A 123899-nucleotide genomic window follows, 5' to 3' on the forward strand; every position below is an offset into this window, starting at 1 on the left:
TTATCAAACGCAGATGAAAGTTTAATAAAAGGCTTTTATAATTCAATGATTGTACATCAGCATAACAATTATTATATTGAAAAATACAAAGGGGTTTTAAATAAACAACTACAAAGTCTTTGAGTTATGATGATCTTGGTTTACACTATAAAATGTTACTAGTTTTAACAATTAAAAAAAAAAGTAAATCTTTTATTAGTTAACTATAAATATATATATAAAAAAATTGCATGTATAAATCATTTTACATTAGTTAATTCAATATGAAATAAAAAACTTCACCCTGTCTATTTTCTTAATGCATATTAATGATTTTATAGTGAATCGGTTAATTAATGTAAGCATGTTTTTACGTTTTTAACTTGTAATTTTTAATCAAAATATCATAACTCGATTTTCCGCTGAAATGACAGACTTCTCTCTGAAGACATGTTGGGGACTTTTACAATAATTTAGGTTTATTTTATGACAGTGGCGTTTAGTGGGCCTGAAAACTCAAACTTTTGAAAGCTGGTTTCTAAGTGCAAGTTTTTGAAACCGGTACCGTTATTGTGTCCGTGTAAACTGCAAAAACGCTAACTTGCGAATGAGTATTATGTGTTTAGTCTATAGGTGCATACAGCTTCATTAGAAAGTGACATTGCCAACTACTGGCCTGGAATGCATAATACAGTGTTTTTGTGGATCTGTGTGAATGGGATAGTTTTGACAACGTTGTCAACTGTAGGCTATACGTGTATACAAAATACTACCTCCCTTTTTTAAGTGCAATGTAGGCCTAAGTGAATTTTTTCTTTTACGGTAATCCATTACACTTGAATGTATGTCATATGGAAGAAAAGATCTGTTGCTACTTCAATTTCATTGTGACTTTATAATAGGCTATACAGTATATTTAAAAAGACAACATAGGACAATAATAAAATGTACCGTGAAAGTAAATTATTGTTAAAATTCTGTTTTATGTTCTTGAAAAGTATAAAGCAGAATGGGGTGTTTGACAAAAAAGATGCTTGCACGCTTTTCAGCGTCACTGTTGTTAATATTAGAGTTTAAAAGTTTGTACCATAATTGACACTTTTCTTTGATGATAAAAGCACTGATGTTAACACACCGAGAAACTAATGTTGGCCAGTTTCATCAGAATGAAAAGCTGAAATGCTGCATAAAACAGAGCATTTTGACTTTGCAGACATGGATTTCTGACCTGTTTTTGTTATTATCAGTGGTGGTTAATTGTAAAGACCGATTTACTTAAGTAAAAGTACAGAAGTACTTGTTTTTAAAAGTAAAAAGTAAATGTCAATGTCAATGCATTGTTTTATTATTGTTGCATTGTTATGTAACACTTACAGCTTATGCCTCTGAATCTATGCCTGCCCCTACCCTCATATCAATGTTATGACGTCGGGTTCTGACATCGACCCAACTTTATTTTCCAACCAAAATCCAATGTCTGTCCGAGGTTGGATAGTGACGTCAATCCGACGTCAGGTTCTGACGTCAATCTGACATTGGGTTCTGACGTCAACCCGACTTTCATTTCCAACCAAAATGCAACCCCTGCAACCAAAATCATCCCCTGACGTTACTGTCTACTCAAGGACCTTGACCGAATTGTAGTAGAGTAAAAAGTACGATATTTGTCTTTCAAATGTAGTGAGGTTAAAGTAAAAAGTTTCCAGAAAAAATAATACTCAAGTAAAGTACAGATACTCAAAAAATGTACTTAAGTACAGTACTCAAGTAAATGTACTTTGTTACTGTCCGGAGTAAGCCCTTTTCTCCAGACTTCTTTTTTTATGGTTAAATAAAATGTCATTTTTAATTATGCACTATTTTCCCCTCTGTTTTGACAAAAAAAAAAAAAATAGTTCAGCTTAGGTTTAGCTGAGCTGGTTTCAGTTGCAGCGCACTCCTACAAACTACCCCCCTGGCAACCAATGTCTTAAGAACTCCAGAGCTCTTACAGCAGTAATCATCTGTCGTAATTAACTTCATTGTTTGAGTTCTGAATTCTAATCTGGGTAATAGTAATGAGTTTTAAAACCTTTGGCAACAGAGAGAAGGATGGAGAGAGATAGGGGGGAAAGGATGGAGAGAGTAAAGTGATTAACACCCGGTCTACAAGAGGGATTCCACAAAGTCAAACCACACAGGCCATTTTTGTAGCGAGAGATTCATGTCATCTCTACTTTAGTTTCCAGTTTTCACAACATGATCAAGAGGCCATAAACAGAAATAGAAAATAAAAATAAAAATATAAAAACCACACAAGAGAGATAAATGTTGAATTAATATGTGACAAAAACAGAACTCTTAAGATTACTTTGCAGTATTTTGGAAAATCGCAAGACTTGCATCGCTCACCAAGACAGTGTTCCTTGCTGGAGATTGAATGGTGGCATAATGGTTGTATTGGGCTTGTATTTGGATAATGTATGTATGTATGCATAATGTATTTGGACTTGTATACATGCAAACATAAAAATACACTTTTCTTCTCAAAATGCACAACTATTTTTATGCACTATTTACTGCCGGTCAAAAGTTTTGAATAATATTTTTTCATGTTTTTGAAAGATCTCTCTTATATGCACAAAGGCTGCATTTATTTGACCAAACACACAGTAAAAACAGTAATATCATGAAGTATTAGGTCTATTACAATTATTAAAAATAAAAATCTAATAATAAATCTATTCTATAAACACACAGTAAAAACAGTAATATCATAAGGTATTAGGTCTATTACAATTATATAAAAAAAAATCCAATAATAAATCTATTCTATAAACACATAAAAACAGTAATATCAGGAGGTATTAGGTCTATTACAATTATTAAAAATAAAAATCTAATAATACATCTATTAAAAAACTATTTTAATATATTTTAAAATGTAATAATCTATATGTTTAATGGTATCACGGTTTCCACAATAATATTATAGCAAAAACTGTTTTCAACATTGATAATAAATGTTTCTTGAGCACCAAATCAGCACATCAGAATGATTTCTGAAGGATCATGTGACACTGAAGACTGGTGTAATTATGCTGAAAATTCAGATATGCCATCACAGGAATACATTTAAATTGCAAAAATATTTCACAATATTAGTTTTCCTATATTTTTGATCATGCTAATGCAGCATTGGTGAGCATAAGAGACTTCTTTCAAAAACATTAGAAAATAATAATTATTCCAAACTTTTGATTGATAGTACATAGTAGCCTAGATGTACATGCCTGATGAAAGATTGCGCATGTTTGAAATACTGTAGTTTTTATAGCCTTTTCGCAAGAGGGTTTGTGTATGTCTTTGTATTTGTACAGTTTGCATGTGTTAGTGCACGTTTGCATGTGTGTATAGGTCAGCAAAAAGTTCCCCAAGGGTTATTAATAGGAAGCCCTGCATGTACACCATTTCATTTTATGTCGGATCACTCATTCAGGTGATGACCTGTGTTACCGGCACCTTTATGTGACCATTGAAAATTTATTGAGGTGAAAAGTACCAGGAATGTGTGCAGTGATATAATATTTTATAAAGGTTGGTTTAATGCTTCACCAGTCTTCAGCATATGCCAGCTGTGTACATATTCCATTCTGAGAGTGTACATATTCCTTTCTGAGAGAGAGAGAGAGAGAGAGAGAGAGAGAGAGAGAGAGAGAGAGAGAGAGAGAGAGAGAGAGAGAGAGCACTAGCACTAGCCGATTGCAGCATTCTGAAGCCTGTCTGCACAGAGATATTTCATAAACTTCTGTCAGGCTGGCAATTTAAAATAACACATAATTATCAACAAAAGCACAAAAGCTTGAGAAGACATTGGTTTAATTAGGAGGAATGTATTGCCAAATTTCAAACACGCAGCTTAAGAGAGAGAAAGAGAGCTGTTAGAAGTTAATCAACATTAGCCTTAATGATAAGGCCTCTGAGAAAATGTACAGACACATAGCGCCGCACAAAACCACATTGTTTGTCTTGGGTTTCCAAGAAATTATCCTTATTTCGCCTTAGAAATAGAAAGAAAAAAAAGACGAAAAACACATCATCGTCTGTCTGTTCCTACGTTCTCTCCCACTGCTTGTCAGAAGAAAGGACAGAAAGGAGGGGAGCGCGAGGCGGCGAATCGGTCAGCAGACACGCGCTTCCCGCGCTTCCAGCAGCTCGCGCTGTGCAGATAACGCGGGAATGTCAACGGTTTGACAGGTTTCCGACGCTTTACTCCCTTTCATCTCCGCCGTTGACAGCGCGGTTTAAAGCTCTTTTTGTACTTGTATCTAAATTTGTGTTTTTGGAATGAGAAACCACTGAGCGAAACGCATGTTTTCATGGGCTCGTGGGGGAGGGAGCGGATGAAAAGCTGTTTTGCTGCACAAGCCGCCCTGTGATCTGAGGTGAAAACTACTTCGGCAACAAGGCTAATTTGAGGGTCTAAACAATTAGTCATCAAACAATAGTAACATATTTCTTCTTCAGTGATATGTTCTCCAATTTGTTAGTCTCCAACACAATTAATAGCTAATTCCATAGCAGTTTATTGGATTAGGCTAACCACAAGTACGTTAGGCCTACATTCTTATCTCCTCATGAACTTACCTGTTAGTGTCTAATAAACATTGCTGTTTGTCATAAAAATATATTTATAACAGGTAATAATACAACTCTTTAAAAGATTGACTATTAATAAATTAATATGAATCATTCATCAAAATACTACAATTATTGTTACTATGAAATTAAGTGTTGAAAGTGTTCTGTTTTTCCAAATATTGATGTAATGTCTATTAATGTTATTGCAAATAATCTGCGATCTTAATGTCATCTGTTTTCTTCACCTTGTTCTTTTATTTTCAGACCACTGTAAACTGATTCAGACTTCTTTTTTTCAACAAAAGCAGTAGGATTGTATATCTGAGGAAATTGCACCCTTGTGTGTTTGTGGATTGTCTCTTTATGGAAGGTCGTTAGCCATCAGTGACTTTACACAGGTAATCATTACACTAATCTTTACACTAAAAAGTTTAAACTACGCTAACAGCAATACTTATTGACAATGTCAATATCAATATGGAAACTCGCAAGCAATGCCTAATTTGACTACTGTGAAAATGTTTAAATTGTGTGTTTTGCTTATTGACCACTTGAGCCACTTAAACATACATCACTGGCTGGAAAAGCTAGAGCGTAGCTTTTACTATACCACTCAATTAGCCTAATGAATAATTTCCTACAATATTTTAGCAGTATCAAATTTTTTTTTTTTTACATAATGACCAGAGAGGACATCAAAACATGTCCAAGCAATTATTACATGTCTGGGTTACGTGAAAAAGAAATGAAATGCAAGCTACACCACAGCGCTTCACACAAGAGCAGCCTTAAGCATTTGTTGAAGGAGCTCCTCAGTGTTTTGTTCTCCTCCTTCACTTTTTTTCAAAGGCTACCTTTTACTGACCTCAATTTTAATCAGTACTTACTGACCCTGTCACCTGGTCATAATCTCCAGCGTATTGGATTTAGCAAGGGTCTATATTAAGATTCAGGGCTTTGGCGAAGGTAGAAGTATTTTAATTTTCCTGTGACATTAAGACACCGCGGCTGCAGGGCATACTCCGGTGCACATGAAACCCTGCAAGAGGAACAGGAAAAGCTTAGGGTGTCTCTGAGTAGAGACCAGAATTGTTCGCAGGGGGCTGCAAAGCACCAGGCTGGTGAGATTCCCTGAAATATTAAGAGAACATGACACTTACTCCATTTGTGCGCATGCACACAAAACACACACACTCACATTTATGAATTTCATCTAATATTATTTCTGGAAACACTCAAGCTTTTGTTCTCAATCGCCCTCCAATCGCATGAGATCATGTCAGCGAGGAGAAATGCAAAAGTGGAATGCTAGAACACAAAGTTCATATCTACTAATCATTTAATTATGATCGGAAAATCTAATGAAGCGGAAAGATTAATTAAGTGGCATTTCCTTGATGCTCTGATTGATTTAGAATTACAGTGTATTTTCTCAAGAAGCTCAATAATAATTAATAAATTATTTAAATAAACTTGAACATTGCCGGTCTGATGCATGAGACACTTTCCTATCAAAACAAGCCTGCCACTGAAATAGAAATAATGAAATCATCTTCAAAAGTGCTCTTAAGTTGTGATTATTAATTTGTAAAAGTAAAAAACACTTATCTAACAATTAGAGTATTTTTGTAGCAGTTTCTTTCTTACCAACATGACAAAACACAGTGTAAATCTGTTTTCATAACTCTATAGATCTAGATCTAAATAGATCAATAAAGAGAAATATGCCAATACAGAAATAAACGTCCAATAAAGTGACCACAATGGTTAGTACTTCTTTGTTGGTGGTAGTCAGTGAAAATTAAAATATAATTAAAACCAACAGTCTTTGTAACTGACTTAGAAAATATCTCTCCCACAGCCTAAGCATCTTTATCTCTCCAGACAGACTTGGACTCCAAGGTGCTTTTTCCTTGCAAATGAATTTTGCATGATGCCTTGAAAACAGCAGTAGCATCAGACTTCGTATCAGCATGATCAGAAGAGAATAAATGGTGCTGTCAGTGTCCACACAGAGGAAAACGCAAGTTGTTTTTCTTGCCAATGCTGTTTAAACAACATTTATGCTGTCATCACACCCAATGGATGAAGAGAGAAGGACAAGTATTGTCATTTACATTTACATTTATTCATTTTGCAGATGATTTTATACAAAGCAACTTACAAGTGAGGAACACCGCAAGCAATTTATCATAAGAGTCAGCATGGACCCAGCCAACATTATGCAAGACATGAGGTAAGACGATAGGAAATACTCCAACCATTTATTACAACTGGTTCTCATTTTGCAGATGGTTCAGGGTCCTATGATTTTTTCGTGAGATGAAATCATTATAAGCAACCAAGCCTGATAGAGGGACTAAACAAAAAAGGTTTAGACACCAGCCCTCAATTGCAGTTCCATGTTAACAGCATTCATCACCATTTTTTCAGGATGTGTAGAGGGAGGATGTAGATGTGATTAGCATCCTGGTTGAGAAGCCGTGGTAGTGCTTTAGAATGGCTGTCATGAAAAGGAGTGGTGGGGTGACAGTGATGTATGGGTCCTGGAGCTGAGCAGTCTTCGCCTGTTGATTACCTTGGCAACTTGAATGCAGAAACTCTGCTGAATCTGTTAGTTTGAATGCTCTAGAGTAAAAAATACATATATGTTTTATACATACGTAACTGAATAATGTTTACAGGTGTCATCAAAAACATGTCCAGGGTGATTTTCATCCCAAAATCAAAAGAAAAGACATAATAAATTATATTATGCTTAAAGCTCCAGTCCGTAACTTTTTTGGGTTAAAAATGATCCAAAATACATTTTTGAGCAAGTACATAACCAGCCAGTGTTCAAAACTATCTGCTTGCCTTAGCTCGATTCAAAGCGGTAAGCTTGTAATAATGTTTTTAATTCCAGTGGTACTGGTGGATTTACGCGGGAGATTCGAGCATGTCTTTGCGTCATTACGTCACATCTGTACACATAAAGAAGGCGTCTCGGTTAGTATAAGCTATATTGCGTGTGAGGATGCTGGAGGTGGAGATTTATAGCCTTTTCTGATAGCAATTTGATGACGGATCCAGAAAGGTTCAAACGACGATCACCAGTGACAACTGGAGATTGACCCATTGTAAAATGCAAAAGACTTTGGACTTCGGAGTGGCTACAGAAAAAAAGAGACTGCAACCGGGCCCATGCGAAAACAAGGATAAATATCGGAAGGACATTACATGTAGTCAGGGCCGTAGCTAGAGGATTCGGGGCCCCCTGAAAAAATATTGATGTGGGCCCCCACCACCCTCCACCAATATCATATACTGTACAATAGATGAACATGGAGGCCCACATATAACAGGAGATGGTGATGTTGTTGTAAAACCTTTATTTTAAAAGTTAAATGTTTATATAAAAATTACAACTAATAAAAACTAACAAAAAGCAAGAAATTGTTAAATAATAATAAAAACCAATTATTAAAAAGTAATATTTTTTCCCCCATCAGTCTGTTATAATTCATAAATCAAAAAGTAAACATTTAGAAATTGACAAGAATGCAGTCTAATTAAAAAAATAAAACCATTTATTGCCTTATTTTTTAATAAAGATAATATGGAACTGGTAATATTATTAAATAAAGCGAATACATTTATTAATCCAAGTGCAGTGTGTTGTATTGGTGTTTTCTCGATGTTTTAAATATCATCAGCCGGCAGGTCAGATGCATAATGCAATGCGTCGTGACTCGTGTAATTTTTTTAAAACTCTATTTACAATAGTGTAAAAAGACAGGAATTTAGACCACGTAATCATTCGGTCGATTGCGGCGCGCACCGATAATAAAAAATTACTGTACACGGCAGACTGTAGACGGAAGTTTTCTAATTCCCAGCGAAATAACAATATATAACCGGTCTTTAAGAAGGTCTTGATCGACTGGGATACAACCGCTCTCCTTGCCTCCCTCTCCGTCTTTTCCTGGCATTTCTGGTACCTGATTTATGTTTTTTTTTTTTCTTCGACATTTTTCAGTCAGTCAGTCTCCTGCTCTTCCACCAAGTTCATCGTTAACTTCAGGCTGCCGCCTCAACTCTGATTGGTTCTGTTCACGAGCTGGGGTGGGACTTACAATTTTATTGGGTCCATCTGATGTTTGTCACTGACTCTGACTGAATAATTAATAAATACTTTAGGTCGGACTAAACCATTTTTATGGAGGGTAAGAGAAGCAGATATTTGGAAAAATATTTACCCAAATTGCACGTTTTTGTGGTTTTCATTTAAATCTCAGGCATACAACTAATATAAATATTAGAATTATTCATATAACAGGGGCCTAAATAGTATAACTGCTGGATTTTGTGGGGCCCCCTGGGCAGCGGGGGCCCCTATAATTGTCACCACCTTTCACCCCATTAGCGACGGCCCTGCATGTAGTCACGCAATGCTGATGTTGTTAACATTAACAATTTGAGAACAAAGTACAATTTGCACGGTTTGACGTGATATAAGCTATCGTTAGATTTATTCAGCGCGATTTACTGCAATGCTTTTGTCCCCTTAGTTGGTCAGAACAAAAGTGGATGTTACTTACTTGTTCAGATGACATTTTCCGCTAAAAATTCTCATGTTGGTCATACAAACAAAAAGTAGAATCTGGGATTCCGAATGCCAGTATCGACACCGGCGCGGCGACTGACAGCCGCACATTCTCCTCAATACATCGGATTCATCAGCGCTGTGCCGTGCCGAGGCACAACTCACGTAAAGTTGATAATTCCGCTAATAACTGCAATTGCAGATTTCGAACAAGATGGCGACAAAGAGGAAAAACTACGGACTGCAGCTTTAAAAAAAGACAAATAAGACCATGGTCAATAAGACAATGGTAAAAAAAAAACACAAAAAAACCCCACACATATATATATATATATATATATATATACAGTATATATACACTACAGTTTAAAAGTATATTTATATATGAAATTGAATATGCTAATGTTTATGCTATTTATCATAGTATATATATTTTTTTTTATTTGAATTGGGGGAGAAACGTGACCTGGACATGTTTTCATGAGAATCACCCTTGCAATTCAAACTGGTACTATGTGTAACCGATGTACAGTAGCCCAGTGCGTATAAACCTCACACTCCTGGCACCAAGAGTTGCTAGCGTCCTTGTTAGCACACCTGCCTCCCATGCCGGAGACCCCAGTTCTAATCCCGCTCGGAGCGGGTCAAGTAGGACTGGTTACATCTGGTGCTGTCTCCCGGGAGTGAGGTTTAGTGGGGTGAGTGTAACTGTCGTAGGCCAGTAAGAGCTGTGCATGTAAACCTCACTCCCCTGGCCTCAAGAGGCACGCTAGTGGCTGCGGTATTCAGCGTCCTTGTTTGCGTGCCTGCCTCCCACGCCAGAGACCCCGGTTCTAATCCTGCTCGGAGCAGGTCGAGTAGGACCGGTTACAAATGCAATCATCAAAAATTAAACATGAAGACAGTGGGACACCTTGGTCTTTTATAAAGCTTTTCGAATCATAAACTCTGCAATGCCAAAAAAAAGATTCAGTATGACACGTGAAATGAGGTTGACAGTTAAACTCAACCATTTCAACTCTTTAGCTCGGCCTGCTTTGGCTGGAATAAGGATGAGCTGAGTCTTCTGTCTCGGCACATTTGCTGTGTAGTATTAAAAGAGAACATCTTTACCACCAAACATCGCCCTGAGCAAGACTATTGACTCTTATCTCCAGGAAGAAATGGATCAAATGAAATATTAGATGGCCAACAGTTCCCTGCAGCCAGCCATGGTTGAGGTCCCACATTACTGAGCGAATTGCAACGCCATGCTGAATTGTGTCTGGGTTGGGGAGGATGATGAGGTGCTTTGCCAGGACGAGCCTCAGGTGCCAAATGTGGTGTTGAGAGAAAAAGTAGAGTAATTCTCCCCGCTGGAGAGAGCTCTCACAGTTTAAACACCCCGGGCACTCGGCCATCTCCGTCTCACATAACAGCATCTACACGGCCGTTTCTACTTGCATGCACTTCTTCAGCAGTTTAGCAAGCAGGAGAAAGATGGCATGAGTGAGAGGAAAAATATCGAGTAAGAGACGAAGTGAGAGAAAGACAGATAGAAAGAAAGAAAACGAGAAAGAGGGAGAGAGAGAGATAAGACTGCAAAACTGGGTCAAGGACTCAGTTCAGCCATAATTACAGAACTCCCAACACCACAAGCTGGAAGATCAATCCGGCATGGGATTTAGAAACCTATTGTCTCTCTCTCTTCTCTCTCTCCATTTCTCTCTCTCTCCTTGTGAACGAATCTGTTTTTGCAGGATTTTCAGCCCTGCCTTTTGCCATCAAGCCCTTTAATTAAGATTAGGCTACAGCTCTCCCAGCACCAGAAATGAAGCATTTTAAGGTGAATCACACGACAACCTGTCCAAGCCATATTTCACCCCAAAATTAAAGGATAAAGTAAATTAAGCAAATTAAATAAAAAAATAAAAAATGCATTGGGACATTATTTTCAATGATAATTACAGACTGTAATGTGTCTGGACATTTTTTTACACCATTTATTCTCAATGTTGATTCTTATTAGATTCTTATTACTGTAATACACAATTTAAAATGAGCTGATATATATATATAGGGCCTAAAATACATTTTTTGCCACACCTGCCAATTTGACTTGAGAAAATTTACAGGCCAAACATTTTTTCCAGCCATGGAAAAACAGACAGTTATGACACCAACATTTTAGATAGTAGTGAAAATTCACAATCCTCGATTCCAATTTCGATACAGCTAAAACTATTAGCTTAACTAATATAAATTTAATAGCCCACATTTTTAAAGGGGACATATCATGAAAATCGGACTTTCAAGTGCTATAATCGGGTCCCCAATGCATTTACCAACCCAGAAAACGTGAAAAGTGACAACCCAGTAACTTTGTTTTGGTAAACCTTTCTCTGCAATTATGTCAAAAAAATAAGCCGTTCAGATTTCGCTCCCCTTCTGACGTAGGAAGGGGATCTTATTGTAATATTTCCACCCCTTAAATCTGCACGTTTCCACCCACGGCACTGCCATTTGGTTTTGCAAGCGACAACAGTGCAAGCAGTTCAAATGCAATGGCAAAAGTTCAAGCAAAGCATGCAAACTGATCTGTCGCACAGGACACTATTTGACCAAAAAACTTCACAGCTGTCTTATAAAGACCTCAGAGAACTGTCAACTTGTGTAAAAGTTAAACATGACGGTACATGCAAGTCGATGAGATGAATCAATGTAACTCCACAACAACTATACATACATGTATCCACTAACCATTCAGAAACGTCCATGTGCAGTCTAAAAGTTGCAATCTCTTCCTGAGTCTCTCCGTAAGGCTGCACTGCTACTGGTTATTTCTGAGATTTTGGATGAGATTATTCGTGTGTTTTGTTATTGCCAGAGTATCCGAAGCTCATGTAAAGGATCGGCCGTCTTCTGAACAGGGGCGGGAAGCTGCAGCTCATTTGCATTTAAAGGGACACACACAAAAATGGTGCGTTTTTGCTCACATCCAAAAAGGGGCAAATTTGACAAGCTATAATAAATGATCTGGGGGAAATTTTGAGCTGAAATTTCACAGATACATTCTGGGGACACCATAGATTTATATTACATCATGTGAAAAGGTGCGTACTATGCCACCTTTAAATACAAGTAAACAGTCAGTAATGAAATAATAACAAAAATCAAATTATAAGCAATAGCACAAACAAATACAATACAACAAAGATTCAAATAAAATAAACAGTGCTCTTCAGGGAGATCTAATATTTTTCAGGTACCAAAATGTAATAAAGTAGGATAATCAAACAAATAACACTGCATAGTCTTCTTCATATCCTTTTTAAAGTTCAAGTGCAGTGAGTGATTTTTTTCCCTTGTCCTTTGTTGTTTGAATAACATTAAAAACGCAGACAGTAGCAGGATTATTTGGATGTTGCCATTTTAAGACCAAATGCACGCACAGATCATGCGTTTTCTTTCTCAACATACGTTCACTTAAGACATAACCAACTATGTTTACTAGGATACTCGCCAAGATGGGCATTTTTTGTGTACATAATTACATAATTTGTTTACATTTTTTGTTTACATAATTCATAATTGAGTGAATTTGTCCATTAAAGCGCTGGAGGCCTCCTTTGGTAAATATTTTTGCCAATCACCATTGAGCATTTCACTTTCATCGATTAGGAGTGTTGAGAAAAGTAAGATGACAGAGGAGGCTAGCTTTCCTTGGTATATCAACCAATCATCGACAAGACGTAAATTAAGTGATATTAGTCCGAACTGCACGATGTTGCCGGCTCACACACATGGTCAGACTCATGATGTGGAACAGGCTCCGGGGCGATGACTCCTTCCGACCTCTTCCTCGGTTCGGGCTCGTCCATCGCGGCGGGTTTGTTCCAGCTGTGTCTCCAGAATACCTGTCCAGCTTCCCTCTCCCACGTCCTTAATCAGCCAGTTCCTCAGCCCTGCCTCCGCTGAAGTCCTTCAGCCCCTCTACAGTTCCCATTGGCATTGAGAACCTGCCAAGTGTCTTCAGGCCATCAGCTCCCCGGGGCCAACACTACACCTCGGCCTGCCGACGCGCCGTCGACTTGCCTCCCCCTCCCTTTCTCAGAGTCGCGTTTCGCAGATTCGGCAGATTCGGGGTAGAAGCGCGGGGTGGTTACACTTACAGAGGTGAAATTAAAATCAAGAAATACACATTCTGAGACATAAAATTTTGGGTAGGCTGTGCCTCCCCTGACGAGCCACCACTGCAAATCACGGGCTCTTTATGATGAATTCAAATTCAAAATTGCCCCCTCAAGAAGCATTACGACGTGTTGGCAGTAATATCAAACGCTCATTGGCTCTTGCCTGCTTCGTCACAGATTGCTACATGCCGTGTTTCCGGATTCATTAAGTGATTAATAACTTAAATAATTGGATTAATAACTTAACTTTAATAACTTAAATTCTGCTCTGTACCTCAAACAAAACTTTTATATACCACCAGAGAGGACTGCGACTGCAACTCAATCTCATTTGACAGGCTTTTGGTACCTCTTTTCACATTTTCGCATTATGTGATTACACTTGTCTGTCTGTTTTGTTTTTCTTCATAACTGTACAAAGTTTTAACAAATGGTTATCGGTAGGTTTAGGGGTAGGAGTAGGATTTGTGAATATCTTTTTAATGCTATATTGTTACAAATTATTTATTTTCCTACATCTCTGTCCATTACGTTTTACTCTTTTTATATTCTGTAAAAGGGGTATGTTTTGGTTTGGGAGTAGGGTTAAGGGATTATGATATGAAAGATTTGTAAATATTTAACGTTAATAGCTGTAAAAATGTAATAATGCTATGTTTAAATGTTGCTGATACGTCCATATTGCACGTTTCAGCATCTATCCAAACGTACAAAAAGTATGTTTTGTGTCATTGAAAGTTACGTATTAATACCTATGTATTTAGATTGAGACCAGGCTGGATTGACAATTTTGGAGGTACTAAAACAGGTTTCATTTTGTTTATGTAAAATAATGTTTTTAATTATGTTTTGTAATTTTGGGGTGACATGTAACCTGAACACGTTCTTAAAAAGGTTTCGTTAGAATAACACACCTCTATTGTGTCCTCTTGACAAAATTACCAAAACCTTTATTTCACAGCAGATTGTGTTTTTTCACAATAGCTACACATGTCTGAGGAGCTTTATCAGAGGCTGATGTCAAAACGGCCTCTGGCAGTCTCTTGTGTTTTATGATCCAGGGTTAACACTCCATTCTGAATATCTCTTTGGAGACCCAAAAGAAATGACAGTAGGCTACAGTGACTGAACGCGATGCCACAGGTCAGACTGCTGCTGCCGTGTCTAATGGATTCTCATGCGTCGCCCTGACATTCACATTGGCAGGTATTATTGACAAAGAGGCAATTCAGCGATAAATTTTATACGTGAAACACTTCACGTGGCATTGAGGCTGCATCTGAGTTCTCTCTGTTGCCTAGGGGCTGTGATACCGCAGAATGTCCATTTACAAGGATCAGTAGACAGCTTCATCATGTCTGAAGTTAAACCAAAACCGATCAGAGAAATATGAAAAAACGTATTTAGGAAAGTAGATACTTTGTATGAATAAATCATTTGTTTTGTTGAAAATGTTGCAAATAGTTTAGGATATCTTTAAATATTTGTTTTGTCCAGATTTAACAGACAAAAATGGATTCATAAAATATAAGTGATGTTGCCCAACTGTCACGATGTGGTTGAAACAAGGAAGTAGCAGGATCCACTTGCAGCACACTTTATTAAACAAACTTCAAACTTAACAAGGACTCAGACAAGGAACAGGACACAGGAACAGAACAACCAGCATCAACATTACAACACAAGAACTCACAAGGACTGGACTGAAACACAGGGCTTAAATACAAGGACAAACAAGCTAAACAAGATGACAAGGGGGCGTGGTTAATCAGGGACACCTGGGAAGACTAATAGAGATAACGGGGAGCGGGAAAACAGGGAACAGGACTGAACCAAGTGCACAAAGACAGGGGGAACACAGACAGACATCACAACATAGCCCCCCCTCTATGGGCGGCTCCCGACGCCCAACAAAACAGGACACAAGACAATTCGGAGGGCGGTGGAGCGGAGGCGGTCCCGGGGGAGGGACGGAGGGCCAGGTCCGCGCAGGGAACGGGACCAGGGCCTTGCAATGACGGGCATGGGCCATGGAACGTGGGCGGACCTGGGCCATGGAACGTGGGCGGACCTGGGCGTGCAGGCGGCCAGGGCGGATCAGGGCGAACAGGCTGCCAGGGCGGAGCAGGCTGTGGGCGTGTCCATGACAGAGCAGGCTGAGGTCGTGGCCAGGGCGGAGCAGGCTGTGGACCCTCGGGCGTCCAGGGCGGAGCTGTCGGACCCTCGGGCGGCCACGGTGGTGAAGACCCTTCGGGCGGCCACGGCGGTGAAGACCCTCGGGCGGCCACGGCGGTGAAGACCCCTCGGGCGGCCACGGCGGTGAAGACCCTCGGGCGGCCACGGTGGTGAAGACCCCTCGGGCGGCCACGGCGGTGAAGACCCCTCGGGCGGCCACGGCGGTGAAGACCCCTCGGGCGGCCACGGCGGTGAAGACCCCTCGGGCGGCCACGGCGGTGAAGACCCCTCGGGCGGCCACGGCGGTGAAGACCCCTCGGGCGGCCACGGCGGTGAAGACCCCTCGGGCGGCCACGGCGGTGAAGACCCCTCGGGCGGCCACGGCGGTGAAGACCCCTCCGGCGGCCACGGCGGAGAAGACCCTTCGGGCGGCCATGGCGGTGCGGCCTTCACAGTCCCATCCAGGGTCCTACTGCCCCCCCCCAAAATTTTCTTAGGGGCAGCCATGGGGTCATCAGCAGGAACAGACACCGGCGCAGGATCAGCGGGCTCTGGCGCAGGATCAGCGGGCTCTGGCGCAGGATCAGCGGGCTCTGGCGCAGGATCGGCAGACACCGGCTCAAGTGTGTGCGTAGCCCACACACACCACATGGCTGTGGCCATAATGGCCAGTGTTGCGGTCACTGAGGGCTCAGGCGGCGCATGCGTGGCGTGATCAGTCTCTGGCTGGGCAGACGTGACGTGAACGGTCTCTGGCTGGGCAGACGTGACGTGAACGGTCTCTGGCTGGGCAGACGTGACGTGAACGGTCTCTGGCTGGGCAGACGTGACGTGAACGGTCTCTGGCTGGGCAGACGTGACGTGAACGGTCTCTGGCTGGACGGTCTCTGGCTGGACGGTCTCTGGCTGGAAGGTCTCCTTGGCCCTCCGCACTGACATCAGCGGCGGCTGTGCCATGGTGGACATCAGTCCTGGACGCCCATAGACCGACGTGTTGGCAAGCTTAAAGGCTGACGTAACGAGAAGGACAGGCTGAGGGAATACTGCAGGCTCACGGAGCTCCTTCTCCTCCACGCCCACAGTAAACGATGATCGGCTCATCCACAGGGCCTGGTCAATATACTGTTCCAATGACCCGAGAGGGTCATGACCGGGCATTAATGATCGGATAGGTTCAGATAACCCTCCGCGGAAGAAGATCTTTAAACACAGATCGTCCATAGCAGACAGATGAGCCAGCTCAATAAAATCTGTGACATAGTCTTCAATGGATCGATCTTCCTGACGAAGACGCATGATCTGGACATCTGGGCACAGGGTTGGCATGGCTGCTGGATTCATGTTGCGGTGAGTTCTTCTGTCACGATGTGGTTGAAACAAGGAAGTAGCAGGATCCACTTGCAGCACACTTTATTAAACAAACTTCAAACTTAACAAGGACTCAGACAAGGAACAGGACACAGGAACAGAACAACCAGCATCAACATTACAACACAAGAACTCACAAGGACTGGACTGAAACACAGGGCTTAAATACAAGGGCAAACAAGCTAAACAAGATGACAAGGGGGCGTGGTTAATCAGGGACACCTGGGAAGACTAATAGAGATAACGGGGAGCGGGAAAACAGGGAACAGGACTGAACCAAGTGCACAAAGACAGGGGGAACACAGACAGACATCACAACACCAACAGACTATTTTGTTCCAATTAGTGAAAAATAATTAATTTAATTTCATTAATAAAAAATATAGTACCATGAAACGGTGTTGTTATTGTTAACTAAAAGTAAAACAAAAACGGTAGCACTTTATTTTACAGTCCTGTTCCTCATGTACATACAATGTACTTGCAATAACTGGGTAATGACTAGGTACTAACCCTGAACCCCTAAATCTAACCTTAACCTATGTAGTTACCTTACCAGTAATTTCTTAGATAAGTACACTGTAAGTACACGTAACGTATTGTAAAATAAAGTGCAACCATACATACAATATACAATCAGAAAACAAAATATAAATATTAGATGGAAAACTTAACTTATTTAATTTCATCTATGTGCCAATGCAACAGTTCTCATTTTAATTTAGTTTGTTAAAGTACTGAAATAACTTAAATTAAATAGAACTTAAGAACTAGATAGACATATTTAAAAACTAAAAACTACAACTATGAAACTGTTACGTAACGGTGGTATAAAAGTAAATCGCACGACGAGGAATAATTCTATAACAGACTTTAATCAAAAACACTCAGGAACCAGGAGAAAACCCACACAAACATTAAAGAGAACGGACGAAGACTGAGGGAGAACACAGGGACTAAATACTTGTAGCAAACAAGGGAGCTTAATCAAGTAATTAACAGGACACAGGTAAATGATTTGACTTATCAAACAGATTGGGGAAAACTAGGACACAAAAAAACACGACACAGTTACCTTTTCAAAAAACCTTTTTATGGTTTCTGTTGCATGTATGCTATGAAACAGAAACCATAAAAAGGACAAAAAACAAACAACAAAATTACTAAAACTTTCAAATTAAAATGACAACAAAAAAGTATAAAATTTTAAAATATTATCAAAAAGATAGTATATCAATAATTCTAAAATAATTGATTAAAAGTACTAAAACTGAAATAAATAACTAAGATCCCATAACTGTCTATGTAATGTCTCCTTCAGGGAACGGGGGTTACAACACTAACCGAGACGTTTTTATTTTAATATTATTAGACTGTTCCCTATCAGTCAGTCACGTTCTACGTTACGTCGACAGCCTGACCTTGTGGGGTCCTTATGGAAAGCCTCACAACTGCTGACCCTTCCCAGCGCCCCGTGTAAATTGAACAGACCTCTACCTGGTGGGCCGGAAGGACAGAACTTTCCAAGGGGAAGGTTGATAGCTGCTGTTCCTACCTGATTCACCCAATTCAGCCACAACTGGTTTGATAACACTGGGGAAGTTTGCCGGGTCCAGATGAAAAGGGACGCTACAGAGACCACATCCTGCCTATACTGAGGCAACGTGGAGAATACACATAGGGACTGACCCGTGGGGCAGTGTTTCATAAGATTTCTGCGGTAGGTCCTTCCTAGACAGGGATGGAACCTTTACCGATAAAGAGACAGGGCAGAGTGGGTTTACTGACAGGCAAACGTACCTCGTGGAATAATTATATTATATTATATGAAAAAAATAAATGGGATTACCAAGAGGGAACACAGTAGGGGCTGACCGACCGGGCATGCATCTCGAGTACTGGGCCTGGTATCAGACGCATCCGCCGCATCTGCCGAAAGCTGCAAACTCTTGCACTGTAGAGAGAAGAAGAGGGGGATAAGAGTGATTAAGAAACATGGGGGAACAGAATCCGACAGCAAACAATCCAGCTGTCGGAATCTGTTTCCCCACCCCAATGATGAGAGATGTTGATGTAGTGACTTAAAAAATGCTGATTGTACTCTGTGTGTTGAGGAATCTTAACCAGCATCAGTTTAAAGATGTTTTTTTTTTTTTTGCTTTTTATAATGTTAGAACAAAATGTATTCATGAAGTGGGAGAGATAGAGGGGGATGAAATCAGGAAAAGGAAAAAGGACTCAATTCAGGAAAAGGGACTCGATCTCTGGTTAGGCTATCTGTGCCAACTAGCCAATGTCAGTTTTGTACAAATTATAACCTAATCTTGTAAGAAAAATGGGGGGAACAAAATCCGACGGCAAAAATCCAGCTGTCGGAATCCGTTCCCCCACCCTCATGATGAGAGATGTTGCTGTAGTGGCTGAAAATATGCTGATTCTATTGTGTGTGGATGAAGCTTAATCAACATTAGTTTAAATATTTTGTTTGGTGTTTTTGACTTTTATAATGATAGGACCAAATATATAGAGGAAGTGAGAGAGATAGAGAGGGGTGGAATCAGGAAAAGTCAACAAGCTGGGACTCGAACTCTGGTCGCTCAAGCGTATGGCACTATATGTCAGTGCACTGCCCACGAGGCTAGCTGTGCCGACTAGCCAAAGTCAGTTTTAAATATTAGAACCTTATTTTGTAAGACAAATGGGGGAACAGAATCCGATGGCAAAAATCCAGCTGTCGGAATCCGTTCCCCCACCCTCATGATGAGAGATGTTGATGTAGAGACTTAAAATATGCTGATTCTGATTCTAAAATATGTGGATAAAGCTTAACCAACATCAGTTTAAAGATTTGTTTGGGGTATGTTTGGGTGTTGGGTGTTTTTTTGGGTTCTATTGCCATGTGTTGGAAATGCGAATAGCGGTCAAATTAAATAGATTGTAGCTGCATTTCTTCCCCTTCTTAATACTTTTTTAATACATTTAACGTGGATATAGCAAGTTATTAATAACATTATTGTTATTATACTTAATTTATTAAGCCCTGCTTGAAGGTAATTGGGCTCCTAAGTGAGATACCATAGTATATAAAGTACCTTGGTTAAGGATGTGTATAACAATTTCAATATAAGTAGGCTACTGATAAAGAAGGGTGATGTTATTGCAAGTCAACAAATACCCTATCTCCAGTTAAATCTAATTAGCACAGGCAGGTAGAGCTTCCACAAAACAAAAAAAATTGCTACTGCAACCATCACTTTTGCATATGTCTGATATCAAGAGATTGAACACTTCTGCCTATGGCTTACACACAACAGCTGCACTGCAACCTGTCGGCATTTGTGTAAAGCACCCGAGTGAACCTCATCTCTCAAGAGCGAAAGCCAGGGACAATGTCCCTGAGAAAGACCGACTGCACATAACTCTGGCCTGATCGGACAGGCCATTCTCTGTGTGTGATTGATAATGCCTGTTCGGTGTGAGGTGAAACACAATGGCGTTTGGCAGCCACCTGATTCAAATGGATTGCAGAAAATTAAATCGATGTGCTCTGCAGAGACGGGTTGCTTGAACTGCCTCTATCGGGGCTGTCATCAATACAATTATTGATCCCAAGGGGAAAATGTTGGCCTGTGCACCAGACTAACTGATTAAAATTACCGCAGTGAACAAATGTGAGGTTTGATTGGAGGAGAAAACACAGCAGTTTTAAAACAATCTGTCATCAAGAAAAGAGGTTTCTTATTCATGCTTCATGAGTCACACTGCCACAGAAAAAAAAAAAGAATGATGTACTACTTTCAACGGTGGAAAAAAAGCTGGCTTTGTGTTTAAATAAGCCAACCAATGGCTTGGACAACGGTCCAAGCAGTCAGACTTCAGTCAAATGATCGTTTACTTACCAAAAAAAAAACATGGGAGTAGAATGGTGTAATATTTATTCTATAAAGTGTCACAAAAGTATATTCCAAGTCATACGACAATTTTCCCTTCCAGTAGGTGTTAACTGCTGTTGCAGATTCAAGTCAGTGAGTCCAATTTGTGAATGAATCATTCAGACCGGTTGATCAATTGATTATTTGAAAAGATTTCACACAAAAGAATGATTCATGAGAGAATAACAATGGAAGTTGAACTCAAGGAATGGGTTTTAATTGATTTTAATTTGTAAAATAATTCATCATTCAGACTAGCTTTGAGCTGATAAATCCATTTCATTGAAAAGATCAAAAGAATTATTTGTTCACTGATCCGTTTCTCGAGTAAACTCAAGGAACCGTATCAGACTGATTCATGAATGAATATTCATGAAATTCTGATATTGTGACATGGATCAGCTGATTCAGCAGAAAGATCTGAATCAAAATAAAAAAAGAAATCTTGATCCTTCCCTGGTGAAAAAAAAGCTAAGTATACTTGCAGCCAGACTAATTATCAGAATACTTCAAGTGTGTTAATGATTAGTTAACTTGAAGTGTGCTATTTTGAAACAACTCATTTTGTACTTTAGTTGTAATTAAATGGTAGTAAAGCATAACTTTAAGTGTATTTAGTGTACTAAATTGGACCAACTTCAAGTATACTTAGTTATATGCCTGTGTAGGGACTACATGCTTGATTAGTGATATTAAAGTGTACTTTATTTGTGTTAAGTACATTACAAATTCATTATGAGTGTCTTCGAAACATATAAGCTATATACCATAAGTGTATTTATATATATTTTTTGCCTTTTATTAGGAAAGGACAGTACCTAGACAGGAAGTGAGGTGGGAGAGGGAGAGAGGAGGGACGGGATCAGCAAAGGTCCACGAGCCAGGACTTGAACTCAGGTATCCCGACGCACATGTCGGCGCACTTGCCCACGAGGCTATCGTGGTATAATATTTTTTTGGGTAAAAAGTATAGGCTCATAAATACCTTTGGCTTATTCCAAATACTACAAATTGCATACTTTGTCTTCAATAACAAATGTACATTATTAGACAAATAAAACTTAGCTATACTTTGTACAAAATACTAGTGTATACTATAATGTATTTTGAAAGTATACTTTCAATGCAATGATCATTTCCAGCACACAGTTAAAATAAAAAATATTTTTAATAAAGTGCAAATAAATACAGTTTTAAAAAATAAAATAAACTTTCACTTCAAGAATATTTTTCTAAAATATATTTTTCTAAAATATACTAAAGTAGAATTATTTTAAAGTGTGTTAAAAGTTGTATTGTGAAAATAGGTAAAAGCATGATGCTAAAATACTTTTAATATATCTAGAGATAGTAAGATTTTTATCAGTATATTTGCAATGTACTATATTTCTATATAATACTATATAATAATATATTTCAAATACCATAAAGTATACTTTTTTTTCACTAGGGTTTTCTCGAGTCAACTCATGACAGTGATGATGTCATAAGTATTACTTTGCGACCGCTAAAAAGTATGTTCTATATAGTATGAATGTGTGTAGTATGAATGTAATCTGTATGAACTACATTCATCATGTTGCCAATATCATGTGACATACCTTTCTGTTGTGAATAATTGACTAGGGTTTGAGACTTCTTCGCCACCATAACTCTAGAGAAAAGTTTGCACATTGCTTGTGTGATATCCACTGGCTCCCCTTCATGGTTTAAAATGGAAATATTTCCAATATTTATCAATAATTGCTCGCAAAATGATGGACAGCGATTTAGAATTTGCACGCATCACTTCCAAAGTAATCACTTTACAAAGTAAATTGTTAAATAAATTAGTAAATAAACCAATGCACCCCACCAATGCACCCCCCACCCCCATCCCCACCGAGGGGGGCCTTGCGGTTCGCAGGGGGGCCCCAGGGATTTTCCCTATGCCACTGGATAGTAGTGTCTATTGTATGCGCACTTCAGAATCTCGCTGAAGTGGGAGGTCATCCGGGTACTTTTTTGCCTACTCTTTTGTGATTGCTGTGAACACACTACTCTTGTCACATATTCCCCCCCCCCCCCCCCCCCCCATGTAGGGAAGTATGTGATTTCTGATGCAACCATGGATCAACCGATTGAGAAAAAGTTCTAAATCAAAGGAACGATTCTGACTTTAAAGAGGACTGATCCCGTTCCCAAGTTAGTAATGTAGAGCGGTTTTGTGGATTAATTGAAATGGTCTAACTCAAAAGAACAAATCATTTGCGAATGGGGCATTGCTATTTCTCTCATGAGCCCTACTTCTCGGAGATCTATACAGCAGATATCAAGATTATTCTATGACTTCAAAAAAACTTACAGTAGTTCACGAACCATATGGACCACTTTTACGACACTATTAGGGTGTTTTCTTGTCATTTAGAGTCCTCATTCAATTTCATTATATACAAAACAGTTGCCATAATACCCATCCATGGAAGAAAGCCAGTAATGCAACAAAATAAGGTTAAGTAAATAATGACAGAATTTTAATTTGAGTGAACTACTCCTTTAATAAGTCATGTGGAGCTTGATGCTTGACAAGCTACTGTTTTAAAGTAGCTTCCTCAACACTAGTTGTCATTTTATTGCAGATTTCCTTACCCTTGGGGACTCAATATTTTAAACAGTGTCGCAAGTCGCACACTTAATTTCCCATGTACAATTACACTTTCTCTTTAGAGTCTTCAGCCGGGGGCAGAGGAGCTGGAAAAAGCTTTTAATGGAAGAGGGAACGGAGTAATGAAGAGATGGGAGTTATCTCCTCCAACACTCTTCTTTTTCTTCACTGCCACTTTCTTTTATCTTTCTCATTACCGGCCTTAGTGTTTGTGTTTTATAATCGTTTACTAATATTACTAATATTTGGAAGGTGAGCTGCCGTCTAGAAAGTGCCTGGCAAAGCGTGTTGTTGCTGAGGCAGACTTTTTTGTGTTTTATTATGGAAAGCATGAGGAGACTTTGTAATCCTGTCAACGTTTTGGATGTAAAACACTTTTCCCCACTGTAGCTTCTTCAAAACATTGTTTGTGTGTGCGTTCTGTCCAGTCCAACACAGCAACACAGAGTTAGCCAATAGCGTGAGTTTGGGGGCGGGACTATCTGTTTAATTGGCAAATGATTAGCTTAAAGCTGCAGTCAGTAAGGTTTGCCTCTTTGTCGCCATCTCTGTTTGAAACCTGCAATTGCAGTTATTTGCAGAATTATCAACTTTATGTGGGTTGTGCATTGGCACGGCTCCTTAGCATGGATGAATCTAATGTTGTCACTGATGATTGTCTTTTGGACATTTTTGAATTACAGTCAGTTGCTGTGAGAAAAGGCAAAATTATCCGCCACTTGCATCATCCTCACATGCGATATAGCCTACTCTCCTTCTTTATCTATACAGTCGTGACGTAATGACGTAACGACGGCAAGCTCGTACTATTTCCCCCGGAAACCTCCAACATTATTACATGCTTACTGTTGTGAATCGGGCTAAGGTAAGGAGATAGTTTTCAAACACTGGCTGGTTACTTGCTCAAAAATAGATTTTGGATCCTTTTTAACCAAAAAAAGTTACGGACTGCAGCTTTAATTAGAAAAGTTCTAAAAAAAATGTTTTTTAAATTGCAACGTTTTAAAAGCCCAAGCACATTAAGCCAGTTTTTTAAAGGAATAATCACCCACAAATGAAAATTCAGGTATTTACTCACACTCAAGCCAGTGTGGCTTTTCTTTCTTCTGTGGAATTCAAAAAGAGATATTTTGACTAGTATTCACACTTTTTTTTTTTGAAGACATTTAATACATTTTTGTATTGTAATTTTAAAGTTGTACTTAATAATTATTTTAAGAATTACAATAGCAATATTTCTTGATTTAATATTTATTATTATTATTTATATAACATTTTTGGCCAAACTGTGCAGCCGCAAACAGCAAACCTTTTTTTTTTAAAGTTACATTTTAAATCAGAATGGTAGTTTTTATCAGAAAAATCACAATTCTATTTATTCCACCAAATCATGCAGCCTTATCATGCAATATATTACAAGTTTTTATAATCTAGTTTACATTCATGTTTATGTATATTCGAATAAGGTGTGTTTAAGAAAGAAGGTGAGTAAATTATGACAGATTCTTTTTTAGGGGGGGAGGGACTGTACCTTTAAGTGCGAACTCTTGGCAATCTCAGGTGCTTTCACTAAACTGGGATCTTGATGATTAAGAACGTGGTTGATTTGGGCAGCGTCCGTGTTGTCGTGGAGTGGAGCTGATCTCGGGGTGCAGTGATGTATGTGTTTGTTGTTCTATAGGCACGTGAGGAGAATCCCACTGGGCTGAAACCCTATTAGAACCTCAGCACTCAACCTTATCTCATCTGATAAGGCACACAGAGACACGAGCGAGAACGAGAGCTCTCTAATGCACTTCTTCACTGATAGAGGAGCGAAAAGCAGGGGAGGGGAGAAGAAGGTACGAGAGTGGAGGAATGAGGAGATGAGAGGTCTTCTGTTTGACCGAAAACTAAATTAAATGAGTAAACCCTGTCTAAAACAACCACATATCTACAAAAAAGGCTGATCCAGTGTGGCAAAAACAGACATGTAAAATTAATGTCGTCCTTCATCAGTAACCAGATTGCGAGAGACAAAATACATTTTGATGCAAAAAGACTGCTGCTGTGGGCCGCCCATTTGCCTATAATGGGTAATTTGATCATCTTTGGCTGAATTTAGCTAGACAGAAAATAATTCAAGGTCCAAATAACCTACAATATTTTCCTTTGAGAGTAGTAAAAAGTCGTTTACCTCCACTCGTAAATCAATGAATCCAATTTCGAAATCTGGGCTGTTGGAAAACCTTATCAGTGACCTGATGCAAAGCGAGGAGTGAAGAAAACTCACTCAAATGCCTTGCACTCGATCAAAAACTCTCTTAATAAATCACTTTTGCTGATTACATTTTTTGTCATGCATTTATGCCAACATTCGAGTATTTAACCACATGCAGAAGCTAAAAAGATTTCAAGTCTTCAACAGTGAACAGTTCGCTTAAAAATGAAAACATACTTGTGGTTTATTTAAACTTTAAACAGCCATTTAGATTTGTTGTCACTGACGTCAAATGTGTCACGGCATGTCTGATATGTGTGAATATGAACAAGAACGAGCGAGATTGAGAAATCACTGCATGGAAGCAACTCAAATATTATGCTAAACTTCAACTCATTCTTTTGTTCCATGAAAATCACATAGGTTTGAAACAATATCATACCTTTATTGGTATAACTCTGTAAAATTTTATAAATTGTTTATAAGCTGATTTGAAAACTGCAAGCTGTAATAAATTACTTTTTAATTTTTTTTGAATGTTTAAATTAAGCAGTAATTTTTATCTTTTAAAAAAAAAAATCTTCATATCTTAAAAAAGAGAGAAAGAAATCTTGAACCAAAAGATTTCAAAATGGGATCTAACAGTGGTTCTCAACCAGAGGTCCTCAGCAAACCTGAACACATACACACAGAATGAAATAAACTTATTTAAATTAATATATTATTGTTATTAATATTATATTAAAAAAATCTAACTTAATTAAAATGGTTAAAAAAATGTTTTTTCTTGTCAATACATGTTTTTAATTGAAGAACATACAGTTCTTCAAACTTCTGGAATTATAATTATATATGGCTACTAATGCTTAAAACTCAGATGCTCTCTTAGGATGTCCTTGATACTGTATTGTATGCTTAGCTTATAGAGCGTCAAATCAGCATACAAGAACCAAAAACCTCAGGTAATTGGGATTTCTATCATAGCACTGCCATCTACTGGTCCTTGTGAATACATGCAGCTGTATAGCACCTGCATTTTCCTCATTTGACCTCATCTGTTGTAACTAATTCACATTCTAATTACAATTCATGAGAGGAATATGACAATCTGGGCTTGAATTTGGCTCAGTGTTTTGATACTGATCAGAAATGACAGCAGCACTGTTCCAGAACCGCAAAGACAGAGAGGAATCTGAAAGAGCGCAACCAGATAGTTAAACGCAGCGGAAATATGAAAGTCCTTTCAGTGCTTATTTAAATATACCACTCCTCTCTGAGATTCAGATTTATTTATAAACCACTCAAAGACACAGATAGAAAATATTCACATTACAGTATACACATTACAAAAGAACGTCACAACCTCATCAGGGGGTAACAAAGCATTTTAAATCCTGTGAAATCAAAACATTGTTGTCGATTTAAACCTAAATCGTTCAAACAGGGAGGCAATTTTTAAAGGCTATATAGGTTTTAAAACATAAATAAATGAATAAATATGGCACTTAAGATGGCACTAATGTAGTGCATCAGAAAACATCCCTTTGAAGGGGGATCTTTAAAGGGATAGTTCACCCAAAAATGAAAATTCTGTCATCACTTTCTCAGTCTCATGTAGTTTCAAACTCATATGACTGACTTTCTTCTGCGGAACGTAAGGAATTTTAATGAAATGTTTTTAAGAATCCTCTGGTTGCTCGTTTTCATGCACTGAATGGGAACAAAGCTTTCAAGCATTTCAAATAGTTGACACAAAAGATTCATAAAAGTAGTTCATACGACTGATTGTATTAAAAAAAAAAAAGAGTGGCCAAGATATTCTTTAGAAATTCTCTTTTTGTGTTTCACAGAAGATAGATATTAATACGGGTTTGGAATGACATGAGTGCGTGAAAAAAAAATCCTTTATGAGTGAACAGTTCCTTTAACATGTACAGAACAATCTCCTCATAATGGCCATTAAACAAACTCTCTGATTAACACATACACACATTCACGCACAGATCTTCACACAGACAAACATACACGCACTCACGCAATGGTTACTGTAGACATGATGTCACATCCTGTTTCGGCTTGTATGACATTTTCCAAGTTCTCCCGACAGCCTCCCGTTTAGTTTTTGTGCTGTTTAAACATCAGTTCTCCAGTCAACACCATCCCTGGTCTGGCTCTTTGTCATGCTCAGCTTGTAAAAGTTCATGCTGTGGCCTGAATGATGCCAGACGTCTGTTTTGAGCACTGCATACGCATGGTGGACTCACATATCCAAGTCCCCATCATATGCCAGAGCCAGTGCTTTCTGCGGACTGCTGCTGGGAATGTCCTCTGGGTTCTTACTGAAACGCAAAACATGTTTAAATATGTATAAACTCACTAAACTACCTAAGAATCAATTTGCATCATGATTTATTGCAGTTTAAACTATCACCACCAGAGTGCAGAACAAACACGTTTCATCTATGACATTTACCAATGAGGGAGGCATGAATGATTTGTGTTAAAATCATATGCCAGTGGTTTATTTATGGGATAATGCTCATTCAGGCAGTCATTATCTGAAACTAAACTGACGGGAGGGTGATTAGGACCCCGACTGTTTTATTATGTGAGAAGAAAGAGACCATAGAGTGACATGAAGCATATTAAACTAGCACAGCCATGTGAAAATCAGCCTCACCACAGTAGGAAGGACATCATGATGAGGAGGAGGATCACAACAAACCCAGCTGCCATCAGCCCATATACCCACAACTTGACGCGCCCATCTATCAGTCAAAATAAACATGAACATTTACAAAGCATGGCTCAACCAAAGCATTCTGGTTGAGAAAACTGGCTCTCGACCCCCAGCTGTCAATCAAACAATTCATCCAATAGAGTGCTGCAGGGATGACGTATTTTTCTAGGCCAAAACCTGGAAACCAGTTAGTATTTTAGCACTTCCGGTTAAATTATTATTATTTTTTTAACGAGTTATTGGTTAAATGCCTGAAATAGGGTCTGTGGTTAACACAAGTTCAAGATATTTTTATTCTCTGACATAAAATACATAAGTAATTTTTTTTTTTTTTTAAGCGTTTACTTGTGCTAACAACTGTCTAAATGGAACTACAGTCTCACAGAGCTTTTTTTTGGTTGGTCACAGAGCTTATTTTCTGCAATAATTCAAAAGCCAATGGAAAACTCCTATTGGGTTTTGTGTCGAGGTTACCAGGGTGATGCTAACTTCTGCCTACAAGAATACATCATCACTGAATCAGGCGTATGGTGGTTGTTAGTACCTGGTCCAAGAGGCTGTAGTGCCCAGTCCTTAATGAGGTTCTTGTTCCGAGTGTGCTCTGGTCTAAGACGTCCTGCGGTGGTTTTCACATCTGCCTTCTTATGGTCCAACCCTGGGGTTCTGGTACAGTAGTCAAGGAACCCATGAGAGGTCATGACCTCTGTGAAGCCCTTCTCACAACCACAAACTCCATTCTGACAGAAAGACAAGAGAGATTCTCGTAAAACATCAGAGTGAGTGGGCTGCTGGATATTAAAATGTGCTACGATCTTATGGAGACATACAGCTGTTAATTGCAAGGCATTAGAGGGTGAGATGAAGTTGTGATATATGATAATAAAGGGTTTTACGTCTCATCATAACAGAGTGAAACACTGTCGTAAGTCAAATGATACCACACTTAGTAAACTCAGCATCTGTCAAAGCTCATTTCCTTATAAAAACAATATCATTCACTTTCACATAATTATTATTATATACATATTAAAACCACCCCCAAATTTCCATTACTGTGATGAAAAAATATTTAACTGTATTGCATTTTTGAAATGCAACAATGCATCTAAGCAAATAAGACAATATTTTGAATTTTAATTTTAGTTTAAGTTGTAATAATTTTGTTGTGCGTTTGTCATTTTTATTAATTTTTAAAATATCTTTATATAGCTTTAATTAATTTTGATTTCAATCTTTTTTGTAAATTTCAGTTAATTGCTGACAATTTTTTTTTCAAGTTTAAGGTTTTGATCTAATATTTATATTTTATTTTTAGCTTTAATTAACCAAAAACATTTGTAATAGTTTTACTTTTAGTTAACAATAACAATGAGGAGGCAAGAGAGCAAAATGTGCATCATTTTTAAAATAAAATAAAAAATACGGTTACTATTTTGGTGCTTTTGGTTTTGGGATGAAATAGGACCTGGGCATGTTCAGCATCCGGGATAATGAATCAGATCATGCGTGTTCACAGTGTTCTGTGTTACCTGTGTGCAGAAGGAGAAGGGTTTGTTGCAGGGAGGGTGACACTGTCGTACCGCAGACGGCTGGTTCTGAGAGATGCAGCCTCCTAATGTAGAGGAACACTGATTACTTTAAGCCCAAATGAAAATTAATGGTTGTGTTTTTTCCAAGTCCTTTCCAATACCAAAAAGGGTATGAAATAAGACATGAATTTGCTTTCTTATAATAGTATTTTGAGGATGAATGCATTGATAGTGCGCACCCGTGACGTTGACTCCGTCAGAGCGCTGGCACCACACCAGCCTACGGTTATGCCTCCACTCACCGGTCATCCATTCATAACTAAGACACGTTCCTCCTGGAAGAACAGATGAAAACACACTAGAGTGCTTTTCTGGTTTAGTGGCTGAACAACACTTCCTGTTCATCACTTCTCAGTCTCAGAGCTATTTTCTCAAACAGTTAGAGAGGAAATAACATCTATGAAAAACAACAGCTTGGAAATGGTCCAAAGGAAGTTTGTTCAAACCAAAAAGAGTCCAAGTATTGTGTTCTTTTGAATGTGGTATTGGTATTGTGTTCATGACAAAAAAGCATTAAACTGCTTATGTTTTTTTTTTTTTTTTCACTATGGCTTCCCACAAACCTCGGCATGGCCGTGTCTCGTACATCTGGCTGGGACAGGAGTCCTGGTTCTCCGGGACTTGTGTGACTACGGCTCTAGAACGAGCCTGTCGACCCCACGTCTCAAAACTACGCCCATCCAAACACAGCAGCTGACATGGACTCCATGGTGACCACTTGGTTAGGTGACATTCTCCTGACGTGCGAGACAGAAAATGCAGTCGTTTCAAAGAGCTTCTAAATTACATTTGAAAATATATTCAAATAGAAAACCGTTATTTTAAATTGTAGAAATATTTCACAATATGACTGTTTTTACTGTATTTTTAATCAAAGCCTTGGTGAGCATAAGAGACTTAGTCTCTTATTGTTAGAGATGCAAACCTGGACAAGGGATTGTGCAGGGCTGCAATAACTCCATCTCACTGACTTTGCTCTGTGAATTTCCTACACACATCTTATCATCCACCGGAACAGGCTGAGGAGGACCTGAGAGAGAACCCCAGTGCACCACACAGGATATTTCCCTCCGACTTACTCCCTCGCCACAGTCGGCCCCCTGCAAAGAGAGAGAAAGATTACAGACAATGCCGATCTGAGCTGACAGCATCTGTCATGTTCATGATGTTATATTGGGCAGTTTAGATGTATTATGTCTTTTCTGCGTGAAGCTGAAATACTTCAGGTCGTTTATTTTTTCTAGAATTCTGTTATTTAGAAAGTGTGGGTAGAAAGAAACCACTCTAGATTTAGCCATAATATAATTGGCTCATAACATCATGATGTGGCCTCCGCACGGGCTCATGTCCAACATGATTCATAGCCAGAGAGTGTTTCTGATCTGTGGTGTTCTGATTGGCTAAAAAAGCGTGTTGACTTTTTTTTTGCTGCTTACAGAACCTGTCAAAGAGACACATCTGATTGCTCAGGACACCTATTTCAGTGGTTTTGTAGAGACGTTGTGTAAAAATGCACCTTTAATTGGTAGCCTTTATTCTAGAGAAACCTGGGACAAGGGATTTACAATTTTGTATCGTTTTTTATTTATTTATAGGCCTACCTAAAAATGTATTAGATTTTTTATTTTGTAATTATGTATTTTACACCCCCCAAAAATAATTTTACTTTATTTTTTCAATTCTTTACAGCCCAAAAAAATGGCATTAAAATTTTTTATAGGCAAAAAAACTACTTTTTACACCTAAAATTATATACGTTTTTTAGACCTAAAATTACTTTTGACATACACTATCGATCAAGAGTTTGGGTTTGGTAAATATTTTTAATATTTTTTTTTTTTTAAAGAAGCCTCACCAAGGCTGCGTTTATTTGATCAAAATTACAGTAAAAGCAATTACATTGTTAAAAACATGAATTTTGAGCATAATTACTTACATTCTTCAGTCGCATCATCCTTCAGAAATCATTCTAATATGCTGATTTAATGCTCAAGAAACAAATGAGACAGAACTCTGTCAGAGCTGTTTATAGCGGTGTAGCGAGGATAATTTGATCTCATGTGAGCTCAGGGGAAACCCTGTTATGATGGGCTCACTTTGACAGTTTAATGGAAAGTAGTAGCCTTTGGCTACGTGATCATCTTTGGTCTGTTCATTTGTGCTTGCAAAGGACAATGTCTCAGTGGCATCAGCAGTTGTTTGTTTGAGTTTAACTCAATCAGGGGCACTGCATCAATACTACCTCAACCCTGCATGGTCTCCAGTCCCCCCGTCTCCAGCTGTAGCAGGGCCTAATGGGACAGGGGCGAGTCTGGGAGAGTTGAGATGGACAGGGACGACCTCCCTCACTGGCAGGCTGCAGAACGACCCTGGAACGTGTCATTTGACCTGGAAAATTCACACACAGCAAGACACAAACACATGGGATCAGGACCTGAAGTCCAGTGTGAGCACTGTTTTCATGCTGAAATTGAATAAGCGCTCTGGGAAGAGTTTACTCATGGGACTGGCAGAGCCTAGGATGAAGATAAATGAGACTGATAATAGATTTTAATTAAGCCCCTAACAACAGCCGAGTTCAAGGAAGCATGACTGAACTCTCAAGGGTGTAAACATACAGGTGTGTTCTATCTTTCCAAAGATTCTAGATTCATATTAACTGGCCAAGGCTAAAAAGTGAAAGCAGAAAAGCACCACTAATGTTTTAATCAAAATTAAAAAATCCAATTATTATTGTAAAAAGGAATCACTTGCGCCTCAGCCTAGCCAGTGCTCTCGGAACAGGACACAACGATCTGAGAAAAAGGACCCAAGGTCTATGGGACCAAGGAGACGCATGTGCGTCGAAACGTTGGTCATTTTGCACTAATAAATTTATTAAAACGTTCTGTGCTCTGGTCCTGCTCCTTGGTCCCATAGACCTTGGGTCCTTTTTCTCCAATTATTATTATTATTGTTGTTCTTGATTTTATTGGCTAGTTTTGAAAAGGAAAGCACTTTATGTGTTTACATAAAAAACAACTATTATTATAAAACAATGCTAAATATTTATTTAGTAATATTAAATAATGAATTACTATTATTATTATTAATAATAATAATAATTATTTTATTGGCCAGTATTGAGAAGGAAAGCACTACTTGTTTTCTTCAAAACTATTTTTTTATATTATTATACAAAACTAAATTGAAAAAAATCCAATAAATAAAGTAAAAAGAAATAAAAAGCGAAATATTTATAATTATTATTATTATTATAATATTAACAATACTATTATTATATAAATTGGAGATCGTACTTTGGCTTCCACAGGTGTGTGAACATTCTGACCAGGTGGACCACTCTGTAATCAGGCAATTAACAGGGCAGCCCACCTCACAGGGGGCAGAGAGCTTTCCACGTGAAGGACCCAACTAGAAAAGATAAGAAACCAATAAAAACATTGGATTCCTATTGAGCATTTATTGTGAAAGAATTCCAGTGAGAAAAGAACAGTCACCTCTTTGCACATGCTCAGTTCCACCAGCTTCCCATCGCTGCGGACACAGTTCAGGAGTCGAGTCTTAATCCCCCGGCCACACACTGCGTTTTCACTGAGCTGACAGCTACTCCAGTCTTCAACACACACACACACACACACACACACACACACACACACACACACACACACACACACACACACACACACACACACACACACACACACACACACACACACACACACACACACACACACACACACACACACACACACACACACACACTTTACTCCCTGCACTACGCAGAACAATTTTTTGACAATCTGTAAATTGTGATAGTGTGAACCAGTGGCGAGGCTACATTAGGGCCAGGATGGCACTGGTCCTCTCAGATTGATGGCTGGTTTAATTAACCCAATTAAATGAGACACCAAATCGTTGTTGTTTTTTTGTGGGAAAGAAGAAAAATCCTGCAAAAATGACAATAATAACTTAAATACATGAACATAGGAACTAATTGCATGTGTAAACATGTAAAGAATAAAGCAAAAATTAATAAGATCCTGGTGGATGAGCGCTGATCTTCCAGTTGTGTGCTTCTATATAGAGTCATTTTATTCATCTATGATATACTTCACAGTTAAGTTATATTACTTTTAATACGATTTTTTATCATATCAAAATTTTATGCCACTCAAATTTCATAATTCTTGTGACCAATTTCAATATCACAAAAAATAATAGTAGCTTAAGAAAAGAATCTCAAGCTTACTGATGACAAGAGTCACAAATAACAATAGAACAAAGGCACATAAGAAATCGACCTACTTGAAAAACTTAAAGCACTGAATAATATTATATTGTATAAAGTAATCAAATAAATAATACATAGTTTTCACTATAAATTCAACATTCATTCTTATTAATTTTACAAAAGTGATTCAGTCAAGGGCAGTAAATAACTTTATTTCTAATGTTTGATTAACATTATTGCACAAATGGCGACAGCAGCTTTATTAGCAGCTACTGTCACTTTAAGACCTCAGGGTCGGAACTCAAGTGCGCTGTGCAAAACCATGTGCAAAACCGTCTCAAGTTCACCATGGTCTCAAAACCAAAATGAATTCTCTCCCGCTGCTTACTGTGCCTGAGCAGTTTAAAATAATTTGTATCCAAACCACAATGTTTAAAAACGCGTTTAAATTATAAACTTGTATCATGATGGCGCAGGAAAATGTACATATTTCTACCGGATATATTATCGCCAGCCCTTTAGGCGAAAATAGAGTTTGATCAAACACAAAAGCATCATACATCCATCAAGTTAATAATCAAACTTACCGAACATTTTTGGGGTCGATGATGACGCATGTGTTTTAAGAATAGAATGAAGTGAAGAGTGGATGCGATTGATTGGTTGATGCGTATATTCTAATAAGGCGCAGGCAGCCATCTATAGGCCTACGTGCAGCAGCAGGTAGATCGTTCACAAGTTAAATATATAATAAATGTATTTGTTATATCAAATTAAAACGTGACGTTTCAATTCACCATTCCTTGCTGCCCACGGGGGTTTGATTGACAGGCGAACTGGCAGGGTCGGCGCCACGAGGGGGCCCCAGGGGGCCTGGCCCGGCCACCTCGGTCACTGTGCCCCCTCACCTCTGGTCAGTACATCACCCTGCCTCGGAAAGCGATTTCAGCCGCTGAGACTCAGCAACAGGCACACTACCACTGTGCCCTCTTATGACATATAATTAACTTAACTACACATTTATATATAGAGGCCTATATAGAAAAAACTATTTTGTAAATTAATTTAGTTTTACCTTGATTAAATCAGCTTTGCAACTTTGCATTTGCGACAGGCGATTAACTAAATTACGTCACTAGCAGCTGAAGAAAATACGCAACGAATGAAAAGACCTCGTTCTGAGAAAGTTTAACACTTCCACTCGTCGACTGCAGCTTTTCTAAAGGGATGTGTTTTTGCTTTTTTGTCTTTGTTACTAATATGATTGATTATATAGCCAGTCAGGGGTGGCGCCAGAGAATTTTTAACGCAGTTGCTGAGGGGGTGCTAGATCATTGACAAGGGGAGCTGCGCAATTATATATTATATATTTATACTATTAATAAATGAGCAAAACTTGGCCACTCAATATTTAATATTCAATTATTTTAATTTTCACAATTAAAGTTTTCATTTTACTAAATTGAACAAGCACAACATTCAGCATTCAATCAAATATGCTTAAAGATTTATTATTAATAATGTTATTTCAACATAATATCTCCTTATTTCGACATAATATGTGTGCGTGCATAAAGCAAGATGCTTGCAAATCCGGTGACAGGTGATTTTTATTAATAAAATATTTTTTTTCTGTGTCAGCTGCAAGATCCGTGAACGCGCCTATTCACATATTGGATTACATAACCAGGGAGTAACCTAGGCTATTTCTTTTCGTTTTGAATTGTTTCGTTTAAAGACACTTCAAGCTTTATATATTTCTCATCTGTGAGGCATATGCTGAGTTTTGGTTAATTTATGATGAGATGCGCTCCAGTTCACGTGCAATGCAAGTGATCGCGCAGGCGCCTCCATGTCATGATTATATTGTCTGCTATATTTGCTATCCAGGAAATTGGTTGATGAAAAATGTATTAAAATTAAGATACAATTTATACAAAACGAAATTCACTTTAAAGAAAGGCTCTCTACAAAACAAAACGTACATTGCCTCTTATATTGAGTGGGTCAAAATCATTTCTGACCCACTCAATGTCTCCCGATATATACATCCTATCTTACTCATGCTGTTAACTTTTCATAATCAACAAAAATGGGAAAATATTCCATACAATAAAATATAATAAAATATATATAACTAATATTGTAACAAATATAAAACTAAATGCGCTTATTTAATGGCTACAACACGTATAGTAGGCCTATTTGTACGAATTCCTGCACATTAATTTAATTCTGAATTTTGCACTCGTAAGTTGAAAGGCATTTTTGTGTGTATAGTAACACATATCTGCAACATTTATCAAGTTCACGGATATTGTGCATGCATTTATTAATCATTATGATAGGCTACTAAAATCATAATAAAGTGCTGTACTATGTGCAAAAAAATCAGATCATAAGCCAAGAATATTGACGCAACGCGTTTAATTACATAAAGCATTTTCCTCCCAGGAAAACCATTATAAGAACGCTTGGTTTAATGCAGATTAGAATGTCCCAGCAGTTGTTATGTCGAAATAACGAGATACGATGTCGAAATAACAGATAGGCCTATTATGCCGAAATAATATTATGTTGAGTGGCTCTGTATCGTCGCGTCGGGTATGGTGGCATGATGGGGTTGTTGTTTTTTAATTAAAAGTGTGTGTATTGTTATTATTATTATTTTTGAGGGTGGGAGAGGCCCCCCCAGTGACACATCGAAGCCCCCTCGTTCCGTATGTCCTGGCGCCGACCCTGCGAACTGGCCAATCATAACGCCGAATAGGTACGCAATTTTGTCCGACAACAAAGCTGTCAGTAGATTAACGTCGGTGGACTTGAACTTGAAAACGGTAATGTTTAAATGACAATATTTGAAAGTTGAGACTTTGTTTCATATCAACAGTAAGCTGCTCTGATCTCTCTCTCTCGTAGTCACTCGGTGTAACGTTAGTCTTTGCCACGCGATGTATTTTTCACTGCGTGAGTGAGAACATGATATGCGTGACTCGTGAGAGCCGCCTGGCGTGTCACACAGTAACTAAAAAAGGCGGGTCTTTGCGAACGGTCACTATCCACCTTATTCCTGACAAGCTTACTGCGTTTTGAATTATGGGCGGCACTTCCGGTTTGGGGAACTTCCATTCAAAAAGACTGAAACGAATCATTTCAAATCATAAGGTTGCCCTACAAATAAACCTGATCCGTCAGTTTGACTTAATGAGCAATCAGTTTTCTTTCATGTTTTATCTAAGAATAACATGAGAATAACGTAACACTTGGTATTTTAACGTGACATGTTATAACAAGAATATCCATAGTAAGAGCTCTGCATTCTTTTCCTCATGATTATTTTCTTTTTTTCCTTTTGAATTCCGCTGTAATAGTATGACAAAGGTCAACACATACTGCACATTTGTGGTCTGTTCTCCCGATTTAATTTACTATGTATACCATTAATAATGCACTGGGATCCTCTCCAAATCCTCACGTCTCTTTCCAGGTTTGGTTTCACGGGTAAATACAATTTATTATCTGTCAAAATGACTGAAATCACTTTAAAATAGTATCACGTAATGCTGAAGTAAAACACTTTTTTATTAAGGCAACGTTACATAATACAGATCACCACAGTGATATTTAACCGACCGATTTAGCTGTGGAAAGTTGCTTTTGAGATTATTCATGGTCTGTTGAAAGTTAGCTTGTTGATGCTTTTACACTTTTAAATGTCCTTTTAATGTTCAATGGTTGAAGGGTGAGTAGAATAATGTAATGTCATCGTAAAAGGTTTAAAAATCTATTATTGCGTCCATAGAGCTTAGTCTTTCACTGATTGTTTACATCTTACCGGAAGTTACACCCATAATTCGCGCAAAGCGTCATGGGGCGCAGGAATACTGTGGATAATATTAATGATAATGATTCCATGATAATGCATGGAATATACGGCAAAGCACCACTAAATAACAGGGCTAATTTGTGGGGGGCGTTGCGTGGTAAGGCTTTGGCAATCAGATGGCTAGTATCTACTCCACAGCCAATCACGGGCCCCCTCCTTGCTCGGGCCCCGGGGCTTTAGCCCCGCCTAGCCCTATTGTTAATGCGGCCGTGGATATCGGTCTCTATACCTAAACAATTATGCTTGATGTATTCTGTTAGTTGAGACCTTTTCAACGATATATGAGACTAACTGTTATGCATGATGCTCAACAGATCACATGTTTACATTTTTATTTTCAATTTAGGCATATTTTATTCAGCTATTTTTTTAGGTGTCAAAATTTGCATCTATATTTTTTATCTCATGTATTGTAAAATGCTGTACTTCAGTTTGAGGGCACTGAGGTCCACCCTGTTTCACCAAGGTCCACTCACTTTAAAATGTCTGGCCTCGCCACTGGTGTGAATGTTTGTTACAGTACCTGAGTAAACGTAGGAGTATTTGAGACAGGTCATATTGATACAGGATTGAGTCTGGTTTAGATCAGGGCAGGTATGATCTCCTTCTGGCCACCGCAAAACAGTTCTACTCCTCCACCTCAAATCACCAGAGTTACAATCCTTGGGGAATGCAGACATCAATCACACCAGTATAACATCATACATATACAACGCATTCTCATCCCAAGGCGTCATATACTGACGCTTTTGCCAAAGCGTCTATATCCAACGCACTGTTACGCACATGGCACCCTTTAGCGTCAATGTGAGACGCTGATATGTGGCGCCTCCTAGTGGTCTAATCCTAACACTACCCCACACCTAAACCTACCCATAACCGAAGCGTGTTATATTGACGCTAAAGGGTGCCATGTGCGTCGGATGTAGACTTTGGCAAAAGCGTCAGTATATGACTAATAGGGACTTTTCATTCATTGTGTTTACAGAAATGCATTTACAACGGAAGTCTTTAAACTCACCCCAAAAACTTCTGGAACTCCAAAATGTAAGTAGTTTAATCTTAATTATAATTATTGTAGTTACTTATTTTAATCTTTTAATATTGTTGTGGTCATTGGCGTTGGAGTAAAAAAGGTTGTAACTGTTGTAAGTGGATTTTTCTCTATGTAAACCGTTGAGTATCAAGATAAAAATGACAGGCTTTAGGATATATTTAATATAACAGGTTAGTAAGCAATTCTGCCCCATTTGTGTCATGTCAAGAAGCATAATTTAAAAGTCATGTGGCTACACCTTCAAAACAATGTGCATTTTATTGTTTATTCAGGTGCGGTAACTTGCACCCTAGACGTCCATTAAAGTGCATTACTGTAATAAGTACTGTAAAGCTTGTTTTTGCTAATGTACTAGGGACTATATTTTTCAGTGGTAATCAACAAGTGCTAAACATGCACATTCCAATCAATTCACCATTTGACATTTTTAGAAATTAATTATTATTTACTTATTAATGCACCTATTTTTATTGTGGGAACTTTCAACCGTCCATCATCCAACAGGAATATATTGTATTATTGTATAAGTAATAAATGTTCATTTTAGTCATCCCATCATGACAAGCTTCCCTCCATCCTGACATTTTATTATCCATTCATCAACCCCTCCATCTATTCCTCCATCAGTCAAACTGACCACTGTACATTTGCTCCACTGGCTCCACTCTGATGTCACACAGTGGGCGGGGCACGGCAGTAGACAGGTCTCAGCTGCGATTGGCTGTTCCTCCTGGGCACACAGTGAGTCATCCACAACCTCATCCTGGTTTTCTCCTCCCCTTTTCAAGCAGCTTTCAGTCAGGGACAAACAAAAGTTTTTTATATAATTTAAATGAAACTATAAAGAGCCTAAAAGTCAGACGTGGTCTAGGGTTTTTGTGGCGCCTCTCAGTCAGGGTTAGAGCACAAATAGAACCAGAAAACATTGTTGTTCAGTTATAACATTACCCATAGTATCCCATCATCCCCTCCTGACCTCACTTTAGACTGAAGGGCAGAGTTATGACCTCACTTATCTTTAAGAAGAAGAGTTATGACCCCATGAATCTGTTTGGCACTGATGTGACCTCTCCTCGGTTCTGAACGCTGACTTATGAGACAATTTTGCTGTGTGACGCACACAGGATCTGTTTTATCATTGTACCACAGAGGTAAAACACAATATATTGTGCTGCTGTATTGTGGCAGAATGGGGACATTTTAAAAAGACATTCTCAGTACGAGACACAACTTCTTTTTAATTAAACTTTTAAAGAGATAATTTGCTCATTTAAAGACTAAGCGTGATAAGCTCACTGGATTTTGCAGGTCCGGAAACCCTCTCCGCAGGAAGGCTGTGTCGATCCAGTGTTCGTGAGATTGTTTGGTGGCGTTATGATGCACATGGACCAGGACTCCACTTCCCACACATACTGACTGCAGTCAGAGTAACAGGGAAGTACCTCAGACACCTGATCACAGACAACATAGCTATGATTTTAGTTATGGCAGCATGCACACAAGTGTGTGTTGTGCATCTCACAAAGTGTGTATAGAAAAAAGATAACATGCTAATATTTATACAGGCAGACACACACACACACACACACACACACACACACACACACACACACACACACACACACACACACTTTTAAGGACAAAATATTACACACACACACACACACACACACACACACACACACACACACACACACACACGCACACACACACACAAATCTCTAGAGTACTCACCTGAGCCTTTGTAGATATTCATATCAGCAGAATATGACCAGCAGCAAAACCACAAGAAAGAAAGAGGAATGAATGGGGAAAAGGAAGGGGAAAAGAAAGGAAGAGGATATAAAAGGGGAAATGAAATATGAATAGGAAAGTGGAATGGGAAGAGGCAAAAAGTAGAGCAAAGCAGAGGAAAATAAGAAGTAAAGAAAGGAAATAAAAATAAAGGAAAACAAAGGCAATAAAAAATAAAGGGAAGGGGAAGGAAAAGGAATTGGAAAATGAAAAGAAACAAATGTATAAAGAAAAGGATATGAAAGAAAGGAAGAGGAAATTAATGGAGAAAGGAAGAAGAAAGGAAAAAAGGAAAGTACCAAAATAGGAAAGTAAAGCAAAGCAAAGGAAATGAAAAAGGAAAGAAATGAAAATAAAAAGAAAGAAAATTTAAAAAATGGGGAAAGGAAAAGGGAAATGAAATGAATAAAATGAATGGGGAAGGAAACAGAAAAGGAAAGTAAATGAAAAGAAATGGGAAAGAAAATGGAACAAATGCATAGAGAAAAAGAATATGAAGAAAGAGGAAAGGAAAAGAAAGGGAAATTGTAAAATAAATTAAATTAAATTAAATAGGAATAGGAAAGGGAAATTGAAAAAAGTGGAAAGTAAACGTAAAGCAAAGGAAAGAAAGAAAAAAGTGGGGAAAGGAAAAGGAAATGAAAGGAATGGGAAAAGGAAAATAAAAGGAAAAAGTATTAATGCAGAAAGAAAAGGAAATGAAAGCAAGAGGAAGTGGAAAGTAATAGGGAAAGGAAGGAGGAATAGGAAAACAGGAAATTGAAAAAGGGAAAGAAAAGGAAATAATTTCTATTAGTTTCTACTGGAAGATGTTTGCCCCCACCGTAGATTCGTTATTTAGTGGTTCATTTATATGAGGGAAACTGAGCTGAAGGAAATGCTTGCTGACTCCAGTTCAGATCCATGAAACTTTAATGCTGCTTGACCTGCCCTGATGGAAAATAAAATAAAGAGAGTGAAATAAAAGGAAAAAGAGCAAAAAGATGGGGGGATAAGAGGTTCAGTCCCCGGAGGTCTTGATCCTCTCCAGTCTTGTCTTATGTAGTTGAGCTGAAAGTGGGCAGGCAGGGGAAGACCCCCAAAGCCAGGCCAGATAAATAAAACATTACACACACACACACACACACACACACTGCCTTGTCCTCGGTGACTCCCGCTCACATATGAACAAACACTATTCATGAATATATGAACACATACAATTTAAGCATACACGTGTGTTCATGTGTACAGCAGCATGTGATTTTTTTAGGCTATTTTAAATAGACTGAACTGTCAATCTCAATTGTAAATCTAATGCAAAATGTCTCTGGATATTTAAAGTTATCAGAACAACTCTATCTAAGTGTAAAATTATTCTCACCTGATTTTTGTAATTGAGTTTTGGGCAGGGTCGACCTCCATTGAAAGGCTTCTCTCGTAGCCACTGAGAGCGAACTTTCACACCCCCACCACAGGAGGCGCTGCAGGCGGACCAATTCGACCACTCACTCAGCTTACAGTCCGTAAAACAGGGCACACGACACACTTCTTCTTCATAACCTGTAACAGCATGCATGGCACTTACTACTTAGCGATACATTTAATATATAGTATAACTAATAATAGTATAAAACAATAAGATATATATATTTTGAAGAGCACATCACCAGGGCTGCTACAGAGGTCCGGATCCACCAGTTTCCCCAGGTGATCGAGACAGGCAAGAGCTCTGTAGCGCTTCCCGTGCCCACACTCGCTGTCCTTCCTCTGAGCTCGCCAGTCCTGGACTGTCTTTTGGCCTTGGTGGGAAACTCCTTGGATGAAAGGATGGCCAGCAATATTCTTTACTGGTGAAAGCAAACAAGGAGACCAGGGACCCTGAGGCTTGGTGTGAAATTCGGAACAAGGACAAGCTTCTTTCTCCATGAGAGGAAACAACTCCTCCTGTTGGCATCGCCAGCGCTTCTTACTGCGACCTGAGAGTTTGGACGGAAGGGGAGCTTGGATGGTGTGTGTGCTTTCAGAAAAACATTGTGATAATCAGAATGCAGTCTGGTTACCTATCAGAGATCGGGTGCGGGTGCGCCAGCTTCCACAGCCTTGACATTGGGTGAATCTGCTCCAGGAGGTGAAGCTACATTCATCTCTACATGGCACACGACACTCCCTCACCGGGATGGGCATCACTCCTGCCCACCTCACGCAGTCTGTCATATCTGCTGGAGAATCATCTGCACCAACACACGACACCTCTGCAAACATGACAAAGAGGAAAAAGAGAAAGGCAAAGACATTTTTTTATTTTCTTCAAAAGTAGTATAAAATATGTTGGACAATGTCAAACCAGCATTATTTTAGTATCATTCAGATATTATTTAAGTTTTTATTAAAGTCCCCCTGTAGTGAAAATCACGTTTTTAATGTTGTTTATATGTCTATGTGGTGTTTTTAATATGCTTTAAAGGGATAGTTCACTTTGAAATAAATTTGTGGTATGTTTTAGCTTACCTCAAGGGCATCCAAGATGTAGGTGTCTTTGTGTCCACAGTATTTTCAATTTTGATATTTTTAGGTCAAACCGTTCTTGTCTGTCAGTCATATAATGCAGGTCTATGGTCACCACCTCAAAGAGCATGCACAGAGAAGTCCAAATTAAACATGATTTATATCAACAAACGTTGTCTGTTGATATATCGAAATCGTCTTCCATTGCGATTTCCTGTATATCTAAATATGTTTAGATCTTCACAGTGAAAGGTAACACTTCTGAAATGTCTGTGTAAACAATGAGTGACGTACACGCGCGAGAGATCACTTCCGGCGCTTGCGCAGACCGAAGCGCCCGCGCCCTCAGATCACTTGAACGTGGCTGTGGTTACAAGAGGTAAAAACTATATAAATACTGTTCGTTTTCTCACACAAACCGCTCGTTTCGTGTCTTAGGCCATCAATGTGTACTTACATTTACGAGTCATTAAATCATGTTTAATTTGGACTTCTCTGTGCATGCTCTTTGAGGTGGTGACCATAGACCTGCATTATTATATGACTGACAGACAAGAACGGTTTGACCTAAAAATATCAAAATTGAAACTACTGCGGAAACAAAGACACCTACATCTTGGATGCCCTTGAGGTAAGATAAAACATACCAAAAATTAATTTCAAAGTGAACTATCCCTTTAAGACAAGCCATGTGCAAACTTATCAGTTAAACACCATTGCTGAGTATTTTCTCCTTAAAAGTGCCGTGATAAAAAAACAAAACGGTTTGAAATCGCCGTTGTTCTCTAACATGTAAACAATCCCGTCAACGTCCGGGCGGGCTTTATATCATTAACTATGACCGCTCTGAAGCAGGGGAGTCTCAAGAGAAGCCAGGTTATTTCAGTGTATTTTTCTGTTGATATGAAAAATCAGGAACATTTAGCAATATAGCGGGTGAATTATTTAAATGACGTTTATTACAATGTTATGATGAACTATATGCCTTTCTCCACTGACGTTCTAAATTGTTCAAAGCGTTTATACGAATGCTGATTTGTAGAAGGCAGCTGTCTGACTCTGAGATGGTGAACGGGAACATAGTTTGTGTAACATTAGCAACACATTATTAGCTGTGTGATAACGTCAAGCAAAATTCGAATCATATCAATAACCGTGATGTGCCCGACGTAGAGAGCAATACATAAAACGGATTACCATTCTAATGCATCGACTTATATCTTCACTCTTCTAGTTCTTCTTCTGAATCAGTTTCTGGTTCAAACATTTATGGCTGAAATAAACCGGTATTTCCACTTGCCATCGTGTCGTTTACTACAGTAAAGTTGACAGAGTGGATCTCTGAGCTGGAGTGAGTGAGTGGAGGCGGGGACTAATATGCATATCCATGTATACTAAATGGAGCAAGGGTGTTGTAGAGTTACATTGAAGCTATTTTAAGGCATGAAAAAATTATTTTCACAGGAAAAAAAATTTAAATATGTAATTCAATTACAGATCAAAGATCACAGTTTTAAGGGATAAAAATATAGACTACAGGGGGACTTTAATGTTTTGAATTGAGTTTTTTATTTTTATATTTTCCATTTTAATATTAGTTAAAGTTTCAGCAATTATGTAGTGTACTTTTGTCATTTTTAAAAAATATATGTCTATGTAGTTTTTATACATTTTTATTTCAGTTTTAGTTATTTTAGTACATCTAAAGTTCAAGTTCAACTAAATGAAAAAGTTTTTTATATTTATTTTTAACATTTATCAAATGTTATCTGTGTCAAATATAATGAAACATCCATTTAATGTGATAAAATGAAAATTGTATCATCCTTTGTTCACTCTCTTTCTTCCTTCTATGAAACACAAGAGAAGATATTTAGAAAAATGTCTGTTGACTGTTTTTCGTCCTTGCAATGAAAGTCAATGGGGTCCAGTGTTGTTTTGTACGGACAGTGTACAGTCAAAAATATTCTTCAAACTCTCATTTTTGTGCTCCATAGAAGAAAAAAGAGGGTTTGAATGACATGTGAGTAAAAAAAAATTGGCTAAACTTTCAATCCTTTTAAAGTGTACAAATAGGTTTTGGCGCCCGCAACACAGTCTTATGTAAATTGTTCCACAGCATCGAATGCAACAAATTAATAAAGAACGATTTTTACAAATAACTTACATGGATAATCGTTCTGCTTGTGTTTCCTGAAGCCCAGTATGTGCATCTTGAGGAAATAATACATTTTCTTAGAAATACCCTGTCTCACTTTCTAAAACTGTCTTGAGTCTTGATAGGCCAGCACTTGCCATTAAATTTACATGAAGCACCAGCAGGGCATTTTAAAACGGCCCGGAGACACAGATGTCCGATTTCACACCACGCAGTGTGTCCCCTCTGACATTTTGACAACTTTCTATAAGATGGGGATGTGAGGAAAATTGCCAGGAAGAAACCTTCAGGCAGCGCAGAAGTCCCTCTGAGTAGCTAAGATAAGTTATCGTCCTACAGTAACCCCGGTTTAGCAGAACTTCCTTAATAAAACTTTAAATTATACAGAGATCCTAATCCGTCACTTACCTCTTGTCTCGAGGCCAACACCGCATGCCTCTGCGGGCCCACCCACAGCCTGCCTCACCGAATCAGGTACCAGAACGCACTGATGCCAGCGGTGGGTCTGCCATCTGCCAGGAAACATCCACCACAGAAAACATGTTGCAGTGTCTGGCTAATATCCAATTACATTTTATAAACATTTTGTATTTTGTTGGCACATTTAGTAGGGATACACATTACCACCTTTTAACTGAGTAACACCACATGTTGCACATGGTTTTATTATATTTGGGTAGTTGTCTTAAAAAATGCTTTCAACTAGTTTTAAAAGGTCGATGGGAAACTTTACATTTATTAATTTTATGTTAATTGTTTTTCCTAGGTTTATGAATGCTAAAATGTTTAAATCAGGAAAATTACAGTTATAACAAAAAAAAAAAAGTGTCATGGTATGTTTCAATGGTATTTATGTATATACTGTAAGTTGATATCAAGTTAATTATGACGGACGTGAGAAGCGAGAGATTTGTACTTCATGATCTATACGCAGCTTTATAGTACAGTACAGATCGAGTCTGTAAGATTTTTTTCTTTTATTCCGAAAGGACACATTATATTGATCAAAAGTGACAGATTTTGTTTACATTATAATGTCTTTACTATTTAAAATAAACTGTTATTTTGAACTTTCTGGATAAACTGCATCACATTTTCCACAAAAACATTAAGCAGCACAACTTTTTTCAACATTGATAATAAGAAGAAATGTTTCTTGAGCATCAAATCAGCATATTGAAATGATTTCTGAAGGATCATGTGACACGTGACAAGACTGGAGTAATGATGCTGAAATTTCAGCTTTGCATCATACATTACATTCTAAAATATATTCAAATAGAAAACAGTTATTTAAAATTGTATTAATATTTCACAGTATTGCAGATTGTATTATGTTTGATCAAATAAATGCTGCCTTGGTGAGCATAAGAGACTTCTTTCAAAAACACCACGTCAATAGTCAATGACTTTTGAAACATCATCACTAAACCGGTCAGCATTTGAGTAATTCAATTCATTTAATTTCATTTTGTTTCTATACATTTCAAATTAACTGGCTGCTAGCTAACTTGTTGGTTTAGTACGTCCAACTTTTCCAACTTTGAAATGATGAAACCATTTCTCTCTTTACCTGTAAGTTGGGCACAGAGGAGGTGGATCACATTCTCTCTCCTCAAAAAGAGTGTCCGGGCACTCTTGACCTCCGTTAGCAGGTCTCTGGATAATAATCCTATGACGAGACTGGTTTGGGGCAGTAGCATTCACTAAAGAAGCAAAGATGATCACAGTTTAGAAAAAAATACATAAAGGTCAAACATTGGGTCAGTGGAATATGTGCTTACCTGATAAACAGGAAGAGGGACAGGCACTCCATTCACTAAAAGGTGTGATGATGCATTCAGTTTTGCAAGGTAACGGGCAAGACCGTATCGTGTCAGGACGAGAGGATTCAGGACACCTGAAGTAGAGTCAAGACACGAGATAGAGGTGATCGTCAAAGAAGTCTACACAGGTTTTAGGAGGAAAGATTTCGTTTTTTAATACCGTTTTGGCAGTACGTGTCCGTTCCCAGCTCTCCTGCACGTGACTTGGCGCATCTGTACCCCTGTCCCACAGGTGGCATCATTCTCCATCTGGGCTGTGCTGTTCCCGTCACTCTTGTCTGTGATGGTGTTTGGCACACAGGGATGCCAAGGTGAAGTATCCCAGTAGTGCACTGTGCATGGGTGCGTGCTGCAGGCTCTCCACTGCTCCAGCTCAGGAGCCGGAGGACATGGCTTTCCATCTACAACCAAACTAAATAGCTCAGGATTCTTTTTTATATCCTAAACATATTTATTTATAACTGCAAATGTAATATGGCATTATTATGGCATACAGTAATATCAACTAACTCATATTAGTTTTCAGTTAAATGAAAATTCATATTTGGAATATTCATATATATTATTCTGCATATGAATACATCTGCACATTTTGCATCTCATATCAAGGACATCAATATATATATATATATATATATATATATATATACATACACACACACTGGGGTATAAGTTTGGGATCGGTACGATATTTTATGTTTTTAGAAAAAAAAAGGATCTTCTACTTAACAAGCCTGCATTTATTTAATTAAACCTACAGCAAAAACAGTTATATTGTAAAATATAATTATTACAGTTTACAGTTTACTTTTTTATTTTCATTTATTTTCATCAGCTATTAATCCAATCTTCAGTGTCATCCTTCAGATATCTTTATAATATGTTGATTTGGTGCTCAAAAAAAGTGTTGAAAACGGTTGTGCTCCCTGATATTTTTGTGGAAATCGTGATATGATTTTTTAACTTTTTTTGGATTCTATGATGAATAGAAAGATAAAAAGAACAGCATTTAAAACAAAAATAGGAATTTGGTGTCAATGTAAAAGCCATTACTGTCACTTTAGATCAATTTCATGATCCCGTGACCAACACACACACACACACACACACACACACACACACACACACACACACGCACGTGCACACACACACACACACACACACACACACACACACACACACACACACACACACACACACACACACACACAGACACAGACACAGACACACACACACACACACACACACACACACACACACACACACACACACACACACACACACACACACACACACACACACACACACACACACACACACACACACACACACACACATTTTAAGGACAAAGGACCATGTGTTTTAGGGGTCAAATGCAGGGTATGTCCTTGATGAGTGTGTCATAAAAGAATGTATAATTAATGAAAAAGAGCTGATTTATGGGGACTAGCATAAAAGAAACATGCCTGCGAATGACAGGACAAAGACAAAACAACGTTTTGAAATGGGGATTAGAGATTTGTACTCAGAGTAAATCAGAGTCTAGAGTTTAAAAAAAGAGGCATTGTGAATAATTAAACTGAAAGAATCTCAAAAAGGACTTTAATAAAGCCCATGTGTACGAGAGCTGCTATACTAAGCTTTTCTGCAACGTTTTCAACAAATGTTATGTTTCCAACATGTCTTCATATACCATTTGCATCATGTATTTATCTTTTGCATCACGTATTTATACTCTTAGAGTGCTCACAATTTTATTTTACGAGACACATAACATAATTTTTGATCATAATGAAAACATGTATATCAGGTATATCAGGCCTCAAATAGCAATAGTCACTATAACACTAAGTGAAAATAGCAGTATTTTCTTTGCATCTAATTCTAATTTGCTCTAATTTGCTCTGTGTGTAAATAGACACTCCAAATGTTTAATCTGACTGAACTCACGCTTCCCAGGAAGAGCCAGAACAAGACGGGAACGACTTTGTTTCCCCTCTTGGTGTTTACTGGAGCAGGATTGGGAACAGGATGTCCAGGAACCCCAGTGTCCCAGCACACAGTCCCCAGGACAGGGCATCTCACATAGCTGTCCGACTGGAGGAGGATCTCCTGGGCATTGGTTACTATCTACTGGCTCCCCTATAATGCAAAGATGAAGGCGGAACGTCTGATCAAATGCATCTGATCAGAAAAAAAAATGCCCCTGTTCTCTCTCTTTCTTTTTTTCTTTATTTATATTAACTATAATGTTTATCTTTTCTCACTTTCCTTTAACACATACAACTTAAATTCTCACTTTCTCAACAAACAAACATATTCAATTAACATCTTATTCCAATACAACACAAGAAAATATGTAATTAAATTCATTGCTAAGAAACAAAATTAGAACATTGAAATAATTATCATGGTTTGTTCTAAGCACAGGAATTTCTCAGTTTCCCCTTATCTCGCACCCAACAACCACTTTACTTTAATTAAAGTAGAATAATATGCAAATAAGATGTTTAATAGCATCATGATTGCTCTATTCTTTCCTCAAAGACCATGATTGGGCAACATTAAGGCACTTTTTTAATTAACAGAAAGCTTGAAAATCATTATCTGCTAATGAATGCTGAAGTAAAATATCAATGCTAAACTTCACTCAGCTCAGTGTGGAAAATACTCTGAAGTGTGTCCTAAATGTTTCAGAAAAAAAAAATCATTAAAACAAGACTCATTGGCACTTTTTTTAATCATTAACCTCACTAAATGTTGTTAGTTTTCTGCTTATTAATATAAACTTAATCCAGAAGTTTTCTTGTTTTAATCATAATTATGACCATATTTAGTATAGTCTATGTTTAAAACGGGAGGGGGGATATATGTTTCTGTATATTCTCACATATGATACAATCTTGTGGAAGATCTTTTTATTTGTGAAATTGGAATGAACAATAGACACATATACACAAGCACAGACTCAACTAGTAGAAGATGTTCTTCAGGTTGTTTGTGAGATAAAAGTACAAAGATTAAAGGCAAGCAATAAACCTACAGACGCTGCTCTGAGAATCAGATATTGAGGCACAATAGTTCATTTCTTCATTACATCTCAAATGCAGGAGGGGCAACATTTCTTCAATTGATGTTAGGCCCTAAAAATCAATCTCTCTGAATCATAAGATATAAATGCACAAACGGAGCATTTTCAAAAAGAGACTGTCTTGTCTGAAGATGCCCTTAAAATGTATTTTTATGACCCCTGTAATCATCATTTTTTTGTGTTGTGTTATAAGGGTTTATTTAATTTTCTTTTCACGGTGGCAGACACGAGATTTTTTCCCCCCTATTTGTACTGTTGGAAGAAGCAATTTCCCAGAGTGATTATCTACCTAGAGCATTAAAAAGTGCATTATAGTATAGCATTAGAACTGCAGGACTGTCGATACAGCAGAATTCACGCTACTTCATAAACATCAAATTTGCAGTCAGATCACTAAAACTGGAGTGATAACTTTTGCAAATGAATCATTGAACCATGTCTGTCCAGAGCAAAAACTCGGCCAAATAGTGCATTATCATCATCATCATACATTAACAAATTCACAGAGAGAAGCACTGGGTATTTAACAACAGGCTCTTTGCTAGGGCCAATAAGCAATTATCTAGACACCATTTAAAATAGCATAGTAAACATATAGCAATGTAATAAAAACCCAGCCTGTTCTCACGTAAATGCGTCTCTATAGCACGCATTGTGTATTATCGTGCAATTTATACGCGAAAATGAGTTTTTACGTGCATATGATACGCAGTTTTCGCGTGCATTTGATACGCAGTTCATTTGCGTGCAATACACACGCACCCCACACCACTAATTCTATCCAAACGTATAATACACACGCACCCCACACCACTACTAAACTAACCAACCCATGCGTATCCTATGCACGTAAAAACTAATTTTCGCGTATAAATTACACGATAAACACACTGCGTGCTATAGAGACGCATTTAGTGTGATCGGGTTGAAAAACCATAGCAACACCCTGGTGACCATCCACCCATAGTGTAATCAAAATATATATAAATATTGTCCAATGTATATTTATCTTGTAAACAGCGCTGCTTAAGGAAATATATTCTTGAGATTAAAAATATATTTCGGATTATTTTGCATTTTGGATGAATATATATATATATATATATATATGTATACATATATACATACAGTATATATAAAGGTCCAAATATGAGGATATCGGTAGCTAAAATATATTTAAAATACAGTATATGTAAATATCTATATTAACAATATATTTTTGGGCCATTTTTTGTGTATTTGACATGTTTTTTTTATCATCTCAAAATAATTTTTTTTTTCATATGGGATTGTATTTTATCATCATGACGGAATATGTAAAAATCTAGATTACGTTTTAGTCTTTGTAGTGTTGTTATGACAAAGTTAGATAAGGTGACTTTAACCAAGTGTAATGTGATTACAACTCAAATCTCCAGCAAGAATACATTATCACTTTAAGTCAACTGCACTTCAACTTTAATGGCTTTGGCATTTCAGCTTCACTTTGCATTTTGTAGAACATTCTAAGTGCATGCTGGGAAGATAACGCTGTCAGGTTTAATGCATATGTGTGTCGGGTATAAAATTGCAAATCCACCATTTCCAGTAATGCCTGACATTTGGCGAGCCACAAAAGGACATGTTTCACACACAGAAGTAAAGCCCTTAAGACCGCTCATATACTTGCTGATGGACAACACATGCACTGGCAATTGACATGGATGAGTGACATTACAATGAAAGACCTTAGAGGACTCCTAAGGCTTTTTGAAACTTGTGTCTCTGTGCATTTGTGTGTCAAAACTGCAGTGCAACACTGTGACATGGATCTGTCTGTCTGTTCTGATCTTAAACTCATCTCAATGAGAAGCACAGACGACAGATAAGAAATATGCCACATAGCCGCTGGGAGGAGAGGAGAGATGAGAGGAGATTAAAAGACAGCTGATCATTTGCTTATGTGAGTAAAAATAACTAATCGCTGAAGAGTTTGAGGATGGGGATAACAGAAGGTTGAAAGTAATTAGAGGGATGAAGGTGAAGAAGGATGAGATTGAGAAAGATAATTAAAGGGATAGTTCTGTAAAGCCGTCATTTAATCACCATCATGCATTTACTCAAGATGATTTTACACCATGGAAGGAGATCATTTGCAGAATCTCTTGGCTGCTGTTTTCCATACAATGAAAATGAATAGATTACTGTTCAAGAGTTTGTGGTCAGTAAGATTTTTCAATGTTTTTGGAAAAGTCTCTTATGCTCACCAAGGATGCATTCATTGTGATATTGTGAAATACTATCACAATTCAAAATAAGCGTTTTCTATTTTAATATATTTTAAGATGTAATTGGTTGTAATATGTGATGCAAAGCTGTATTTTCTGCATTATTACTCCAGTCTTCAGTGATCACTTCACATGATCCTTTAGAAATCATTCTAATATGATGATTTGCTGCTAAAGAATATTTTTTTATTATTATCAGTGTTAAAAAATAGTTTTGTGTAAAAAAAGTTCAACAGAACAGCATTTATTTGAAACATAAACCTTCCATATTAAAAATTGATTTACTGTCATTTATTTATTTGATCAATTAAATGCACCCGTGTAACAATATATATATATATATTTTAAATCCTACTTACCTCAGACATTTGAACAGTAGTGCACAGTAGGTATGGGAGATATCAGGCTCCCAAAAAAAAAAAAAAAGTAAAAAAAAAATGGTCTTGTACACTATGTTTCCAGTTTTCTGAAGCCATAAATAGCTTTGACGACCAGACAAAAATGTATTTTGCTCCTTCCTGAAAATCCTCTCATTTGCATTTGCATACATTCAAATCTTAAGACACATTGCACCAGAATAGACTCATCACTGATAGACGCCATTAGTGATGTCATTTTTTATTTATTTGCCTAAAAAAATACAGAAAAAAAAATGCTGCAGAACAAAACATTACAATAGATTACAAAAAAAAATAATAAAAAAATGGCAACATATAATTAAATATTTGAATGAATTGACTTATAGGGTATGACTTGTATGGACTGCTTACTTTTATGTTTGTTTGTTTTTTCAGCTTCATTAATGGAAAAGAGAAGATTCTACGGAAGAAAGTGAGTCATACAGGTTTGGAACAACAGTTTTAGATGAGCTTCATACCTGTGGCGGACACACACTCCAGAGTCTGTTCTTGGGATCCTGGGCCACACGATCCATTTCGTGGAACACAGGGCCCCTGTGATGTCACTCGCCACTGGAAGCAGAAGGGGTCATCGCAGATCATCGCTTCGTTGACGTGAGGGCAACTGTCCAACTCCACCCAAGACTCGGTGATTACAGAACGAGTTCTCATTCTGAAACCTGAAAAAATGAGGAACAAGAAAAAAAAAACCACATCAGCGATGACTCAAACAGAAACATGCTCATTGCCAACGTTTTAGCAGATACTGTTCCCCCACATTCTGGCAAACTAAGGAGTGTAACAGCCAAAGATCTTGTCCAAATATATATGCGCTGTTATTTAAATATATATATTTATATTTTAACTGTGAACCATATTGAACTGAAATATATGAGTTGCCTTTTACGGCAGCTATGATGCGCATTAAAGAAGAGGAGAGAATAAATAAAAAAAGGAACACAAAGAAAAATGCTTTAAAGCGAGTGAACAAAATAGAGGAATACAGCTGTCCTGTCACTGTCGCCTCAATGAGTGGGCGGCACCAAAGCTTAGGGTCAGAAATACGCCCACTTATGAGATTCATACACTTTTTACATTACTGAGAGGAGAAACCAAGGACAGTGTGTCTAATGGAATCTAATGTGTGCGATCTGGTTTTATGGGATGTTTTTGTCTCTCACCTCTTTTTCCCTGGGGTTCGAAACAGTTGTCATGGAGACAGGGTCCCCAGGGTGACCAAGGCGTGAGGGGACAATGTTTCTGACAGGGAATGAAGCAAGACTCAGCCAATGGTGGTAAAGGCCCAGTGCACAAGTTCCTGCCAACAGGCCGATTGACTAATAATGAAAAAACAGTGAGAGTTTCAGATTTACCATAAATGTCCATTGATGTAGGGTACAACAAGGCACACCGGGGTAAAAGGCGTCTTTGATTTTATTTTCCTAGACCACTAGATGACCAAACATCGGCTTTTCAAGCAGCACGTGGAAATTTAGCAAAAGGCACAATAATTAATATGATAATACATAGCTGGCTGACTTTTGCATTTGTTGACATGAGATGGTTAGATTCAGATGGTAAATATCATGTGACCCTGGACCACCAAACCAGTCTTAAGTTGCACGGGTATATTTGTGGCAATAGCCAACAAAACACTGTATGGGTCAACATTATCGATTTTTCTTTTATGCCATATAGTTGTATCTCGGCCAAATATTGTCCTATCCTAACAAACCAAACATCAATGGAAAGCTTATTTATTCAGCTTTCATGTGATGTATAAATCTCAATTTAAAAAAAATGGACACATAAGAGTGCTTTTGTGGTCCAAGGTCACATATATATAGTTGGTTGTCTACCTTAAAGATAATCCCCATATTTATAATGACACCATCATATTTAAAAATATAATATTAATCATATAATATAATATAATATAATTTTTTGTTACTACTGTATTACTACTAATTTAATCTATATTAAATTATTACGGGATCTCCCTCAATGCTTGCCAATAATTAGAATCTTTACTTTTTAAAATAATTTTGTTTCTGTATTTTTTAAAATATAATTTATATTAACATATGTTACATGTGTGTCCTGTGTTTCCCCCGTTCTTTGTGTATTTGGTTCAGTCCTGTTTCCAGTTTCCCGCTCCTCGTTAGTGTTTAGTTTATTCACCTGTGTCTAGTTCATTTGCCCCAGCTGTGTCTTGTTCCCCTATCTGTTCTCTGTGTATGTAAACCCTGTGTTCTCCTTCACTCCTTATCGGTTCTCGTTTGTATATGGTGCGTTTATATTGTAGTGTGTGTTTATTCTCCTGAGATTTTGTTCATTAAATCCTGTTTTCCTGGTCTCCTCGTCTCCTTGTGCTTCCAGCCATCCACCACCCGTAACAGAAGAACCGACCTAAAAACAACGATGGATGCTGCAGTGCAGCTGATCTTGCTGGAACAGGGCCAGCTATCTCTCGAGGCCCACACCGCGGCTTATCTCGACCTGGCGTGCCTAACCTCCTTCCCCGATCTCTCATTGAGTGGTTTATTTCATACTGGCCTCAATGTAGAGACAAAGGCACGCCTGCCCGGTGTGGGACCTCGAGAGAACTTCGAGGCATTCGTCGAGTGGGTGCTGTCTCATAATGGGTCTCCGTTCACCGTTGGGCTCTGCGACAGCCCCGAAGAGGAGACCACCCTTGCAGAATCTCTTCAAGCCACGCCAGCCATCAGGCCAATCACCGGATCGGTCTCGGGGCGCCCAAGACTAATGTCCAGTGTGATGGACCCACCGCTCATGTCGACGCGGATGGCCAAGAAGACCCTCATGCCTGGGTCTTGTCCCACAAAGCCTTTACCGCTGGTTCCGTCCAGCCCAGCCGAGCCTTCGCCGCTGGTTCCTTCCAGTACCAAGCCCTCTTCACCGCTGGTCCTGTCCAGCTCAAAGTCCTCTTCGCCGCTGGTCCTGTCCAGCTCAAAGTCCTCTTCGCCGCTGGTCCTGTCCAGCTCAAAGTCCTCTTCGCCACTGGTCCTGTCCAGCTCAGAGCCCTCTTCGCCGCTGGTCCTGTCCAGCTCAAAGTCCTCTTCGCCGCTGGTCCTGTCCAGCTCAGAGCCCTCTTCGCCACTGGTCCTGTCCAGTCCAGAGCCGTCTTCGCCGCTGGTCCTGTCCAGTCCAGAGCCGTCTTCACCGCTGGTCCTGTCCAGTCCAGAGCCGTCTTCGCCGCTGGTCCTGTCCAGCTCAGAGCCGTCTTCGCCGCTGGTCCTGTCCAGCTCAGAGCCCTCTTCGCCGCTGGTCCTGTCCAGCTCAGAGCCCTCTTCGCCGCTGGTCCTGTCCGGCTCAGAGCCGTCTTCGCCGCTGGTCCTGTCCAGCTCAGAGCCCTCTTCGCCGCTGGTCCTGTCCAGCTCAGAGCCCTCTTCGCCGCTGGTCCTGTCCAGCTCAGAGCCCTCTTCGCCGCTGGTCCTGTCCAGCTCAGAGCCCTCTTCGCCGCTGGTCCTGTCCAGCTCAGAGCCCTCTTCGCCGCTGGTCCTGTCCAGCTCAGAGCCCTCTTCGCCGCTGGTCCTGTCCAGCTCAGAGCCGTCTTCGCCGCTGGTCCTGTCCAGCTCAGAGCCCTCTTCGCCACTGGTCCTGTCCAGCTCAGAGCCCTCTTCGCCGCTGGTCCTGTCCAGCTCAAAGCCCTCTTCGCCGCTGGTCCTGTCCAGCCCAGAGCCGTCTGCGCCGCTGATCCTGTCCAGCCCAGAGCCCTCTTCGCCGCTGGTCCTGTCCAGCTCAAAGCCCTCTTCGCCGCTGGTCCTGTCCAGCTCTAAGCCCTTTTCGTCGCTGGTCCTGCCCAGCTCAGAGCTCTCTACACCGCTGGTTCCGCCCAGCTCAAAGCCCACTTCACCGCTGGTTCCGCCCAGCTCAAAGCCCTCTTCAACGCTGGTCCTGCCCAGCTCAAAACCTTGGCCACTGGTCCCGTCCAGCAAAGAGCCCTCACCGCTTGCCCAGCCAGAGACTGTTAACGTCCCGTCTGCCCAGCCAGAGACTGTTAACGTCCCGTTTGCCCAGCCTGAGGTGGTTTACGGCACGTCTGCCCAGCCTGTCACAGAGCCTGTCCCTCATCCAGTCACTCTCCCCAAGAATTTGTTGGGGGGGGGCCATAGGTCTCCGCCATGGCCGCCTGAAGGGTCTCCACCGCCATGGCCGCCCGAAGGGTCTCTACCACCATGGCCGCCCGAAGGGTCCTCACCGCCATGGCCGCCCGAAGGGTCCTCACCACCATGGCCACCCGAAGGGTCCTCTCCACCATGGCCACCCGAAGGGTCACCACCGCCCTGGACGCCCGAGGGTCCGACAGCTCCGCCCTGGACGCCCGAGGGTCCAACAGCTCCGCCCTGGCCGCCTGCATTTCCTGATCCACCCTGGCCGCCTGCACTTCCTGCTCCGCCCTGGAGGCATTGGACTCCTACAGGCCACGCCCTCGTCAGCCTCCAGGGCGCCCACCCCCCCACCCTTATTGATGTTACACGGCGCGAGGACGCGCCTTGCAGGAGGGGGGGCTAATGTTACATGTATGTCCTGTGTTTCCCCCGTTCTTTGTGTATTTGGTTCAGTCCTGTTTCCAGTTTCCCGTTCCTCGTTAGTGTTTAGTTTATTCACCTGTGTCTAGTTCATTTGCCCCAGCTGTGTCTTGTTCCCCTATCTGTTCTCTGTGTATGTAAACCCTGTGTTCTCTTTCACTCCTTATCGGTTCTCGTTTGTATATGGTGCGTTTATATTGTAGTGTGTGTTTATGCTCCTGAGATTTTGTTCATTAAATCCTGTTTTCCTGGTCTCCTCGTGCTTCCAGCCATCCACCACCCGTAACAACATATTTTAATGACTGTATTTATTGAACAAAAATGAATTATTTTTTCAATCAAAATAAACAGAAAATTGTACAAACTTAGCTAAAGTGATTGTTTTGAACAAGTAGACATTATTAAAAAAACATATTAAAGCTAAAGTATTACTAATGTGTGCCTTTTGCCCCATGCTGGTGAGCCTTTTACCCCGTGTGTGGGGTAAAAGGCCCCCCTCGCCACCTCATAAATGTACAAGATTTACAACTTTTATGATCTATTTTCACACAAAATCTGTTGCTCCATCAATGTTCAATACAAACATATATATATATTTTCTGCAACCATGCACTATGGGAGTTGTGAAAAGTGTTTTCAAAACATTTTTTGCAGATCTTACAGAAGCTTGCACAAAAATAAATTCAAATCCGTCCTTCTCACTGTGTGGCAACAGATTACCATTTAAATCAAAAAATAGAAACACAGAGGAAACTAAATCTCCCCCTTAGTGTTCTGCCCTGAGTCTCGACAGCATAAAAAGGATTAAATAAAATGAAAGCAATGTTTATGCTTTTAATGTTAAAAAAAGGCTCTCACTCGACAGTCTCAGTCACATTTGTTTATTGTACTGTCAGTTGGCCTTTGTTTTATTAGCAATCTGATCCCAAATCAAAAGGTCTTTTAGGGCAACATCCTTACTGAAATGGAATCTCATAAATGACTCGGATAGCTCTTCTTAGGCAGACATTTTCTGTTCTTCCAGTGCTTTTTAATTGAAATAATACTGTGATGTTGTCTTAAACAATAATTCATAAATCATAATTCTATGCTATTAATCCAGGGTTTACTTTTTCTAAAACAGTGTTCTTACTATGGGATGGTACTGTGCTGTCATGGATCCTGACACAATAAGCCTCTCGGGTCCGGATCCCGCCTCCGCACAGGACACTGGCATTGCTATGGCGATGGTCCTGCTGACTCAAAAGAGGGGTCACCTGGCATGGATTCCAATTGGTCACCCTCCACTCATACCTGTATTTCCAGCCAATTAAAATACATACAAGACAATTCAAGTCAAATTAAAGAGTCAAATCTGTTTAGTCTTCTGCAATGAAACGGAAGTAGCAAAATATCTGCACATCTGAATGCGAGCTTGAAGTCAGTTGTAAGAAGGGTGTGGATTTGAACAATTTGTGTGGATGAAACAGATGAGAAATAGATAGGGGGAATTATAATTTCTTGCAGACTTTAAGAACTCAAGTGTTTAGAGAAAATCAAAACATTTGAAAAGATTTGGATGCACAATTCTGGCAATGCCGTCTCTTCACCTTGGGCACAGTGGCAGTGTGTCTTCCAGAATGTTACAGTTTGCTTTTTCTTCCAGGGCGGGGCATGGCTCTCCTCCACCAATGGCTGCTCTCTTCAGGGTGCGGCTCATGCTTCTGAAGCCAGGTGATTGGTCAGATGTCCGACACGTCTTTGAACATGGACTCCACCGTGACCAATCAGACACTTTACAGTCTCTGGGCATCACACATGAACGAAAGTTTACCGGGCTGTTGTCATGGTCGCAGAGGCTGGAGGTGAGAAAGAAATTTCATAGTGTCATATTTTATATATATATACAGGGCTTGACATTGACTTTTTTGATCACCAGCCACTGTGGCTAGTGGTTTTCCAAAGTTATTTGCCACTCAGCATTTTAACTGCCTACAATTTTGACATTGATACCATGGGGGAAAACTCCCATATAGATATTTTTAATATTATCTCATAATTTGGCATCAGGTATATTAGGCTGCTGTCACTTTAAGACCTGCACACGGATCCAATACTGTTACACATGTGTTTTCTTTCTCAAGCAATACGCAAACCCATGCCAACATGTAATCCCTGTAACTTATATTCATCCGGAGCAAATTAAACGAGTGAGTGGAGGCGGGTTTGTGTGTCAAGTCGCTGTCGGAGAGATGAGAGAACGAGAAAAAACACAGCGATATATTCTGTGTAAAATGAGTTTTGGAAGCTTTTCAGATATATCAGTATCAATATTTATCGAAAAATTTATATTTGACAACACTACACCGCACTCAGTTTATTATTACAGATGCCTTTTAAAAGACTAAGTTAAAAAATAAGTTGAAAAATGTATATATTATAAGTAAAATTTAACAGGTGTTGGCAGGTGTTAATGTCAAGCCCTGTATATATATATATGATAGTAAAATAAAATAAAAATTTAATTGTAAAAATATTACAATTACAAAAATCACACTGTTCGTAGTTTCAAGGGATTTCGTGTTTGTTAATTGCCTAAAAATAAATATTTTATCTGCCTGTTCTGAAGCTGTTGGCATGCATAGCCTCTGGTATTGCAAAAAAAAAGGTAGCAACATAAACAGAACATTTTTCAAGCTGTCTCTCGAACTCTCCAAGGCTTTAACGTTGCTGATGATTCTTGCTGAATATATTGGCATACAAAACAAGCTAAAGCAAACTGAAATCCTGCGAGAGAGAGAAAGATAGGGTGGTCCGTGGGTGTTCAATTTATTCAGAAGTTTAGTCTGGCTTAATACCAATGCAAAAAAGTTTGCAAACCGCAAGGGAAATCTTGTAATCTGCAGACATAAAATGATGTTAATTTATTATGCATTGCCTAAGCAAGTGGTTCAAATAAAGACTGGCATTAGCATCTTATTGTTGGTAACAATATTGATGCTTGCTGCATAGCATAGGCAACAAAACATTGCTTGCAAAGTGTTGATTGCAAAGCGTGCTTGTTCGAACGTAGAATTGGCATTGAATAAATATTATAAGCCCTGTCTTTGAAACCAATTTGGGGTATGTTTTATTTGTATAATGAGTTTGAACACTGTTAAAATTTGACTTGGTAATGAGAATTAAAACACATAAATCATCAAACTCAGGTGGGATATTTAGATTATGCTCATCTTAAGTGTTGGATGTGTTAAAGCAAAACTTTTCCCACATTAAATATTTCGCATTGGTTCAGTCAGATCACCTTTTCTTTTTTTTCCCTTGAGCTGCAGATATTTTGGCAATGGGTCAAGATTCAGAAATAATATAAAATATGATATTATAGAAATATGATACATAGAACTTGAAAATGTTTGCAGCAAATAAAAAAGCATTACCAAAAAACAAAAAACAAAAAACAAAAAAAACAGCAGGTTTGGGATCTTCCCTAATTTGAAAAAAGAAAAGGTGAAAAGGCTTCTCACTTTTCTGTATCGCCCACAACAGAAGGTAATGTTGAGATTATGTTATTTGACAGTGTAACCAGAAATTTATTTATAAATGAAAGCCTGTTCTCTGATGTAAACAGTTTCATATGGTACAATGGTAATCCATCTGCACTAGGAGGATAGCCGAGCTTAATACAGCAGACTCTAATATCCTCACTGTGGAGAGTGATAAAAAAAAGAAAAGAAAGGTAAATGTATTGCATAACATTGTTGCATAACTGTGTGCTAATAGGCCTGTATCATTTATTTATGGTCAGATCAGTAATGAGTCAATCTGACCGCAGTCAATTCTGACTACATCTACAATAATTCTTTAAATGCTTTTATCACACAACTCTCTCTTTATTCTGGACAAGTACTTTTGTAGAAAGCTAAACTTTATAATTGGCCAATTTCCTACATAGTTGTGCTAGTTCCACTTCACGGTCTGTTTTTTCTTACATAAAATAAACTGAAATCAATATTTTAGGGCCATGTTTCAGTAAGTGGGTTCTGGATTACACTGGGTTGAGTTTCACAAAACAAAACAAAACAAAACAAAACAAAACAAAACAAAACAAAACAAAACAATTGAATATAAATGAAATATAAATAAAAACTAACTAACTAAATAAATAAAATAAAACAAAAATAAAATAAAATAAAATGAAATGGTTAGTGCATTAAACGGATGGGTGCACTGACTGATCAAACAGTGGATTGATGGATGTGAGAATGGATGGACAGACTGATTGATTGGTAAAGGGGTGGGTGAATAGATGAATGGGTGAATAGATTGATGGGTTTATAAACGTATTCACTCATTAACTCATTAGTTCATAGAAAGGACGCCCACCTTAGCATGGCATTCTTCCCATCACTCCTTGTACAGCGCAGTTGCCGAGTCCGATAGCCAATGGTGATTTCCCAGGATACTTTGTGGCCACTTTCATCATAATCATTTTGGTGGGGAATGCTCTCGGTGTGGCGTTTGATCGTGAATGCAGCCTTGGCTGTTTTTTTTCCATCACGCCCAAAATTGAAGTCCACCGTTGTCTTTCCAATAGGTGCCGTCCCTTTAAGTCTGCAAGGGCTCCAGGGCCCCACCCACAAACTGTAACTGTATTCCTGTTGGTCAGAGGGACACGGGGCAGGGTGGGCGTTGTCATGGTTACAGGGGCGTGTCTGGGTGAGGATGGGACAGTCTGCTCCTCCATACAGGGGTGGTGCCAGCACATGCCTGGTGCGCTGTTGGAGGGCCGACCCGCAGGTGCGACTGCAGGTGGACCAGTGGGTGAAGGCGGAGACGACGCAGTCGATCGGGCAGGGTAACAAACACGCCTGCTCTCGTTCTGGAGGTGAAGAAAACGCTTCACACACATGCAGGCTCACCCTGGTGCTGTTAGTACGCTTCACACACACCACATCTCGCTTTTGTACTCCACGCTGAGCGGTCACACATCGATTGGCTGGGAGGAGAGGACTCGGGGTGCAGGGACCCCAAGGAGACAAGCGCCACTCAAACAGATCCTTTTGCCATTCGCACATCTTCACACACACTCGCTGGTGCGGTGGGCGGTCAGATGGAAAGCAATTGGACTGATGAGTGCTCCAGCCTTCAGAATGGACACACCACACCGAGCGACTCTGGAGCCCGACGGAGCCGCAATCACTGGCCACACATACACCCCATACACCTACAGGAAATAAGAGAGAGACACACACACAGGATATGAAGTGATTTATATTACTAGTGTAACCAGTGTCTATTAAAGCCCCAAACAGGCACAGCGACGAGCCTCAATTCATCTTACTTTAGCACAGAAATACTGTACATGTACATGTGGATTCAGACAGATAATCATCTAATTATTTTAGAATAGCACTGTCAGAACAATGATTACAGTATATATATATGTGTGTGTATATGCTAAAATAATTGAACCATTAAAATATGCAAGAAAATATAATATAATATAATATACATTCAAAACTTTGGGGTCAGTAAGAAATTAATACTTTTATTCAGTATGGATGCATTAAATTGATAAAAAGTGACAGTAAAGATATTTATAATGCTACAAAAGATTTATATTTCAAATAAATATTATTTTGAATTCTATTTAAACTAATGAATTTTCTTTTCTTTTCTTTGACAAAATTGTATCAAATTAAGCCTTGTCTGGCCCCATTATAATATAATATAATATAATATAATATAATATAATATAATATAATATAATATAATATAATATAATATAATATAATATAATATAATATAATATAATATATAATAGCAGTAATTCTATAAGAAGTTAGTAATATTTGTCAATTTAAAGCAAAAGTCTAAGTGTAACACACATCATAACTAGTGATAATTGCTTCTGACCTCACAGTCATGTTAATATCCAGGATAGATCATTCATTTTAACTTCATTCATTTTAACCCGACAACTTTTAGTGATAATTGTTTAAACTCAAATGCAGCAAAAGTTGCCATCTGATAAAATCGCTTCCATTACCCCCTATTAGAAAATAAGGGGACAGAAAGAATAGAGAAGCGATGGGAACAGAGAGAGGAAAGATCAAAAAAGGCAGAGGGGGACAGATGATTCCAGCAGAAAGTCTGACATCATTGCTATCGTTCCTCAGGGGATGTCAAAGGCCATGTTCCCTTCATCAAGCCACCGGTGAGGTCACCAAAGAGAACAGACAAAAACCACGTGAAAGAGAAAGCGAGCCATATGGGATGACATCATTACTGTATGAGGACTGAAGTCAGAGCCGAACACACATTTGATCATTAGACTGTAGTAGGTCTTCACAGCTTGCTAATTACTGCTCGTGCGCTCATCCGCCTCAGTCAAATATCAATTTACTCAGAGGCAGTTCAGGTAAGACTTTAACCACAGAGGCCTGTCCTACAGGGATCTCACGGCTAATCAGGATTCTGATGGATGGCATGCTGATTAAAGACTCTAGATGTGGGAATAATCACTTTGAACTGAAGCAATGTGAGAAAAACCACTAGGAAAGAGATTTGTTGTTGTTGTGCTTTTCTCTGTATGAACTGACAGGTTTGGGGAGGAAAATGGAAAAACAAGGATATTGTGAAGCTGAACTGTGGCTCATTTACACTTTTCTGCTAGTGGAATTTAGTGGAAACCATGTTGCCAGAAATTGCAGATCTATATCCATTGATTTTTTTTTCATATCCTTATGAAAATTACAAATGGATTTGGCTGCAGTCACTTACACTAGCATTCATACGTTTTTTTGAGGTTGGTAGGATATTTTAATATATTTGAAAGAAGTCTCTTATGCTCACCAAGGCTGAATTTATTTGCATTAATTATTTTAAATCTATTCAAATAGAAAACAGATATTTTATATTGCAATAATATTTCACAATATTAAAGTTTTTACTGGTTTGATGATCAAATTAAATCCTTCAGAAATCATTATATGCTGATTTGGTCTCATCAGGATTCTTTAATGAATAGAAAGTTCATAAGAACAGCATTTCTGTCATGACAATTCAGTGTTTGTGGGTATGACAATGTTGATATATTTGGTTTTATGGGAATACACTGCTGCTGCTCATTAAAGGTTATTTTTTTGAAGTATGGCTATAATAAATAAATATTATTAAAATCCCAAAGTAATTACAGAGGCCCCATATAGTATTTGAACACTTATGCCACAAAAAAATATATATCTATGAACTGCATTGCATTATAGATAGAAAAAATGGAATACTTCTAAATATAATAAATCTTAATTATAACAGACATATTTTTGTGAAATGCTACGCTTGCAAAGGGTGCTATTTTTCTATTTTTTTTAAAATAAAAATACCACTTAGTTTGATATTTACTGTAATGCAATGACATTCTGACATTTTTAAACCTCCTCATACTTGAAGGTACATACGTGTAAATTTTGTTGGAAGACACACACACACATTTGTATATTTGGTTTACGGGGACCATAAGCGTGATGTTTTTATATTGTACAATCTGTATATTCTATCCCCTACAAAAACCTACCCAACACAGAAAACTTTTGCCATTTTTTGAATAAAAAAAAAAAACATTGTTTTTTCTAGTATTTTTTTAGTACACAGAACTCAGGAAGTACACAGGAAGTGTCCTCATAAACAATGTTTACGTTTTAATACCCATGTCATTATACACATTTGTGTCCTCATAAACCATATATACAAGAACACACACACACACACACAGACTCACACTCACTCTCACAGCCGTGACAAGCTCCTTCCAACTTTCAAACTGACTTGTATGTCTCACAGGGAGTTGATCCTCTATCTCCCTCCGTCTCTCACTGAAACGCAGCAGGCAGGCGAAGAGAAACAGAACTGAGATACAAGCAGGACCCTGTCCCATGGTGTCACAGCAGCTTAAAGCTGTGAGATAGGATGAGGTCACTCCGAGGGCATCGGAAGCAAAGTCACTGTCGGTGAGATCGTGAGTGGTTTTACTCAATTTTGGCAGCACAAAGGCAGATTGAACTAGGATATCTTATCTAGTAGAATCCACATTATCAATTTCTATTTACTTGCGAAATGCAAATTTCGAGTGAAAATTGAAATTGGTTTTCATTCCCACAGGTTTATCCTCAGGCAAAACCCATCGGCCTCCACAGCTGAAAATACGTCATTAGCAACAATCAGAGGCTTTGGTTCAAACACACCTGAGACAGGTTATTTTCCGCTCTTCAGACTTTCAAAAGCTTTAATCACCCACAAGCCTCCCAGAGTTCCCTCTATGGTGGGATTCCTCAGTGGCTGTACTTCCATTATAAAGACCGCCAGCGAGACTGCGGGTGCAAACAAGCGCTCTATACTGCTTGCTATACCACCTCATCACCTCACGTTGAAAACAGAGCTCATTTTAAAAACATTTTATGCATTTGGCAGATACTTCTTGTCCTCACATGGACTGCCTGGCAATCTAACCTGTGACCCTGGCAAGTCTTTACCAGCCTAAAAAATATCAAGCTAACCGCTGTGGAAAGTTCTTTAGCGCATGCACTGCAACCAAACTAGATCACACTCATTCTTAGAAATGATTAGCACTCATTATAAATCAACTCATATTACGTGACACTAAGGCTCTGAGCACCTTTCAAATGAATCGTATAGATGCAAACAGCCTCAGATAAGTACATCATTCATGTTTTAAATACACTACTAGTCAAAAGTTTGGGGTCTATAAGTCTATAAGGTCTATGTTTTTGCAATTTTGAAAAAGTCTCATATGCTCACCAAGGCTGCATTTATTTGATCAAAAATACATTTGAAACTCTAACTTGAACAGCCCGTTCTCATCCCAAGGCGTCATCTAACTGACGCTTTTTACCATTCGTCAACATGCCGACGCACAATGGTACCCCTTAAGCGTCAATATGAGACGCGCCTCCTAGTGGTCTAACCCTAACCCTACCCCAGACCTAAACCTACCCATAACGGAAGCGTCATCTAACTGATGCTAAAGGGTGCCATGTGCGTCGGATTTAGACGCATGGTCAAAAGCGTCAGTTAGATGACGCCCGAGGATGAGCGTCTCATATTGACGCTTAAGGGGTACCATGTGCGTCGGCATGTTGACGCATGGTCAAAAGTGTCAGTTAGATGACGCCTTGGGATGAGAATGTGCTGACTTGAAATATTATTGCTGTTTAAAATACCCATTTTCTATTATATTATGTATTTTCAAATTTAATGTATTCCTGTGATGGCAAAGCCAAATTTTCAGGAGCCGTTACTCCAGTCGTGTCACATGGTCCTTCAGGATTCCTTAATGAATAGAAAGTAAAAAGAAAAAAAATATATATATATTGAAATCTTTTGTAAATGTCTTTATAATTATACTTATTGTCACTTTTGATCAATTTAATGCATCCTTGCTAAATAAAAGTATGTACTTCTTTAAAAAAAAATTCAATGTTAATGACCCCAAACTTCGGAACGGAATGTATTACACATTAACTCTTTCTCCGCCAGCGTTTTTGAAAAAAAGTTGCCAGCCAGCAGCAGCATTTTTTAGCATTTTCACGAAACTTACATGCCCCCCTCAGAATATTTTGTTGTATGACTATCTGAACATGAACAATATATCAAAAGAAAGAACATCTCTGTCATTTGTCAACACTTAAAGTCCCCATGAAATCAAAATTGACCATACTTACTTTGTTTGTCTAAATTGATCGTTTTGTGGTGAACAATTCATCCATGCAAGTCAATCCACACAAAAAAATTTTTTGGCTTCGTAATCTTTAATCAAATTTTGAAAATGCCCCTCCCCTCTGCATTGGAGGACCTTGCCCGATGACGTAGGCTTTACGTTTTGGGTGTCTGCTTAACATCCGTAACCACGCCCCTCCAACTGACAGTAGACAGGCTGAATGACAACACCTACTTTTCTAGATCCAATCAGGTGCTAGTTGGAAAAAAAGCCACGCCCACTATTTTGCCTCATTTAGTATTCCGTTTCTCTCGGAAATACGTCACAACACTGGAGAAAAGTCGTTTGCAACTTCCGGTTCACGGGGACTTTAAATGTGAGTAAGTTTCACAAAAAAGCTACATTTTGAGTAAAAAGCTGAGAAAATCGGGTTGTTGTCCCACGTCTGGATGGGATTCAGAAAGATGATCAAAACATAGATGGGGTCCATCAACACCCCCAAAGCTTCACAGTCCTATAGCTCGTCCTGGGTCGACATTTCACTCAGTAACATTAGGCAGTTTTGATTTATATGCTGTTTAATGTTCATGATCGCATTATTTTACATATGCATTTGCTTACACATGATATTGCTTGTTTCTGCTTCTTCTTCGTCCTGTGTTTTGATCAGGAGATTCAGTGCTCTTTCAGAAGATGCCTAATAGTATAACAGTGAAAACACGGAAATTTCCGTCAATGGCGGGTAAGAGTTAAAAAATCTCTTAATAATATGCGTAAACCAATAACTAATGCGAGTACAGGAATTTAGATGCTAAGTAAGTCGCTATGCTACTCAACTATGCTAAAAAGTTTGTACATTTGTAACATGTTTCTCCCAAAACAGATAAATAAGAGTATGCTAAACCAAATCACATTCACAGCTGAATTAGGTAGTCAAGTATGGAGACTGGCTGTGTCTTGCTACGAACAAGTGCACAGGTACATAATGCTACACAGCACGACTCAACAACACAACCCTTGTTTATGGAGAAATAAATCGAATTATGAATTTCTGATGTCTGAAAGTGTCAGGACCGTTAGTTTTGTTTACACATTTAAAAAAACACAAAACATTCCCTGACCCAGAGGTCTCTGGAGACGGGCAGCATCCTCCCTCTCAACAGCGTGAAGAAATGTTCTAGTCTGACACTCGCACCGTTTTTGTAAGCATCCTGGGTGAAACAATAGGGCACATGACAGATTAATTACTTGCTGATGGTCACGGATTCAATTACAGTGCTTTTCTGCCTATCAGAGACACTTTAGCAAAGAAAATGGAGCTGTTTTTGTCCTGTCACGACGATACAGTTGGAGTTTGAGCTGAGGATCGGTGGATTTTGATGTCTTAAATGCAAAAGGTTTGGGATGTTGCTCTGGAAATCAATGATGTTGCAATGTATTTTGGTTTACTTGTCTGTGAAACGATATGAATGCATCATGGGTTTACCTTCAAGTGGTTTTCCTGGCAGAATAACCGCAGGTGTACATCATCACATTAACAATGAACATGTTCTACTGACATTTGACAACCAAAACGTCAAAATACTTTCATCATATACTTTCATATCCCTTTTATCATTTAAATCCCAACAAGCCTCTTTGCTCATTTAAAAGAATGGCTTAAAGTGATATTTCAACATAAAATGTAATCATACTTGTTCTCATTTTTCTTGTATGGACAAAAAAAACAACAAAAAAAAGCAAATTTTTCCAAATTTCACATATAAGGAAATGTATATATGCACATACAAATATATACATTTCATTTTAAGTGTCCAAATATATTTTGGAGCTATAAGTACACTCTTAAATATAAAGATTCTAAAATGTTTTTGTTTTTTTTTGTCATAGAAGAACCATTTTTGGTTCCCCAAAGAACCTTTCAGTGAACACTTCTTCAAACAACCATATTTTTCTTTGTCTGAAGAACATTTTACAAATCTAAAGAAGCCTTTTTCAACTATATAGAACCTTTGTGCAATGAAAAGGTTTCATGGACGTTAAAGATTCTTCAAGATAATGCAATTATCCATCCCAGTATTTCGATCATTTCAACCTTTGGGCAGTCTTTTGTGAACTAGAACTCCTGTATAGAGAACAAGGACTTCTGATTTAACAGGAATCATCTCATGAACACCAACTATGTGTATTTTGTGAAAGTCTCTCTCTCTCTCTCTCTCTCTCTCTCTGTGTGTGTGTGTGTGTGTGTGCGTACATCTGTATACGGTGCTGATTTCTCCTCGTTCCCTCCAGTAATTAATCATACAGAGAGAAAGAAAGAAATGAGTGCTCAACTAATGAACTGAACAGAAAACAAAAGGCAAATGGATAATAGATGGTCAATATTCACTGCTGAAGAATTGCTCACTTCTTTTCTGTGGACTTTTCATACAAACAGAAAAAAAAGAGTATTTGAAAAAGGAAAGAATGTGTGTCACATATTATACTTGGAGAGGTCATAACTATACCGTTTTGGCAGACACACAGCTTCATTCTTGGTCCAGCTCTTTCCACAGAAAATAAATAGTAATAAAAATTCTATTTATCTCTTTGCCGTAATGAATCTATTATGTATTGCATTATACTGAAGACTATTGTGCACGTTTACATCAGTGATGTATGAATTATTCATGAGAAGACATGCCCTATCCTATACGGATACTTTTTCAGCCTGGTGACAAATAATAATAAAATAATAATAATAATACAATTATTTCTTCAGTAGTAGTAGTAGTATAAGGTATATACAAATATTTTAGAAAAATAAAAACAGCTGGTTTTGTGCATTTTTCAATGTTTTCATTTTTTTTATGTTACTTTCACTGTATGAACTGCATACTTTTATACCATGTTGTATATTTTATTCTAATGCACTTGTGAGCTGTATTTTATGTATGAAGACATGTTCCTAGCTGAAACAGTTGAACATGACTGATGCAAAAACTTGAACTGCAAAGTATGTAGTGGATTAAATCAGCTTGTAAATCAAAATGTCAAGAGAAATGTTAAAGACTTCAATCCAAGTGGCATCAAAATTGAGGTTTTATGGCTTTTTTAGAACGTGTCTGTTAGCTTTGAGACCATATTTAAAAGCAGATACATGCACACAGAATGTATTAGTTCTATTCAGAAACGTACCAAAAAATTATGATTCATCTCGTTTGCATTGGCATGTACACATTTTTGTCCAAAAAAATAAGGATAGAATGACAATGTCTCCTTCCATAATCCTGCTAAAAAAAAACATAATCTGCTAGTGTCAGACTGCCTGTCTTCATCTGTCTATTGAAGGTTCATTTTCACCTTCGTGTTTCGTGAGACAGAGTCATTTTCTGTCCAGCTCGTGACGAGGAACTCTTCAAAATTAGGCTTTCAAACCTTCAGAGTGCTTTAAAGATGCAAACTCAAGAATTTGCTCTCCTGTCTCCAATTTATTTTTCTCATTTCCAGGAAAACTGAACAAAATTAAGTGAAAAAAAAAAAAAAAAAAAAAAGCTCAAGAAAATCAGACCTTGAGTATAAAAGAAAGTGTGTAGGTGCACAAATGAGCACTTCTTCATAGACAGAACAAAAGTGGACACACTCCTTCAGGATGAAACCAGAATCGATTTTACATTCCAGGAATCATCACCCCTGTGGACCCGCAGAGCTGCCGTTCGATCCACACACAGCACGGGAGGAGACCTCTGAGAACTGACCACCGCTTCACAGAAAAACTTCAACGTCCTTATATCATCCATACTTCATCTATAAAGCATTTTCATTTTCAGCCTTCATTAGCATTAGACCTGTTGATATGTCCATCCAGCCATCAATCAGTGCGGATTTCACAATAACTTTCAAGGGAGTCTGAAAACTGAAACTATCTTTTCGTGCCCTCTAGATCAATTACTGAAATGTCCATTTTTAAAACAAATCTGTGATATTTATGATATGTAAATCGATTTCAAATTCTAAAAAAAATTAAAAATATTACAGTATGTTTTGTCTGACCTGATCCTAACCAAGGCTGCATTTATACAGTAAAAATCTGTAATATTGAATGGAATAAAACGTAATTTATTCCTGTGATGCAAAGCTGCATTTTCAGCATCATTACTCCAGTCTTCAGTGTCACATGATCCTTCAGAAATCATTCTAATATGATGATTTGATGCTCAGTCAACTTTTATTTTTTATTATTATCAATATTAAAAACAGTTTTTATGACAAATTTAACAATGTAAAAGTCTTTACTGTCACTTTTGATCAATTGAATGCATCCTTGCTCAATAAAAGTATTTATTTCTTCCAAAAAAAAAAAAAAAAATTCTTACCGACCCCAAACAATATGTGAGATTAAAGATTACTAAGATTAAAAAAACGTTTTTACATAAAGAAATAAATCAGATCCCATGACCATCCAAATACTGCTAACTTTTTCCCTATAATCTCCCTGTTACTGCATGGACACTTTTGCTTGTGCAATAAATTAATATGAATTTTTATTTTTGGGTATACTATTCCTTAAACAAGAGTGCTCAGACATTTCAACCCCCCCACAATTTGGTCACTGCATGCATTCAGTCAAGGAAGTTAAATGAAACTAATTTCCGTGTCTATTTACTGAGAAGTGCAGTTGCCTGATATGAACTTCCCTGCCTGAGGTCTTCATAGCCAAATGTTGGATGTTTTGTTACAAGTACTGGAGAAGTGCTTAATTATGGCATCTTGAAATAAGCTCAGAGTAGCTTGGATGCGCCGGACGGCATTAATAGGACAAGAAATAATCTTCTGTTCTTTGCGAGCTGTCAATCTCCTGCTTAACAATTGTTGCCATGGCGACATGAGGAATTCTCAGTGCAACTCCAGCTGGATATAAGATTGATCAGACTTCACAGATAAGACAGGCAGATGGTCTCGCAGTTTTCTGAACTGCCGTACATACATGCCTGCTGATCCAAGATCTGTGGCAACAAGGATCAATATCCAACATGGACCACTAATTCTTTTTTTTATTCAACACTTCTGTTTCCCTCTATCAATTGCAGAATAGAACTGTGAATTACCTTGCTTCTTGACTGAATGTTCTGTACCAAAAATGGCAATTCACACATTTGATTATGCAGTCCCAATAATATGTGATTTCTCCAACTGGATCTGACCACAGAGTGTTAGAATTTTCTGGCTCAGGCTGTGAATGGATCTTACAAACACAAACTGTGTTTAGCATTTCTGAAAACCCTGAAATAATTGATGCATTTTTGTCTGTCTAAAATATCACACAAGTTTACCCTGTGCACTACTAAACAATGAAAATGATGTCAACGTTTACCTACCCTCATACCGTTACTAATATGACTTAAAAAAAAGGCTTTTTTGAAGGATATCTTGATAGTTCTCATATATCAAAGAGAGACTGGTAGTGTCAAAATCCAAAAATGACCCCCCAAAAAAAGCCACATAAAAGTAACCTGTGCACCATATTCCAACATTTTGAGTCATTGAAAACCTTAGCTCCTATGGCACTTTCATGAGAGAAATATCTGAACAAATAGTTCTATTGATTCATGTTTTTTTGGCCATATTTTTCAAAAAGTCCCCTTTTGTGTTGGTTCTACAGAAAGAAAGTCATACAGGTTTGTAACGACGTGACAGTGAGTAAGTGATGGCAAGTAATCATGGCAGAAAAATACTCATAATTCAGCGTAAATTAATTTTTTCCTGTCATCCCAAGAAGAAAAAACTGAGGAAATATTGGCAACCCACCTGTATTCCAGATGTACTGGCTTCTTTTAGGTGCTTCTGCCACCAGTGGAAGAGACATTAGTGCAACATAAAGGAGAGAAGCCCACAGGGAGAAGATAACGGTAATCTCATGCCTCAGAAATGCCATCTTCTGTCAGCCTGTTGGTCTCAAACCTGCAACAGAAATACACAGTAGCTAGTTACAATAGTCACAGTAGTTAGTTCTAGAAAGATAAGACATCTTATATACAGTTGTATGGAAAATTAGATAGCAGATACAAAAATACCACAACCTTCACATTTTTATGTTGTCTGAAAAAGACTTTTATGCACGTTACTGTGAAGTTTGTTGTGGGTGGTTATTATGAAGCGTTTGCATACTGGACAAAGTTTGTAATAATTTGGTTTCTACACTCTAAACAATGCTGGGTTGTTTCAACCCAAATTTGGGTCAAATATGGACAAACCCAAATGTTGGGTTAAAAATGTCATTCAAAGATGTACAGTTGAAAGTGAAAGTTGAAGTTGGGTTAACATTTTAAATTACATTTTTAACCCAACATTTGGGTTTGTCCATATTTGACCCAAATTTAGGTTAAAACAACCAAGCATTGTTTAGAGTGTAGTCCCTCTTTCAACGTAAGTCTATGGGATCTGCATGCATCTGATCACATAGAAAAGTTATACCACTCATTTTACAATTTAGGGTAGATTTCATGTCCACTGATGATCATTTTAACAATTTTGATCAGAAATATAATATTTTATCCATTAAAGGAAAACATATTATAATCTCACACAAATATTTGTTATGTGAAGTTGTCATTTAAATGACAGTTTTGTGTCTGTTTTTGAAGTGGGTCAAAATAATGAATAACATTTTTTTTATTTCAACAAATATTGAATTTATTACTATTTACTAAACGCTTCAGAAAAATAGTTTTTTTAGACTGAATTTTAAATTAATTTATGAACATATCTCATGTCTGCAAAAGTTCTGCGACCACCAGCATGTTATTTTCTTCGGGTGAACATTTTGAACACATTACATTAAGTATTTTTCCCCGATATTATAATTACAATAACCTATCGTCAGAGAAAATATTAACTGACCAATCCACTATTTGGGGATTGCTATAGTTTGCAAAGTCTTTTTTATATTAAAATACACATTGAATTTTAGAATTAACCTGATCAAGAAAATAACATTGGCCAGACAAGACCTGCCAATGAAATAGTGAAATCTCCTAAATAATCAAAAATGAAGCAATAATATATTAAAAATGTATAAAGTCATTTTATAAAATCCTTGTCTAGCACACAACATAACCTCTATTTTGCTGATAAGTACTAATGAACCGCAGCCACAGATCCAGATGTGTTTCATTACCTAGATGTTGGTTTCGATATTTCTGTATAGAAGTTTAAGCACAATCAATCAGAGGAAGTGAGAAATCTAGGATCTGCCCGAGAAGAATACCCCCTTGGAGACACTGAACACATTTACACCAAAGCTAAACCTGTGAAATCCTTCCTCTGTATCTGTTTCTCTCCCTCTTTGTCTCGTTTTATTCTTCTGTCTCTAAGGCACATATAAACACCTTCCTGAGGGGGGAGAAATATCCATGCAGTCTCTTGAAGGGAATTCATTGGCACTCGTTAGAGCTGACTGGATGAAGCGTGTGCTCTGCTCAAGGAGAACATTTAAAGAGATGAACAGGACACAAAGAGCCGAGGCTGATTCCACTCAGCTAAATTACGTCTGCCACATTCTCGCCATGTCAAATCCGTTACTTAGGGGAGAGAAGCAAGGTTGAAAAGAAAAGGAGGGAAAGAGAGAACGGACAGAAGGCGATAAAGAGCAGGAGAGATGGTGACAAAATACTGCATAGAGATTTTTTTTTATGTACCAGTGGATGACTAAATGACTAAATTACAGAGACAATAAACTCCAAACTCCACTTACAGTACTTATTGTGGATCTCCACTGGAACATCTCTTTCTGGCAAACTGTACTCAATTAACTATCGGTATGAAGGATGAGAGAAGTCCTCTAAGAGTGGGCCTAAATACAGTGTGTGTTTCTTTCGGTTTGTCTCCATCAATACCTCAGTTTTTATGGTATTGGATGATAATTTGTTATAGAACAGTATTGTATGGCATACCATGCTATGGTATGGTACAGTACAATATAGTGCGGGATAGTAATAAAATAAAATAAAATAAAATAAAATAAAATAAAATAAAATAAAATAAAATAAAATAAAATAAAATAAAATAAAATAATCAAGAAAAAGAGTTATAAGATTGAGAGTTAAGAGAATATCTTCAAAATAATATCTGACATATATATCATTTATATTATATTTTATATTATTTTTATATTATATATGGGGTCAAAAGTGATCAAAAGTGAAAAAGTAAAGACATATAATGTTACAAAAAAATTCTATTTCAAATAAATGCTGCTCTTTTGAACTTTCTATTCATCAAAAAATACTTTAAAAAAAATGGTTTTAATAAAAAGTATTAAACAGCACAACCATTTTCCACATTGATAATAATAACAAATGTATCTTGAGCATCAAATCATCATATTAGAATGATTTCTGAAGGATCATGTGACACTGAAGACTGGAGTAATGATGCTGAAAATTCTGTTATTTTAAACTGTAATATTATTTCTCAAAATTACTTTTTCTTTTACTGTATTATTTGACCGCATTACAGTCCCATATCACTTCGCGTAGCTAACTGTAATAACAGAAAATAGGATACAATTCATAAAAATAAAACACATGTGAAACAGGAAGCTACTGGGCACCTTAAGCAAATATATATATACGTACATAATGATGATGTGACATCCAATCACTAAAGTTTTAAGGTGAAAGTGTGTATGTATATATAAAAATACATTTAAAAACAAACACACCTTTGATTTCACTGAAGGTTCACTGGCTGCAATAGTCTAAAAACAGCGTTTATTTCTGCGTCCAAGACTCTTTACCAGCCTCATGTTTGTTAGCTACTCAGCTCCATTACATTCCACTGCATTTCCCCTGATGTTTCTGAGAGATAATTCCTCTTCTTTCTCCACATCTGTCTCTTCCCTTTGCCATAATCCCCATATCACTCCCAATTCCCATCCAAAAATTGTAAATCACATTCCATTCAGCATAACACTGACTGGATCCGCATCAAATGTTTGGTTAGCTGCCTTGGCTTTGTCATTCAGTTTGAAAGGCCTGTCACAACTAAAGTGAGCTTTGAGACACAGTTCTGCGCTCCTTTCCTCCAAGTGCTGTTATCTTAGAATTCCCTGCTCGTTCCATAGCGAGACTGTAGATTGACGCATAGCATTAAACATGTCTGTTAGCGCTGACCGCAGACTGGAGAGTAATTACAAAGCTAATCAGTTTCGACAGGGCTCCATTCACTCACGGCCGGGCTCTCACACATGTGCAGAATGCACACACACACACACACACACACACACACACACACACACACACACACACACACACACACACACACACACACACACACACACACACACACAAAGTAGAAGTAGCGATCTACAAATGACTGCCTGATTAAAACACTAATTTTTCAAGAAGGGCGGACTGATTTGAGGAATTGCGGGACTCAAGTGTTCACTGAAAAGTTTAATTAAATAGTTTGTTTGGCTGATTAAATGGGTGCATCCTTTTCATTAAACCAAGAAATCTTCAGCTCTGTTTTGAGGGTCAAGATGGTGTAAAGAAAAGAATAATGAACAAATTTATCTTAATCTCCCGCATACAGGCATCATTAAGCCCACGGGAAACAACACAAATTCTTCCTTCCTAATATAAGAGGTCTATTCCAGGCAGTCTCTTTCAGCCGTTTTAATATATATGCATGCATTTAGAAGTCTTTTTGCAGCTTTAATCATAGCAATAACAAGCACATTAATTTCCATGGCAATTTTCAGCTGGGTTTGCAGGACGTCTCACCTCTTGAAGTCACTTTTCACCCGCTAGAAGTGCAATGACATTTTCATAATGCCAGCCTTGGAATGCCTTCTCATTTAAAACATTTAACTCCCGTGTTAAAATGCACCCTTCCTTAGTAACGTCTCCCGTGCTTGAGCTTTAGAGTTGACTCAAATGTTCACGCTTCAGGTGTGGAGGAAATCCAAGTTAAATGCCAACAGGACTCACCTCTGTTTAACCTTTACTTCAACAGTGTTGTAGTAATTAACCTGGAGGAACTGAGCTAATCTTGCATTATCGCAGTGGCTGCTCTCGCAGATGTTGTCTCTTTATGAATCTTATACTTTTTTCTCTATCAGGATAATTAACGAGTAAACGCATTGGTTAAAGAGAGCAACTTCTAAAAGATCTTTCAAGTTTGGCATTTAACACAATGCTCTTTCACACAATGCAAACACATCGACTATGTATTGAATTTCACAGTTAAGAGAAAGATTTTGTAGCACAAGGTTAATGATACTAGGTTTTAGTCCAAAAAACAAATGTACATGATATGTTCAAGTGTGCTATATGTTTATGCAATTGTATGTCCAGATCAGTTTGGAATTTTTCCAATTAGTTCCAAAGTTTGGGGTTGATTTTTTAATGTTTTTGAAAGAAGTTCTTGATCCAAAAAAAGAATAGAAATATTGTGAAATATTATTACTATTTAAAATGAACTGTTTTCTGTCATGCCAAGCTGGATTTTCAGTAGCCATTACTCCAGTTTTCTTATTATTATGGGCCTCGGAGTGTGTTCACGTAGTGCAACAGCGCAGCGCTACGTCAGAACGTAGGCTCACTATTGGCCGACACTGGTCATGAGTGTGATGCTGGCCAATAGTGAGCCTACATTCTTATGTACAACACAGAAGCGCTGCGCTGTTACACTACGTGAACTCACTCGAGGCCCACACAGAAGAAGATGAATAGTTGAATAAAGTCGTTATTTTATTTATTTATTTTTTTGCGCACAAAAAGTATTCTTGTCGCTTGATAAACTTAAGGTTGAGCCACTAACTTGGACAATTTTAATGATATTTTTACTAAATTTTTGGGCCGGCAGATTTCAATTACAATAGAAGCCTAAAGAGGAGTGATCCAGCTCTCAGATTTAATCAAAAATATCTTAATTTGTGTTCCGAAGATGAACGAAAGTCTTACGGGGTTGGACCAACATGAGGGTGAGTAATTACTGACAGAATTTTCATTTTTGGGTGAACTATCCCTTTAACTTAGCATGCATATTACTCAGATTGGCTGTTTATTAGAACATATTAATGCCTTATTCTGCATGACCATATTCTACATTCCTTAATCCTACCCAATGCCTAAACTTAACTACCTTACTAACTATTAATAAGCAGTAATTTGGAGTTTATTGAGGCAAAATTCGTAGCTAGTAGTTTAGTTAATAATGAGAATTTGACCCTGATCTAAAATGTGCCCAAAAACTATTTAGAATAATAGTGTAAATGAAATAAATGAAATAATAATAAATACATATTTTTTAATAATTTAAAAAATAACATTTAAAAATACAATACAATGAAATACGATTAAAATAAATAAATAATATTTTAAATATATTTTAAATAAATGTCTGTGCCCCCCATCCCCCCATTCCAGAACATACTGCGTGTGTAATAGAACCGGATAGTGAGGAGAGTAAATCCCAGCTGTCTCCAAATAGTGTGGTCACATTAGAAAACAGACACAGAGTCAATGGCGTCAACTACATTATGTAATTACTTTAGTGTCAATGTTAATCCACATGTCACAGAGTGTGCAAGTTTTCTCTAATTCGGTGTGTGCGTTCATAAATTTGGGCATCAATTTCCTGTTTCATCTTGTAAAAAGAGTCTCTGGGAGACTGTGGCATGAGTCATTACTGGCTGGATCAGGTAACAGGCTTGATGGCACACTGTATGCAGTGCTCGGTGACAAACTGACCTTCCCTGCTGCTGAGTCAATTACACTTCAATCAGGACACAGACCCTGCTGTGGACCCGAGATCTGCAGCAGAAAGCATATGGCAGCTATGGCCAAACCAGCTCCAGCTCAGCTGGAAACGGTCGCAAAAACACTTATGAACCCAAGTGGAAATGAAAGAATCAATAAAACGTATTATATAGGGTTCAAATAAGCTGTGCGCAGCTACTGGACTGAACATCTGTTCTTGTAATTTCCTTGGTGGCTGGACAGCTAGGACTTGGTGAGGTGAGGTGGGAAGAGGTGTAGACCTTTAATTGGTAAAGTGTATGAAAAATGGAGTGATTCAATTACAGATACATGCAAGGGCTTTGAGATTGGCTTTCAGGCTTCAATACAGTCCACTACATAAAAAAAAAGGGTCCAAAATTTGCATTCCCAAGCACCAAATTTAGCTTTGGCGAATATTTCAAAGTTATTCTTAAATCGGTCGGTCACTTTAATAGAAACTGCAAATAATGTAGGGTTTAATTAAAACTGTTCCGACTGATAGTCTGACACTGATGAAAAGGACAAACCATTTATAAAAAAAAATTTTAACACAAGACAAAACAACAACAACAAAACACTCTACTCGTTTCTACTAAAGAAAACATGCTAGGACTTCTAATGCTAGGAAGTCTTCTAACATAATTTATCTATAATAAATTATAACGTGTTATTAATATTATTATTTTAAGTGTAATTTAATATTTAGTAATGTAATATTTTTAACCAATAATAATAAAATGATTTATAATTATATTATTATTATTATTGTTATTTTTATTATTATTATAATTATTATGCTGTTACTATTATTATTATTATTATCATCATCATCGTTGTTGTCGTCATCGTCGCTGAAGAACACACGTCAGGATTTGTGTCTATTCATTTCAGTAAAAATAATATAAAAATACTATTATTATTATTGGTTTTAACTATTATTAACTATTATTATTATTATTGGTTTATTAACACTCATTTTACAGTATATGTAATGTAATATTGTGCAATATTAATAATAATAAAAATAATTATTAATGTACCTGACTGCTTTAAGACCAAAAAAGTGATTAAACCACCAACATGAAAATATGAGCAACACAATCATGTATCAGATATAGTTTCAGTAGAGATCTCATATATGATGCTGCGAGTCACATGGTAACATGCACTGGAGAAAACAGTGGAAAAATTGCATTGCCTGAGGGAAGAAAATACTGCTTTAATATTAAAAATGATGTAAAATACAATTTTGTGGCCAGTAAGGAAGATTTATGGCAAGTAAATTTACCATTGGCCATGCAGTGCAGCAAAAATCTAATATTGGACCCTGTTCAAGTGCATCAGAAACTATGCCTTCTTCTCCTATAGCTGAGATGAAACTGAGCAAACTGCCATGTTGAGGACCTCTCAGTGACAGCATCAGTCATTCAATAAAACAACATTGGACAAACAGCAAAGACTTACTGCTGCTGCAGAACTGAAGAGACAGACGAAGAAAGAAAGAAAGAGAGAGAGAGAGAGAGAGAGAGAGAGAGAGAGAGAGAGAGAGAGAGAGAGAGAGAGAGAGAGAGAGAGAGAGAGAGAGAGAGAGAGAGAGAGAGAGAGAGAGAGAGAGAGAGAGTCTATTAGTCTTTGAGCTAATTTTTCACACAGATTGAAATACAGTTTTTATGTGTGCCACACTAATGAGAGATTCTGCCTAAAAAACAGACTGGGAAGTGGGTTTCAAAGTGATTCACTTAAAGCAAACTCAACATGTTTTTGAGTTGTCTTTGATTGTCTATTCTTTCATCTTCATAGTCCCATTGTGATTCTTAGCCGCGAGGCTGCAAACTGGGCTCAGGATCTTTGAGAGCTGGAGTCACTGTCTCAACTCTCATTTGAAACAACAGAGATAAACTCTCAGACAAATGTCGACACTTTAACCTTGTTTTTATAAAGCTTTCGTCTTTTATCTGTGAATGCTGCTGGTTTATGAAAGATTAGACAGTGCGTTACTGATACAGGAATACAAGGATGTATCTATGCTCAGGAATAAAATGAAATAAAATAAAAAATATGCATGGTAAAAGGCCTACAAGAATATTAACAGCTCATGTGATGTCCGATTAATCCCATTGACATACATTGGGTTGTCTGAAGTTGCTTCTAAAAATCATCGGTGTGTGCTGCTGTGGACAACTATCTCTGCCAAACTTCAGATACTTTAGACACTTCGAAGGGCCGGACACGACCAGCTGTTGTCAGTCCTTTGATGTCTTTATAGCATCACTGTAGAATTATCTCTGAAGTTCTCAGACTCGAGCACAACTTCACTAGTTTCACAAAGTCCTAGGCCTCTCGATTGGAAGTTCCACAGCTTTGAGATCAAACAGCTGAATACTGGTGTCTGGTTAGTAACATTCAATTAGAATGATAAAAAAGACAACTTTATAATAGGACAACGTAAACTTGGAAATGCGTATGTTCGATTCTAGATGTGAACATCAATTTTATGACTGAGAAATGCATCTCAAAAAAAATTTGTGCAAAAAATGTACCTTGAGGGGTACAACCACTCGTCACTGGTGTCACCTGAAAGGTACCCCTCTGTACCTTATCTACCCCTAAAAGGTGCATATACCTGCTCTGCATAGGAAGTGAGCAATGTGAAGCAACAAAATTGCTTCCATTATAATCAAGAAAACTGTCTATTCTGCAAGCAGCAAAACATATATTTACTGCATGCAAAGAGTAAAAAATTGGGTGTTTTTAAAAAATATGCTAATATGCAGCTAAAAGGTACACTTTATACACATTATGGTGTAAAAAAACAACAAAAAAACACATTACTTTCACAGCTTCCAAAAATGAATTATCTAATTATGTTGTATAAAGAGTCACATCCCTGCGTCTACGCGTTTCAATACATTTTAAATAAAGAATTTTTATTTAGAAAATTCTGCTAGAAGTGGATAAATCTAGCAGTGCATCTTACACAAAAATGTCGAACACACTGCACTGCTTTAGATGTGTCTGTCTCATACGATGCCTGATACCAGGAACCTTCAAGTGTGCAGTAAATCAAATCAGTGATCAAATAGACTTCAGAGAGACTGGAGAAGCGCAAACTACCATAATGCTCGGCCATGGGCTTCAGTTCCCTTACTGCACTTTGTATAACTTGTCTTTACAGCAAACACAGGTTTATTTCTCTCACATGAAGCTTGTACCTGTAATGGAAGTGGTAGCACATTCAATATATCAACTCAGGGTTCCCTGAGAATCAAAACCACAACCATTGCATAAAGAACATAAACTTTTTCATTGCTACTTTCTGTAATGAGGAACAAAATTATGTCCAGAAAGCTTGCAACTATCACCGCTTTTCTTCAAAATGCTAATTTAAGGTGCACTTTAGAGTACATTTAGTGTACTGAATGTACACTAGTACATTTAGTGCGCACATGATTGATGTTAACGCTGTTTTGGTGCGCACCCGCGAACCGAACCGTTCATGTGAACTGCCATATGGTTCACTGCTGATATGAACGCAATCGTACTAAATCGTGAAAGTGAACCACTATTGATGATGTATGATTCGAAAAATTGAGTTTGTAGTATGTGTTCTCATTCCCTTTCCCTGACAGGCGTGACTGACACACTACAGGCAAAATGTATATCTATTTTCTACTTGCCTTCAGCAGAAATTCACTCCTGCGTTCTTTAGAGAATTTGTGGCATTTGCGACAGAGAGATAGCCTGGGAAAACCCAGACAACTTCCGGCAAATTTAGATTTGCTCTGAAAGTTAGTCTGGCAAAGAGCTCATTCAAGCTCATTTCCAATACGCCGAAATCGAGGCGCCAATCAGAAACGTTGGGGCGGACTTTACACGATGACGACAGCGCTGGGATTTTGAAGCAGATTTTGTAGCCTACATTACAAAGATGGATGCCGCCGTCGAACATCACTCGTTCGAATCAGCTATCGCGTCTGTTTTAAGCGATTTGAACGTTTCCTTTTTGTTAAAAACCGAGCAAAGAACAACACTCGGAGATGTTTCTGCCGCTCTGCATACGTCATCTCCTTCATCGCTCTGATTGGTTTTAGGTCTGTCCGCGACGTCCGTTGGTGACGCCCCTCTGGAAATGATTTGTCTATGACGCTTTGCCAGACCATAACTCAGTTACGACTGAGAATGGTCTGGTTTTAACCAGGCTAGCAGAGAGACGAAAGTGTTATGAGCTGACGCTTTGGAAACAAGAGTAACAAAAGTGTATAAAATAATTTGAACAGAGAACAGAGGGGGAAGGGGAGCAATCGAACGCTCAAGCATACCTGTTTTTTTCTCGTCATAGTTGCGATGATGTTACCATCATAGTTTTGATACAGGCATCAGACCCGCGTCTTCTCGCAGCAGATCTCAGTTTGTGTGTGTGACAGAGGGATTCCTGCAGCTGTTTTGACTCCTTCACACATTTTATAAGCTCTTCATGAGTTCTCAGCTGGTCAAAATACCATAATGCAGGCTACGCACATACATCATGGCAAGTTTAGCCAGCACACAGCATTGTTTTGGATGTTCGACAAGTTCTGTCTCAAAATAGGCAATACGTCATAAAAGCCGATCAAACAGGTTGTGAATGCCTTTAGGTTCAGTATCTTTATGGTTCAGTGGTAAATTGCTTCAATGCCAATCTAAACTCTAAGCGAACCAGGACTAAATGTTTTTTTTTGTTGGTCCAGATCAAATTAACCAAGCGAACTGAACTACTGTACTAGTGTGAACACACCCTAATACATTTAGTCCTTGTTCGCTTAGCGTTCACATGGTCATTTTTAAGACCAAACTGAAAGTTACAAAAATATAACATGTTTTTGCAAAGGAACTTACCAAAACAATGCTGTGTGCTGTGATATGTGCTCATTATATGTGCTTACGTATGATGGCATTTTGACCAGCTGAGAACTCGTATAGAGTTTATAAAATGTGTAAAGGAGTCAAACAGCGGCAGGAATTCCTCCGTCATAAACATAAAGATCTGCTGCAAGGATACGGCATTTCTGACGCCTGTACCGAACTGTAATGGGCAACATAACTCCTATGATGAGAAAAAACAGGTCCAGCATTCTGTCTTTTTTAGCATCTGGTGACGTTCACGTTCTGTTTTTGGTTCGTTTAGATGTCTTTGGTCCGTGTTGCGTTCATATATCTGTTGAACCGCACAAGATTTAATTTGGAAGTAGACCAAGGGTGTATTCACACCTACCTTGTTTGGTTCGATTGAATCGAACTCTAGTTCGTTTCCCCCCTTGGTGCGGACCTTTTGGGCAGGTGTGAATACAGCAATCGAACTCGGGTGCGGACCAAACAACCGAACCGAGACCCAGCTGAAGAGGTGGTCTCGGTACGGTTCCAAACGAACTCTGGTACGGTTCGTTTACGGTGTGAACATGAACCGACCCAATTGCAAGAAAGCACTGCGCCTTTGAGTTAAAAGGCTTCCGTAGTCGGAGTTGCGTTATGGGAAAGTGATCTGTTGTAGCGTACTACATTACATCTGTTGCGCGTCTTTCTGCGCGTCGTGTGTGCATCATTGGAATGGAATGAATGAATGAGTGTGTGCATCAGGACATTCACATACAGAGCGTTCTCTTTAGTCTAATCGCGCATAGATGCAAAAAAAAGCATTTGCAGTTCATATAATGTAACGATAGTTACAATACAAGGATGATGCTGCGTTAATTTACGTTAAGCCTTTTTTGCACTTCCTGATTTCCCTTGAAAATCCTTGTCCAATGAATGGACGACCTTAGCACACGTGTGGTTTTGTTTACAAATTTTGGTTCACTTGCAAAAAGAGCAGTGTGAAAGCGTACCAAAAAAAAAAAATATATATATATATTTGGTCCGGACCAAAGCAAGTGAACTATCGGACTTTCCTGGTGTGAATACACCCCAAGACCCACCTTTTCAGCGGTCTCGGTCCTCTTGTTTGGTGCGCACAAGGGTTCGGATGGCAGTGTTCACACTAATTCAAATTAACCGCACCAACAGAGTAATCACACCAGGGTTTGTTTTAATCGAACCAAACCTGCCAAGTGTGAACACACCCTTAGAGTCTTTATCCATGTATGATTTTTTTTTTTTTATCTGTGGACTGACTTTGATAGTCTAAGTGCCTGTTGTTGAAAAGTTGTGATCCATAGAATCAGTCAAGCCTGTTGTCGAATAAATGCAATTTTCAGCCATTAATATGACTGCGTACAAAGATGCCAAAGCTAGAAGACCGCATAATTTGCTCTGCAAAATACAAACTATACCAGATTTTGTGATTTTAGAGCTGGAATTCTGATGTTTTGGTAATGTTCCACATTCAGGGTCTGTGTAAACCCATACAGAAGGCTTGTGTTTTGTGTGATGAAGGGTATAATCTTAGTTGCATAGGTCATGTTTTTGGCAGGCGCAGTTTACAGAGGTCTGTGCCTGTTTGGATTATTTAGAGCATGTCTAGCTGCACCACAATGACCACTTGGCCTCTGCTTAGTGAGATGCTGAGGACGACCCAACAGCATTAATTATTAAATCATGGGCTTTTCATAATTAAACTGGAGAAGCAGTCTCCATTGAGTTTGGTGAGTTTTTATGTCAAATCTATGTGTGTATGAGCGTATGCTTTGGTTTACACTGGATCCCCTGCAGGCTGAGCGTCATAATGAGGTTAATTAGTAGATTTAAAGATATGATACAGACAGACACGCGTGTGAATAGTAATGAGTGCTCCGGCACTCCATGTTTGGATTGATTTCCGCGGAGAGGAAACAACACACAGTCGTGCTCGCTCTCACAAACATGCGTGCACAGACACTTTAGTCTCTCTCATACACCCATTTCAAATAGGAATTTACAAAACCTCACCTGACTCTTCTCCCCAGATTAAATCAATACTTTTCCCAGAGGAGAAAAGATGTTTGGAAAAGTCTCCGAAATATAACCTTAGTTATAATTATCCCTTAATTATTGAATGGAACAACCCAAGCGAGGAGCCAGAGGTGTTCACAACATGTCAACACATTCAACATTTAATCCAACAGCACAATTGCAATCATTTCTGGACAAAAACAGCATAAATGCTTCCTCTGAGATCAAAAATAAACTCCAATTAGATTCAAATGCACTTTTAAACTTTCAAAAGACCCGTGTGCATATGTTGGGTACTGTGCCTGCCCCCTTTTTTAAACGCAATTAACATAATATCCCCAGAAAAACTTTGATTACTAAGTGCCCCCAACTACGGTCCCCATTCATATAAATTATGAAAACAATAGCATTAATTATGAATCATGCAATAGGCTTTAACTCTCACAACACTCACGACACACTCCAGTCCACAGCACACTCATTCAATCTTCTGTCACTAATGTGCACTTGTAACACAGGAATCACATGTTCATGTCACAAATGCACACCGCACTGTTCTCTCACAATGGATCTGAACAAAGCACCGATGGGCCCATTCCAAATTCATGACCCTCTGAGCCATAAAATGGACGCACAAATATTTTATGGCTGTATATGGACACACACACACACGCACATCCATCACAACATAGATCTGTCAAAGTGACAGCAAGATTCCAGCCGGTGTGAAAAGAAAGGGAAGTGAGAAAGGAATGGAGCACAAAGGGAGACATGAAAATAAGGACATAGGACAAAAATAAAAACAAAAATTGAACAAAATGTAAAAAGTTGAGGAGTTGAAAGGGTGATACAGAAGGAAAGTCTGACAGATAAAACAACAGACGGACGGGCGGACAGACAGACATAGTTAGACAGATACAGTAGATAGATAGAAAGACAGACAGACAAGATAGATAGATAGATAGATAGATAGACAGATAGATAGATAGATAGATAGATAGATAGATAGATAGATAGATAGATAGATAGATAGATAGATAGATAGATAGATAGATAGATAGATAGATAGATAGATAGATAAATAGACGGATTGATACTAGATAGACAGTTAAACATTAGCTAGGTAGAGACAGACGGATAGGTGGACAGACAAACGGATAGATAGACAGATAGTTGGAAAGAGAGAGGGAATATTAAGAGATAAGAAATTAGTTTGAGAGAGGTGAAACTGAAAATTAGAGCCATTAGCAGCCCATCTGTGAAGACCACAGGTAAGCCTGCAGTTGCCTCAACCTTAGTGGAAAATTCAATTAAAAGTGGGGCAGGAAAAGACAGCAGCCATATGTCTCATGCTCAGAGGAGCTCTCTTTACAATTCAGGATGAAGTCATGGGTAGCCTGATGACACACCAAATCGGATTGCCATCAAGGTCACACTGCCCACGTAGATTCCCATAAATGTCTTCAGACATGAAGAGAAAGATCTGTTTATTTCTGCCCGCTGTTTTTGTCACTTTCTTCTTTGTTCTCAAAGGAGGGAGGCTTTATCGGCTCACCAAATTAGTCTATTGACTGGCTGATGAGCTTGATAGCAACTTCATGACTGCCTAAAACAACCTGCGACTGGAATAGTTCATGGTCATCTAAAAAGCACAAAGGAGATCTCTTCAACTCTCAATTATTTCTCCAACAGCACTGAGAGCGAATGGGACTTTCATAATCTGAGCCAAAGTGAACTAACAATGAACAGTTGTATTTTTATTAACAACAATTAATAACAACTGTAACAAATGCATTGCTTATTAGTTGATGTTAGTTAATGCACTTACTAATATTAACTAATGGGACCTTATTGTAAAATAATGACTGTTTTCAAACAACATTCAATGAACACTATTCCATGCCAGATAGGTCACTCAAACAGATAGTCCCGCCCCCAAACATACACCATTGGTTGACTCAATGTTGTGGTATCGGGCCACTCCAGACATTTAAAAAAACAGCTCACAGTGTTTACAAGGAATCAATCTACATATTGCCCACTCTTTACATTAATCTGGAACAAGAAACAATATTTTAACATCTTATTTTAGATACAATCATTTTTATATTAAAAGGAAATTAGGAAAAATTACATGCATCACATTTTAATTTACTGTGAGACCACATTAATCTCACATTTGTCTCCTCTAGAGTTTCAGAAGAGATCTCAACAATGTTCTCAGATTTGCCAAGATACCAATCTCTGCAATCAAATGTCAGAGATCTCAATATGATCTCAAACATTTTTCATCAAAATCTACCAAGAGCCACTTATTAGAGCTATGCAGCCTACATTAATTTCATAACTCTTACAACAGTGCATCTCATTTGTGGCGGTTTTCATTTTTTCCTACAGCATCTTAAAACAAGTTGATACCTGAAACATGATAACCATAACTGAAGCTATAAAAGAGCAGCCTTTGAGCAGTCAAATTAGAAATATACAGTAAAGTCTCACTGAAAAGATTGTAGATTATCATCCATCAAAGTGTCAAACATCTAAATACGCACAGGGTCTTTTACTTCTCAGACACACACAGAGCCTTACCTGTCCTCCAGCGTCCTGTGAGTTCTCCAGCCGGTGAGATGATGTGAGCAGCAGAACAGGAGTGATAAAGGAGGAGGACAGGGAGGTGAAGGAGGAAGATGACAGAAAGGAGGATGGAGAAAAAGTGTCAAGTAATGAGGAAGAGAAAAGAGAGAGCGAGAGAATGACTGATTAATGTGCGTGAAAGACAGATAGAGAATATTATCCCAGTGGGAAGCCCTTGCTGAAGATAAAGTGGCAGAGAGGAGAGAGACAGAGAGGTGGGATTGTGTGTGGTGTGCGGACACTGGCAGCACTAGCTATCTCTCTCTCTCTCTCTCATTCGCTCGCTCACTCTCTCTCTCTCTCTCCGTCACTCTGCCAACACTCAACTCCCCCGCCACCCCTTCCTCTATCTCATTGTCAAATAATGGATTGCCATTCAAAGCAAATCAGACCGGACTCTAAAGAGTTTAACCTGGTGATAATCTCATACATTTGATCAGATCACAAACATTTCTTGTTAGAATTTGTACAGAAAACATTCTAATCTCCTTTGCCTTAATAATCAACATTTTGAGATTTCATTTATCGTTAGTGGTGCTTTCTAAGTCAAGCTTTACTATTGCTCATAGGTCGGGATTACTCATCCTGAAACGTTTATGCCATAAAAATGAATGATCGTGTGTCTATCATACTTATGATTTTTGCTAAAGCTAAAAAATTGCACTGGAGGATCCTCTAGAGACCAGATCATTTCAGAGACTTTCTAACCACCTAACAACCCAGCTAATTTCGAAACCTTTAAAAATGTCAATGGGTCACAAAGGCGATCTATTGAAGCTTGTTTCTACCATGCATGGAATAAAAAAATCTAAAAAAGGTAGTAGATAGAACAATAGAACGATATACAGAACTATAGAATGATATAAAATGACAGACAGACAGATAGATTAGATAGATCGATAGATAGATAGATGAGAGTGTGTTCGTTTGAGAGTAAGTGTGTTATTGGAAGTGCAAATGAAGAACAATATTCACAGAGAACTCAGCATCTCTTTCAATGAATATAGACTTCTCTGTCATTGAGACCTGAGCCATTCACAGTTCATTGATCTCCTGCTCAAAGCCTCACATCCCTCTATGAGTGGGGTATTACACACTTCTATTCATGTCTTTAGAGTTGCATTTTTACACCTCTCATAGGTATTTTGAAATGTCGAAAGTAAATCCCTTTCAGATATTCACAGCATTCAGCGTGGAAACATTTGCCCTTTTAATAAAAAGATAATAGAGTGATTTAGAACTAGATGTGTAAATTTGATTCGAGATAAAAAATAATAATAATATTTTTGATACACTGGGTCATGTGTTCACACACACAAATCGGTGTTTTGGAATCTTGATCTATGGAATCTTGTTTCCGCCATGAAATAAAAAATAAAAAAGGTAATTGCGACTTTTTATCTCATAGTTATGACTGTTCCCCCCTCACAATTCCAAGTTTATATCTCACAATTCGGAGAAAAGTGTCAAAATTGCTAGAAAAAAAAGTATTTGGAGTTTATCTCACTGTCTATCAATCAATCAATCTATCTATCTATCTATCTATCTATCTATCTATCTATCTATCTATCTATCTATCTATCTATCTATCTATCTATCTATCTATCTATCTATCTATCTATCTATCTATCTATCTATCTATCTATCTATAATCTATCTATCTATAATCTATCTATCTATCTATAATCTATCTATAATCTATCTATCTATAATCTATCTATCTATCTATCTATCTATCTATCTATCTATCTATCTATCTATCTATCTATCTATCTATCTATCTATCTATCTATCTATCTATCTATCTATCTATCTATCTATCTTTGCTTATGCTCATACACTGTTCTTAGCGACGTGAGGTGTAAATATTTGCTTTTGACAATGACTTGATTATGATTCTTTATGAAATTATGTAATGAATCATGTTCAGTTCATCTGGTTAAAATGTATTTGAATATTTTGGTATGATTCGTAATTGTTTTCAAAAATATGTTGAACACACAAATTGGAAAAAAAACTGGAGGGACAAATTACACTATAATGGAATATTAACACAAACAATACACCAGATTTTACATTCAAATGCCAATTATGTATTTTTATTCGTGTTTTGTATTGTTAATTATATATATTTTGAATATGAAATGAATATATAATACACTGGGTATTCTTACAAATAGGCTACTTGATATATCTCACTGAAGTCATTGTCAGGTCAACACATACAGTATTTTACACACCTAGAGTTGACTAGAAAAACACTCATGAAGAGATCTTGACTCTTGTCTATATTATGTACCACAAGCATTCTTTTCACTGTCATGTGATGTGTAAAACTCATCTGCGGGAGCTTACCGCGCACTTGCCAGAATACAGTTGCTTAATTCATTAAAATCTCAGAAGGCGAAAGACAAACTCGACAAAGACTGACATACCAAAGAAATCCTAAAAGTGAGTTGTGTGCATGCACTTATGCATTGTGCTTATCCATCACTGACAAGACAGATGTTATCACTTAACTTTGATCTATAATTCCATGAAGGATTGTCTCTCTCAACACTCTTCTAAAGCAGTGATGACCTGAAGATAAACAGTGTTATGAATCTGTTTATCTCATATATCATAGATTCATGTTTGATCAGCCAGGCCTGCTGGTTATTATACCATCTTTATGTAACTCTGAATGTTAATCAGGGAATCGTGCATTTCTCTTACACAGAACTTCAGATGTACCTTTGTGCATCCATGGGTATCCATGACAACAACAGGGGGGAGGGGTGAATTCAGACTAAAGGGCAAAACCAGAGGCCAAAGAAATTATAATGTTTAAAAGAGACACAAAATCCATCAACAGCTTTTCTGTCTACAAGATTATAGCTTAGAAAGCATCACAGAAAGATTAGACACGGCTGCTCTTTATCCAGGACATTACTAAACACTGCTCTCTCTCTGAAGCAGCCAATCAACGGCTGTGTCTGTTTATCACCTTGACCGACTGTTGCTGAAGATGCAAATGATGCCAATCTTTTTGTGAACTGCTAACAATGCACATATCACCTTCAAATCATGACAAAGGCTTTTTTCAAAATACGATGGATGGATGGATGGATAGATAGATAGACAGCATTAGTTAAAGTCACGAATGACTTGTTAATCGCTTCTGATTCTGGCTGTCTTTCTATTTTGATTCTTCTTGATGTCAGTGCCGCTTTCGACACTGTTGATCACTCAATTTTACTTGTTTAGTCTTTGGTGTTTCTGATACTGCATTAAGCTGGTCCTATTTTTCAGATCGGAAGCAGTTTGTCGCTATGGGTGGTTGCAGGTCTGATATTAGTGTGGTGAAGTCTGGTGTTCCTCAGGGATCAATCTTGGGTCCTTTGCTTTTTGGCATCTTCATCTTTCCTCTTGGTCAACTTTTAAGATCACTTGGTCTCAACTTTCACTTTTATGCAGATGACACCCAGGTTTATATACATTCAAAACTTGATGTTAATGTGCCTGTGTCTTTACTTTCTCAATGTATTTCTGAGATTAAAAAATGGATGTCTGTAAATTTAATTAACATAATTAACATAATATAAACATAATTTTTTCATCTTAAAAATATTGCCAGATTGTGTCCTATGTTGTCATTCCTGATGGCTAAAAGGTTATTAATATCTTTTTATTTTCCCGCATTTATTATTGCAATGCTTTGCTGGCCGGGGTTTCAAAAGCTACCCTAAATAAATTACAGTTGGTTCCAAATTCAGCCGCTCGAACCCTGTCTGGAAACAGGACAAGGGATCACGCCACTCCTGTCTTGGAGTCTTTACACTGGCTCCCTGTCAGATTCCGTGCTGATTTTAAAATTCTCATGCTTACATTTTTTTGGGCTTTGCGTGGATTGGCACCTCATTAGGCCTATCTCTCTGAGCTTTTAACCGCTTGCACACCAGTGCATGATCTCCGCTCCTCGGTGGCTGGCCTTTTAAATGTTCTGCTTATCTCTTAAAATCTATGGGTGATAGGGCTTTTTCATCAATTGCTCCAAAACTTTGGGATTTTCTTCCTGCTGAGATTAGGCAAGCATACCTTAGTGTTTTTAAATTGTCCCTTAAAGCTTATTTGTTTAGGGTAGGTTACCTTTTTCTGATTATTTTGAAAGTAGCCTATTATAGTTGTCTATTTACTTGTTGAACTTTTGATATTATGCTTTTATTTGGTATTTTTTCTTTGTCTGTATTTCACTTTCATTAATGTATTGTTTGTATAATTGTATGTTTTATTGGATCTTATTCTTGTGAAGCACTTTAAGATGCTACTTTTAAAGGCGCTATATACAATAAAGTTTATTATTATTATAGATAGATAGATAGATAGATAGATAGATAGATAGATAGATAGATAGATAGATAGAGATAGAAAGATAGATAGATAGATAGATAGATAGATAGATAGATAGATAGATAGATTATATTATAATTTCTGATTACTTTCAACCATCTTTGTGACTAAATCTTAATGATTTATGGCGGTTTCAGCTCACCTATAGTTCACAGCAGAATACTTGCAGAGTAACCACATGTTGTGTATTTCCTCACATTAACTGTGTCCACGTTATGTTTGTCTTCATTTTTGCAACAGTGCCCTCGTGTGGTGGATATGTGGCATTATACATTTTCAAAACGTAACTTTTTACAATTCATGTTGAACGCTATAGATCTCTGTGTATTAATATAACTGTATTTCCTATTCAATTAAGACAGGAGTAGATTACTGAACCGTAGGCTGAGGATTCTTACTTTGAATTAATGGATTTTATGTCTGTCCCTCCCGCATCAATTGCCATATAAGTCTCTGTTTGATAGAAAGCGCTAAACAGTGCTGACGTCAGAGAAGTGTGTAGCTCATCCTGTAATCTAGCCTGCCCACTCTCTTCCAGCGCCTTCACTACTTTTTAGCAACAGCGCAAAACCACCACAAGAGGGCGCAAAACTGAAATCCCTCAATGCTGAGCTCTTACCATAGGCTCTTACATATTATTTTCAAATAATTATTAGATTTTTAAATAACATTTATATTAATGAACTAATTTTAAATGAATATATATCAAATATATGTGCATTTTATAGAGGACTTTAAAAAAAAAAATTGTGTTGCAACTTCACAAAAGAACTATTTCGGAGTGTCCGTTATGTAAAATCGAATGTATTTATCACAGCTTGATTATTTCTGATATTGATTATTTGAAGAAAGACTATTATGTTATGTTATTGCCCCCCCCCCCCCCGCATTTGCAGAGTAACTGATTCATATAACCAATCAGAAATCTAGCCGAGCAGCACGTGATCTAACCCGGAAAAGCGAGCTGAGTGGATAGTCTGTTTTTCAGGAAAACATCTTTATCTTAGAGTGAAGGGAAAAAAGTGGAAAAGCAACAGATCTGAGGGGCGGTTTATGCTGTCGAATAAAATCTGAATCGTCTCTCAGGATAAGTCGTGCTGTAGGGGATGCTGGGGGTGGCAGAGATGACGGGCAGGTACGATGTTTGAAATAGATTTTTATTAAATAGTTTATAGATAAATCTTCCTCTCTAGCCAGAGATGCAGCTGATATCTAGTTTTATTGTTTACTTTATTACTTTTCTTCTTTCTTTTTTCCACCCTATCTCTTTAATTACCGTTAAACCATAAGTGTTAAATTTTTGTTTTATATAGAGAGAATAACTAAAATGGCATGGGTTGCTGGATAAGGGCGGATGCTAAGCTAATTAGCCTCCCTAGTTGAGTTTTTCTGGGGTAACGTTAGACACACACACACGCACACACACACACACACGCAGAGAGCTGGAAAGACATTAAACACACCACAAATGTTTAGACAAGCCCTGCCATACTGCAGTTAACTGTCTATATTATAGCCTACTTATATAAATACAAGTTAACAAATAACATGAATTTTATTTATTATTTATTTATTTAATAAAATGCATAGTATTTCTGGAACGCTGTTATGTGCTCCTTATCCTTCAAATGCTTTCTCAGATGTTTTGTGTAGTCTGTGCTTGTGACTTTTTGCTTTTCTGGAGACCAAATTCCCAAACATTCCTGATCTGGATGCCCCCACAGACTTATCAGGTCTTTTGGGAAAACATGGATATAATCTGCTTCCTGAGATGTTCCTGAGCGCCTTAAAAACTGACAATTATCATGTCTTAACAGTGTTAAGGGATGGAATTATTTACACATTAAATTGAAAGACATTTGTAATGTTGCAAAAGATCTATATATTTCAAATAAATGCTGTTCTTTTCAACTTTCTATTCATCAAAAACATTTATAACAGTTTACACAAATATATTGAGCAGCACAACTGTTTTCAACCTTGATAATAATAAGAAATGTTTCTTAAACAGAAAATTCAGCATATTAGAATGATTAGAAGGATCATGTGACACTGAAGACTGGGTCGAGTTATTTTAAATTGTAATAATATTATGCCACACACACTATATTCTTCCTAAATGCATGTTGGATAAGCTGGGAATGTGTCGTCATACTTCAAGAAAACACTAATGGCCATACATAAGTACACACACACACACACACACACACACATAGACAGACACAGATGGCACCGCTCCAGCTTCCTCACACAGTAGTGTGAGACCTCCACTGTTGTTCTGTGAGCTCTTCATATGATAAGACTTGACATTAAACGGTCTCCATCTCTTAAACACACACATGATCTATTTATACATCTACAGTGTGTTGGTACACAAGCAGATCTTTTCTTTTCAAATCACCATATAAGGGAATGTGTCTTTGGAATAGTAAGTCTGCTTTAACGCCATGAAGGGAGTGAGGGGAAGTTGTAAAGACAATCCATCGTCTAATAGCCACATGACCTGTGATGTCAGAGGAGAAATGTCTGGTGCAGGGAATCACTGAGTCATTTGGGATCTTGTCTGGCAGTGTGAACACAGGCCACGGCAGGCTAATTCTGTTTGTGTGATGTAAACATTGGTCGAAGTCTTACCCAGTCGCTCCTAAATGGTGTAACTTAATATCTTGCAAAGTGCCAGACAGGCTACTTCATGGGCTTTCTGTTTAGAGAAACATCATCTTGAATCACTCTCGAGAGCAGGATAGCAAATGACTATATGATACTGATACAGATGTAACGCAATTTAATCATATTAAAGACACCTGCAAAATTGAGGACATTTAATGCCAGCATTTATCAGCTAATTTACCTGGCCAATATATCAGTGAATGAATAAAGTAATATACAATTCCATTTAAACGTTTAGGGTCGGTAACATTTTAATAAATGTTTTTGAAAGTTTCTTGTGCTCACTAAGGCTGCATTTATTTGATCATAAACAGTAATATAGTGAAATATTTGTACAATTTAATGACACTTTTATATTTGAATATATTTTAAAATGTAATTTATTCCTGTGATGCAAAGCTGAATTCTCAGCATTATTACTCCAGTCTTCAGTGTCACATGATCCTGCAGAAATCATTCTAATATTCTGATTTGCTGCTCAAGAAACATTTCTTATTATTACGTTGAAAAAAAGTTTCTGCGTTTCTGTGAATTTTTTTTTTCATTTTTTTTTTCATGATTCAGATTAGAAATCTTTTGTAACATTATAAACGTCTATACTGTCACTTTGATCAATTTAATGCATTCTTGCTGAATAAAAGTAGACATTTCTTAAAAAAAAAAAAAAGATCTAAGTGACCCCAAACATTTTGTAGTAGTGTGATCCTTGCATATACATTTTGTTTGGTACCATAGATAAATCAAAGCTGTTCATAGAAGCTGCTGACTGTTTCTCCTGACGTTGATCTGTTTCTGACAGCAACATGGCCAATGCCCTGGCAAACGCCTCGTGCGAACGGTGTAAAAGCGGCTTTGCCCCGGCGGAGAAAATTGTCAACAGCAATGGCGAGCTGTATCACGAACAGTGCTTCGTCTGCGCCCAGTGTTTCCAGCAGTTTCCTGAAGGACTCTTTTACGAGGTACTTACTTGCATTAAACCTGTCATGTAGCATTTCATCTTGAAGCTACTGGTTAAAGCGGTGATATTCTACATTTCTTTTGTTTTTTATTCAATTATAGAAAGTCCCTTAGGTCCAATTATAATGTTAGATTTGTTGTATAATGTTGTTTTGTGGAAACAAACAGATATAATATTTATTATAAAAAATTAGGGCTGTCAAATGATTAATCACGATTAATCACATCCAAAATAAAAGTTTTTTTTACATAATATATGTGGGTGCACTGTGTATAATTATTTTGTATATATATACTGTAAATACACACACATGCATGTATATTTAAGAAAAAAATATAATTTATATATAAAATATTTATATTTATATATAATATAAATTATATATAAATCTATATACAGTATATACATGAAAATATTTCTTAAATATATTCAAGCATGTGTGTGTATTTATATATATATAATAATTATACACAATGCACCCACATATATTATGTAAAAAAAACTTTTATTTTGGATGTGATTAATCACAATTAATCATTTGACAGCCCTATAAAAAATTATATATATATAGGCTATAAATTATTCTAAAAACTTGTTTCCACCCTTTCTCTGATCCTTAAAATTACATTTAAATTCAGTAAATAATATTTTGGACTGGGTGAAGTGTTGAGATCTTGAAGTTACAGTATGTTTTTTCTACAAGTAGAATTAAAAATTTGCAATTGATTGACTTTGAGACATATTCCCACCGGAGCCGATGTTATGTTTAATTTTCTCTCTCTTTTGTCCATAGTTTGAGGGAAGGAAATACTGTGAGCATGATTTCCAGATGTTGTTTGCTCCCTGTTGTCACCAGTGTGGTAAGAGATGCACATGCATAAACACACGAACAGGTGATGTTATTGACTGTGCTAATTGTGAATTGTGTCCCTCATATTCCCACAGGAGAGTTTATAATTGGGCGTGTGATTAAGGCCATGAATAACAGCTGGCACCCTGACTGTTTCTGCTGTGATATCTGCCAAGCCGTGCTCGCCGATGTTGGATTCGTCAAGAACGCCGGCCGGTGAGTTTATAGCCAATGAAGGGTGACCGTGAGCATGTGATTGACAGGCTCCATACGTTAGGTTTGATGTGAAAGCTGGTCTAGTATCAGCCCACTGATGAAATTATGGTTTCATTAAAGGAGTAGTTCACTTCAAAATAAATTCGGTCATCATTTACTCACCCTCAAGTTGTTTCAAACCTGTATGGATTTCTTTCTTCTGCTCAACACAAACGAAGATATTTTGAAGAATGTCGGTAACCAGACAGTTGACATTTTTTTTTATGGAAGTCAATGTGGTCCATCAACTGTTACCGACATTCTGCAAAATATCTTCTTTTGTGTTCAGCAGAAGAAAGAAATTCATACAGGTTTGAAACAACTTGAGGGTGAGTAAATGATTACAGAATTTATTTAGAAGTGAACTACTCCTTTAATGAAATATCTTTATTCTCATGAGCAGTTCTGTTTCTTTAATACACGATTTTTTAGTCCTATCAGCCATAATCATCCCTTTGAGATGTTCTTTAGCTGATTGTGTATGGGGCCAAATTGATACATGTAAATAGAAATAAACAGAAAGTTGCCATCCGTGTGTTCTGATTGGCTGATGTGCATGTCTGTGTTTTCCAGCCATCTCTGCCGTCCGTGTCATAACCGCGAGAAAGCTCGGGGCCTCGGGAAGTACATCTGTCAGAAGTGTCACGCCATCATTGAGGAACAGCCCCTCATTTTCAAAAATGACCCCTACCATCCCGATCACTTCAACTGCAGCAACTGCGGGTCAGTACGGCACCAAGTGATTCCTCTGCTGTGTCCATTTACTGAGAGTGATGTGATCTGGAGGTTGTATGTTTTACAGTAAGGAGCTGACTGCGGATGCTCGCGAGCTGAAAGGTGAACTCTACTGCCTCCCCTGCCATGATAAGATGGGTGTGCCGATCTGCGGAGCATGCAGGCGTCCAATCGAGGGCCGTGTGGTCAATGCCATGGGCAAACAGTGGCACGTCGAGGTTTGTGTGCTTTCTTTTTTTATTTTAAGCAAATAAAGTGTTCAACACAGTGACTAATTTCTAGTACAATTCATGTATATAGCTGAATATGTTTTTAATCCGGGATGCTAGTTAATAAACAAAATAAAACGAAAAACTGTTTCGGGTCGAAATGCCAGCCTTGGCAGGGTATCAATGCAAACATCATAAGTAATGTCTTAAAGGGATACTCCACTTTTTTTGGAAATAGGCTTATTTTACAACTCCCCCAGAGTTGAACTGTTTAGTTTTACCGTTTTTGAATCCATTCAGCCGATCTCCGGTTCTGGCGGTACCACTTTTAGCATAGCTTAGCATACATCATTGAAGTGGACAAGTCCATTAGCATTTAAAAAAAAAAGTGACTAAGTGCCTGCGCCTGCTGCACTCATGGCACGGCAGTAAAGTTTCTTGATTATTACACAGGAATGAGAGTATAGTTCCTAGCCATATCAGCCTAGAAAATCGCAACTTTACATTTTCCGTCGGTCTTAGTGCACGGTGTAACTACAGAAGAGTCAAGTTTTAAATAGGAAAAATATCGAAACTCTTTGGTCATTTTTTTTTTTGAGAAATGCTAATGGTCTTGTCCACTTCAATGATGTATGCTAAGCTATGCTAAAAGTGGTACCGCCAGAACCGGAGATCGGCTGAATGGATTAAAAAACGGTAAAACTCAACAGTTTAACTCTGGGGGAGTTGTAAAATGAGCCTATTTCCAAAAAAAGTGGAGTATCCCTTTAAATGTATGTAAGCGGATCTGGGCATGGGATATCGGGTGTCCATGTCGGGCTTTCTTGCCTGCCACATATGATATATGTAATATAAATCAAACAATTATACAGTAGAAAAGGAGAAGCACACAGTCAAACTGCAAAATGCATCAGATCGATATTAATGTATTTTATATAATAATCATGTAGTAAAATTAGTTTTATTAGTGATATTTCAGTTTCTGGAAATACTTCAACACTGTAATAAGCTTCAAGCTGCTTTTATTTAATTTGTTCTATTTCTTTGTTCTGTTTGTTTTATTTGTTCTATTGCTTGTGATTTGTTTATTACTGACTGTTTACTTGAATAATTGCTTGAAAAAATAGAGAAAATGTAGGCTTCATGTTGTTGTCATATTTAATTTGAATATTTTTTAATTTTTCTTAATTGTTTATTTAAAGGAGTGTGTTTAAAAAAGCGATTAGCATATTATTTTTGACTCCTGAAATGTTAGCAATTGTGACAACCCTATACTGAATTGAATAATATCTATTTAATTTTGACCAATTAAGACAATATTATACCAATCTTTTTTTTCAATGTGCGTGTGCATGAGGTGTCCTCTGTCTGATTCGATTGGATGATTTGCTTCTGACACTGAATTTGTCACATTAGATCTCTTCCTTTATCATACACTGCTGTTCAACAGTTAGGGGTCAGTACGATTTAAAAAAAAAAAAGAGAAGATATTAATACTTTTATTCAGCAAGGATGTGCTAAATTGATCAAAAATGACATCTATGATGTTACAAATGTTTCAAAAAGGATTTCTGAAGGATCATGTGAAACTGAAGACTGTAGTAATGATGCTGAAAATTCAGCTTTCAAATTTATTACAACAAATATTTTACAGTATCACTGTTTTATATTTTATACGACTTATATTTATATGTATATTTTATTAAATAAAATCAGCATTGGTGAGCAGAAGACTTCTTTCAAAAACATTTACCTTACCCCAAACTTTTGAATGGTAGTTTATATTTGAACTTCATAATGACAGCTTGTATATTTGTGTATGTTTGCAGCATTTTGTCTGTGCCAAATGCGAGAAACCTTTCCTGGGACACCGTCATTACGAGAGAAAAGGTCTTGCTTACTGCGAGACTCACTACAACCAGGTAACGCAGGCCTGACTCCTCTTTCAAGGCCTCTTTTCATCCCCCCCCCAAATAATCTTTTATTTATAAACATTATGGATAATGAAACTTTTAGCTTTTAATGCGAGTGTCTGTTATGTCTGTTGTGCAGCTCTTTGGTGATGTTTGTTACCATTGCAACCGTGTGATCGAAGGAGACGGTAATTGCTGTTTACTTGAACATGATATTGATATTTTAGTTCTCAACCTTTAAAGCTTCAGTATTTATATAATAGCAAAAACTAATAATGCTTTGGAGTACAGCTGTTGTGGCTACGGGTACTGCTGTTGTGAGTTGTTAAGATGCTTTTGTGTTTTCTCTCAGTGGTGTCGGCTCTGAATAAGGCTTGGTGTGTGAATTGCTTCTCGTGCTCGACCTGTAACACCAAGCTCACTCTCAAGTAAGTTTTACACACACATACTCATCCTTTATCACAATCTACCCCACTTTCCTTTTTCTGTTTGTGGCTTTTCGCTAGCCCTGTATGAATTTGTTCAGAAGTGTCTTTAAATTGGGTCTCCCGGGTGCTGTGAAGTTCTTTGGATCATATCTAACCTTTCTGTCCTGCTAACTCTTGTGTTCTCTACTTCTGTCCCCTTCAATTCTCTCCTCCGCTCTCAAAATGCTCCCACATTCCATTTCTGTTCCTCTCTCCCACTTCAAACCCAATTTTCCATCCAATTTCCCCTCCTTTTCGCTTGTTTCTCCTCTTTCGCCCTTCATTGTCCCTGACGGTGGCCCTGCAGGGACAGATTTGTGGAGGTGGACCTGAAGCCAGTGTGTAAACACTGTTACGAACGCCTGCCGGAAGAGCTGAAACGGCGCTTGGCGAAACGTGAACGCGACTCTCGCGAACGCCGAAAGAAAGCCATCGCCGTCTGTCTGTAACCCTTTTCTCTCTTTTTCCTTCTTCATGCTCATCTCTTCACTCGTTCTTTATCATTGGTTAGTAGGGATGGACTGTAGGGATCCGGTAGGGATGGACATGTCAGTCATTGGCTGATACTATTTTTCTTAAGAGCATCTGTCAGTATTGGATATTTAATTGTGCATGCATATTTTTAATTTTTCACCCTAATTCTGATGGAAAATGTACCTATACTGTCATATACTGCTGCTCATTTAAATAATACTTAATAACACTGAAATGTAATCTTCAGCAAACTTCAAAATTTATATACATTTTTCATTCTGTATGTTTCATTCTAAAATGTGATGCCTAACATCAATGATTTTATTGTTTTATTAATGTTTTATTTTTTAATTTATTAGATTTTTAATACATTTTCATATTTAGTGGTTATCAGCCATAACATCAAAATAATTATCCGTGTCAACCAGAATTTGAATACCGGTGCATCCCTGTTTTCCATTGTTCATTTGTCAATTCAACATTATCATATTTTTGATATTCATCATCATATTGATGTTTTTTTTCCCCCCATTTTCTGGTCATTCATTGCCCTCAAAGTTTTTACTAAAAATCCGCACATATAATACAGATGAATTTATGCAACCGCTGAAACAGCATATCATGTATATAACAGTCATAACAATGTTATTTATTATCGTACTGTATAATAGTATTGTTTATATTCTATCATATGGTTTAATATTTTGAATGATTATTTTTAATAGTTTTAGTTAACAACAAAAAACACATAAAGAGCAGTAGAGAGAGTAAGTAAATGAAATGGGTTGCATACTTTCATAACGTATGTGTCTGGTCTAAACGTGTTCAAAAGCACATTCCTAAAAACAAGATTTGTGTTTTTAGGAACAAGTTTGTGGAGTTTGACATGAAGCCAGTGTGTAAGAAATGTTACGAGAAGTTTCCTCTGGAGCTGAAGAAGAGGCTCAAGAAGCTTGCAGAGACCTTGGGCCGCAAGTAGATCTCCTCGCCATCTTTGGTGCTTTAAGAATGAATGGAGACCAAACTAAATCTGGACCGCATTTCATTTCGGATTAGTTTTCACTTGTGTCTTACTTTTATCGTTCTTAAAAGTTTTTCCATGATTGAAAGTAGCCAGCAGATTTTCTTTGGTCTCGTTCCAACAGATTGTTCTTGTGTCTTAACACAATGCAACCAAAACCAAATACTTTTATAATGTTTATTGATATATATATATGTACTCGCATGTTTATGAAGATAATGCAAGTTGTAGTCCCACTGTTCAGAGCATGTTTTTGACATTTGTTGCCTCGTATGCAATGCCACAGAACTTTTTCTCAAGGCTGAAACCCTTCCTGTGTCTGACCCTATTGATCTAAGAGTTGTATTTGATATTTAATGTATGCTCAAGCCTCACATATTTCTGTCAGACGGGATCAAAAGTTAATGCATGATGTAATGAGTCTGGAGGAACACGACAACCTCTAAACCAAACTCTTCGCTCGACTGAACAAAGCGCTCGGGCTGTGTAATCTCCTTCTCAACTTAAATGATCTTGCTTTATTAAAGCCCTTGCTGTGTTCTCGAAATATGCAATAAATGACACCACTTATATTTCTTCTAAGAGGTTTACGAACTGTTGACTGTCGCGCATCATAACATCCTTGTCTTTCATTTCGTTTTATAAGTTTAGTTTTATGACACGCCTGCCTTATTTTTCTGGAGAAAAAAATGCCTTTTATAATCTTCAAATATAATGAACTTACATTGACAGAATCGACTGAACTTAAACATGATTTGACTGTCCTTGTAACGGTTGATTTCATCATCTATTTTTAAGTATGAAAGACATTTAAAAAAAAACTCACTCCATTTCTACTCTATACATTATATTTTGTGTGTTTGATTGTGCATTTAGCTACAGTATGTGCTGATTTTATTTGTTACATTTTTTCCTTTTATTACAGTCAGACATTTCATTTTAATTTAAAGTAATATTTAGACCCATAGCAAAACTAGTTTATGCATTCACAGAATGACGCATTTTGGCAAAATATGTATTAATATGCTTGTTGGCAGCTTTTAAATAAATTTCACTATGTTCTGTACGAAATATATTAATAAAGTATGCACTATTTCTGATTTCATATTTTTTTTTGTAATGGAGTTTTTAATCTCTGTTATACAAGATATATGTATTTAATCAGCCTTCAGATGCATTTACATTTAACGATCCATAAAATATTGGTATCTTGCAGTCCAATAAAATGCAATGCAATCTGAACTGCATCGAAAGAGGGACCAAAACATTATTCAATACAGAATTACAAAGATAATCAAATGAGAATGAGTTTAGATTTGGAATGACAAGGGCTAAATGATGACCAGTGTTGGGTGTAATGCTTTAGTCAGTAATTAATTAGAAAAAGTTGAAAAGTAAAGTGGGGATTACTCTTATTTTTTCTGGAATTTAATTAGTTACGCCTGATGTAATTTAATTAAATACTGTCTAGATTACTGAACTATTCCATTTAAAAACATTTTAGGATTTAACATCAAATTTAAACGTCAAATGTTAAAATGTATGTTTTAATGTAACCTCCCTTAGGTCAGTTCAAGAATAATTTATGCAATTTTATATTATTTATTTGAAAGAATTAAGAGCAGTTTCATGTCTATCCTTTTATTGTTCATCGGGTCGAGGTTGATATGGAATTAATGCAATACATTTTAGAGAGAGTAATTAGCACACTAATCAAATTTTTTAGAGGAACTTACCCAACATGGATAATGACTAATTTGTCACCTTTATGTGAATTATTCTTTGAAGGTGATGTATGTAATATACAATGTTCTTTAGGAAAATGTCAACAGGTGGCGCTGTTACACAAGAGCTGAAACTTATAGATGAGTCTTCAATAAAAGTTGCATTTCGTTTGAAAAGAGACTTTCAGTCGGAGTCCTCATTTTAAGTACTCTGTCTCTTCCTCTAGTTTCCCTTTAGAATTAAAGCTGAGGTGCAACATGGATTAATTGTTCAAAAGATTTGGAGAAAAGAGAAGCAACACAATAAGAGTTCTGGGTAGGCTACTATTGGGTGGATTGGATTGAATAAACAACTTCTCAATATCACTGAACAGATTCTCCGTTTTACCGTCTAAAACTGCTTCTAATCACGAATAAAACAATACCTCTGATTCTATTACTGTTGCTCAATAGCAGAAGTGAGAACAGTAGAAAAATATTTTCTGGGTGTCGCCTCGCCTCTGTCATCATTTACAATGGCAGTAATTTACATTCAGCGGCGCTAATTTCTGTGCTCTCGAGGGCTGCAGCAATTCGTCTTTTCCCTGCGAGCATCTCCTCCTCTGTGGAATCTTTTCAAATGAAAGGAGAGAAGGAAATGACAAAGAACAATAAGAGGCATTCAGAAAGTTCTCAAAGAGAGCAATTGAAGAGGGTGGATTTGACTAGTTAGTTCCCTCAGAAATAATCTTCAACAATGCATGACGTCACGGGCTCGGCTGTAACCTCCGCGAACATTGTCATCCGCACTATTCGGATAATAGGTGTGTGTGTGTGTGTGTGTGTGTGTGTGGCCTGGTAAACCCTACATTATGGGGACAAAATGTCGTCACAAAGATGGCAATATCCGAAACCCTTGTCCTTATGGGAACATTTTTTGGTTCCCATGAGGAAAACAGCTATAATCATACTAGGTGATGTTTTTTGAAAATGCATAAAGTTTTCTGTGATGGGCAGGGTATAGGGGGATAGAATTTAAGAGTTAATTAAGAGTTATATAATTATATATTTTCTCATAGGCTATATATATATATAGGCATATAGCCTATGAGAAAATATAGGCAGTATATAGGCATATGTAGCCTATATGAGTAAATATATAAATATATATAGCCTATATAAATAATATAATTATCAACTTTTTATTTTATCTTTTTATTTTCAATTCTATAATTACATTTGGGCCCTTCAACCATGTGGTTACATCCTTATGTTATGGTAATGTTTCTCTTCACAGAGCGGCCTTTTAATAAACATCTTTAATTTTTATATAGACGTGCTGGGCCTAATAGACTTTACTGTCCCTGTTCATTGATTATGTTGTGCCTTAATGAAAGCACCATAAAAAAAATCTTAAGTACATTTTTTGAAATATAGGCTATGATACGGCTAGCTGGAGGCCAGAATTGTATAGTGTCTTCTAATTAAGGATTTACATCAAAAAGGATATTTGTTCTGGAGCCTGCAGTGCATTTGGTTTGATGATTATGGTGTATGAAAATCATGCTGTGCCCAGAGGCCGATTCTAGTGTGAATAAGAAAATATAGAGCTTGTGTCCATAAGAGTAGCCATCTTTAATTATTCATGCCGAGTCGGAATAGTCGTACTTGCTAGACTTTGTTATTCACCGATAGGATGCATTGATTGACTACCGTAGATGTTTGGTTCTCCTGCACGTGTTGGATCAATTTGTGTGTGTATGAGAAAGAAAGAAGGTTAAAAAAGAGAGACAGAATGATGGAAACAGTGAGGTTCAGGACTGCGGGGAGTTATGGCAAAGGACTGAAAATCTATCATGGTGACAGTATGCATGGAAAACGTCAATATGTGTCACACACAGAAAACCTTCCGGGTGGATAAAGGAAAGCGACAAGCGCCGAGCCGGGGATCTGTGTGTGGAAACACAGGTGCAGTCGTGCTTATCGGGTTTCTGGATGTCCAAACATAGCCTGGTTCCTTTTTTTGATTAATATTATCGATCCGGCGAGGAAAATTACGGTAGCCCACTCATCCGATATAAACATGGCTCCTCCTCTGAGCCGATATCAAAGTTGCTTTTCTCTTCACTAAAGTTTAGAGAGGGAAACGTCTGAAGTGCAGCCAGGATGTGTGTGCTCGCATTAATGACATCTCTTCTATATATGCTCCAGCTTATGTGACCGAGAAGTGTTCTCCACATCTTCTACTTGTCAAATCTTCAACTTTTTGTCTCCTTAATTAGCATATTGAGAGGAGTACCATCATGGCAGGTGCTGAGCTGCTGGTTGCTGGTTTATGATTGTGAACTTACTTTCTCAAGTGGAGAATTTCGGTTGCAACCAGACATCTTCGTCGCAAGCTATTAAGCTAAAGAGGAAGCAGGATTTCAGAGTTGTATAATTGACATAATTATCCATGAATAATTCGATTCTTTGTGCCAACACTATTTCTAGACGTTGCTTCTTTTCTACGTCCCATCAGGCCAGATCTCTCTCTCTCTCTGAAGATGAAGCCAACTGAATCTAAATGGGACGCATGTTTTATTCAGGAGAAAAGTGATATCGTGGCTTGTGCATCGGGGGGGGAGTGTGCTTGAGTGTTTTTGTTTGGGCTGGTGTTTGATTGGAAGTCACTAGTGAAGTGAAATTACTTTACCTATTGATTTTTTCTGGCTCATTTTCTTACGATTTAGGAACACGGCCGAAGGAAAATGCTTTTACGGGTATCTTAGTTAAGAATGCCATTAAATCTACAGCATGTAATGAACCTCTGAAATGTGAGGGGTGAATTAGATGTTGTGAGTTTGAGATGCTAGTGTTTAACTGCATCATTCATCAGTGTGATAGCAAGTTTTATTCAGTTTTGGGCAAATTTTTTGTGAGGAAGCTCCTGTGGTAAAACATGTTTCCTATACCAAGAAGTCATCTGGGAGGTAAATGTCCTCTAGTTGTTTTGTAATTTAAAGCATTGCATTGAAATCTCATGGAAATCCCCAAGACCTTGGCATTAGCAACAAACAACCAATCATTAAAATGTATAAATGTATGTGCTATGTTTAGTTTTTAGCATGAGGGAAGAATCAATCAATCAATCAAGTAAAAAAAAACTACACACGACATGAGTTGTGATTGACACAAATTCATTTAGATGAGATGAGATTAGATTAGATAGAACTGTATTGATCCCAGATTGATTCCACTCTTGTATTGTATTGATCCCAGATTGATCCCACTCTTATATGTCATGGACTTCTGAAGCTTTGTTTGGTCACGTGCTTTTACACAACGTATATCCTCTGCTCCGCGATAATTTGTTATATGGAGAAAACAATTCTGACCACCAGATGTCGCTAATGCGCATTGTGTTAATAGCTTCGAGTAATGAACCGTTTTTCGGCACAATTTGAGGAAAGCCTCGGTTTCCCATCACTACCTGTTATATGGTAGATAGTGAACCCAGATGAAATGAAATAAATCAAGTTTAATAATGAAACCAGGAATCATTATAGACAGTAAACAGAAAAGGTAATCCAAATGTCTTGATGAAGATGATGATGATGAAGCTTGGCAGGCACAGCAGTAACTGCAATGGGGTAAATAGATGACAGCAGAGATGAAGGCAGAGTGACCGAAGGATGGCTTGGAGCACGGGAAATAAAGATGGGTATTTCTAACTGGAAAACAAGGAAACAAGAGCATAACAGGAACAAACACCATGATAAATGAGAACGGTCCGACACAGACAAAACACGAAAGGGCTGCTTATAAAGGGAGAGGAAATAGCGAGCAGGTGTCGCGTTAATCAGGTGGCGGTGGGAAATAAGAGTTGCAGAGCAATATTGCTGTGCGATAAACGCCACACATGAGAGGAAATACAGAAACCAAGCCGAGGATAAATCCTCTCTTCACAACTCCTCTGCATTTCCTTCCATGTTTTGTCTTTGTTCTCACAAAACAACCACAGTGGATTTATGTGGCAAAATTTTCAACAACCAGAAGCCTACACATGGTACGGTTTCAGACTGATTCAAACTGGTAACTCGACTGTTTTTAACTATTCTCTAAAAAGAACCGGCTCATTTAAGGATGAGTTCACTTCTAAATTAAAATTTCCTAATTTTCTCACCATTCAAGATGTTGTTACGTTCCCAATTAGTTTTCTAGGGGCAAAAGGGAAGTAACGTTTTAAAGCAAAAGTTAACGGCAACAAAGAGAAGTTAACTTATCTGAGTCCCAGTACACAATACACAAAGTAAGATGTATTATACATTTATTTACAATAAATAAGTGATAACATTGATACAGTGGAAAAAGGAAAACTAAACAAACAACTCCAGAAAAAGAAAAGGGAAATAAAGCATGCTCTTCAGGAGCGGGTTAAGCCAAAACAACAAACAAAAGACCACTACCTGTTTGAAGGAAATCTAATTAACCTACAACAATAAATACAAAATAAACAACAGAACTCTTACCTAACTTCCTAACTAGCAAAAACAGGAGAAAATAAGAATAAAAGAAAAGGGCACCCAACTCCCTACTGCTCCAACACTCAACAGCGGGCAAACAACTCAAAACTGTACACTACAGCCACAAGACATTTAAGTCTGATCTTGTTTTAAGCTTAACACATCAAGCTGCCACTACAGCCATAACACACATAAGCTTAAAACACACCAACAAGAGCAACACTCTGGGACTGGTAACAACCACATCAGTCTCAGGCTCTTGGGAGAAGAAATCTCTCCTTGTCTCTCTCTCCGGCTCTGCTTAAATACTGGATCCTCTTGCCACTGATGAGTAGCAGCTGGTAAGTCCCATTACCTAGATTAGGACAGGGAGGAGCACAGGAAATTGGACAGAACATACAAGATAAACTACAACGCAGAACACACAAACAATACATCAAATAAATAACACTTACACATTGTGAAACACAAATGCCTACGTCCAGGACGTAACAATGTTCATGTCTTTATTTCTTAAGTCGAAAAGAAATTGGACTTCAATGGGGTACAACGGTTTAAAGGTCCAAATTGCAGTTTCAATGCAGCTTCAAAGACTCGACATTATTCCAGACGAGGAGTAAGGGTCTTATCAAACCGTTGTACCCCATTGAAGTCCACTATATGGAGAAAAATCCTGGAATGTTTTCCTCAAAAACCCTAATTTCAGAAACCTTAATTTCTTTTTGACTGAAGAAAGAAAGACATGAACATCTTGGATGACGTTGGGGGTGAGTACATTTTCATTTTGAAGTGAACTAATCCTTTAAAGGCAATCGGGCAACACTGTGTTTTGATACACAATGAAGAACCGGTTAATAGGAGTCATTTGGATTTGACAGACAACCTATAACTTTACTCCATCTAGAATGGGACACCTTTCTTGCACCATTACCTTGTCAAAAACACCTAATAAGTAAAGTCTTCACTGCATCCAGGCCTTCTGAGGAACATACAGGGACGACAGTGCACTAGATTCACAACCCTCCCCAAGGGGTCGCACGGGCAAAGTCCCATTTCTCTTGCTGTTCACTCTGTCTACAAATCCTGGTAAGCTAAAAGTAGATAATTCGTTTCAGACAGAGCACAGTATGAGAGCTCTCCTGGCTTTGTGAGCCATCATACCGAATCCCACGTCAAATAAAAGAGGCATGGGAAAGTAACTTTATGCAGGATTTTTTGACATTGCGATGGTGTTAACAGAGCTTAACCTTCTCTGGGTTTAATTTGCTCAGGTGCCTGTTTAAATGTCATCGCTGGTCTGCTGATTGAAGACTCCCTGCCTCGCTGTATTTAGATGAAGTTATTAAACATCTCTAATCTGCCATTTACGTAATGTCTTGGTATATTAGCAGGCGTTAGGTTATAGCTGTGAAGTGAAAAATGAATACGAACATATATAGTCCTTCGGGTTTTTTAATCAAAGCTAGAGTCCATTCAAACACATCTACTAGACATAAGACCTAGTTTACAGAAAATATCTCAATAAAAATTTAGGAAAAGCCCATACATACATGCACAAGAACTTCTCTCTTGGCTATTTAAGTATACATATTATATTCAGAAGCTATTGATTCAATTCAGTTCCAATTCAGTAGGGTTCCTATTTCAGTTATAGCCTAATGTCAATTTTGCTTACGCATAAAAGAAATCCACTAATGCTGTGAATTACACATGGTAGGGTTTCAGACTGATTAAAACTGGTAACTAACTTTACTTTTTTTAAACTATTCACTAAAAAGAACAGAATCATAAGAGGCATTTGTGTCTGGAATCAGGCAACACTGGTTGTGCTTTATATTTTTGATTCACAAAGAAGAACCGGCTCATTAGAGTCATTTGGTAGCGAGTCGAACAACATGGGTCAGGTTGTATCTTTGCTTTTGAAAGTAGCCAATAAGGACAGCCCAATATAAAGATGTTTCTTGACATTATTTTGTGGTGTCTTTTTAGTGCATCACATTTATTACAGGCTGCAAACTCTTCAAGCCGCATCATTAAAGAGTCAGGTGCAATGGTGTACATTCAGTAACATGAAGTGCTGTACAATGACAAAAGATAAAAGATTGATTTTGAGATTTGACAAATAAATATCAGTAGTTCAAATGAAGATCAAAAGTCAAATGCCATTGGTTCTCATGTGCCATTCACATCAAACATATACATATTCGAACTGCATCAGCTTAATTAGGTTTTTTGAAACCAATTAGGTTTTCTTTATTTATGTCTGTTTCTCCAACGCTATCTCACGCCCAATTCGTACGAGTGAGTACGATTTGTCTAAACCCCAGTGGCGGGTGGGTTTAGGGGCGGGGTCAGGGGTAGGTCATTCGTACGAATTCATTCGAATTGGGAAACTCGTAAAATATGTATGATTTAGCAAAAATCGTACGAATTCGTAAGAGTGAGGTCGTATGAATTTGTACGAATTAGCCACCTCGTAAAATACGTACGAATTGCCGTGAGATTGGGTTGGTTTTTCAAAATGATCATATGGCTGCAAAAGATTTGGGAACGGAGTTTTAACTGATCCCGGAATGGGCCTAATAGATTTTTGTAAAAACATTACAATGGTTGAGTAAATGACATGATTGTCATTTTCGGATGAGCTATCCCTTTAATGCGCCCGTGCAGTTTTAAGCATTCTGCCCTCTTCTGACATTTTCAAGCAATCTGATTAAGGTTGACCTGTGCTCTGTTAACCTTTAGCATATTGCATTGTATGTTCTGTGTGTCTGAACTGAATCTGGCCTTCCTGATGAGATGGTGGTGAGAGAGAGAAACAACATGGAAAGGCATGCCATTGATTTGCCATCCAACTCTGCTGCCGTAATCACCTGATTGTTCCAGACAAATATACAGGGGAATCGACGAGAATACCAAATTAGATCTCTCTCCCCTCTGGCCTACTCCCAACAGAACACATTTTCCTCAACCAAAGGCTGTAACAAAGAGCTATGTTTAAACCAAACTTTTTGTTGTTGCTGTTTGACAAGTTTGGCAGCTTTGATCATTTTCATCAGAGAGAATTGCCAAATAATGTGCAAGAGTGTGAAGGTCTGGGTTTGCCTATCTGGGAGAACAAATGTCACCACAAAAATATTAAAACCTGCCTTAAAACCGGTATAGGATATAACTGCATGACATATATATATACACTCACCTAAAGGATTATTAGGAACACCTGTTCAATTTCTCATTAATGCAATTATCTAATCAACCAATCACATGGCAGTTGCTTTAATGCATTTAGGGGTGTGGTCCTGGTCAAGACAATCTCCTGAACTCCAAACTGAATGTCAGAATGGGAAAGAAAGGTGATTTAAGCAATTTTGAGCGTGGCATGGTTGTTGGTGCCAGACGGGGCGGTCTGAGTATTTCGCAATCTGCTCAGTTACTGGGATTTTCACGCACAACCATTTCTAGGCTTTACAAAGAATGGTGTGAAAAGGGAAAAACATCCAGTATGCGGCAGTCCTGTGGGCGAAAATGCCTTGTTGATGCTAGAGGTCAGAGGAGAATGGGCCGACTGATTCAAGCTGATAGAAGAGCAACTTTGACTGAAATAATAACTTGTTACAACCGAGGTATGCAGCAAAGCATTTGTGAAGCCACAACACGCACAACCTTGAGGCGGATGGGCTACAACAGCAGAATACCCCACCGGGTACCACTCATCTCCACTACAAATAGGAAAAAGAGGCTACAATTTGCAAGAGCTCACCAAAATTGGACAGTTGAAGACTGGAAAAATGTTGCCTGGTCTGATGATTCTCGATTTCTGTTGAGACATTCAGATGGTAGAGTCAGAATTTTTCGTAAACAGAATGAGAACATGGATCCATCATGCCTTGTTACCACTGTGCAGGCTGGTGGTGGTGGTGTAATGGTGTGGGGGATGTTTTCTTGGCACACTTTAGGCCCCTTAGTGCCAATTGGGCATCGTTTAAATGCCACGTGAGCATTGTTTCTGACCATGTCCATCCCTTTATGGCCACCATGTACCCATACTCTGATGGCTACTTCCAGCAGCATAATGCACCATGTCACAAAGCTCGAATCATTTCAAATTGGTTTCTTGAACATGACAATGAGTTCACTGTACTAAAATGGCCCCCACAGTCACCAGATCTCAACCGAATATAGCATCTTTGGGATGTGGTGGAACGGGAGCTTCGTGCCCTGGATGTGCATCCCACAAATCTCCATCAACTGCAAGATGCTATCCTATCAATATGGGCCAACATTTCTAAAGAATGCTTTCAGCACCTTGTTGAATCAACGCCACGTAGAATTAAGGCAGTTCTGAAGGCGAAAGCGGGTCAAACACAGTATGCCCATGGGGTCTTTAGGTCAGTGAGGAATTTATACTTGAACTGACTGCTCAGTTAAAAAAACATATTTTAAGAGCTACATTAAGCCAATGGGTAAAGCAGGAACACTTTACGATGTGTTTATCTTACAAAGAGAACTCCCATAATTCTCAACTTGCAAGGTTGTTGGAGTCCGTTAACAAGACAAAAATTTCTTTCCTCATTAGAAAGAAATCTAAAAACTTAGCACATTATAGTGTCACTAGCTCTGAACAAAGACGTGTATATTCCCATATTGCCTCTGGGCTGTCATGTAATTTCCTGCTAATTAGCTGGATAGACGTGCTGTTTTGACTAAAGCAAAATGTCTCTTCAAAAGTACTTTTGGCCAAAACTAACTACGTCTTATTTCCTTTTTTGACCTTTAATCAAACCGTCTACTATTTTAACGCACATTAGCACACTTCAAATAGCTGTGCTTCTTGTTATTGATCATTTGAAGAATCCAACAAGGCTGATTTGCTTTGGTCACAGTTTTGGGAAAGCTAATTATAGCTTATACATAATTTAAAAGTAGTTAAAGTAAAGCAGAGTTCAGATAGTTGCATTGCTATCAATGGGATGAGAAGATTCTTGAATTTATCTGTGGTTCTTGGCATTTGAGTCTTTGCTTAATTGTGTACACTCAGCTATCTGTCCAGGGAATTTCCATTAATATGATAATGTTATTTAATTAGTAATTTTTCTTACCAAAGTTGCTTTGGATGGTGATTATAAAAACATAAATGTAAATTCAAATTCTGTTTGCTCTTTCTAAAGGTTAAGACTGTTTTGCTATGATACTTCTCATAATAGCTATACCTGGTAGTTGTGTTATGGCTATGGATCCGGGCTGATCATACAAATGTTTGAGGTTCATTCCCAAATTGGCATAACCTATGAACTGGAGAATAACTGAATCCCTGGTCTTGCTCCATAGCCATTGCTCCAGCCTCCAGGTTTCTTTGGAAAGACGTTATCTGAAATGAGTGTATGTTCATTTGTACGAAAAGCTTTTGCTAGAGCAGTTGAATAATTCTCTATAGAATGTGTTGTTGTGGAAGAGACTGAGGGTTATTTCTAAGTGTTGATTGAAGGTTTAGTGTCATGATGAGAGGTTACAGGCTGATTATGTGGTGTGCAATTTCAAGTACTAAAATGTGGGTAGTTTGTCTTCATGCTACACACGTACACACTCACATAAAGCACATCAAAGAAAAATTATATATTTAAACTGAATTGGCAGTAAATTTATATGACTATGATCTGTTGTAAATGTAAATGATGCCTGGGTGTTACATGTTCCCTGTTTTTTTGGGTCTTTGGTTTTGCTATTAGGACTTTATTTTGAAGTGTGTTTTCTGTTCCCATCTTTGCCAGTGTTCACGTCCGGTGTTTAGTTCCTGATTTACTTTGATTCTATAGTTTGCCTTGTTTGTTCCCAAAGTGATTGATTGCCCTCACCTGTTCCTTGTTAGCTTCCCTGTGTATATACCCCAGTGTTTCCTTTGTTCAATGGCTGCGTTCCAATCCAAAATTGTCATGCCCTTCACTCGCTAACTTCCCTCCATCTTGTTCACTCGGATGTACGTCATTGCTTATGTTGCACGAGTGCCCACTACTGCCGGAAACTGCAATGAGCTGAATTGGAACGTCCTAAGCCCTTGATCACTTGGAATCAGCCATGGAGTTGATTTATTATTTACATTTTTTTTCCTTTAAGAATTTGTTTAATGCAGCATCCAAATGTATATAGGGTTGTTTTAAATTAAAATATATATATAAAATATATATTAGAGTTGTTTGTGGTGGTGGCCGGTGATTGGACGAGATCTGCGGTGACATCACAATTGTGTTGCATTGTGGTATATGGAGCTGCCTGAAGTGTACATATGAAGTAGACTCGCTCCCTCTGTCAAAATCGAGGGAACAAGTGTCTGTCCATATAAACTTCCCTCGTCCACTTCACAAAGTGGAACGCACTTCAAAATGGCGGCAGGGATTCCCCCGAGGGGAAGTGCTTAGGGAAGTTTGCAAGTTCGCTCTGTTTTCCCCCAGTTCCAGGATTTTCTTTTGTTTTTGGTAATAAATTATTATTATTATTTTTTAATAAATTTTTTTTTGCACCTGGATCCTACTCTCTGCCTTTTCTGAGGGTATGTTTACATGATAATGATGTACTAAAAACGGAGATGTTTTTCCATTGCTATTTTTGTGGACAGAAGTCAATGTTGTCAAAGCGTTCCTCGTTCTAACGGATATGTGAAATCTATTAAAAAGCTGTATTCTGCTGCCAGACCAGTAGCTGGCGATGTCACTTTGTAAAGAAACACTACGAGCCTACAGGCTGCACATGTAATACACATGCGCATGACATCACCGTTTTCACAAATCCTTTTTTTTTTTTTTTTTTTTTTTTTTTTTTTTACACTAAGACTATAACAGTATCGTTTTTTTTAAAGTTTGAGTTTTCAGGCCCCCAAAACGCCGTTGGCGTGTAAATGAATACTTACTAATACAAATAAATCAAATTTTTTGTTTTGGTACAATAAAATTAAACAGATTTAAAGATGCCTGGGACTGTCATGGTCCAAACAAACAAACAAACAAAAAAAGATTGTCAATCAATTCATTGATTAAAAAAATGATCATCAAACAATCTTACTAATACTAATAAAAATATAATATAATAAAATGTAATAGATTTAAAGTCCCTAACTAAAACAGATTATATCAATCTCATAAATGTGGTTATATGGTAAAATATCATTAAAAAAAAACGTATTTTTCAGGCTGGACCAGCCAATGCATGTGCAGTCAGAACACTGACTGTTTCTATCAAACTGAGCTTCTGACCCCGGATTTCCACCAACTGCAGAACGGCTGCGGATCGGCTCCGCTGCGTGTCGGATCCGTGCTCCGCCGTCCTTCGATACCTACCAGATACGGATTTGTTGCGGAACGGCTGCGGCCATGACTGACAGCTGAAGTCACGAGGACACACGATATCTCGCGAATTTACGTTTGATCGCGCGATATAACAGGATGTAGTTTCTATTAACAGAACCACAAAACCAGCAACAGTTTGTTTCCATCCAGAGGAGTACAGGGGAAACAACTATGTGCTGACCTGCTGATCTCTCTTTTTTGTGGAGATTATTGTGATTCTAGTACAATATTTATAATTAAATATAATCAACTTATAAAATGCTAAATGTTTATTTGGGTTCCTTTTTGAATGTATTGGGAAAGTAGTATGCTGTGTAAATAAAGTTAACTATTGTTCTTGTTGGAAAAGGGAAAACCTATTGACTCCGCCGCCGTTCCGCAGTTGGTGGAAATTGGGGGTAAAGGCAGCTGCAGTGATGCAATGACTTTACCAGTTGGCGATTGGCTCTTTATGACTTATTCCATAATATTGCTCGTTATACTTTCTCCCATTCATAATAATATGAGTGCACCATCTTTGTACTATATATCTAAAGTCTTTGACTAAATTCACTGCTGCTGGTGGTGAAGTGTTAGTGTTAACCAGTACAAGAAGTCTGACATATACATAAAACGGCCTGCCAAAACTATATGTTCCTGGTCATTTAAAAATATCAGTGCTGCAGTTTCAGGTTCAAAGTACACTTTAATGGAGTTTCCATTTCCTGTAATACTTTAATTGTGTATTGATTTTATTTCCCCAGAGGCATAACCAAGCTTTTGAAATGGCCTAAATTCCCAGAAACCCATTATGTCAAATACAAGCCTTAGAGACACCCAATCAGCAGTTTACAGAGATGTGGGGATCCCATCAAAGCTTAAGTGGCTGATTTTGAGCAATTCCAACAAGTATTAACTTTGAGTAGTAATTATTACTTTTTATGCCATTGAGGTTTTATGAGTTGCCCATTTAGCTTGTTTTAGAGAAGGCTTTGATTTTCTGAACACATTGGATGTCTGTGTGTGATTTTAGAGGAGTAAGAACATTTGGTTATGCTTCAATTGATGTTGATGTTGTGTTGCAGGTGGTCACAGGGCATTGCTTTTAGAATTTATTGTGTAAGGTGTTTGAGGTATCATTCCAACGCTATCTCAAACAGTGCAGGTCGAGTCGTGCTCTAAAGTTTAATAAATCCCCCACATCCATGCATTCACACAGCCTTCATCCTCTGATTTCCTGAAGGAACTGTCTGCTCTTGTCACATGGATAAAAGCATCCGCTAAATGAATAAATGTAAATGTATAAATGTATCTAATATGAGTCTGTGTGCTACATCTCTCAGACATTTCTCTCAGCACCCCAACCATTATATTTTCATGAGTCTTTGATCAATGGAACAGAATGATCAAAATCTCAGCTGCACTCTTATTTTTGTGGCATAGCAAGTAGAAATTAATATATGCAGAAGGTTGTGTTCCACTGCATCAAAAACTTCCCTTTGTGTGTCAATCCTCTCTGAATAATAAAAAAGTGCCCTTGAATTATCATATTAACATTTTGAATGTTTACTAGGCCAAAAATGTAAACACTTAACTTTACACGATTGAAAGTTAAGGTCAGTAAAACATTTCTTTAAAGAAATTATTACTTTTATTTGGAAATGTTTCAGAAAATCATCATATTAGAATGATTTCTGAAGGATCATGTGACACTGAAGACTGGAGTAATGATGCTGAAAATTCAGCTTTGCATAACAGGAATAAATTACATTTTAAAACGTATTAAAATAGAAAACAGCTATTTCAAATTGTAACAATATTTCACACTTTCTGTTTTTACTGAATTTTTGAGCAAATAAATGCAGCCTTGGTGAGCATGCGAGACTTCTTTCAAAAACATAAAAAAAAAAAATCTTACACTGAGAAAAATCTTCTGTTCCCTTTCGTTGTCACTCCGAGTTCCGTCGGATGACGACGAATGGGGGTTTCGCTTAGAAAGCCAATCGACTTCGAGTACTACAAAACGAGCCAATGGCAAAGAAATGCCATGGGTCTGCGGAATTTGCATAGCGTAACTCCGCCTCACCTCGTGGGTATTTAAGGAGCACGCTGGCAGCAAACCGGCATGTTTTTCGCTTCGGAGCCAAGGTGATCCTTCGTTCCACAAGCCATTCCTGTACTGTCAGTTCTGCAGACGAGCGAGATTCTCTGGTGTTGGTGTGACGGCGATCTCCGGCGAGGACGCGCTTCCTGCTTTTCTGTCCGTGATTCGACAGCGAGTGTGTTTCTCCCCGGGCGCTTCAACACAGTCAGAGTTTCTGTTCTCACAAAAGAGCTTGCACGCGGCACGTCTTTTTAAAGATGCCTCGCCCGTGCACTTCTGGTTGCGGTAGACTTGTTGATGACTCTGATGGGCACGAGTGGTGCATAGTGTGTTTGGGCATTGATCACGCTAGAGCAGCACTCGTGGATGATTCATGTTCTCTCTGTGGGAACATGACCATCGCAGCATTACGATCAAGACTCGGTGATCTCGCAAGAGTGAGGGTCCCCTCATCCACACCCCGATCTACTGACTCTAGAAATAGAGCTAGTACTTCGGCTGGTGGCCAGGGTGATCTGAGGATGACGGTTTGGAACAAAGCGCCGACTATCAGTCCGTGCCCAGCCGCATCCTCTCCAGTGCTGCAACCCGTGAGTGCTCGGGGGATTCCGGCGGGATCATCTTCGGGTGTCCCGCGGGTTTCCTTTGACGCTCCAGAGGGAGAAGCGATGTCTATCGCAGCATCACAAGGTGGGTCTGAGTCTTCTGGAAGTGAAGACTCATCACAGCTGCCACCTTCGGGTGTGAATACAGTTGTGCCAGAGTCTGATCCAGAGATGACGGCCATGCTGTCTCGAGCCGCCGCGAGCATCGGGTTAGAGTGGAACCCTCCGCCCTGTCCCGAGCGCTCGCGGCTGGATGATTGGTATTTGGGTCAGGCTGCGGACCCCCGTCCGCGTCAGGCCCCGATACCTTTCTTCCCGGACGTGCATGATGAGATCTCGAAGTCCTGGAAGACTCCCATGTCTTCCTGTGACCGCTCGCTGATTTCATCCGCCTTTCCTCCCCTCGTTGAGGCCGCTGCCCGTGGGTACACTGGGCTCCCCCCGGTTGAGCGCTCTGTTGCGATGCAACTGTGTCCTCAGAGCGCTTCTTCTCGTGGTGAGCCTAAGCACCCATCCAAAGCCTGTAGGTACTCGTCTACGTTAGTGGCGAAGTCCTACAGAGCTGCGGGACAGGCAGCCGCCTCGTTGCATGCCATGGCCATTCTGCAGGTCTACCAGGCCCAGATGCTCAGGGACATGCACGAGGGCAGGACAGACCCGGGGCTCTTCAATGAGCTGCGCGCCGCCACCGACCTTGCTCTCCGAGCGACGAAGGTGACCGCGCGCTCCCTGGGTTTGGTGATGTCCACAGCCGTGGTCCAGGAGAGACACCTCTGGCTTAATCTTGCTGATGTGAGGGATGCCGAGCGGTCCCGGCTGCTCGACACCCCCATATCGCAAGATGGCCTTTTCGGCGGTGCAGTCGAGGATTTTGCCCAACAGTTCTCGACTGCCCAGAAACAGACTGAGGCGATCAAGCACATTCTGCCCCGACGGCCCGCTGCTGCCTCCACTCAGCCGACCGGGCAGAATACTCAGTCTGTTCGCCGCCGAGGGCGCCCTCCTACGGTTCCCACCCCTCCCGCCCGGCCCAAGCAGCAGCCTTCACCCGGGCCCGGTCGCGGAGGAGGCCGTAGGAAGGCGCCCCAGCCCTCTCTAGTCCCGCCCCCCGCTAAACGCCGGGTCAAGCGGCGCTCCTGAGACGGGCTGCTCAGGGATGATGTACACTTCTCAGGAGATGGTAGCAGGACCACTCCTTCCCCCGGTGGAGGGCCGGGGGAGAATCTTGAGAGAAGTGACACATTCATCCCTGAGCACACAGAGTTCTTGGACGACACGGTGCGCCGCCCCCGAGCCGTGCACCCCTCGTCCTCCTCTGTCCCAGAGCCGGATGACAGTGCGCGCCGTCCCCGGACCGTGCCGCTCTCATCCCCCTCTGTCGCCAGACCCCTGGCAGAGCAGACCCCCGTGGAACGTTCGTCCTTCCCTGGTCTCCTCTGTCAGGGCGCGGTTCATGACTGCACCCCCACATCGGGCCGCTATGCCGTCCACGTCTGGGTCAGTCATACCGCCTCGCTGCCCCACCGACGGGAAGTCTGTGGTTCGCATGACCCCGCTGGTTCAGTCCTTGGGAGCCTGGCTAGAGCTTCCCAACCTGTCCCGCTGGGTCGCACGAACGATCAGGCTCGGCTACGCGATTCAGTTCGCGCGGTCTCCTCCCCGCTTCAGGGGAGTCCGCTCCACTATGGTCGGTGGCAATGCCCCTATCATGAGAGCGGAGGTTGCTACCCTGCTGGCGAAGGGTGCGATCGAGACTGTCCCTCCAGCCGAAATGAGGTCCGGGTTTTACAGCCCCTACTTCATTGTCCCGAAGAAAACCGGTGGGTTACGGCCAATCCTGGACCTGCGCGTATTGAACCGCTCCCTTCACAGGCTGCCGTTCAAGATGCTCACCGCCAAACGCGTTTTCGAATGTGTGCGGCACCAGGATTGGTTTGCAGCGATCGACCTGAAGGACGCCTACTTTCATGTCTCCATTCTCCCTCGACACAGACCGTTCCTACGGTTTGCTTTCGAGGGACAGGCATATCAGTACGCAGTTCTCCCATTCGGGCTAGCCCTGTCCCCTCGCGTCTTCACGTAGGTCGTCGAGGCAGCCCTTGTTCCCCTCCGGGAACACGGGGTTCGCATTCTGAACTATCTCGACGACTGGCTGATTCTAGCTCACTCTCGAGATCAGCTTTGCGAACACAGGGATTTGGTACTCCGCCATGTAGCCCGGTTGGGCCTTCGGGTCAACTGGGAGAAGAGCAAACTTTGCCCCGTGCAGAGGATCTCTTTTCTCGGTATGGAGATCGACTCGGTCGCCATGTCCGCGCAGCTTACGAGCGAGCGCGCGCAGTCACTGCTGACTTGCCTGAGACAGTTCGAGGGCAAGAGTGCGGTTCCACTGAAACTTTTTCAGAGGCTCCTGGGGCATATGGCATCTGCAGCCGCGGCAACGCCGCTCGGATTGCTTCATATGAGACCGCTTCAGCTTTGGCTTCGCGACCGAGTCCCGAGGTGGGCATGGCAACACGGCACGCTCCGAGTACCAGTTACTCCGACCTGCCGTCAGACCTTCACCCCGTGGGGGAACCTCAGCTTTCTACGGGCAGGAGTGCCTCTGGAACGAGCTTCCCGGCATGTTGTTGTAACAACAGATGCCTCCGCCACGGGCTGGGGTGCCATGTGCAATGGACGTGCTGCCGCGGGCTCCTGGACAGGACCCCACCGCTTATGGCACATCAATTGCCTCGAGTTGCAGGCTGTACGTCTTGCTCTGCGCCGCTTCCGGGCCGTGCTCAAGAATCAACACGTACTAGTCCGAACAGACAATACCGCCACTGTAGCGTACATCAACCGTCAAGGTGGTCTGCGCTCCCGCCGTATGTCGCAACTCGCCCGCCACCTCCTCTTATGGAGTCAGAAGCATCTGAGGTCGCTTCGAGCCATTTACATCCCTGGAGCCCTGAACTGTGCAGCCGACGAGCTGTCACGGCTTCAGCCCCTCCCCGGAGATTGGCGACTCCATCCCCAGACGGTTCAGCTGATTTGGGACCAGTTCGGGGACGCACAGATAGATCTGTTTGCCTCTCACGACTCGACCCATTGCGCCCAGTATTATTCCCTGACCGAGGGCACGCTCGGCACGGATGCTCTGGCGCACAGCTGGCCGCGGGGCCGCAAATATGCGTTTCCCCCAGTGAGCCTTCTTGCGCAACTCCTGCGCAAGGTCAGGGAGGACGAGGAGCAGGTCACTCTGGTCGCGCCGTACTGGCCCACCCGGACATGGTTCTCCGAACTTGTACTCCTCGCGACAGCACCTCCTTGGCCGATTCCTCTGAGGAAGGACCTCCTTTCTCAGGGACGGGGCACCCTATGGCACCCTCGTCCCGATCTTTGGAACCTCCACGTGTGGCTCCTGGACGGGACGAGGCAGGTTTGAGTACCCTGCCACCAGCGGTGGCGGCTACCATCACTTCCGCTAGAGCGTCGTCCACGAGACACCTCTACGCGTTGAAGTGGAACCTCTTCGTCAGCTGGTGCTCTTCTCGCCGAGAAGAGCCCCGGAGTTGTTCGATCAGTGTTGTGCTTTCCTTTCTTCAAGAAGGGTTGGAGCGAAGGCCTCCAACCTTAAGGACCTTAAGGACCGAAGGACAGCCTTCGCTCCAACCCTTCTTGAAGAAAGGAAAGCACAACACTGATCGAACAACTCCGGGGCTCTTCTCGGCGAGAAGAGCACCAGCTGACGAAGAGGTTCCACTTCAACGCGTAGAGGTGTCTCGTGGACGACGCTCTAGCGGAAGTGATGGTAGCCGCCACCGCTGGTGGCAGGGTACTCAAACCTGCCTCGTCCCGTCCAGGAGCCCTCCACCCTTAAGGTCTATGTAGCCGCTATTGCCACACAGCATGACCTTATAGAAGGTAAGTCTTTGGGGAAGCATGACCTGATCATCAGGTTCCTGAGAGGAGCAAGGAGACTGAATCCTCCTCGTCCTCCTCTCGTACCCTCTTGGGACCTCGCAGTGGTCCTAACTGCCCTGCGCAGTGCTCCCTTTGAGCCTTTGCAGTCAGTCGAGCTAAACTTCCTATCTATGAAGACAGCGCTTCTGACTGCATTGGCCTCCGTTAAGAGGGTGGGGGACCTGCACGCATTCTCCGTTGACGAAGCGTGCCTAGAATTCGGGCCGGGCTATTCTCACGTGATCCTGAGACCCCGGCTTGGATATGTGCCCAAGGTTCCTACCACTCCCTTTCGGGACCAGGTGGTGAACCTGCAAGCGCTGCCCCCGGAGGAGGCAGACCCAGCCTTGGCACTGCTCTGTCCAGTACGTGCTCTTCGCATCTATGTAGACAGAACGCAGTGTTTCAGGACCTCAGACCAGCTCTTTGTCTGTCATGGTGGGAAGCTGAAGGGAAAGGCTCTCTCCAAGCAAAGGTTGTCTCACTGGATAGTGGACGCCATTGCCTTGGCATACCAGCAGCAAGGTCGACCGTGCCCCCTTGGTGTGACTGCCCACTCCACCCGGAGTGTGGCATCCTCTTGGGCTTTAGCGCATGGCGCCTCGCTAACAGACATCTGCAGAGCTGCAGGCTGGGCGACACCTAACACTTTCGCCAGATTTTACAATCTCCGAGTGGAGCCAGTCTCCTCCCGTGTACTGTCTTTTTCAAGCTAACATGGGTTCTGTAAGGTGTCTTCGCTTGCTCGCCACTCCACTCCACGGACTGGATACGTGCGATATTTTTGCTCAGGTGAGCTTCCCCGAAAGCCCTGAGTTCCTCCAGCACTTCTGATGCTGGCGCCAGTGTCTATTGCCTGCGCGTCGGCTAGGTGCCTCCCGTGTGCATGGTACCTCCTCTGAGCTACCCCCACATGTGTATTTCCACTGTAAGCCTCTTTGAGCATGTGTCTTTCCCTTGGCAAGCCACCTTGCCACCCCTGGGGTTGAAATATTCCACCTGCGGCTG

The 123899-nt window shown here is 38.9% G+C and overlaps 2 protein-coding genes across 4 annotated transcripts; one reads left to right on the forward strand and one right to left on the reverse strand.

The window, feature by feature from the left end:
- Positions 1 to 27913: 27913 nt before the first annotated feature.
- thsd7bb (thrombospondin, type I, domain containing 7Bb) lies at positions 27914 to 89015 on the reverse strand. Its single transcript, XM_056248638.1, has 28 exons — positions 88728 to 89015; positions 73258 to 73410; positions 62118 to 62958; positions 59345 to 59593; positions 58888 to 59048; positions 54384 to 54539; positions 53682 to 53882; positions 49397 to 49588; positions 47607 to 47847; positions 47405 to 47520; positions 47194 to 47326; positions 46029 to 46132; positions 43018 to 43209; positions 42625 to 42933; positions 42339 to 42517; positions 40478 to 40632; positions 39819 to 39972; positions 38648 to 38786; positions 33505 to 33620; positions 33304 to 33418; positions 32247 to 32392; positions 30930 to 31104; positions 30568 to 30741; positions 30184 to 30279; positions 29945 to 30027; positions 28960 to 29152; positions 28356 to 28443; positions 27914 to 28014 (listed from the first exon to the last, which is right to left on the reverse strand). The coding sequence occupies exons 2-28, from the start codon at positions 73382 to 73384 to the stop codon at positions 27936 to 27938; spliced, it is 4914 nt and encodes a 1637-aa protein (XP_056104613.1). The 5' UTR covers positions 73385 to 73410; positions 88728 to 89015; the 3' UTR covers positions 27914 to 27935.
- A 5132-nt stretch (positions 89016 to 94147) lies between these two features.
- On the forward strand, positions 94148 to 103013 carry lims1 (LIM and senescent cell antigen-like domains 1). Of its 3 annotated transcripts, XM_056248646.1 has the most exons (11): positions 94148 to 94296; positions 96631 to 96790; positions 97583 to 97649; positions 97735 to 97855; positions 98468 to 98617; positions 98697 to 98847; positions 100668 to 100760; positions 100891 to 100939; positions 101104 to 101179; positions 101526 to 101659; positions 102557 to 102646. In XM_056248646.1, coding segments are annotated over exons 1-11 (1032 nt in total). In that variant the 5' UTR covers positions 94148 to 94267; the 3' UTR covers positions 102559 to 102646. The 3 variants fall into 3 exon arrangements, with proteins under 3 accessions (XP_056104621.1, XP_056104622.1, XP_056104620.1); XM_056248647.1 differs by lacking the exon at positions 101526 to 101659 and having other exon boundaries at positions 102557 to 103013; XM_056248645.1 differs by lacking the exon at positions 102557 to 102646 and having other exon boundaries at positions 101526 to 101667.
- Positions 103014 to 123899: the final 20886 nt, after the last annotated feature.

This window comes from Rhinichthys klamathensis, unplaced genomic scaffold (assembly GCF_029890125.1).
Source record: "Rhinichthys klamathensis goyatoka isolate OS25496 unplaced genomic scaffold, OSU_Roscu_1.1 h1tg000056l_1, whole genome shotgun sequence".
NCBI lineage: Eukaryota > Metazoa > Chordata > Actinopteri > Cypriniformes > Leuciscidae > Rhinichthys > Rhinichthys klamathensis.

What these genes read in the sequence shown, in the direction of transcription:
- thsd7bb (XM_056248638.1), bottom strand. Translation starts at nt 73,384, where the DNA reads ATGGCATTTCTGAGGCATGAGATTACCGTTATCTTCTCCCTGTGGGCT. An exon ending in AACTCAATTACAAAAATCAG is followed by an intron (nt 40,633 to 42,338) that starts GTGAGAATAATT and finishes GTCTGTGATCAG; the next exon opens with GTGTCTGAGGTACTTCCCTG. An exon ending in CTGCACAATCCCTTGTCCAG is followed by an intron (nt 30,742 to 30,929) that starts GTTTGCATCTCT and finishes CTCGCACGTCAG; the next exon opens with GAGAATGTCACCTAACCAAG.
- lims1 (XM_056248645.1), top strand. Translation starts at nt 94,268, where the DNA reads ATGCTGGGGGTGGCAGAGATGACGGGCAG. An exon ending in GTGGCAGAGATGACGGGCAG is followed by an intron (nt 94,297 to 96,630) that starts GTACGATGTTTG and finishes TGTTTCTGACAG; the next exon opens with CAACATGGCCAATGCCCTGG. An exon ending in CTGAAGGACTCTTTTACGAG is followed by an intron (nt 96,791 to 97,582) that starts GTACTTACTTGC and finishes TTTTGTCCATAG; the next exon opens with TTTGAGGGAAGGAAATACTG.